This window comes from Miscanthus floridulus, chromosome 4, assembly GCF_019320115.1.
Source record: "Miscanthus floridulus cultivar M001 chromosome 4, ASM1932011v1, whole genome shotgun sequence".
Classification (NCBI taxonomy): domain Eukaryota; kingdom Viridiplantae; phylum Streptophyta; class Magnoliopsida; order Poales; family Poaceae; genus Miscanthus; species Miscanthus floridulus.
The window spans coordinates 2156847-2300452 of NC_089583.1; the positions used below are offsets into that span (position 1 = coordinate 2156847).

General features: G+C 44.3%; 8 protein-coding genes, 2 non-coding genes and 3 pseudogenes across 11 annotated transcripts; 6 read left to right on the top strand and 7 right to left on the bottom strand.

Moving 5' to 3' along the window:
* Positions 1 to 7176: 7176 nt before the first annotated feature.
* LOC136550777 (uncharacterized) lies at positions 7177 to 14495 on the bottom strand. Its single transcript, XM_066542369.1, has 4 exons — positions 14489 to 14495; positions 9278 to 9370; positions 8057 to 8233; positions 7177 to 7539 (listed from the first exon to the last, which is right to left on the bottom strand). The coding sequence occupies exons 2-4, from the start codon at positions 9365 to 9367 to the stop codon at positions 7486 to 7488; spliced, it is 321 nt and encodes a 106-aa protein (XP_066398466.1). The 5' UTR covers positions 9368 to 9370; positions 14489 to 14495; the 3' UTR covers positions 7177 to 7485.
* A 14725-nt stretch (positions 14496 to 29220) lies between these two features.
* LOC136550709 (L-type lectin-domain containing receptor kinase IX.1-like) lies at positions 29221 to 31504 on the bottom strand. The gene is made up of 3 exons (XM_066542311.1): positions 30694 to 31504; positions 29985 to 30534; positions 29221 to 29872 (listed from the first exon to the last, which is right to left on the bottom strand). Exons 1-3 carry the CDS (start codon positions 31502 to 31504, stop codon positions 29221 to 29223), a joined length of 2013 nt encoding a protein of 670 aa, XP_066398408.1.
* A 7672-nt stretch (positions 31505 to 39176) lies between these two features.
* LOC136549310 (flavin-containing monooxygenase FMO GS-OX-like 8) lies at positions 39177 to 41046 on the top strand. The gene is made up of 4 exons (XM_066540551.1): positions 39177 to 39778; positions 39924 to 40162; positions 40245 to 40327; positions 40418 to 41046. Exons 1-4 carry the CDS (start codon positions 39217 to 39219, stop codon positions 40908 to 40910), a joined length of 1377 nt encoding a protein of 458 aa, XP_066396648.1. The 5' UTR covers positions 39177 to 39216; the 3' UTR covers positions 40911 to 41046.
* A 2390-nt stretch (positions 41047 to 43436) lies between these two features.
* On the bottom strand, positions 43437 to 43545 carry LOC136553013 (small nucleolar RNA R71). The gene has a single exon (XR_010782921.1). It is a non-coding gene; the product is annotated as a small nucleolar RNA R71 (small nucleolar RNA).
* Positions 43546 to 54010: 10465 nt separating this feature from the next.
* On the bottom strand, positions 54011 to 60882 carry LOC136549312 (flavin-containing monooxygenase FMO GS-OX-like 8; annotated as a pseudogene).
* LOC136553092 (small nucleolar RNA Z247) lies at positions 55636 to 55774 on the top strand. Its single transcript, XR_010783000.1, has one exon. It is a non-coding gene; the product is annotated as a small nucleolar RNA Z247 (small nucleolar RNA).
* A 3058-nt stretch (positions 60883 to 63940) lies between the features above and the next one.
* On the bottom strand, positions 63941 to 65796 carry LOC136549309 (flavin-containing monooxygenase FMO GS-OX-like 8). Its single transcript, XM_066540550.1, has 2 exons — positions 65099 to 65796; positions 63941 to 65009 (listed from the first exon to the last, which is right to left on the bottom strand). Exons 1-2 carry the CDS (start codon positions 65658 to 65660, stop codon positions 64060 to 64062), a joined length of 1512 nt encoding a protein of 503 aa, XP_066396647.1. The 5' UTR covers positions 65661 to 65796; the 3' UTR covers positions 63941 to 64059.
* A 54-nt stretch (positions 65797 to 65850) lies between these two features.
* LOC136549308 (probable inactive purple acid phosphatase 2) lies at positions 65851 to 69342 on the bottom strand. The gene is made up of 2 exons (XM_066540549.1): positions 68640 to 69342; positions 65851 to 67297 (listed from the first exon to the last, which is right to left on the bottom strand). Exons 1-2 carry the CDS (start codon positions 69336 to 69338, stop codon positions 66035 to 66037), a joined length of 1962 nt encoding a protein of 653 aa, XP_066396646.1. The 5' UTR covers positions 69339 to 69342; the 3' UTR covers positions 65851 to 66034.
* Positions 69343 to 72669: 3327 nt separating this feature from the next.
* On the top strand, positions 72670 to 73203 carry LOC136550710 (uncharacterized). The gene has a single exon (XM_066542313.1). The coding sequence runs from the start codon at positions 72670 to 72672 to the stop codon at positions 73201 to 73203; it is 534 nt and encodes a 177-aa protein (XP_066398410.1).
* A 12-nt stretch (positions 73204 to 73215) lies between these two features.
* LOC136550711 (4-coumarate--CoA ligase-like 9) lies at positions 73216 to 99509 on the top strand (annotated as a pseudogene).
* A 5628-nt stretch (positions 99510 to 105137) lies between these two features.
* On the bottom strand, positions 105138 to 107899 carry LOC136549311 (mitogen-activated protein kinase kinase kinase 1-like; annotated as a pseudogene).
* Positions 107900 to 108567: 668 nt separating this feature from the next.
* LOC136550778 (4-coumarate--CoA ligase-like 5) lies at positions 108568 to 110524 on the top strand. Its single transcript, XM_066542371.1, has 6 exons — positions 108568 to 109008; positions 109147 to 109355; positions 109523 to 109673; positions 109798 to 109865; positions 110016 to 110118; positions 110253 to 110524. The coding sequence occupies exons 1-6, from the start codon at positions 108658 to 108660 to the stop codon at positions 110376 to 110378; spliced, it is 1008 nt and encodes a 335-aa protein (XP_066398468.1). The 5' UTR covers positions 108568 to 108657; the 3' UTR covers positions 110379 to 110524.
* An 18393-nt stretch (positions 110525 to 128917) lies between these two features.
* On the top strand, positions 128918 to 132718 carry LOC136550779 (protein FAR1-RELATED SEQUENCE 5-like). 2 transcript variants are annotated; one of them, XM_066542372.1, is made up of 5 exons: positions 128918 to 129421; positions 129546 to 129743; positions 129822 to 131628; positions 131713 to 132147; positions 132296 to 132718. In XM_066542372.1, exons 1-5 carry the CDS (start codon positions 128995 to 128997, stop codon positions 132486 to 132488), a joined length of 3060 nt encoding a protein of 1019 aa, XP_066398469.1. In that variant the 5' UTR covers positions 128918 to 128994; the 3' UTR covers positions 132489 to 132718. The 2 variants fall into 2 exon arrangements, with proteins under 2 accessions (XP_066398469.1, XP_066398470.1); XM_066542373.1 differs by lacking the exon at positions 132296 to 132718 and having other exon boundaries at positions 131713 to 132269.
* Positions 132719 to 143606: the final 10888 nt, after the last annotated feature.

A 143606-nucleotide genomic window follows, 5' to 3' on the forward strand; every position in this document is an offset into this window, starting at 1 on the left:
GTACTAAGTGAAGGTGAAGGGCAAGTGATGGCTTAGCGATCGAGGTACCATGGCTAAGGTGAAGAAGAGAGTACTTGCATTGAGTCGAGGTACTAATCAAGCTATGAGGAGTCATATTGTGTTGAGGATCAAATCATTAGTGGAAATGACTTGAAGCCATGAAGGTGAACTCATATGTATGGAAATGGTTCAAGTCACATATTCAAGGTATAATGAGAATGAGGAAAACATATTCGATAATAGAAGTCCTCAATTGCCAAATGAAGTGGCAACCAGCTCAAAGGCATTTACATTCTTTTATGCTTTGAATTTGAGTTTAGGAAAAGCCATACTATAAAGAGGGATTCTAGTATAGTTGGTCAACTATGCAACCAAATGCTTAAAACTACAGATCTATATCCTCTTACCCAGCCAAAGCAGCCAGCCAAAAACCTCCAGATTCTACCTGTTTTGGCTAGGGCGGCAGTGCCGCCCATAAACGACCGTTGGGACCCAAGAGGTATAAATATCATTTGGGTCGGCCCACAACGCAGAGGCTTCTTCTCCAACGGTTCAGTTCGAAACTGAACAGACCAAAGCTCACCTCTCTCTCCTCCATTGTTGCTCCTTCAAGCTCCCAAGCAATCCTTGATTTCTACCATCAAAACTTGAGAGAAAAGGCAGCAAAACTCGATTGGAGAGTAGATCCACTGATTCCCAAAGTCTAAGAGCATTTGGTTTACGTTTGGCCGGCGGTTCTAGGGTTTGTTACTCTTGGAGCTTGCTCCTAGCCGGCTAGGCGTCGCCCTTGTGCTTGCCAACTCGTCGCCCTTGTGCTTGCCAACTCGTGTGGCAGCCTTGCGAGGTTTGTAACCTCATCTTGCAGCTAAGAAATTACCCCTCACTTTAAGAGTTCATTCTCTTGATTTGAGAACGAGGGCAAGGCAAGCCCTGGTGGCGAGCCAATCCTTTTGTGGATGCCTCAGCAACGTGGACTTAGGCAAGCCTTGGTAGCGAGCTGAACCATGGAATAAATTTTGTGTCTCACATGCTTCACTTTGTATTCTTGCTGGTTCAGCTCTTTGCTAGCTGATTGTTAGGGTTTGGTAGCTCGATCCTCTCTAGTGTGATTTTTCTGTGGTATCCAGTCTTCGAACTAGATTTTGTCTTTCTGTTGCAGGATTGAACAGCTGAGAGGGTCAGGTTATTATCTGTGAAATCCCAATGCCATCTGCTTTATTTTTGAAGAGCAACAGTGCCGCCCTATAAGGCCAGTAGTGCCGCCCTCTGTTCTAACAGAGTTTCAAGTTGAATTTGCAGGATTGAGCAGCTAAGAGGGTCAGGTTACTTTCTGTGAAATCTCAATGCTGTCTGCTTTATTTTTGAAGAGCGGCAGTGCCGCCCTCTGTTCTAACAGAGTTTCGAGTTGAATTTTTACAGGCCTATTCACCCCCCTCTAGGCCTCCTAAGCGACATCAAGGTCCTTTCACTTGGTATGTCAGAATTGATCAAGAGAGACCTGCTGGATGGCTGCACTGTGGGTAAGATGAAGTTCTGTGAGCACTGTATTTTTGGTAAGCACAAGAGGGTAAAATTCAATGCATCTGTTCATACCACCAAAGTTACATTTGATTATGTACATGTTGATTTGTGGGGGCCATCTCGTAAGCCCTCGTATGGTGGTGCTCGTTACATGCTTACCATTATTGATGATTACTCTATAAAAGTGTGGCCTTATTTTCTAAAAAATAAAGATGATATTTTTTGCTGCTTTTAAGGAGTGGAAAGTTATGATAGAAAGGCAAACTGAAAAGAAGGTAAAATTGCTTCGTACTGACAATGGCGGTGAATTCTGTTCGGATGCTTTTAATGATTACTGCAGGGAAGAAGGCATTGTTAGGCACCACACCATCCTGTACACTCCTCAGCAGAATGGTGTGGCTGAGCGCATGAACCAAACCATCATCTCGAGGGCTCGCTGCATGCTGTCCAATGCTCATATGAACAGGCATTTTTGGGCTGAGGCTGCTAACACCGCCTGTTACTTGATCAACCGGTCACCTTCTATTCCACTTAATAAGAAAACTCCTATTGAGGTATGGTCTGGTATGCCTGCTGATTATTCACAGTTGAGAGTTTTCGGTTGCACTGCTTATGCTCATATTGATAATGGAAAGCTAGAACCTAGAGCCATTAAGTGTCTGTTTCTTAGTTATGGTTCTGGAGTTAAAGGATATAAGTTATGGAATCCTGAAACTGAAAAGACTTTCATGAGCAGGAGCGTTGTTTTCAATGAATCTGTTATATTTAATGACAGCTTATCCACAGATGTTTCTCTAGTTGGTTCTGATGAGGAGCATCAACATGTTAGCGTGCAGGTAGAGCACGTAGATGATCAGGAAACTAAAATTGTTGATAATAATGTTCATGATATTGTTCAGCACTCACCTCCTATTTTGCAGCCTCAAAATCAGTCTATTGCAGATCGCGGAACAAAGAGGAATTGTAGACCTCGTCCACGTTTAATTGAGGAATGTGATATTGTTCATTATGCCTTTAGTTGTGCTGAACAAGTGGAGAACATTCATGAGCCGGCTACGTACACTGAAGCTGTTGTTTCTGGTGACCACGAGAAGTGGATTTCCGCTATGCAAAAGGAGATGTAGTCACTCAAAAAATAGCACATGGGATATTGTGCATTTGCCTAAACAAAAGAAGGTCGTTCATTGCAAATGGATCTTCAAGAGAAAGGAGGGTTTATCTCATAGTGAGCCTCCAAGATTTAAGGCAAGGTTAGTAGCAAAAGGCTTCAGTCAGATTCCTAGTATTGATTATAATGATGTGTTCTCTCCTATTGTAAAGCATAGTTCAATTAGTACATTTTTTGGTATTGTTGCTATGCGAGATCTTGAGTTTGAGCAGTTAGATGTAAATACTATGTCTCTACATGGAGAGCTCGAGGAGGAGATATGCATGGACCAGCCAGAAGGGTTCATAGTACCTGGTAAGGAGGATCATGTTTGCAAATTAAAGAGGTCCTTATATGGTTTGAAATAGTCTCCTCGTTAATGGTATAAAAGGTTTGATTCTTTTATGATGTCACATGGTTTTAAGAGGTCTGAATTTGATAGCTGTGTGTACATTAAATTTATTAATGGATCACCTATATACTTGCTGTCATATGTTGATGATACGTTGATTGCTGCCAAGAGCAAGAAAGAAATCACTACGTTGAAGAAACTGTTGAGTAATGAGTTTGAGATGAAGGATCTTGGTGCTGCTAAGAAAATTCTAGGTATGGAGATTACAAGAGACAGAAATTCTGGATTGTTATTTCATAGTCAGCAAAGTTATATTAAGAAAGTTCTTCATCGTTTCAACATGCATGATGCAAAGTCTGTTAGTACTCCTATTGCTCCTCATTTTAAATTATCAGCTTTATAATGTGTTAGTACGGATGAGGATTTTGAGTACATGTCAAGAGTTCCATATTCTAGTGCTGTTGATTCTTTGATGTATGCCATGATTTGCTCTCGTCCTGATTTATCATATGCTATGAGTTTGGTTAGTAGATACATGGCTAATCCTGGTAAAGAACATTGAAAGGTTGTTCAGTGGATTTTCAGGTACCTTCGTGGCACAACAAATGCTTGTTTGAAGTTTGACAAGACTGATAAGGGACTCACTGGTTACGTGGATTCAGATTTTGCTGCCGATTTAGATAAGAGGAGATCTCTCATAGGTTATGTGTTCACTATTGGTGGTTGTGCTGTGAGTTGGAGGGCAATATTGCAGCCCGTTGTTGCCCTGTCTACCACTAAAGCAGAATACATGGCTGTTGCTGAAGCATGTAAAGAATCGGTTTGGTTGAAAGGTTTGTTTGCTGAGCTTTGTGGAGATGATTCTTGCATTAATTTATTTTGTGACAGTCAAAGTGCTATATGTCTCACTAAAGATCATGTCGGATACCATAAAAATGGGTACCCTAAGCAAGAACCGATAAAATTGCTTAGACCTTGTAAATATCGAAGCCAAATAACAACAACGGGGCCTCGGCCGATTCTCCGATTCGCTCGAGGCCCCCTCGCCGCAAGGCCGCGGATGAGGTCCCAACTCCCCGCCTCACCCGAGGCCCCCTCGCCCGAGGCCCCGAACCGTAGGGCCTCGGACGAGGTAACGACTCTCCGCTTCGCCCAAGACCCCGCCCGTAAGGCCTCGGACGAAGCACTGATTCTCCGCCTTGCCCGAGGCTGGCTCGACAACGACCTCGTCGCCTCCGTCTCGACCGACATCTCTGAAAAAACGTCACGTCCGATTAATGCGTCCAACCACAACCACAAACATTAGCCGCACGTCGTCGCAGTACCACAGAGTGGCCGACGGGACAGGAGATAAGACTGGGCCGGGGTTACCGGCCACTGTGCTCAGGCACTGTGCCCATAACTGACGCCCGCACCGCACTGTGCTACCAACTCTTGCTCCGAGAACGACGCGGTGTGGGGAGTCAGGTCCGGGTCACTGTAACCTCAGAATCAGTGTGCAGGACCAACTGCTCCCTCCAAGCCTCGACAATCCACTTCAGGGTCTTGGTAGCCTCGGGATTTGCACCCGTCGAGCCCCCTATGATGGCTCGGCCTCGGCACCAACTGAGTCTCGGCTCTCTACATCGTCAACGCACAGCGACCGGCATGACGCCCGCCATGCCCTGCGTCAAGCTGTCACTGGAGCTCCCACGTCGCACAGGATCGGGTGTGACCGGCGCGTTGCTCCAGCACATCAAGGACAGGGCCGCTCCATCGACCATACCGCCACAGTAGCAAGCTACAGGGCTCGGACACGCCATCTCCGCTTACAGGATGCTGCGTAGTAAACACATGTATCACCCCGGTCCCCCCTTCGACTATAAAAGGGAGTGACCGAGACCATTTCTAGACATGGGCACACGCACGGACGGATAGAACGGTAGACGAGATAGGCGGACATACGCTCGACCCTCTGCAACGCGCACGCTTCCCCGCTGCTTGAGATCAACATCTCAAGTAATCAACACTCGCACCCACACGCTATTCCTCGTTGCCTGAGATCAACATCTCAAGCAACTCACGGCCGCTCCACGCAGAGACTTGGGACTAGCTCCCTCTCTCGCCCAGCTTGTAAACCCCATACTACAAGCACCTCGGTGCAAGGAATACAAGATCGACCTCTCTGACTGGACGTAGGGCACCTATTGCCCGAACCAGTATAAACCTTGTGTCTCTTTGCATCACCATCCGGGATTAGGGGCACGCAGTACAAATTCACTCGTTGGTTGAGGACCCCCGGTCCAAAACACCGATAGATCAGATGTTTCATGAGAGAATGAAGCACATTAATGTCAAATACCATTATGTTCACGATATTGTCGCGCAAGGTAAGCTGAAGGTATGCAAGATAATCACACATGATAATCCTGCTGATATGTTGACAAAGTCAGTTCCTGTTGCTAAGTTTGAGCTTTGCTCAAGCTTAGTTGGTATAACTGTTTAGCCCAAGAGGCTAAGGTTCGTTTTATGCTACAAGAAGGAATTTATCTCAAGGTGGAGTTTATTGAGTTGTGATCCAAATTCAGTTATGTACAAGATAAATGCTAACTTCTGCCGGAGCGAAGCGAGGCCCGTCGCCGGGAAGCTCAAGGAGACGGCGGAGGCGCACCTCGGGCACCGGGTGGAGGCCGCCATCCTCATGCTCCCGCTGCAGTTCGACGAGGCGTCCAGGGTCCGCGGCAGTGTTCGCCGGTAGGCTTGCCGGCCTCAAGGCCGTGAGGGCGGGGCGGGCTCAGTGAGCCCGTCGCGGCCGCCATCACCTACGGCCTCAGCGGGAGCCTGTGCGACGAGGGCAACGTCGTGACGTTCGTGGACGGCGTGTATGAATCCTTGAGCTCAGTATGACCCGTTCTTTTGAGGACAGGACTTCCACCGGAGGATCATGGACCACTTCGTCCAACTGGTTAAGGACAAACATGGGAAGGACATTGCCAACTGGATAAGGGCAGATTTAACCTACTCAACAATCCACGCTGCCACGCAATTCAAGCTGCTGAGCTTTGGATTCCCCTCCGTGCTCCTTGTCGTTGTGCATGCAAGCTTCCTTGGAAGTTGGAAGTTGGAAGTTGGAACTGGTCTCCGATTGGTCCTCGACGTTGCCGAATGTAATGGTGGATCGGAGCTCATTCTCATGCAATAATAATCCATCACAACACAAGCCTGAGCCGTGAGCGGGATTCCGATACATCTCTGATCCCACCACGTTCATAGCAAGCCTGAAGAAGCATCACTGGGGCCTGCGCGCCAACGTCGTCACAGTGGAGGACAGCTAGCTAGCCCCACCAGCGGCCATGCATGGCTGTACGTGGTTGGCGCCGTCTCCCCCCGCCGCCCCACCCCCACCACACACACACACACACCCACACGCTCGTGCTCCTCATCACCGTCGCCATCGCCAGCTTGCTTGGTGTGTGCGCTACTGCCGAGGAGCTTTACACTCCGGTCCAGAAGTTCTGCCCGGTGGTAAACTTCAGCGGCGGCAGCATGTACCAGGTGAACAGAGACGTTCTCCTCCACAGCCTCAGCGCCGGCGCCGTCACAAACGCCGGGTTCCTCAACACCACCTTCGGCGATCCGAACGACTCGGTGTTCGATCGGCGTCATCATGTGCTTCGCCGACACCGCCTGGGCCGACTGCAAGAAGTGCCTGGACAGGGCGCCTTCTTGTATGATGAGCACGGCGTGTCCGGGCGGCCGGACCGGGGCGCTCCTGTACAAAGAGTGCATTCTCCGCTACTCCGACGAGTACTCTGCCTCCCTATGTACCTACGATCCGGTAGTACCGTGGTGGTAGTCCTTGAGCGTGTATGTGGATGACATGTGAGCATGAACAATCACTACGTAGAAAACCATTTCCAGGGGTGGCTGATAAACATCTGTAGGGTGGTTTTGCCAGCCGCCCCTATGAAAGGGTGGCTACAAATTGCTGATTTGTAGGGGCGGTTGGTACTGTAGCCGCCCCTACAAATCGATTTATAGGGACGGTCTGGGAATACCAGCCGCCCCTACAAATCGATTTGTAGGGGCGGCTACAGTACCAACCGCCCCTACAAATCATTTTTCAGTAAAAAAAAAATTAAATTTACAATTCAAATCATTGTCAAATTTAAAGCTATCTGAATAGGCTATTGTTGGACAAAACAAAAAGCTATCTGAACACGCATGCTAGTAGCTTCAGATCATACAAGGATTTAAACTAATAAATAAACTATCAGCCATGGAAACTATTGGAGCAGCACATACATACTGTTGTCTTGTTTCTGCAAAAATAGATAGAGACCTAGAGAGAACAGACAACCACACAAGCAGTTGAACAGACATGGAGACACACCACGACAGTGGATGGTGGGACCTCATAGTTGTTCAAGAGATGGCGCCGGAGAGTGACGACATGCTGAAATCTATGCCACACATAAAGGACAACCTAAGTTAACTTGTCAACTTGAATATTGAATTTCTGAATTTCAGATAGTTGCGCCTGCAAAAAAAAAAAACAAATTTTAGTTACACAGGAAGAACTACTTCAATAAAGAGGAACATATTCCAATCCAAAATAATAAAAGAAACAGAAACAATAGTGCTACTCACACATACACTGAAAGAAATGGCATTGCTAAAATTACATGATAAGGGCCAAGTGCTTAGCCAGAGCATGTTATGAATAATCGAGCACTAGCACTCTGTATACAGGTTCTGTAAAGACAACAGAAAAACATGTTGAAGAAAATAAGTTCAAATTATACACTACCACTCTGTAAGTCTGTTTACATAGCAAGAACATGTTACCTCTGGCACTAGCACTCCATATACATGTAAGATATCCTGTCGATTCTCAATGTAAATAGAAACATGTAGGTTTGTATGACTAACTAAGATATTTATATAGCAAAAATTTCTATGTATGTACTGCATGTTTGCACAGGGCAGTGAGATTCCTCACCCAACTATCTAGAATTAATAGATTAACGAATCAAGATGCATAAGTACACACATACCTCCAGAGACGAAGCGCACGGATGAGCAGTCAATGGGTCGGGATCTCCAGAGACGAAGTGCAGATGCGGCACCTCCTCTTGGGCCCGAGCCTGTGTGGCTGCCGCCGCCTCCCGGCACAAGCCAGCACGGCCGCCGCCGCCTACTGCCACGAGCCAGCAAGGCGGTGCTACTGCATCCTGACAGGCTAGATCCGTGCAGTTAGCCACAGCGTGCTTCCCAACATAAGAATGGCCAAGCCAACATATAGCAAGTAGTGATATTCAACCAAGCTTCTTGAGTCCATTCTATTTGTTCAGGTAAGGAATTGTGGGAGGCTGCATTTGGCATCACAGCACAGGACAGAAGATGCACTTGGTTCCATCCTAAATACTGGTCATTTCAGCAAACACAGGCTTAATACATCCCCTGACATTCCTGTAGCAGTCAATGCCAAGTTGGCAATGGCCCAGAAACATCACATACGGAGACTGAGAACTACCCATGTGCTCTCAAGTTCAGACCTTCCAACATCTCTGCCCAAACATCTCAATCCAAACCCACACACTTAAGTCACAGCATTATGGGCCCTACATTTATCTTACTCTACAATCATAGTAAATAATACATGCAGGACAACCTTTTGTAGTGTTTTACAATCCCTTTTTGCAATATTTGGACATATGCACCGCCAATTTAAACAAAGCAAATGACTAGCCATATATTTAAACAAAGCGTTTTTGAGTGGAGGAGAAATTATAAAGAAAAAGAATCACAGCAAAAACTAGAACAACCTATATGGAGGGCTAGAAAATTGAATTAGATCTTTTGTATCACCAAACAGGCATATACAAAGTCAGAAGAGCTCTATAAACTCAGAAGAATCTGCATGAAGTTGCTAAACATATGACACCTGTCGTGTGACTACCAATACCAATACGAATAGAGGACATCTTTTAGCTTGTTTAACCCTTGGTCCGAATTTAAAACAAAACATGAGAGAACATTTAACGCGCACTTAGTTGCAGACCACTCTGTAGTATAGAAGCACGCATGCATATAATATTTCGCATAATATGAACACCATACACAAAAACAACAAATCTTATGCTATTTTTTCCCACTGCGGATGAATCCGAATTTCATTACTGAAAAGCAACGAAATTACAAAAGTTTGATGACATTCAAGAAGAAAATCTTATGCTACTTTAGAAGTGATAAAAAATGAAATGACAAAGTGCCACCTTGTGGAACCTAGGAAGCATCAGATATCCTGGCATCTGTAGTTGTAAACAGGAAGTACAAAGAGCCAGATCCCCAAGAACGAAGTCCATATCCTTAACCAGTTAAACACAACAATAAGCTATAAAATCCATAGGTCAAATTGGGTCGAAATCTTACTGCACATCCAAACACAAGGAAGATGGCCCCTAATCAGTAATCACCCAAATCCTACCCAGCCCCCGTGCCATAAATCACAAGTAACACCAGATCTCTACAAGAACCCAACATCTAAACAAACAAATCACCAAGAAATGAACCAAGCTAGGCCAAAAAATGCAGTAGAAATCAGCCCCTAGTCCCTAAAGCTCAGCAGAAAGTAATGGAAAGGGATTTCTTTTACTAAAGATCCTATCTTTATTGAGCATGTGGTAACCAAAACCCTGCTTGCACAAATTCCCTGCGCTACGCAGCAACAGGAGGGCAAAATTAGCGCAGATTAATAGCTAAAATGGCCAAATCGGGGTAGGAGACCACGTGAAAACCTAAGATTTAACCAAACCGGCCGCTGGGCAGCCCCAAGACACCGGCCTTCCACGTCCCCCACCAAACCCTAAGCCAGAAACCCCCGCGCAGACCCAGAATCCCCGGACGGCCGGACCCCAGGCTGCCCAAGCCACAAGGAGGCCACAGATCAGCGAGCAGAGCAGAAGGAGCTGTTGAGACGACGCACTCACCATAGCCGGCCAGGACGGGAAGCCCTTCATCTTGGCGAGCACGAGGTCGCCCACCTTCCACTTGGCCGCCGGTGCGCCGTTGAGCCCGGGCCAAGGCCGGTTCCGCGCCGAAACCCTAGGTCAGCGTGGCGGCGCGCCGGAGGCCGGCCGCCCAGGCCGAGGTGTCGCTCCGCAGGGAGGAGAGGCGGAGGCGGCGCTCGGCGGTGTCGACGTCGGCGCGCGGCGGTGGCGACAGCAGGGGGTGGCGCGACGGGAGAGAGCGACGCGAGGGAAAAGCCGGAGGCGGCGTCTCGAGCTGAGGTCCAGAGGACGAGGGAGATATTTTTCTCCAAAACAGGTTTATATGCGGCGGGCATTTGTAGGGGCGGCTCAATCACCAGCTGCCCCTACAAATAGAAATTCTAGAGGCGGTTGGTGAGTGAGCCGCCCCTACAAATCAGACTCATTTGTAGGGGCGGTTCGTATCACCAGCCGCCCGTGTTGTTTCATTTGTAGGGGCAGCTGGTGTCTGAGCTCCTGAGTACGCCACTGTAGGGGCGGCTCCATCACCAGCCGCCCCAACAAAAAAATCGTGCCGTTGCTACAAACCGTTTTTCATGTAGTGAATACTCGGTGGAAGATGATGAACAGGCACATCGCCCAAGCCGCCGCAGCGCCACCACTTCGGTACGCCTTGGCCAACAACGAAAGTTACAAGGACCCGACGACTGGTGTTGGTGTGCACGGGCTCCTGCAGTGCAGGAGGAACCTGACGCCGTCCTGGTGCACCAACTGCCTCAATGACCTCATGCTAAATCTGCTGCGCACCTTCCCTAACAACACCAGTGCTTCTCTCAAGGGGATGAACTGCTATGTCAAATACCACCATGAGCAGATCGAGGTGAAGATGGTGCTGCCACCCATAGTTGGCCATGCAGCTCAAGCCCGTCGGCCCGACCCAAGGCCCGTTTTTTTGGCCTGGCCCGGAGGCTAGCGGACCCGGGCTGGCCCAGCCCGGAGGAGCAGGCTGTGCCTGGGCCTTACCCTAGGCACGTGGGCCGACACGGCATGGCCTGGAGCCACGGCCTCCCCGCGCCCCCTCCCCTCCCCAAGGCCCAGCGCGGCCCACGCGCTCCCCGCCGTCCCCGGCCCGCCTCCCCCCTCATATATAAGCGGCCACCGGCGCCGTTCCCTCACGCCTCACCTGTCACCCCGAACCCTAGCACCGGCACCGCTCCCTCTCCGCCTCTCCCTCACGCCTCACCGGCGCCGCTCCCTCTTCGCCTCACCCTGAACCCTAGCGTCGGCGCCGCTCCCTCGCCTCACCCCGAACCCTAGCGCCGGCGCCGCTCCCTCGCCTCACCCCGAACCCTAGCGCCGGCGCCGCTCCCTCTCCACCTCTCCCTCACGCCTCACCCCGAACCCTAGCGTCGGCCCCGAGCTCCGCCCCGACGCAGATCCGGTGCCCCAAGATCCGTCGTCCTCCTCACCATCCCTCCCCTCCGAGGCGGCGTTGGATCTCCGCCGTGGATCTGGCCACGCTGGGTCTTCTCCACCGAGGATCCGGCTCCCCACCGTTGCCTCGACGCTGGCGCGGCGCCTCCTCCCCGTCCCTGCCTCCCTCCCTCACTCACTGTCCCTCGGTGGCGCGCGGCTAGGAGCGCGCGGGCGGGCAGATCCGACGACTCCCTCCCTTGTTTTCTCTCCTCTCCATCTCGCTCACACCCTCGGCCCCTCTTCATCTCCTCCTCTCCATCGCTTGAGGGAGGGCGCCACCTGCGCAGCTCCTGCCCCCGAGATCCGGAGCTCCGCCGCTCCTAGCCCCAGCGGCCACCTCCGCCTCGCCTCCCCACGCGGCCGCTCAGTGGGCCTTGGGCTGGCATGGCCTGTGAAAATGGTCGTGCTTCTCGGACCGGCCTGGCACGGAAATCGGCCCATAGGGCCGTGCCTGGGCCGAAGGCCAGGCCCGCGGCCCTGTGAGGCACGGCCCATGAGGCACGGCGTGCTGTGCCGGCCCGTTGGCTATCGGGCCGTGCTAGCACGGGCCCGTGCCGTGCCGTGCCGTGCCGGCCCGTTGGCCATCTATACCGCCACCTGGTATATATGTTTCTGTATCTACCTCCTGTTGTTTACTTTTTTAGTAGATCCTCGCTTCTAAGTTTCATTCTTTTATCAACTTGTCAAAAAAAAGGTGCGACAGATTTTAGTCTAAATATTATTAGGAAAAAGAATGATCCCATTTTATTTAAAAAGAGATTTGCTTAATTTCAGGTGCCTGAATTTTAGTTTCCTTTCAGGCAACGGTTATTGCATATATTTTTATACTAGAATTGCAGTTTAGTTCGTTGCAATTTTTGTAAACACAATCTATAATTTTTTGTTTTGAAAATAAAAAATTCGTTAGATAAAACCACAAACCTAACAGAATTGACGTGTTTGCACAAAGACAATTTAATAATTTATAATTATTTCTATTGTCAGACAAGGACAAGTTTGATATATTATGATACAAAGACAAATAATAAATCACAAAAATAACTATTTACTGTCGGCTTCTGGCTAGCCGATAGGGACCCTATCGGCAACTGGTGGGTCGACAGGTCCCTGTCGGTGACCCAGCAGCTGACTAGGTACCTAACCAAGCCAGACAGGACAACCCAGTGGACCCATATCGGCCCGACAGACATATAGGCACCCGGTTAGCCGATAGGTACCTGTCGGCCTTCGGATAGCCGACAGGCCCAGGCCCTAAAATATCTAACCGGTCATCTTCTCCCTTGCTCTCTCTCTGGCTCGGTCTTTCCCTCTCACTCAGCACCGGCGCGCCGTCGGCCGGCGCTTCTCCTCTAACGCGCGGGTGGCTTTGGCTCGCCGCTGGCCGCCGGATACGGCGGAGGGCTTGCCGCCACCGCCGGCCCCCTGGCCCGCGCGGGCCGCCGCCCCCCACAGCGCCGCCGCCGGCCCCTGGAGTTCTCATATACGTTTTTTTCTTTTTTAGTTAGTTTAGTTTATTAGTTTAGTTAGGTTTTGGTAGTTTAGTTTTTTTTAGTTTAGTTAGATTTTGTTAGTTTAGTTTATTAGCTAGATTTAGTTTTAGGGTTAGGTTAACTTTTAGGGTTACTTATTAGTTTTTTTTCTGTTTAGGGTTAGTTAGTTGAGTCAATAATTTTTCTTCTAGGGTAGGGTTAGTTATTAGTTTTTTTTTTTCTAGTTTTAGGGTTAGTATTAGATTAGTTATTAGTTTTGGTTCTAGTTGTAGAGATTGGGGTTAGTTTTAGGGTATAAATTTTAAGAGTACCTCAATTAACTTACACGATATTTTGCACGATGTGAACAGGAATGTCGACCGATTTAGTCCCTTTCAGAATTTACTATGGCAACGATGAAATCAGATATGGGAACAACGGGGTAGACCTTACCGAGTTTCAGTTGTTTGACATAGAACTGAATTCACCACTAGATTATAGCCGGAAACAAGTTTTAGCCTGGCTACATGAGCACTTAGTGTTTCGCCCACCCAGCATCATTTCAGGATTAGTATGTTAGTGCCTAAAAAGCGAGAGAATGGATGGAGGTGGAAGTTGTACGGGCCAGTAACACAAAGAAGTGGCATTTTCTTGTGTCCAAGGTGTTGGAGGGTCGCTATGCCAACATCATGCTTATTGAGTTCTTGGACGGTGCCATGCAGGATGATAGTAGCAACAGAGGAGTCGGCAATTGCTGAGCAGACCTATGATTGCCATTTACACTGCTCGCTGAGCAGCTTGGTCTGTCCGATCTTGTCCAGCAGCCGAACGTTCGGAACCCCCTACGACATTGCAAAGGACCAAGAAAAAAAATCCAACAAAATCCATGACAGCGTCAGCATCTCTGAGGAACCCTATACATCGCAAGCCGTACTTGCTGATGATCCAGCTTCTTTTGAGTAATGGAAATCCCTATTTCCTTTCAAAAAAAAAAAGAACACAAATGTGTAAATGGTAATCTGACATCCGAGGGGACCATACCAGCCACTCAGCGCCGTCCAGTAGACGAGCATCCCACCGAACACCTACCGACGCCTCACCACCGCCCCCACCCAGAAATCGAAGCAGAACAAATAGAGAAATCAGGGGAGTTGTTCGTCACCTCGAGTTGCAACACCACGCCTGAGCCCTGACAACGGCATCAGCTCCCATGCGCCCAACACCAGCACCACCGTGCGAGCATTACATTGAACACCTACGGTGCGAGCATCCCACCGAACACCTACCGACGCCTCACCACCGCCCCCACCCAGATGCCGCAGCAACGCACAGAACTCCCACAGCGCCTGTCGCGCCCAGGCCCCCCGCCCCCCCATTTGGAGCCAGCGCCAACCCACCCCCACCCCACAACAATGGCGGCCGGACCAGCCACGGCCAATGATATCCACCCCGAACAACACCCGCGCGATCTGGCCGTACCAGTTGCTAGCCGAACTCCAGAACCCACAGGCAAAAAACGCCGAAAGAGCGAGAGGGGACGGTGTGTACACACCTTGGAAGCCGGCCGGCCGAACGACAGGGGAGGAGAGAGCCTCTGCCAGCGGCTACTCCTATCAAGAAGGAGGCCCTCTGTACCCAGGCAACGACTCTCTGAATTATAGTGGGGCCCACAGACCCCTCGACCAATCGTAGATCGACAACGGCCCTGGTCCCCCGCTGGCGCCCTGTTCCGACTCACAGTAAAACCCGCTGGCCTAGAGCTCGAGACTTCTCTCGGGCCCGCAGGGGCCGAGTCCGCCAACCACCTGGCGGAGCAGTCGCGGCTCACAGCGCTGACCGGACTACGGCAGCCACCTCCGCCGCCAGGTGGAGCACACAGCAGCCAGGCCCGCACGTCAGCTGCTGGTGTGCCCAGCGCGGCCACTCCCCCACAGGCCAGAATAGCCGCGCCGTCCCTCACCCCCGCCGTCCTGGCCCCACGACAGTCGGCCCCGCCCCGTCAGCCTCTGGTCTAGCCGCGAGAGCACACCCCGTCGCATGTACGGCGGCGACACCAGCCATCGGATGGCCGATCCGGCGGCCAACAGTAATCCCGGCGACATGGCCGGGGGGCAAGGGCCTCGCCTTCCGAGGCCGGCGGCTCTCCTGGGGAGTAATATATCTACTCGTGGGTTTTTTTGCACCTGCGCACATGTGCAAGATATATGTTTATATTTATATAATATGATAGATTGATAGGTCATTTTAACTGTCAACGCCTGATTCTTTTTCAGTAATAATTGATACGAAACAACTTTTCTAGACACATCCATTACCTTTGCATATGCAGCTGAAATTCTCATATATAAGAAATTGTATATGTGTTTAAATCCGCACAAAAATATTTGTACATACTATATATTATAAATGAACCGAGGTTGAGCTCATTGATGACGTCAAAGGAATCATAAAAACAGAGGGTTGATTTAGAGTTCTAAGGTAAGAGCCATCCCCATCTCTAGTATTTTTAAATGTTAGGTTGAATCCTTGTTTATGTTTGATCATATGTATTCATGCATATAGTTGTAGCTATTAAAGAGAGAATTAGAGCTAACATGCTCATGAGTCACGACTTAGTGGTAGCGCTTGTAGTCACAGAGGGCTTCCACCCAAGTTCTTCGGACCAACCGAGTGTGGCACTAGGGATTTGTCTCTAGAGGGAACCGAGCGTGCGTGTGCTGATAGTGGTAGCGCTTCCGGTCACAGAGGGCTTCCACCCGAGGTCGATTCCCAGTCTTGGGACCAACCGAGTGTCGCGCTAGGAATTTCTCTCTAGAGGGAACCGAGCATATGAGATTTTCAAGGCAATCTCATCTGTATTTGAGCTCATTGGTACAGAAATTGGCTATAGTCCTGGTTGAGAAAGGGATTTAGTACTAGTTAAATAATCTATGATTCGTGAGACTCGAACTCAAGACCTCATGCATTGCTCGTGCATAGCTTTCCACCGCACCTACATAACAGTGTGACTTTGGATGGGATGCTTTCTTTTTGAACTAACCCATAGAGAAGACCTTAGTCCAGATTGATGTTATCAACCAGGACAAAAGGGTCTACATTAGTCCCGGTTAATGTTACCAACCAGGACTAATGCCTCAAGACTCTTTAGTCTGGGTTGGTAATGTAGACCCAATTCTAACTAGGAGTTCCTGGTGCCTTAAAAGGGCTGCACAAAAAATTTAGAGGCAAAAAAAAACTTTGCCGAGTGCCGAGGCATGGCACTCGGCAAAGGGGGTCTTTGTCGAGTGCCACGAAGAAGGCACTCGGCAAAGAGGGTTTTGAATTTTTTTTAACAGGACACTCGGCAAAGACATTTAAAAAAAATAAATCTTTGCCGAGTGCCCGAGCTGAGACACTCGGCAAAGAAATTTAAAAAAAAATCTTTGCTGAGTGCCTAACAGCAGGCACTCGGCAAAGAAGGACGTGGCCGAACACCGTTACGCGGGGCAGCCTTTGCCAAGTGTCTAGATTTTACCGAGAGTCTGACACTCGGCAAATAAGTCCTTTGCCGAGTGCTCTTCTATGCCGAGTGCAATTCTTTATCGAGTGCTCAATTTTTAACATTCGATAAAGAATTTTGTCCTCGGCAAAGTCTGTGTGGTAGTGGCGGCGGGCTCGGGCTCGGACCCGGACCCAGACTCGGATCAGGACTCGGTGGATCGAGCAGCTCGCGGCCGCCCACGTTCGGCGACGGTGATTTGCTCGCGCCCAGCCCCAGCATGAGGTCCAGCCACATGGTAAGCTGCTGCTCTGGGCTCTATCTCCTTGTTCATTGACGACGCCATCGTCTGGCTCTGCATGGTTGAAGAACTCCTTGAATTCTTGCTTTAGGTTGCAGACCCTGAAAAAAAAGGACATCTAGTACAGGTCGTGGGACTGCTGGGACGATCCCCCGCCTATTCTCGCTCGCCCGCATCCGCGACCCCTATGCACCGGCGATGGAGCGACGGCGAAGCTTTCCCCAGATCTGCACCTGCGTACGCTGTACGCCTTTGGTCCCTCAGAAGTCTAGTCGGAGGCTCTGAACTAGGTGTACAGGTGCCGAGGAAGAGACCAAGCAGCTGCTACTGTCCAAGAAGGTACTCTCTCCTGATTTAGCATCTTCCCAATTGGGTCCTCTCGATGTATTGGTTGTTGAATGGAAACCTACTGGGATTGCAATTTCTAAGGCTAATGCACAACACGTTTTCTGGGAACATTACAGTGAGTTTCACAAACCTTGGATGCCTTCAATATTTGGATATAGCCGAAAATTGTATTTCTGGTTCTTTACCTAGACATATGTTAAATTGACAATTTAGCAGTGCTCACTTATCAGATATGACCATTATTTTGTAGCAATGGGCGGGAAATTAGTGTCTAAAATTTAGACTTTTTCGACTATTTTTGTAGGGATGGATTGGACATGGTGTGAGGCACTGGTTAAAATCTCAGCAGTTTAGGTTTTCAAAATTCATTTGCAAAATAGACAGCATGTGTGCTCTCTGTTCAATTGTGCCATATTTGATAAGTGGTCATGCTTCTCAGGCTACTAACATCAAGCAATTTATCTAGAATGCTTAATTGAAGCATCTTTTGAAGTCTTCCTCTTGCTTTCTTAGAATAGTAGCAGTTCTGTTTGATCGTGTTTATCTTCTTTAGAGTTTTGATTTCCAATCACTAATGCAGTTGCGTTTATTTTCAGTATTACAATAGCTTGTCTGGTGTCAACCCTATCATTTTCGCTGTTCCTGGCGGCAAGTTTTAGGACACGACAACAACAACTATTTAACATCTATCAATAGTAACAACTGTGTGGCAGAGTTTTCAGGTTTGCATTTCAGACTAGATTCTGATGATTTTTTCTCTTTAATGCAGAATACTTTTCTATCTACGGTATTCAGCTTGAGTACCCTGTTCTAGCTAGTCGTTATCTTCTTTGTCTGTTAGTATATATTGTTATTTAGCATCAGTGTTTGGTCCTCAAATGGTATGACCGTTAGGGGGCGACTCTCCGAGCGTCCCTGCGAAGCCCCCAGATCCCGTCGGTTCCCCACCGGCGACCCGTTCAGAGGCCGGGGAACAGAGCCTGGAAGGTGGACGCGGCTCCTGCTCAGTGCCGGATGCAGCGAAGACTCCAACTCCGACAGCAACTGCCACATCGGACGCGCATCAGGAGGAGGATTCCGTTGAGGAGAGGGGCCCACTGAGGCGGCCGGAAGGCGATCTACGCCGGCACCGCCTTACCCTCGCTCCACGCCGTGAGCCGACCGGCAGCGAGTTAAGGCATCAGGTACGTGATTGTGTTACAGGTGCAGGCAGGGCCGATGACGAAGCGGACGCAGGTGGAAACGACGACGTTGCGATCGCGCCCAGGTCCGTCGAGGAGGCAACAAGGATGATCGACGAAGCCACCGTACTAAAGTTTCAGGACGACGGAGTTGCAGGGCTCAAAGAAATCAATAGTGTACCAAGTAACAACAGCATCGATTTCAATTCAAGGAAAGGGCCTAAAAACGATGAGACTATTTTGGTTTCAAATTCCCCTTCAGGTTATGCAGAGTGTGTACAATCAGCGATCCTTGTCGGGCATACCGATCATGAGGCATACAATTTTGCTGATGAAACCTACCACGCTGCAATCCTAGCAGGTTTTTCCACACAAGAGGCTAGTGATTTTGTCCGCGAACAGAGATTTGGCAAAGCCACTCTGTTATCGACGGTGAAAGTTCCTAGTTCCGACAACAATATGCGCGAAAAATTCTGGATTGACATCGGTTTTCCTAAAGAAACAAGATGGTGGGAAATTGAACATCAACCATCGGCACAGAATGAAAATTCTTCGGGCATTGAGGACATGGCCATGCCACCTCAACCTGAACCCAAGAAACAAACTTCAGCAAGACCTCTTGGACGAACGGTTCCAAAACGCGGAATCGCGATCCGTCCATGGAAGGGCCCTTTGCCGAGGCCACGTTCGCCGGCGGCGGTAATGTTGGCAGCATTCATGCCACCGGAGCGGAACAACAGACCACAAGCTAATTTACGGCATGATCAGCGGACGTTTCAAAATTCAAAAGCTATCTCTGAATGCCAGAGTAAATCAGTTTTAATCGAACGTGCAAAACATTACGGCCGTTCCTGGTGGGACCTGTTGCCTCATGGGCCCTGCGATCAGCTAAGGAATCGTGTGGCTTCCAAATACGATGCAACCTTCCCTCCGATCGGCAAGATCGCATCGACACCTCTCTTGCATGCCGCCTCGCGACCTGATCCAATTGCCGTCGCCGCCACACACCCCTCGTACGCCGACATGGCTGGACGACAGCCACCCGCCAATCGCCACAACTCCAGTGGGTTAAACTTCAATCGCGAGCCTCCGAGGGACCGGATCAATGACAACTTTCGTCATGATGGGCGGGGTCTAGGTCCGAGCAGAGGCCGTGGTGACCATGGAGGACCAGGTCGAGGGCGTGGAGACGGCCACAGTCATGGTCGTGGCAATGGAAGGGGTGGGTCGGGGCATGGTCCCACCGCACCTCAACGGGAGACACAACAGCAACAACGCTATCAGCCGATTGCAGGGCCACCACGTCACAACGTCGGAGCTGATGCCGCTGAATCGAGTCTGCAGGGTGCGGTTCGAAACCAGCAACATCAACAACCTCAGCCTACAGATTCTGGTATGGCAAAAAAGAAAAGACCTTACTGCTGGAGATGCAAATGTAGTGGACATTCTAATGAGGAGTGCAGAGCTGACCTTGATTGCATCATATGTAATAAGAAGAACTCGCATCTATCATGGAAATGTCCAATTTTGAAGATGCCAAAACCACATGCTAATTTTTTTTGGCTCTGGTAAGAAGGAATTTGGTTTCTTGCGGATCCCTGATATTGACTACAAATTAGAGACACCTGATCCGGCTCCTACAACGTTGGTCAAGGTGACAGGTAGTAAACTATCAGCAGTCGTGGTTCAGTCTGAATTGGCGAAAATCTCACGGGCGGATTGGATGTGGGAGGCCTTGCCCCATGAGGAGGATTCATTCCTTGTGGCCTTTCCGTCAGATGAGGAGATGCAGCGGATGGCATCCATTGATTATCATCTAAAGAATCATGGTGTCACGATAACTATTTCAGCATGGCAAAGCTCTAGTGACGTGCAACCCACTTATCAGTTGGAAGAAATTTGGGTGCACATCACAGGTGTCCCTCATGCATGGAGGCACTATCTTGTCTTTTGGGCTTTGGGTACAGTGATTGGCACCACGCTGGAGGTAGATATGTCCACTTACAGAAAAAGGCGTCATCCGAGTTTGGGTTGGGGTTCTAGACAAAATTCAGCTTCCTTTCACCACTGACTTAGTTTTTGGGACAGAAGGATATGACATAACTTATAAGTTAGAAGATACAAATTTTGTACCATCTTCACCGACTCCGAGGGATCAGGATCCAATGGATCATGATGGCAATGATGGATACAAAGATAAGCCTATTGAAAATGATCCAGAAAATGTGTTCAAGAAGTTCAAAAATGCCCAAGGTTCAAGTGGATCCAAATCTGCAACAGGATCTGAAAACAATGGGCCAGTGCCTATGCAAGCTCAACTCGCAATCTCACCCTCCGGTATTCAGCGTTTGAGGTCCCTAATGCAACCTTTACAATGGGAAGATTTAGCCAAACTACCTCCTGTTACTGTGACACCTATGGCTGCTTCAACTCTAACAAGTCCAAAAGGTACTCCTGGATCAAAAAGGATCTCTAACAATTGCATGAAGATTTTGCCTTCTTCTGCGAGTGATCTGACTAGATCAACTTCGGGAACTAGGGCTGTAGTTGGCGTTCCATTGTCAGCCACTTCACCTATATCGGATAAAAAAAATGGAATGCTCCTAGGCCAGCACAACAGAAATGGTACATACTGTTACTGCACATTCAAAGAATAGCATACAAAGCAACTCAGAGTGGGGAAGAAAAACCATGGAGATCCCTACATCGTTGCAGGACAAAGCTGGGGCTATCAACAATTCTCAGCTGCCCTTAGACGTGGTTGAGTCACAAACCACCACGCCTCTCATGGGTTCATCGTGCCAGAAAGCTTCGTTATCTGCAACAACAACCTTAGACCGCAAAGCTGCTAGTACACATACACCATTGAGCAAATGCCAAGGTACATATCTTGAGTCATCTTCTGGATCGATTTTTCTAGGAGGTAAACGCCGCAGTGTACGATCTAATATCGTATCTTCTGATGGTGTTGTAGCAGCTGATGAGGACACATTAACAAAGGCGATGAAAAGAGCAGCATCAAGGAACATGGATGGCACAAAAAAGGACAAGCCAATGGGAGAGACTACTACTCTATCACCACTTTTGGCTATGTCTTCAGCCAACATGACCCCAGGTACGCCCAAGTCACGACCATCTTCTATTTCTGTTGTGTCTATACCTAAAAAAAGATGCATTTCAAATCTGAGCAATGTAGGCCTGGTTCTGGGTAGCAATAGTAATACAATTAGTTTGTCCATCAATGCTCTTAAGAGGGTCGAGGTCGATAGGACATCTGTAACTCCAAATCAAAAAGTGGCTAAAAGGTTAGGAGCAGGTGAAAATCCTTTTGCATTAAGCGATGACGAGGATACTAATAATGATGGTACCCTTCTCGATCACTTAGTGAAGGAAATAACTGATGTAGGCTTGGATGATCTGAACCTGGACACAAAAATTTGTGACCTTATGGTTACTGGTCGAAAATCTAAGGCATCATAAAAAAAGCGTAAAAACCACCAGAAAGTTTCTCATCAAAAAGTTTCCCCATGAAAGGCTTCTATTGGAATAGCAGAGGTCTATCGGACTTGGCTAAATACCGCTACATAGCTGAAGCAGTCCGAGATCATAACCTTGATTTCGTGGCTGTCATGGAAACTAGGAAGCAGGACATGTCAAAATCAAATCTCTTCCGACTATCTGGAGGGGCAGATTTCACTTGGCACTGTCTACCACCTTGGGGGAGGTCTGGAGGAATCCTCCTTGGCATTAATGCTTCATTTCTTGATCTATCATTAATTGTAGAAGGGGAATTTTACATCAAATTTCATCTCTGTAATAAATCAGATAAATGGATACTCATGGCAGTCTATGGTCCAGCTCAAGAGGAGTTTAAAACGCCTTTCTTGACTGAACTCGTATGCGCTTGCCAACAAAACCCGCTTCCTACTCTAATCGGTGGGGATTTTAATATTATGAGAAATAGCAGTGAGAAGAATAACGATAGATTTAGTGGCCGCTGGCCTTTCCTGTTCAATGCTGTCATTGACAGCTTTGATCTTAGGGAAATTGATTTGACAGGTAGACAATTTACTTGGGCTAATTCTCTACCTCACCCCACTTATGAAAAGCTTGATAGGGTCTTAATGACGACTGAATGGGAGTTTAAATATCCTATGGTGACTGTACATGCTCTTGATAGAGGTGTTTCAGACCATACACCTTTACTACTTGACACCGGCACACCAGCCTTCACGAGAATAGCAAAACCATTTAAAATGGAACTCAATTGGTTCTATCGTGAGGATTTCTATGATCGAGTTGTAGAAATATGGAATAAGCCGGTGAGGGGCCAAAATTCTGTCCAGAGATGGATTAAAAAAATAGGAGCACTACGCAAATATCTCCGAGGTTGGGCCTCACATACAAATGGTGTATATAAACAACAGAAAATAACCCTTCAGTCTACCATCCATAACCTTGATATTGCCGCTGAAAATCGGGACTTAACTGAGGATGAGAGAAGCCAGCTTGATCAAGCTAGAAGCGATCTGGCCAAACTCTTGAGAGAGGAAGAATTAAAATTCTATCAGCGAGCAAAGGCCACTGATGTTCTACTTGGGGATAATAACACCCGTTACTTCCAAATGGTTGCCAATGGTAAACATAGGAAGAAAAGAATTTTCTCTCTGGACCATGAAGATGAAAAAATAGAAGGTCAGACTAACCTTAAGAACTATATCACACATTTCTACAAGGACTTATTTGGACCATCACAAGATAATACCATGACCTTAGATGAGGCACAAACATTTGATATTCCGCAAGTCACCCAAGCTAAAAACGAATTCCTAACGGCTTCTTTTACGAAAAAGGAGATTCGGGATGCAGTTTTTGCGATGGAACACAATAAAGCACCAGGGCCAGATGGCTTCCCAGCCGAGTTTTATCAAAAGTTTTGGGATGTCATCAAAGGTGACCTGATGCAAATGTTCCATGATCTCCACTCGGGAACTCTGCCGCTCTTTAGCCTCAACTTTGGTGTTATAACTCTGATTCCAAAAGTCCAAGATGCTAATAGAATTCAATAGTATCGACCAATTTGCTTACTAAATGCCAGCTTCAAAATTTTCACTAAAGTGGCAACCATTAGAATTAACTCAATAGCAGATCATATAGTTGGTCCAACTCAAACGGCCTTTATGCAAGGACGTAACATCCTTGAGGGAGTCATCATTCTGCATGAGACAATTCATGAGTTGCATCATAAAAAGCAAAGTGGAGTTATTTTTAAAAATAGACTTCGAAAAGGCTTACGACAAAGTGAGATGGCCTTTCTTGCTGCAAACAATGCGGATGAAAGGATTCTCTCCTAGATGGATCTTTTGGGTGTAAGATTTTATATCAGGCGGGAGTGTGGCAATCAATATTAATGATGAGGTCAGACCTTACTTTCAAACGAAAAAAGGCCTTTGACAGGGGGACCCACTATCCCCCATTTTGTTTAACATTATAGCTGATATGCTAGCTATAATAATTAAATGAGCCAAAGCAGATAATCAGATTAGTGGAATAGTGCCACATCTAGTTGATGAAGGTTTATCTATCCTACAATATGCTGATGACACGATACTCTTTATGGATCATGACCTCGAAAAAGCTCGCAACATGAAGTTATTACTTTGTGCATTCGAGCAACTTTCAGGGCTTAAAATAAACTTTCACAAGAGCGAAATATTCTGCTTTGGAGCAGCACAAGAATATTTGCCCCAATATACAGAGCTTTTTGGTTGTAATCAAGGAGCTTTTCCAATGAGGTATTTAGGCATACCTATACACTATAGGAGGCTCTCAAATGCAGATTGGAAAAGAGTAGAAGAACGTTTTGAAAAAAGACTAAGCAGTTGGAAAGGGAAACATTTATCAACTGGTGGACGCTTGACACTGATTAACTCAGTACTTAGCAGCTTACCAATGTACATGATGTCCTTTTTTGCGATCCCAAAAGGAGTTCTCAAGAAATTAGATTACTTCAGATCAAGATTTTTTTGGCAAAGTGATGAACATAAACGTAAATACCGATTAGCCAAATGGGACATATTATGCCAACCCAAAAACCAAGGTGGACTTGGAATACACAATTTAGACATCAAGAACACAGCCCTTCTGAGTAAGTGGATTTTCAAATTGCTCACAACTGAGGGTACATGGCAACAAATGCTACACAAAAAATATTTAGGATCTAAGCCCCTTTCGCAAGTTCAGTGGAAAAATGGGGACTCACATTTCTGGGCTAGCTTGATGAAGGTTAAACAGGATTTTCTCCATTTTGGGACCTTCATAATTCAGGATGGATCACAAGTAAGATTCTGGGAAGATAGGTGGCTAGGACAGTCAACTCTGCGGGAATAATATCCTTGTCTTTACAACATAGCACGGCATAAACAGGTTTCTGTAGCTGAAGTGCTAAGCACGTCTCCACCTACTCTATCCTGGAGAAGAGATCTAATTGGATACAAATTAGTGGCTTGGAACAAATTACTTCCACGCATCACGCATATTGTGTTAAGCCAGCATGAAGACGAATTTCGTTGGAACTTGCATCCTAATGGACAGTTCTCAGTCAAATCTCATTACCTGGCAATGATCTATAATGATGTCCCCAATATTAATAAAGGCTTATGGAAATTAAAAGCTCCTTTGAAGATCAAGGTTTTTCTGTGGTACCTACGTAGAGGCATAGTGTTAACCAAAGATAACTTAGCTAAACGTAATTGGCATGGCAGTAAACAGTGTTGCTTTTGTCACAAAGATGAAACAATTAAGCACCTGATTTTTGAGTGTCGTTTCACTCATGCTGTTTGGTCTGTTATTCATGCGGCTTCAGGCTTGTCTCAACCACATAGTGTTTCAAACATGTTTGGGTCTTGGCTCTGTGGTCTTAGTAAAGATCTGAAGTCGTTAGCTTTGTTAGGAGCAGCAGCTACGTGTTGGTCGCTTTGGTTATGTAGGAATGACCTAGTTTTTGAGAAGAAATGCACTTCTTTTCCTTTACAGGTTATATACTCGATTATTCACTGGCTTCGTACATGGACTGTCCTACAGAAGCCAACTTCGCAAGGTTTGGTTGTAGCGGCATCTCAACATTTGGCGCAGGTGGCCAAGGAATTTTTTACCCGGGCACATGGGTGGCAGTCTAGTCTTCGGATTGAGCGTTATTAGTGTGCCTTTTTGTTTTAAGATCTTTTGTAAGGCTGTGTGTATCCTTGTTATACAGAGGCCGGAAGTGTTTCAAGGTCTTTGTATCATCTTGATGTAACGATCTTGAAATTAATAAAGCTTTCCTTATAAAAAAAGTATTGTTGTCAAGTTTAGTTCCTGCATTAGTTCAATTTCAGGGTCCGAATTCACATAGTCAAGCTAAGGTCTACTTCAGTGCAACTTGTTTGCCATAGAGCATAGGCTAGTCATCATTTTCTTTGGAGTGTCACTTTGATGCAATAGTAAATTTACTATTCAAGTAATCATAGGCTTTTCATGGAAGGATTAGTTCATTTCATTTATTTTCATACTTCTGTAGACTATGGAGGATTGGAGCTGGATGTCTCTTCACAATCGTACATGTGCTGAGTACTTAGAAGGTCTGAAATCATTCATAAGTACTGCAATGGTGGATATGTTGAATCAGCACAAGACAACTATGTGTTGTCCATGCATTGATTGTGAGAATGAAAAGCAGTACTCAAGTTCATTATCAGTCCATGCCCACCTGATCATCCGAGGATTCATGTGTGACTATAGATGTTGGAACAAGCATGGAGAAGGAGTTAATGATCGAGACTTGCAAGTTTGTTGTATGAACCAAGGATTCTCTAGTAACCTACGTCAGGATGATGGAACTCACATGCTGCTAGCCAGGACAACGAGGAAGTACCCTTTTGCAGCCCGGATCTCAGTGATGATAAGCTAGCAGATATTAGTGCCAATTATGTCCAAATAGCAGAGAATCTCGAGGAGATGGTGCGTGATGCCATGAGGTTTGATGAGTATACTGAGGCAGAGTTGAAGAAGTTGAAAAGGCTGGTGGCAGGTATGAGAATGCCGCTCTATCAGAGTTGCAAGGAGAACTATACAAAGTTGCTTGCTACTCTCAAGCTTCTCCAGTTGAAGGCAACACATCACTAGACTGACCGGAGTTTTGATGAATTGCTACATCTATTGGAGGACATGCTGCCTGAGAGGAATGAGTTACCCAAGAGCACATATGAGGCCAAGCAGATTGTTTGCCCTATGGGATTGGAGGTCAAAAAAATCCATGCTTGTAAGAATGACTAAATCTTGTTTCATGGCGATAACGCTGATCTAACTGAATGCCCCTAGTGTGGAACCTCTCGATACAAATGAAGAAATGACGGGGTGATCACGACAAGAGACATGGAGCTCCTCGGAAGGTGGCATGGTACTTTCCTATAATTCCTCGCCTGAAGCGTTTGTTTGCAACTACTAAGGACGCACAACTGTTGAGTTGGCACAAGGAGGGATGCAAGATTGATGATTACCTACGGCATCCAGCAGATGCTATTCAGTGGTGCGACATCAATTCCAAGTATATTTTTTTCTAATGAGCCAAGGAATATTCGCTTTGCACTAAGCACAGATGGCATGAACCCATTCGGTCACATGAGTAGCTGTGTTTGGCCTGTTTTGTTGTCTATCTACAACATTCCACCGTGGTTGTGTAACAAGAGGAAATACATGATGATGCCAATTTTGATCTCAGGTCCGCATCAGCTAGGGAATGACATCGACGTGTATCTGAGGCCGGTTGTGGACGAGCTCAAGACGCTCTGGTCAGACGGTGTTAAGGTATATGATGGGTTCAAGCGAGAGTCATTCAAGGTGCGTGCCATGTGTTAAGCACCATCAATGATGTTCTGGGACACCGTTGCTTATCTAGGCAGTCTAAAGGGGAGAAAGATTGCTTTCAATGCTTAGATGACACCGAGACTCTTTGGTTGAACAATTCAAAGAAAAGGGTGTACATAAGACATCATCGTTTCCTTCCCTGAACCCAACCTTACCGGCGCATGAAATGCCAGTTTGATGGCATGATTGAGACATGATCTGCTCCGAGGCATTTCACTGGGCATGATGTTTATGACCAGGTGAAGGATGTCAATGTTACAATGGGGAAGAACAAAAAGAGTGCACATGGAAAGTGAAAGCGCAAGGAAGAAGTTGCTGATAAGAGGTGAAAGAAGATGTCAATTCTGTGGGAACTACCTTATTGGAAAGACTTAGCAGTTCGCCACAACATCGATGTCATGCATGTGAAAAAGAATGTTTGTGATAGCTTACTCGGAACACTCTTGAACAGCAAGGGGAAAACCAAGGACCATGCAAATGCACGAGCAGATATGGAAGATTTGGATATAAGGCCCGAGTTGCGTCCTTATTAGGGCCCCAGTGCTCGAATATCATTATGTGCCATAAATCTAACTAGGGAAGAGAAGCAGGAGCTGTGCGACTTCTTCCATAGCGTGAAAGTTCCCTCTGGATACTCAGCAGAAATCAGGAAACTTGTGGCAGCAAAAGAGAACAAAATGCTCCCCATGAAGGCTCATGATTGCAATGTCATGCTCACAACAGTGCTTGCGGTTGGTATCAAGAAGATTTTGCCAGAAAAAGTCCGAATGGCAATCATGAGCCTATGCTTCTTCTTCAATGCAATATCTCAAAAGGTTCTTGATGAGAGGTCATTGGACAATCTTGAAAAGAACATTTTTGAGACAATGTGTCTTCTAGAGGCGTATTTTCCACCGACATTCTTTGATGTATCCATTCATCTCATTGTTCATCTAGTTAAGGAAATAAGGTACCTTGGTCCCGTGTTCCTCCATCATATGTATCCGTACGAGAGATTCATGAGTACTATGAATAGGTATCAAAGAGTATTTATATGTTGAATTCATCAGATTTTGAGGTTTTCATTGTGGGATATAATTATCTATATGACCTCTTCAACTTTGACGCATTGGATTGCTCCCTTTTCGATCCTAAGTAATTGTTGATAATTGCTATATTAATTCCATATGTTCTCGTGGTAAGTAATTGTTGTAGTAATTGTTGATAATTGTTATAGTAATTGTTGATAGTTGCTATATTATTGCCATCTGTTCTAGCAAGCTGAGCTGAGACGCTGAGAGAGCGTAGGGCCAGCACACACACTGCTACTGCTAGTAGTGCCAGTAAAGGCTACTGGCACTAGTGACGTCTTGAACCATGGCATAATCATAAATTGCTGCATTATGATGGTTTCATTACTGCCTGCCCTGTCCATTAAGACGTGTCTTATTAACGCGCGTCACTTGTTATACGCTATCACTGACATGTTAGGTCGACATGAGTCGCTAATATCTCTTTATTAGTGACGCGTATTTTCAGTGCAAGTCGCTGATATCCCCTTATTAGTGATGCGTATCAACGGTATGAGTCGCTGATATCCCCTTATTAGTGACGCGTATCCTCAGTACGAGTCGTTGATATCTCCTTATCAGTGACGCGGTTTCTCAGTACGTGTCGCTGCTATACTAATATCAGTGGCGCGTTTGGTAAATACGCGTCACTAGTATCTTCGCATCAGTGACGCGTATTTATGCGTCATTAATGTGTTCACATCACAAACGCAACGTAAGTGATGCGTGTTTTCCGCATCACTAATTACTGTTTAGACACGTCACTAACCTAGTTTTCTGGCACAGTGGTAACTCTAGTTGGTGCATGTGTGGACCTAAAGATCAATAGATGCATGTGCATGCTGCGTGTTGCCATATCATCTTCCTCTGACAGGATAGACGACGACACACTACCAAAATGGTAAAGTTCTTCTAGTGTTTTAAGTAGTAATAATACACTACCACTAGTTATAGCATATGAAAATTCTCATTATGGGCCATTTGGTAGAAAGAAATTTATACTAAATGCTGAATGCTAAAACACTATGAGAACCTCACGTCACTTGGAAAAGTTGTAGATTCTGATTGTGACGACGCAGAGGCCAGCCGGCCAATAACCGGTAGTGGTTCGTGTCGTCCATTGGTGACTGTTGGCTCCGAGGACTCGAACCGCAGCGCCCGAACGGCCTGCCAGATGGACGGCCTCAGGCTCTGGTCATGCGCCGTACACCAAAGCCCTACCACCAGCACGCGCTCCATCTGGCGCGCGTCGAAGTTGCCATCTAGCCGAGGATCCGCCGCGTCCAGGGCCTCACCACGGCCATGCATCTCCAGGACCCGCCGCGCCAGATGGACGACGGTGTTCTCATTCTCATCCTGCATGACCACGATGGGCCGCTGGCCGCAAGCGACCTCGAGGAGGACAACGCCGAAGGCGTACATGTCTGATTCGGTGCTGAACCTGCCCGTGACCATGCAGTCCGGGTCCATGTACCCCATGGTGCCGGCCAGCTCCGTGGTGTGCACGCCGCGGCCATGGTCGACGAGCCTCGCCAGCCCAAAGTCGCCGAGCTTGGCGTTGAAAGAGGCGTCCAGCATGACGTTGCTGGGTTTGATGTCCCTGTGCAATACACCTTGTTCGCAGTCTTGATGTAGGTACAGAAGTGCGGAGCCAATCCCAAGGATAATATCATACCTGCAGAAACAGCATATACAGCTAATAAGACAGCAGAATTGCTTCTTTTCTGTTGTGAAAGCTGGACTACATGCATGAGATCACGATTTGAGCTGTAAATAATGGGTGTGACCTGCGCTGCCAAGAGAGTATGTTGTCTGCACTGTAGAGGTGCCTGTCAAGGCTTCCATTTGGCATAAGGTCATAGACGAGGAGGAGCTCGTCATGGCTATGGCACCATCCGATGAGCTTCACCAGGTTGCGGTGCCTCAGCTGGCTGATGATGGTCACCTCGGAGGCGTACTCTTTCCTGCCCTGGCTGGAGCTCCTGGACACTCTTTTTATGGCAACGTGTAGGTTCAGCTGGTCCAGGAAACCTTTGTATACGGAACCGAAGCCACCTTCGCCGAGCTTCTGGTCGTCTGAGAAGTTGCTAGTGGCAGCCGCTAGCACGCCGTAGCTGAATCCTTTTGGTCCAGCTCCGTTCCTGAATTTTCCTTCCATGTCTTCGTCTGCCGCGTTTGCAGTGGCAGTCCTTCCCTTCAACATGCAGCCAAAGAAGAGGCGCAACAAGATGGCAAGGGTTAACAAGAGGATGGCACTAGCAGCCGCCGCGACCATCAGAGACATCTTGGCCTTGGGGTTCTTTGTGCTGGGCGGATCCGGAGGCGGTGGAGCCTCTTCTGATATGGAGTATACACACATTAAAAAAAATCAGTTTCCGTTTTCTTTCATTGCAAATAATTTAATTCAGGTGATATATAAAAGAATAAACTTATATCAGTCTTGGAGATAATAATAATAATATAACGGGAGATTATTTACTGATATATTAAGCATACCGTCAGGTGGTGGCTCTGGCACCGTCATCAGCGTGATCGGCTCCTGGTCGTATTTGACATAGCAGCTGAACGACCTCAGAGAAGCAGCGGTATTGTTCGGCCATTCTTCCAGCAGATCTAGCACGAGGGCATGGAGGCATATAGTGCACCAGGACGGCGTCAGGTCCCTCCTGCACTGCACGAGCCCGTGCACACCAATACCAGTCGTCGGGTCCTTGTAACTTTCGTTGTTGTCCAAGGCGTATCTAAGTGGTGCTGCGGCGGCTTGGGCGATGAGCCTGTTCATCATCTTCCACCGAGTATTGTTCATGCTCACCATGTCATCCACATACACGCTCACGGACTCATACCACGGTTGTTCAGTTTGGTCGGTATATATGGAGGCAAAGTACTCGTCGGAGTAGCGGAGAAGGCACTCTCTGTACAGGAGCGCCCCGGTCCGGCCACTCGGACACGCCGTGCTCGTGTAGGAAGGTGCCCTGTCCAGGCATTTCTTGCAGTCGGCCCAGGCGGTATCGGCGAAGCACATGATGACTCCGAAGACCTGGTCGTTCCGCTTGCCGAAGGTGGTGTTGAGGAACCCGGTGTTTGTGGCGGAGCCGGCGGTGCTGAGGCTGTGGAGGAGACCGTCTCTGTTCACCTGGAACATGCTGCCAGCGCTGAAGTTGCCTCCATTCGCCGGGCAGAGCGTCTTCACCGGAGTGTAAAGCTCCTCAGCAGTAGCGCACCCAGCAAGCAAGCTGGCGGCGGTGAGGAGAACGAGCGTGGTGGGAAGATATGATGACGGCACCAACCACGGACAGCCATGCATGGCCGCTGGTGGGGCTAGCTGTCGTCCACTGAGACGACGTTCGCGCGCAGGCACCAGTGATGCTTCTTCAAGCTTGCTATGAACGTGGTGGGATCGGAGATAAATCGGAACCCCGCTCAGGGCTCAGGCTTGTGTTGTGAGATGATGGATTATTATTGCATGTGAATGAGCTCCGATCCACCAATACATACGGACGGCAACATCGAGGATCAGAGACCAGTTCCAACTTCCAAGGAAGCTGGCACGTACAAACGACATGGAGAACGGAGGGGAATCCAATGCTCTGCAGCGTGAATAGGCGGCGCCGTGCTCGTGGATTGTTGTTTCTCGTCAACAGCAATATATATAGGGCCCACACAAATCCGTATGAAAACTAATTTTCTGCTCACCACCTCTCACTACGACAAATATGATTTTGCTGAGACACTGTCTGAATATTAACGGAGGCCGTCACAAAATCCAACCGTCTCGCAAAATGCCTCGGGATTTTGGAGGCCGTCACAAAATTCAACCGTCTTGCAAAATGCCTCGGGATTTTCAGAGGCGGACGTTTTCATTTATGGAGGCCGCCACAATTAAACGTCTCGCGGTCTGAAATCGATTTACGGAGGCGGCACTACTACACTAAACTTAACCGAGGCAGGCAAAATGGATTAACTGATGCGAGTATCACAACCGCCTCGGTTCAAAGGTCACGGTAAACCAATCTTTACCGAGGCGGTTTAAATGCCCGCCTCGGTAAGTCATCAAATAAGAAAAAACAAAAAAAGCCCGCAGCCCGAACCTTCAAATTTTAAATTTACATAGTTCAAATGTAGTTATCCTTAGCTATATGATTTTAAATGAAAAAGTTGTCGACTACAAAGTTGTATAACTTTTTGAGATCTATAACTTTTGTTTTGGTTGTTTTCCATCTGAGGTCATTTAAAAAAAAATCAAATTTAAAATTTTAGAAATTGAAATGAGTTTTCATTGATGAAATGATTTTGATTGAAAAAGTTCTCAATTACAAAGTTGTATAACTTTTTGAGATCTATCACTTTTGTTTTGGTTGTTTCTCCATCCGAGGATGTTTGAAAATTTCGAATTTCATTACGTAATTTTTACTATTTGGTGCCCATTTGTAGAGGCGCTTCTAGATCCAACCACTCCTAGAAATGGATTTGTTTTTTCTCGGACACGCAAAAGGCTTATGTTTCATTGTATTAAGAAAGGAGAAGTTTTGTTACAAAGCGCTTTGCCCACGCTGCGGGAGGGATCGAAAGGATTACAATGAAGCTCATGCCCAACCTAAGGCCATGCTAACTAGGCTATTATGCTACAAATTAGACAACCCAAGTTTCTTGCACCCGCCAGCACCCATTGTTCGGCCTCATGCTTGATCACGGCTAGTAGCCGCGGAATCTGGGTGGTGGCGTCACAGAAGCATCTCGCATTCCTCTCCTTCCATAGCTCCTAGGCAACTAAAGCCAACAGAGTGTCTGCTCCAAATCTGTTGTTGCCAGACCACATCGATCTCCATCCGTTCCACCAGTCGAAGTTGGGCATACCTTGTGGCTGACCAACCGTGGAGAGGACACTCCACCTACCTGCTTGCTGAAGGAGCAAGACACGACGATGTGGTCTATGGACTCCGGTTCCTAGTCGCAGAGGAAGCAGGTTTCATTGGCGTCGAGCCCGTGCCTGAGCCAACGGTCGATCCGCCGTCCATTGCTTCTATCGAAGAGCGAGCTACAGGAACTACTTGACCGGGTAGGGGTGCCCAGGTGTCCCACACCAAGCTGCAACCGGGGACCGGGTGCGACGCGGAATGTGCAACATATGCTGACTTGACTGAGAACTGCCTGTTTGTCGTCCATCTCCGTATGGTTCGATCGTCTGCGTCATTGAGCTGCACGTCTCGGATGGCGACCCAAATGCGCAGACAAATGGATTTGTAGGAGCAGCTATGGTGAAGTATTTGTAGAGACGATTTTAGACTGAGCCACCCATAAAGAAAAAGGAGGTGTTGCCAGGTGTATGGTTCTGTTTCCTGCAGGTGTGCAAGTGTTTTATATATTAGGAACATCCCTCGTAGTTGGCCGTGGCCCGGGTGTCCCTTCAACTTGGCCCAGCCCAAAACTCGTGGTCCTAGAGCTGACTTCACCAAAATACGCATAACTCTTTGCACAAAGCTCCAATGGACATGCCATCTATTGCATATGAATGTATACTTCAAAAGCTTTCCATCTATACATAACACTTGTGCTGGAACCATCGATAATGGTACAAAATTCATCATGAACTTAGAAGTCAGAATCTGCACATCAACACGTCGTCTCCAACTTTCCTTCCGAGTAGCCTACCTGTCCATGACTTGTGCTTCAAGCATAAGGACAAGTAATGCACCCCCATTAGGTGGTACTTAGTTCTTAATAAAGGCATGCTCACAATCATCAAGGAGTAGATTTATCTCATGTTGTAGTCGATGTATTTTTGTCCAAGTCATTAGCCCCTTGTAATGAGGGCCATGATGTTGTTCAACGTTGCCGAGTATCGAGGGATGCCCTCGTCAGGAGGTGATGCGTAATTTTCTTGATGGTCCGGCCCACACAATGACATTGTTACGGGACTAAGAAGGGGAAAGACCCACGAGGGAGCTGGGCTAGTCCGTTTGAAGAGAAGCTTGGGCTGAAAGGACTTTGCTGCAGAACATACCCTTTTCTTCTTCTTTTTGGCAGGATTTTCATGTAACACAAAAACAATTCTACTTTTTTTCCCGATCAGGTACATAGCCCATTTTTTATTAAGAGGAAGTAGAGGTATTTAAACAGTTACAACAACAGGCATCCCGGTAATCCCAAGATTACCAAGACCCTAAGCACCCTATACAAGAAAAAGCAAGAAAACAGCAAGAAAGGTGGAAGGGAGAGGACCTTTCACCATAGACTAACCGACTGAACCTGCAAGAAAAAAATTCAATGTAAAGGATGCCCACTCAGAAAACGAAGCCGCGGTGGCAAAGCATCCACCGAAAGAACCAAGATAACGGCGACAACAGCGACCAGGTAACCGCTATGATCAACCGCCGAAAGAACCCAGATAACGGCAACAACAGCGACCAGGTAGCTGAGTGGTCAACCGAACGACTGCATCGGCAACTCCAACAGTGACCAGGTAGCCGCTGTGAACCGAGTGACTGCAGCGGCAACATCAACAGCGGCCAGGTAGCCGCTGTGAACCACGTGACTACGGCTATAACGTCAACCGCGACCAGGTAGCCACTGTGACCAACCAAACGACCGCAGCGGCAACATCAACTGAGGCAGGGAAGATCGATGCGAAGAGTAGAATGAGGCACACGCAGGCACAATACAGTATGGAGCGATATCTGGCGAACGGCGTGGGAGGAGCAGGCGGAATGGAACAACGAAGCCTTCAACAAGGGAATGACATCTGCGGATGCCAACTTCGTTGGGAGAGGCACCCAAGATGGACTTTCGTCCCCAGACTTGCCCCAGCAACCCCAGCGATGAGTAGAAAAATGACGACACCTCCAGGAAGGTGATGACACTAGCGCGCCACCGTCGTCGGCCCAAGGCAAGAAGCCTAGCGAGATTTTCATCCAAAGACTGTTCGCCGGTCACGGCAGGCCAGATTCGATGGACGCCCGTCACAGGCGCCAGACCCTCATAGCGTGGCCTAGCCACCACAGTCGTGGACACCAGCATGACCAAGGTAGGCGCGGCCTGGCCGCCGCGGCGTCATTGCCTGCCCGCCGTTGCCGGCAGGCGCGGGGAGGCAGCCGCAGCCTTGGCCGACCGCCACAGGGGAGCCGCCAAGCTACCGAGGCCACCGAAGGTCGGGCCAGCCGCAGCGTCCCGACCGGCCACCACGGATCCATGGCAGGATAGGCCAGATCCGGCCTCGGGGCCCCCGGATCTGCCCCGCCGGCCACTGAAACCGCCGGATCCACTGGGGAAGGTAATGGTGGAGGAGGGGAAGGGAGCGCAGTCGGGGTAGCCCTGCCATGCCCTAGCCATCCGCCGGCGGCCCCCAGCACAGGCCTGAAGAGGACTACCGGCTGGGGCGACCAAGAGCAGGCGCCATGCGTGCGTACCTAGTCCCGCCCCGGCCGCCCGGACAAACTCCGCCGGCCGCTGACGAGGAGGGACGCGCGGATGGCCTAAGCGCCACCAAACAACGGATCCGGCCGGCCACCGCCGCCGTACGCCGAAGGGCGTCGACGGCGGCCGAAGGGAAGGCTAGGAGGGGGGCGAGCTCAGTGGCCGGCGTGGTCGCCCCCGAGTCGCCGGTTGGGGGCGCTCGGGGGAAGGGAAGAGAGTTCTCTGCTGTTTCAGTTACACTGTGGTTCAAACAATTCTGCGGTATGTTGAGCACTTGCTATACGGAGATGATGGAGAATGGAGAGTTAGCATTTTTAAAAATATTTTACCTTTATTTCACTATAGCACTAGGCCTAATGCATTTGCAATGCTAATCCTTACTGGCGGTACTAGATAACCGCATTTGCTTTAGATTATGGCTATCTACCCTAAACCTAACCGTGCACACAGCACACTATTGCACCTTGGTCGGTAAAAGCAAAAACACCTATGCATACCATTGCCTTCAAACCTTTTCTTCATTCTCCATCATCTCCTTCATCCATGTTGAGCACTTGCTTCATGGTTAGCATAATCTCCACCATGTTTCTAGCCTTGCTCAACTCCGTATTCTTGTGGGCCCTAGCCTAATCATCAGTCATGAAAGCATTAGTTCACTAGTTGTCACTCAATTACCGAAACAAAACTAGGGCTTTCAGATGCGTGGCACCTCATCCAACGAAACCAATATGAAACCGCTTAGGGGGGAAACAGTCGGTTTTGAGAGTTAAAGTGGTGTAAACATCCAAATTTTTAGATGGAGGAGATAAATCGAAATTCGATGATATATAGTTAAGGAGGGTTGGAAGGACTTGTTTCTTTTTACTTCTTTTCCCTACCCTTCTCCCTTTTGCTTCCCAATAATCCTCGACAAGACAAAACCGAGCACAAGCCTGCATGCTTTGTTGGTCTGCAGCTCACTAGCAAGCCTCTTTCCTTCTTCTAGTTGGGCCAAGGTCAGGCTAACCGCAACTCCCATCTTCATTGACCATGGCCCCATCTTGGCACAAGCCACACATCTGTCCTTGTCCCGTAAGCAGCAGCCGCTATGCTTCCTCAACTTCACTAATTCGCGGACATTTGCTTGATTCAGAATCACCAACCATCAGATAAATCTCCATGACTTTTCTTTTCTTAGAAAAAAAAGTATTCCTGTAGCTTTCTATTTCTAAAAAGTTATAAAGTTATATTTATAACTTTTGTGGATAACATTTTGGGCCACAAAACTTATCGCCACAACATTTTTCACATAACTTTTTCAATATAGTTTCTACATGATCTTTGTGGCCTATTTATAACTATCAGCGGACAAACATATCATGACAATTTCTTAACATAAATTTTCTAGCTATACTTTTATATAATAGGTTTTACAAATAACACAACTTATCCACATAACTTTCTTTGTTGCTCAACATCTTTCAAAATTTACACACAACTTATCAAGCACATTTTTTACATAATTTGTTCGAATAAATAACTTCCCAACCTAAAAAATTTGTTCATATTATATAGTAGAAAATGGCTAATATAAAATCTAAAAAAAGAAGGAAAGAAAAATGAAAGGACAGAAAGAGTGAGAAACATAATAGACTTGTCGAATCAGATACAAGGTCATGCTAATAGTTGTTAAGATAAGTTGTGTATACAATTTGGTCAAAACTGTAAAAAATTATGATTAGAGGCTATTGTTGTAAGTTATGTCCCGCAAAATATTATGCATAAATGTTGTGAAAACTCTATAACTTTCCAAAACTAGAAAATTATGTAAATAACTTTTTTCACAAAAGGAAAGTTGTCGCTAGTTTCAAGTTTGGCGAACCGTTTGTTGCTTTTTGGATTCTGGGTCCTATCATCCTCTATGGTGATAGAACATACCTGTTCCATAAAAAACAGCCATTTTGTATGGATTTTGCTGCTTCCATTGTATGCATGATCTTTCAAGTGAACCGAGCTAGTATAGTCTTTGGTTTGGACTTCTACTGGTTCAACCGCTGGTTCAGTTAAGTCCTACTAACTATAGTTGTGTGTGGTGGTGTATGAACTTCCCAATTTGTTATTGATCTTCGGTTTTCTTGTGTGCCTCTAGGATGAAAATGATCATAAACGAGCAAACTAGGCCTACATAATTTGCATTTTCATATCTTTCTCATAGAAACGAAATCGATAACGATATTGCCCAAAATGAATATGACACCCGTATTGCGACATGTCAATATAGGTCAATAATCGATAATGTAAACTAAAAATAATGTTATACAACACCATATGTAGGAATGATAAGCCAGGTCTTCAAACATGCTTTACTTATTTTTAACTAACAAACATGATTTACTACCCATACAAACACAAGACTATTGAAGTGTGGGATATATATAGGTAAAAACTGTATAATATCGTCAGGATTTCCTGGCTCAGAAATGACAAATCACTAAAACAGTCCGGTAGAAACAGATATCATTTCCAAATTTACAGTTTCTATTTCCGTTTGCTCCCAAAACACGATAAAATCTCATAAACGAGCGACAACAACCGATTTATTCCATTTGGGCTTTCATCCCTACGAGAGAGGGTTTGTGGCATTCAATTGAGAGCTAGCGGAGTTTAGGCCTTGTTTGGATACATCTAGATTGTGGAAGCTGGATTTTGAAAGCTTGATTATAGTATCGGAGTTGTGAGGTTGATTGGACCCATAGATTATAAAAGCTGCGGTGGACCACTTTTTTGAGTAAAATTATATTAATACCCTCAGTATTTTATTTTATGTTGTAGCTATGGAAGAAAGAGAGAGGGGCAGAACAATCTTTTGATGACTAGAAGCTAGAAAAAGCTAGGTTCCTCAACTTACCAGATTATGGAATCTAGGATCACTGAATTCTAAAAGCTAGATATAAGTTATGGCTGTTTGGATCCCTCCCTAGATTCTAGAAGCCAGCTTCTACAATCTTTGTGAATCTAAACATGCCCTTAATATCCCGGCATTTGTGCAACAGTGATTCAGACAAGATTTTCAATTTCGGTAGTAAAAAAATTTGGCCACCCTCGAAATTACCGAAATTCGCGAGATTTGGTAGAAATTTCACTGGGATTTTTTTAGGGACTTGCACACGAAGTACGTTTTTTTCTAAAAAAAATAGATCTAAACAAATATTGCATGATTTATGACTACACATCTATTGAGTAGAAGAATATGCAAAATAAACAAAATAAAATATTAATCTAAAATTATATAGCACATATATTAATGTATTACAAAATTTCGGATTTTTCTTTCGGCCACCCCAAAATTACTGAAATTCGAGAAATTTTGGTGAAACTTCGTTGACATTTTGAACTCTTCCTGAGCTCTATGGTCCATCTGTCTGCTTTTGTTTGCACATGCCCGGCAGAAGATAAGTACTACATGTCGACACTATTGTATATTGGCGAGCCTGTAGACTGGGAGCAGAGATGAATCATACAATAATAGTAGGAGCAGTTGAAGTGAGTAGGAATATGAAAACAGAGATGACCACCCGTGACTAGGACTTGCAACCTGCCTGCACGTCCACCGGCGGCGAGGTGAGGATGTCGTCGTCGTCCAAGAAGGTGTGCGTGGTCGGCTCCGGCGTCGCGGGACTAGTGTCCGCCCGCGAGCTGCGCCGGGAGGGCCACGACGTGACGGTTATGGAGCAGAGCGGCGGCGTCGGCGGGCAGTGGCTGTACGACCCGAGGACCGACGCCACCGACCCTCTCGGCGTGGCCGGCGCGCAGAGCAGCATCTACGCCTCTCTCCGGCTCAACATGCCCAGGGAGACTACGGCCTTCTCCGACTTCCCTTTCTTCCCCAGCAACGACGGCACCGGCGACGCCCGGAGGTACCCGGTGCACGCCGAGTTCCTGAGGTACATCAGGGACTTGTGCGACGCGTTCGGGCTCATGGACGCCGTCAGGCTCAACACCACGGTCCTACACGTCGGCCCGTTGGCGCCGCGCGCCGCTGACGACGGTGGCGTGAAGCGGTGGACTGTGAGATGGTCCTCGAGACATGGTGACAGTGAGGGCGAGGTGGTCACCGCAGAGGAGGTGTTCGACGCCGTCGTCGTCGCGGTCGGCCAAAACTCCCAGCCAAGGCTCCCTACCATCAACGGTAGGTTCCGATCGATTAAGTCGTTGCCAATAATTGCGTGCACTGATCGCAAAAGATGATGTATCGATTTCAGAATTTTTTTTCTCTCCTCCCTGTCGAACTGAATTTGTGTTCTTGTTCTTGGTCACCTGAACACATCGATCAGGCATGGACAAGTGGAGCAGGAGGCAGCTGCATTCGCACTCGTACCGGGCCCCGGACTCGTTCCAGGACCAAGTGGTGGTGGTGGTCGGATGCCACATGAGCGGCACGGACATCGCGCTGGAGCTCTGCACGGTGGCAAGAGAGGTGCACATCAGCGTCAAGTCCATGGACGACGGCGCCGTGTTCCCGGGCATGAGGCAAGCTGTGTCCAGGCACCACAACCTGCATCTCCACCTCCAGGCATGTCGTCTCTGCTCGTTCATGGACATCAACAACATACATATATGCATATAATCCGACAAGAACGCTTGTGCGTATGTAGATTGATAGCTTGTGCGAGGACGGGCAGGTGGTGTTCGCCGACGAATCCTCCATTATCGCAGACGCCGTCATCTACTGCACCGGGTGAGCGTATAGTATAGGTGCCAACGCTTCAGATTGATTGCCAACTGATTGCTGAATGGTGATGAACTCGTGCAATGGTCTCAACTAGAGGTACGACTACTCGTTCCCATTCCTGGACACGGGAGGTCTGGTCACCGTCGACGAGAACCGCATCAGCCCGCTGTTCGAGCACACGTTCCCGCCGGCGCTGGCGCCGTCGCTCTCCTTCGTGGGCGTGCCCAAGAGCGTGGTCGTGCCGCGGTTCTACGAGGCGCAGGCGAGGTGGGTGGCGCAGGTGCTATCCGGCCGGAGGTCGCTGCCGCCGGTGGCTGACATGCTCCGCTCCGCGGAGGAGTACAACCGCGCAAGGGAGACGGCCGGCGTGGCCAAACGCCTGACGCACGACATCTTCTACCTGGAGTACTGCGACGCGTTCGGGGAGACGCATTGCGGGTTCCCGCGGCTGGAGGACTGGAAGAACGAGCTCCTGTGGTCCTCCGTCAAAAGACTGCGCAATGCCACGGAGAGCTTCCGTGACGACTACCGCGACAGCGACCTTGTCCTGGAGGGCCTGCGCTCACAGGGCCGCAGGACACGAGGGTAGAAAACGAGTCATGAGTGGCGGCTCGTTGGCCAGACAAGTCGCTGGGGAGCTCCCGCAACAGTTTTTTTTTTAATTATTTTTGAAAGATCCGGATTCCCGGCTTGTTTGACAAAGTACATGCGCGCCAGAAGCACGATTAAACAAATTGTAGAGTTACATCGTCTGCTGTTTTTTGAGTATCTAGAAACTCATGAATGAGTTTTGCTTTCAGAATGCTGGATGGAGAATTATGAAAATACTGCTCTTCAGGATAGCTAGACTCTTGCAAAATTGGGAGATCCTTTGTCCACCCGAGAAGGACCAGTTGCGGCTATATGTGATTTTTTAAAGAAGATCAAGGATGCAACCAAACTGATCTGGTGTCTGCCACGGGTAGAAGCCTAAGATACCTAAAGGTGATGCAAAGGGTGTCAACCTCTTTCTGATAACATCAAATTCTTTGATCAGAAGCCCGTGCTTTTTTCTGTGAAGTCTCGTCTGCATGTGTTTATGGAGAGATACTGTTGACGGTAGTTATCATTCATCATAAACCGTCAACATAACTTAAATAAATACATAAAAAGGGTCATCAACATAGACTTAGGGGTTTAAACTGATAATTTTCACGAGTTTTGATGAATCTGTGTTTTTAGCAGGGTTATTCCAGAAAAACCGGCAAGGAAGATCAAAACGTCAAATAAAATTACGGTTATCCGCAGCAAAACTACTCCAGAAAGTTTCTGAGGCCTCCAGAAGGCATCCCCCCGAGGTAGGCCCCGAGGGGCCCCCAGGGCCCACATATCAGCTCACATCACTACGTCGGTTCTCCACCGCCTCCTAGATTTCATCTACGCCATTTATTCAAGTCGATTTGATCCGAGGGCTCAGGATTGACACTCCGGCCTATATAACCAACCCTTGCCCCCCCCCCCCATCCAGAGCACGCTGCCATAAGTCAAGAGTAGATCAGAAACTAGGGTTTCCAGAGAGAAGAGAATAGAGCTCCAATTCTTCAAAGTTCTAGTATAGGCTAGCTAGCAAGCTTTAAGTAGAGTGTGGACTTTTGCTCAGGATTCTAGATCTGCCGTCTAGAGACTAGTATAGCCATTGTATCTCTTTATTTATGACTTTGTGCTAATTCAATATTATGTTGCTATTTATTATGTTCAAAGTTTGCTCTAGTTATATACTTGATATAGTTCTGATTGATGATGAGTTTATGCATATGTTCTCAAAGCGCTTAGCCCAAGATGCGCATGGGTTAAGTGGTTGATATTATGTAAGCATGGTGCTTAGATATTGTTTACCTGTGGATGCATTCTGCACTCTGGGTCATGTGGTAGATCGCGGATGTGACACACTCGTTGAGTCTTTTGTAGTCCACTCCCCGTTTGTAGAGCAAGTAGAACACGGTTGCGAGGGAGACAAGCTCTGTTCTTGATCTTCCTTAGTAATGTTCCTTATGCATAGATCCAGAGTTAATTATGCTATAGATGAGAGTATATATACTTGGGTGTACAAAAGACTTAGTAAATAAGAAATGACTTAGGAATCTTTTGCTCTTACCGAATCTCCTGCCTAGCTATACTACATTTTATGAGTCTCTATTTCTATCTCTGAAATTATTATCAATGCTTCACACTTATCATTTATTTATCATTTGACTTACCCCTGCCATAGCATGAGAGTGGTTTTATCATAAGTATACATATTTGTCAATATGTCTATGCCAACAATCCCATAGCTCCTCTCTGTAGATAAAATATAAATAATGATACTTAGTATACTTCCGGGTGAAATACTACAATGGTATATTATCTATGCGCTTGTGGATACTTTACTTTAACATATATAATTTTCTCTGAGTTTACAAGTGCCATTAATAATTATCAACCATGCATTTCTGGCATCATGCTAGGGATGACAACTTAGTAAAGAGTAATGCTAAGAAATGTCAACAATCATTTATGGTGCCGTTGTCGTGGAGGGGCACATGGCTATAGAGAATTAATCAAATAAATACTTATTGATAAAACCATAACACCTCTGCTTTAGTAGGCTTACCCTTGTTTGTCATTGTTTGTATTTTATATAGGGTATTGCAGAATTGTTTGTGATTCACCAACAACTTCCAATCAGAATCAACCCAATCAAGAGGAAGCTCAACACCAGTTTCTGAACTATGGCTGACAAAACTCTACGTGAGTTCTCTGCTCTGAGCACCGAGAACATTCACACTGGACCAACACTCAAAACCGACAACCTTGAGTTCAAACTTAAGCCAAGCCTCATCAACATGGTGCAAGCTACCCCATTCAGTGGAAAGGCACATGAAGATGCTAGTGCTCATTTTTAAAATTTTCTAGAGATTTGTAGCATAGTCATCATCAAGAACGTTGCTCAAGACATCATACTACTTCGATTGTTTCCATTCTCACTAGTGGGAAAGGTGAAGCAATGGTTCTACACCAATAAAGACAATATCAATACATGGGCAAAGTGTTCAAAGGTAGTCTTAGAAAAGTTCTTCCCAATAGGCAAGACCACTGCCTTAAGAGGAACACATTTCCATCTTCCAACAGCAGAAGGGAGAGTCTATTCTAGAAGCATGGGAACATTTCCAAGAATATATTTCAGATTGTCCTCACCATGGAATGGAAGATTGGTTGCTCATGCAAAGTTTCTACCATGGATTAACTCAGAAAGCTCATGAACAACCCGATGCCACTACTAGAGGATCATTTATGTCACTCACCCTTGAAAAAGCTAAAACTCTTATAAAAAAGATAGCCTCTAATCAAGGCTGGTCATCATGCAACATCCAACCATGCAATAAGAGTGAAGAAGTACTAGAAGAGGTGTGTGCATTGTCAACCAAGATGGATGTACTATTGAATTGGCTTGAACAGCGAGCCAATTACAAGAGAGATCGTCAGGCCATTTAAGATGCTTTCAATGCTCAAAACACATGTGGAGAATATTTGGAGGTTCAATTCTCTGAATATCAAGAGGATGTAAACATAGTTGGCAACAATCTAGATTCACAACAACAGAGACAAGGATGGAATTAACAACAATGGCAACTTACCAAGGTAAGTACCCAGGTAACAATTATAATTCTTTTAATCCCAAGCAACCATCCTTAAGAGACTTAATCTTAGAACAAGCTAGGATTAATGAGAATATTTCTAAAAAGCTTGCTTTTAATGATAAGGTCGTAGAAAACATAAGTACTAAAATGGATACTTTTTCTTCTGCCATAAAAGACTAACTTAACTATAATAAAAAGATAGAATCTCAATTAGCCTAATTGATCGTTGCTCTGCCTTTTGCTATTAACCTTGAAAAGGTCAACGCTATAACCACAAGAGGTGTCAAGTCTACTCATGATCCGCCATATTCGACAAGGACAGGTAAGACACAAGGGGTAATGCAGGAAGAGGAGAAGAGAAATGATGAAGTTGAAGAAGTTGAGCCACAAGAGTGAGAATTAAAATAAGATTTTCATGACACTACCTTCCTACCGTTTCCACACAGAAATCAAAAAGCCAAAATGGATGAGCAGTTTGGTAAGTTTGTGGAGGTAATTCAAAAATTATATATCAATATTTCTCTACTAGATGCCATACAGGTATCCACCTATGTGAAGTACCTCAGAGACATTCTCAACAACAAAAGACCACTGCCCACCACTGAAGTAATCAAGTTAACGGAGGAGTGTAGTGCGGCCATCCTAAACACATCACCTGTCAAGAAGAAGGATCCGGGGTGTCCCACTATTGATTGTTCGATCGGAAGCCAGAACTTTGAGAACGTGTTATGCGATCTTGGAGCAAGCGTTAGTGTCATGCCCAAGAAGGTCTTCGACAAGCTTAACTACTCAACACTTACACCAATGTCAATGTGTTTGCAACTAGCCGACCAATCGGTCCTCTACCCTGCAGGAATCGTCGAGAATATTCCGGTAAAAATACGAAACTTGTTTGTTCCCGTGGATTTTGTAGTACTTCACATGCATGAGGACATGAAGACATCCCTCATACTTGGGAGACCCTTCCTAAGTACTACAAATGCGCACATTGATGTCGGAGCCGGAGAATTCAAATTCCATATCAACGACAAGGAAGAGCGATTTGCCTTCAAGCCAAGACCAGAACAATGCTCTAATTTAGAATAGTGTAAGAAACAAGTTCATTCGTCAAGGTCTCCATCTACGGGGCCAAAGGATGTACCCAAAGAATAAATGCGAACGGAGAAGTCTGGTTTGGTGGACTTAAAATGCCGAACCCTCACCGGGAGGTAACTCGGTAGTTATCTATAATTATTTTTTGCATTATATTTTGCTTTGGCATATTTACTTTTCAACACCTGCATTAAAAAATCAAAAAATTCTCATCATGGCATTATAAAAATTCAAGCCCCATGTAAATAATTTTTACAGAACGTAAAAACCCCATAAGAAATATTTACTATGGAGGAGTAAAAATTTAAAATACCATCATTCATCTTCTTATATTTTATAGTTTCATAAAATATTTTTTATTGTATATATATATATATATATATATATATATATATATCTGAATATACGGTTGAAATACGGGCACCGGGACCAAAAACACTTGGGGACCCACCACCATCACCTCCATAACCACTACCCATCACTTCTATCTCCACTCAATGACCACTTTCACCTCCATCATCTCTCCACCAGCTATCGTGGTCGTATCACCACTGAAAGAGCACCAAAGGAGTGGATGTTTTGCTTAAGCATGAAGTAAAAGGAGCACGAGAAAAATGGAGAGGTCATTTGGCCATGATGTGCGTCTGGTCAGCCCCACCACTTGGTTGGCCGCCCTGCTGCTCTCCCCCCTATAAATACCCCCTCCTAGCTGCTCAACTCACTCACTCACACTGCAATCCAGCTTCCAAAGTTTGAATTTCCAATTCCAAATCTCATAGTTTAAAACTCTCTTGGTAGAAGTAGTTTTGGAGTGAGAGAAAAAGGTGAGAAAGTTGAGAGTGAAAGTGTTGCTAAAATCTTGAGTAAGAGAGAGAGAGAGAGGTGCTGCTAAAATTTGAGCAAGAAAGAGAGGGTTTAAGAGTGGTAGTGTTGTCCAAATCAAGAGAGAAAATTAAAAAGAATTAGGGTGGAAGTCATGTCAAAATATTAAGTAGAAAAATTCTTTAGATAATCTCGGACGACTAACCCTCTGGACGACTGACTTTTGGATGGCTAACCGCTAATATTTTTGTTTTCCTAATCCCATTCCACGAGTTATGTTGTCTTTTGTCTATTTTGCAGGAAAATGAGCAAGATCATCGGAAAGCTCAAGCGTGCGGTGTCGTTCCGCTCTACGACAATTTCGTCGTCCCGGGCAAGCACCGACATGGAGGTTGATCCTCCATCTCCCGCTACCGGAGCATCGTCCTGTTCAGCCCCCACAGAGAGAAATGTTCTCTTGCAAGAGAAGCAGCTCAAGTTCTAGGACGATACGGAGAAGGACATCTACAAGAAGCTGAAGACCCGGAGGTTCATCCTCACTCCCGCTTACGATCTAGCCCTACTGCAAGCCACAGTTATGAACACTAAATTTGAACTCATTTTTAAGGCTGTAGGATGGGAGGATGTTTGGAAAATTAATGAGCCAGGGTCTAAGCTTTTGACTGCTGAATTTTTATGCACCATGAAACCCATTGATTCGGAAGTATCATTTAGACTTTTCAAAAAAGATTTTTCTATCCCATGGAAACAGTTTAGTGAACTTCTAGGATTTCATGCACAATGTGTGATTGATGTGGACACTGCTATACAATATTTTGATAGAATGAAATTTTAGAGGAAAATAACTAAAAAACTTACTTGCTACCATCCCCGTATCAATGAAATTCATCATCCTACTTTGCGATTCATGCATAAATGGCTAGGTTTTCTCTTTTTCCTAGGAATGATTTTCGCATTGTTAGAAATGATGAACTTAAACTGCTCTATGTCATGGTCAAAAGAAGAAAGGTTTCACTAGTCCAGTTTATGATGAAATAATGGAAAGAAATTCCTTATCTTAAGGGAGATGTTGGGTGTACTTTTTGATCACCCGCATAGCTAAAAATTTGGGTCTTTTAGAAAATGCTTCTGTTTCTTACATCGATTATGAATATTTTAACCAAGCACACATGTTAAAATAGGGTAAAAACGGGAAGCTTGTCATGATGTATATAGATTATACAAATGAAATCCTGTTTCCAGACCAAAACCTTGGTCTGTATGCGGTGTAGTCTTTTGTCTTTGATTTACAGGTGAAGGAAGCAGCGCCTCATCGGAGCGCCTCTACAAGACTCATGTGTAACCCGCAGCTCTGGTACCGTGGTGACAATCCAATTCCCGAAGGACCTGCCTTCACTTGCTATGCAGGCTGGGACCAGATGAGTTCTTCCCGCATGCACCAGCCCGAGTATGCTTGGCGGGAATCTTCCCACATGCACTAGCCTGAGCATGCTGGTTGGGAGTAGCCCGCTCCTCAGCACGCTGAGGGCTCCTGGCATCAAGGCTCAAGTGTGCAATGGCAGGATCACAACTTCGACTACTATCAGCAGCAGCCATATGAAGAAGTCTCGAGTGGCCATTAGGGAAGACGTATGTCCTTCTCTGCCTATGGCTACCATGACCAACCCATGGGCTATCATGAGCAGCAGATGGAGCGCCCCTGCCTCAACAACAGGCTCACCACCATCGAAGAGAACCAGCATAATATCCAGAACCAACTTCACCAACACACTCAGTGGCAAGCGGAGGCAGGAGAACGTCTCGCCGCCATTCAGCAGCACCAGGAGCAGAAAAACGAAAATTGACGATGCTTGTTCCAGGGTCTCCACATCAACCTGCCTTTCTGAGAGATCGTAGCAACACCCAGCTTGGGGGAGGAGCCCCCGTTTACCGAAGGTAAGTTTTCTCTTCCTAGCATTTTATTATTTTCTTTAGTTTATTTTTGGAGTTTGCTATTTAGTAAAAAAAAATACAAAACCAAAAACAAAATAAAAATTTAGTTTATATATATATTATTATAGCATGATCTAAAAAAATGAAACCAAATAAAAAGAGTGTGAATATAGTTTAAGTTTAATTAAGTTTGCTTAAGATGTGTTTTAGTTTCCTTTCTTGTTTTTAAGAGCTAAAAAGAGAGAAAACTTGAAGATGATCTCACATGATGGAAATGATGAATAGTTGCTCTGTTATAATTCCTTTCAAGTACTTAGTTTTCAGTCTTGAATTCTCCCGAGTTTTAGATGAAATTGATTTGACATAAAAATTTGCTCTAAACTTGAAACTCGTGGATAGCATATGCTTGATCTAAGTCTAGGTAATTGATGGATATGATATAAGAATTTATGAGCTGCTATTTATCTTTTTCCAAGTGACACTTGAATTCCGAAGATTTATCTTTTAAAAAATATAAAAATGCAATATGATGAGATCCTGTATGACAAAGCTTGAATTCCTACCAGAGCCAAATATGATATTTAGACTAGGAAAACTTCCACTCATATATGTTGCTTGCATTGTATTGAGTTTGGTCAAGCTTTGTTGATGCCTTATGAGAGTTTTTTCATGCTCTTAAAATCAAGATCACGTACACACCATCCAAAAATATTTTACTCCTACACTAGGTGAAAACGCCAAAAACATGCTTGATAGGTTTTCCACCAAATAAATGGTCCAAATTTTTGTCGCTATCTCTCAAAAGTTTTGTTGCAGAAAAGAGGCATGGGGCTATGCAAAAGTTATTCATAAAAGAAAAAAAATTGAGAATAATGAACACAAAAGTGTTCGAGATATTTAAAACAATGGGTACTCAGATGCCCGTCTGAAAAAAAAAGAAATAAATAAGATAGCCCATGCTCTCTAGCAAATGTTTCCAAGTTTCAAAGTAGAGATATGTTTTTTAAGGAGCAAAGTAGAATTAGGCTAGCCACCATATTTATATCCACCATATGTCACACAAATGCACATCTTAATTTGATTGTATGACTCAACTCTCTTTGAATCTATTGTTTGACTTTACAATATATGTATCGTAAGTATGCTCTCTCACACATTTACCACTCCTATGAGCTCCATATAAGCCTTAGTTGTAGAAGAAGAAAATGCATAACATCGCTATTATCTTGGTAAGGATCCACAAATAACACATATATGAGAGACTTCAGAGTGTCATACAATGGAATCTCTGAGTTTTATTTTGAAAACTTGCAAAAACTCTAGAATAATGGTTGAACAAAGAACTTGAGACATAGTGCTTGACTTGATCGTTTTGTCTTTTAATGGCTCAAGACCCAAGTGAAAGCACAAAAGCCCCATAGTTAACGGAAATATGGGTAAGTTTGAAAGTCAGATCAGTGGATTTTAACCCAGAGGAGAATTGTTTGTTGAGTGCATGTGTACTTTTGAGGAGTAAAAACAACACAACAGCTCCTGATCCATTGTTAAGTTTAAATTTACCCAGGGACAAGAAAAGGTTAAGCTTGGGAGAGTTTGTTGACGGTAGTTATCATTCATCATAAATCGTCAACATAACCTGAATAAATGCATAAAAAGGATCACCAACATAGACTTAGGGGTTTAAACTGACAATTTCAACGAGTTTTGGTGAATCTGTGTTTTTAGCAAAGTTATTCTAGAAAACCGGCAAGGGGGGTCAAAATGTCAAATAAAAGTGCACTTATCCACGGTGAAAACTACTCCAGAAGGTTCTAGAGGCCACCAAAAAGGCATCCCCCCGAGGCAGGCCCTTAGGGGATGACAGGTGGGCTGGCCGACCCCATAGGGCCCACATGTCAGCCCTCGTCACTATGTTAGTTCTCCACTGCCTCCAACATATCATGTACACCATTTATTCAAGTCGGTTTGATCCAAGGGCTCAGAATTGACAATGTAGCCTATATAACCAGCCCCTGCCCCCTCCCTCCAGTGCATGCTGCCATAAGTCAAGAGTAGATTAGAAATTAGGGTTTCTAGAGGGAAGAGAATAGAGATCCAATTCTTCAAAGTTCTAGTATAGGCTAGCTAGCAAGGTTAAATTAGAGTGTGGGCTGTTGCTCAGGATTATGGATCTGCCATCTGGAGACTGGTATAGCCATTGTATCTCTTTATTTATGACTTTGTGTTACTTCAATATTATGTTGCTATTTATTATGTTCCAAATTTGCTCTAGTTATACTTGATATAGTTGTGATTGATGATGAGTTTATGCATATGTTCGCAAAGCGGTTAGCCCAAGATGCGTATGGGTTAAGTGGTCGACATTATGTAAGCATTGTGCTTAGATATTGTTTACCTGCAGATGCATTCTTCACTCTAGGTCATGTGGTAGATCACGGATGTGACACTCCCGTTGAGTCCTTTGTAGTCCACTCCCCGTTTGTAGAGCAAGTAGAACACGGTTGCGAGGGAGACAAGCTCTGTTCTTGATCTTCCTTAGTAATGTTCCTTATGCATAGATCCAGAGTTAATCATGCTATAGATAAGAGTGTATATACTTGGGTGTACAAAAGACTTAGTAAATAAGAAATAACTTAGGAATCTTTTGCTCTTACCGAATCTCCTGCCTAGCCATACTACATTTTATGAGTCTCTATTTCTATCTCTGAAATTATTATCAATGCTTCACACTTATCATTTGACTTATCCTTGCCATAGCATGAGAGTGGTTTTATCATAAGTATACATATTTGTCAATATCTCTATGCCAACAATCCCATAGCTCCTCCCTGTAGATAAAATATAAATAACAATACTCGATATACTTTCTGGTGAAATGCTACAATGGTATATTATCTGTGTGCTTGCGAATACTTTACTTTAACATATATAATTTTTTCTGAGTTTACAAGTGTCATTAATAATTACCAACCACGCATTTCTGGCATCATGCTAGGGATGACCACTTAGTAAAGAGTGAAGCTAAGAAATGTCAACTGATACCGGTCAGAGTTCTGATGCTTGTTGGCCACAGGGGGTCAGATGTTTTGTTTCTCCTTTTAATTCATGTGAACCTTGTATGGTGTTAGATTGTTTTCTGTGGCTTGTCCTCCTCTGGTGGAGTGAGGCTTCGTTTGGCTTAAAACTGGTGTTGTAAATGACTTTTGGTCTTTTGGCTATACATTTGGAAGGCCGAGACGTTTTTTCCCTCGAACTCTAAAAAACATGTTTGGAAACTTTACACCATGAAAAAACATAAGACACAACTAGCATGAATGCATTTAACATTAATGTATGTTGCATTCATGCTAGTTATATCTCATATTTTTGTCATGCAAAGTTTAAAAACACGTTTATACATCAATTTATAATGTTTTGGGAATTTTCTAGATTTTTGTTGGATATTTTCTTATTTTTCTAGAGCTAAATCTATTTTTTTAGCTTCTACATATATTTTCATGAGTTCTAAATATTTTATTTGAACTCTTCATATCTCAATCTATCTCTATGATTTTTCTTCGAATTTTTACAAGCTTAGAGATAATTTATATGGTTTAAATGTCTTATCAAGTACTCCCTCCATTTTAAATTAAAAGAAATTTTGGCTTCTCTAGATACATAGACTTTTTCTATGCACTTGGATATATAATATATCTACTAGATACGTAATAAAAATAACGTATAAAACATCTTATAGTTTAGAAGGGGGTATTTACCAACTTTTTTAATTAGATAGAAAAAAGACAAAACCGTCTTCAAAACCACTTCAAACTATTTGGCAGGCCTCCTTTCACTACCGGACTCCTTGAGTTTGCCGAGTGTCCCAAACACTCGGCAAAAGGCATAAAACACTCGGCGAATTGTTCGCCGAGTGTAACACTCGGCGAATTACACTCGGAAAAAAATGACTTGGCAAAGACATCTTTGCCGAGTGTTTTTTGTCGGGCACTCGGCAAAGGCTTTGCCGAGTGCCGGACACTCGGCAAAGGGCGGACACTCGGCAAAGTTGGAACCGAAAAAAAACCCGAAAAAATGAGAATTTTTACCCAAAAAAAATGTAAATTTTTTTTAATTGATGGAGGCCCCCACCGGTCAGCGCCCATCCATCTTCGGCTTTTTTCGCATAAATTTCACGACTATGCGGCCGACGGGATTCGAACCCGAGACCTCCTGCTACGCACAAACCTCCTTTACCACTACACCACACTGTCACTTGTGTCTAGATTTCGTTTTAGTTCCCAATATATTATACTAAACCGAGTGTAAATTATTTGTTTGAGGCCCTAAACGAATTCAAATAAAAAAGTTGTGAACTACAAAGTTTCATAACTTTTCGAGATCTACACTTTTAGTTTAGGAAGTTTTTCCATTCGAGGTCGTTTATAAAATTTGAATTTTAAAATTTGGAAATTCAAACGTAGTTTTGCATGACAAGATGTTTTCAAATAAAAAAGTTGCCAACTACAATGTTTCATAACTTTTCGAGATCTACAGAGTTTATTTTGGTTGTTTTTCCATTCGAGGTCATTTATAAAATTTGAATTTTAAAATTTTGAAATTCAAACGTAGTTTTGCATGACAAGATATTTTCAAATCAAAAACTTGCCAACTACAATGTTTCATAACTTTTGGAGATCTACAATTTTTATTTAGGAAGTTTTTCCATCCGAGGTCTTTTGAAAAATTTAAATTTTTAAATTTTTAAATTCAAACGTTGTTTTTCATGACAAAATGATTTCAAATCAAAATGTTGCCAACTACAAAATTTCATAACTTATCAAGATCTACAAAGTTTATTTTGGTCATTTGTTCATCTGACATAGTGGTAGTAACATTGTTCACAAATCTTATATATTTGTCTTCTACTTTCATGAAACTAATATGAGAGATATGAGTGATGTAGATTTTATGAACAACGTTATTGTCGCTTTGTCAAATGAAGAAATGACCAAAATAAACTTTGTAGATCTTGAGAAGTTATACAACTTTGTAGTTGAAAAGTTTTTCATTTGAATTCATTTAGGGCCTCAAAAATTGCTTCGAAAAACTAATTTGCCGAGGGCCAAAAAAATGCACACGGCAAAATGCCTCTTTGCCGAGTGCCAAAACATAGGCACTCGGCAAAATACGGCTTTGCCGAGTGCCAGAAAAAAGGCACTCGGCAAACTGAGAGTAAATTGCTTGTTTGAGGCCCTAAATGAATTCAAATAAAAAAGTGGTCAACTACAAAGTTTCATAATTTTTTGAGATCTACAATTTTCATTTAGTAAGTTTTTCCATCCGAGGTCGTTTGAAAAATTTGAATTTTAAATTTGAGAGATTCAAACGTAGTTTTGCATGACAAGATGATTTCAAATCAAAATATTGCCAACTACAAAATTTCATAACTTATCAAGATCTACAAAGTTTATTTTGGTCATTTGTTCATCCGACATAGTGGTAGTAACATTGTTCACAAATCTTATATATTTGCCTTCTACTTTCATGAAACTAATATGAGAGATATGAGTGATGTAGATTTTATGAACAACGTTATTGTCGCTTTGTCAAATGAAGAAATGACCAAAATAAACTTTGTAGATCTTGAGAAGTTATATAACTTTGTAGTTGAAAAGTTTTTCATTTGAATTCATTTAGGGCCTCAAAAATTGCTTCGAAAAACTGATTTGCCGAGGGCAAAAAAATGCACACGGCAAAATGTCTCTTTGCCGAGTGCCAGAAAAAAACACTCGGCAAAGACATATTTTGCCGTGTGTTTTTGTTTGCCGAGTGTATTTTTCTGGCACTCGGCAAACACGGTCTTTGCCGAGTGTCCGATAAAATACACTCGGCAAAGCCTCCGGCACTCGGCAAATCGCCGGTTTCCGGTAGTGTTTTCGAGTGCTCCTCCAGAGGAGCCGGAGCATTTGAGGAGGAGTCACTGCAGCTCTGACTCCATACTTTAAAACGGTTTCGGATCCTCTACTATTCATGAGAAAACCACTTCGGATCCTTTTATGTGAAAAAGCTATGTTCTTTTTTTTTATGAAACTGAAGGGGGTCTAAACCCCTACAGGGATTTTATTAAAAAAAATAAATGAGCAAAATCCATACAAGCAAAGACAGAAATCAAGAAACAAAGAAAGAGATAAAGAAAAGAAGAACAAGTAGAGAAATTAGACTTTGGATCCATACATCAAAAGTTTAAGAGAACCTAGTCTTAACCCTCAGGGAAAGAATCCTCAATTCCTTTTTGAAAATATCTTTGGCAGGTTGCACGTTTGGTGTGAAAAGCTATTTTCTCACCACGTAGATTAAAGATTTACTTCTAAAACAAACCCTATCGTATTCGCATTACATTTTCTGCTACTTGTGTTGCTGTGAGCCAGCCGGCCAGCCCTGTGCCTGCAAGCCCTCCCGAACCAAGTCGCTGTCGTGGTAGACGTCCCGGAAGGTCTCCGAGCCATCACCCCTTTGTCTTGCCATGGACGCCCACCGGAGCTCCTTCTTCCAGCTCTCCAGCCGCGGAAACCCGCAGTGCTTCTCCCCGAACTCGTCGCAGAAGTCATAGTCGCCGAAGAATTCATGCGTGAAGCGCTTGGGCATGCCGGCCATCTCCCTGGCGCGGTGGTACTCCTCGGCCCAGCGCATCATCTCCTCCGACGACGGCAGCGTCCTCCGGCCTGACAGCACCTGCGCGGCTGCGCCACCCACCTCGCCTGCGTCTCGTAGAACCGCGGCACCACCACCCTCTTGGGTATGCCGACGAAGGACAGCGCCGGCGCCAGCGCCGGCGGAAACGTGTGCTCGAACAGCGGGCCGACGCGGTTGTCGTCGACGGTGACCAAACCTCCCGTGTCCAGGAACGGGAACGAGTAGTCGTACCCAGTGCAGTAGATGATGGAGTCGGCGACGACACACGAGCCGTCGGCGAACGTTACCTGCCCATCCTCACACAAGCACTCGATCTGGAGGTGCAGGTGCAGGTTGTGGCGCCTGGACACCGTTAAACATGTAATTATCTAAAGTATGGCATGGCTGTAACATGTAGCAACACGTGAGTAGTACTCACGGTTGAACCGTCAGGTATGCATGTCACGGTTGAGTTAGGACTCCTAATTATGGTAGAACCAAATATGGTAGAGATAGACCGTGACTTGCTCCTGAAGTTGTAAACGCCTGGATGTAATCTGTTGTCCTTTGGACTATATATAAACACGAAGCCCAAGCCTCGCCAAGATAGGTTGGCTTGGTTCCCTCCTTTCTTTCATGGTTATCAGAGCCAAACCCCTCAAGAAACACATCTAATCTGCCATGGCTTCATCCTCATCATCGTCGACAAACCATCTTGGTCCGGCGGTCTCTGAAAAGTTGACAAGGGACAACTACATCTTATGGAAGGCTCAGGTGTTGCCGCCAATCAGGGGAGCACAATTTCTCGGCATCCTCGATGGTACCACGCCTCCACCAGCAAAGACCATTAAGGCAGAAAAGGGAGACAAAACAGAAGAAGTCCCCAATCCAGCATATGCGACATGGCTGGCACAAGATCAGCAGGTGCTTGCCTTCCTCGTCAACTCCCTGTCACCTACAATTCTGGCGCAGGTAGCAACCTTGACAACATCATCTGAAGTTTGGGCGGCTCTGGAGAACATGTACTCGGCACAATCTCGTGCACGAGTGACAAACCTACGTATGCAACTTGCAAGCCTCAAGAAGGGAAGCATGAACGTTGCTGCGTATTTCGACAAGATGAAGACATTGGGAGATGAAATCGCTGCTGCTGGAAAACCCATCGATAATGATGAGATGGTATCCTTTATTCTGAATGGTTTAGATTTTGAGTATAACCCCATTGTATCTTCTATTCTTGGTCGGACAGATCCAATCAGTATTAATGATCTGTATGCCCAAATCATGGCATTTGAGATGCGTCTTGAGATGTTTGATCAAGGTTCAGGCAGCAAGTATCAATCATCAGCAAACTCGGCTTCTCGTGGAAGAGGTCGTGGCTCATTCAATCCACGGGGTCGTGGCAACAACAGCAACCGTGGGCGCCCTGGAGGCCACGGGTTTCAAGGAAGAGGCAATGGAAATTTCTCAGGAAACAGGAATTCACAAGGTGGAAATCAATCCAACCGTGCCCCTTGCCAGATTTGTGGAAGAACAAACCACTCGGCCATAGATTGTTACTACAGATTTGAGGAGGACTATCAGCCACCCAACAGCAATAATAGCAGCAAATTCAGCACAGCTGCTTATGGCATTGACACCAATTGGTATATGGATAGTGGAGCATCTGACCATGTTACAAGCGAATTGGAAAAGATGACTATTCGAGAAAAATATGGTGGTCATGATCAAGTTCACACCGCCAGCGGCTCAGGTATGAAAATTAGTGGCATTGGTAATTCAACTTTACATACCCCATCTCGCAATTTTTTGCTTAAGAATATCTTGCATGTGCCTAGTGCTCATAAAAGCCTTGCCTCCGTTCATCATTTTACTTCCGATAATAATGTTTTTCTGGAGTTTCATCCCAATTTTTTTCTCATTAAGGACAAGGCAACGAAGAAAACTCTTCATCGAGGAAAGTGTGAAGGCGGCCTTTATCCCCTTGTTCCTGGCGCAACCAAAGAAAAAAAATCCAGAGTGGTGTTTGGAGTCAATAAGCCGTCTATGTATAGATGGCATAGTCGTTTAGGTCATCCTTCCTTTCCCATTGTTAGGCATGTTTTAAAGAATAATGAGTTATCATTCTTAGATGATGCTAGTGAGAAGTCAGTTTGTGATCCGTGTCAAAGAGCTAAGAGTCATCAATTGCCTTATGCGAATACAAATAATATGTCTACCTACCCTCTCCAGTTAATTCACTCTGATGTGTGGGGGCCTGCTCCTGAGTCCGTTGGTAGACACACCTATTATGTAAGTTTTATAGATGACTATAGCAAGTATACTTGGATCTACCTCCTGCGCAAGAAGTCTGATGTTTTCCATGTTTTCCGAAATTTCCAAAGTCTCGTTGAACGCAAATTCAATAGGAAAATCTTGTCCATGCAAACCGACTGGGGAGGAGAATATGAGAGCCTAAATTCCTTCTTCCAGCAAATTGGAATAGCCCATAGGGTGTCATGTCCTCATGCCCATCAGCAAAATGGCTCGTCTGAGAGAAAGCATCGGCATATTGTAGAAATTGGCCTTGCTCTTTTAGCAAACGCTTCCATGCCTCTCAAGTTCTGGGACGAGGCTTTTCTCACTGCCACATATTTGATTAATCTTTTGCCTAGCAGAGTTATCAATTACAAGACACCGGTCGAGCTTCTGTTCAAAGAGAAACCGAATTATTCTTCCTTGCGTGTCTTTGGATGCGCGTGTTGGCCAAACCTTCGACCTTTCAATCCAAGAAAACTTGCTTTTCGATCCCAGCGATGTGCTTTTCTTGGATATAGTTCTATGCATAAAGGATATAAATGCCTTGATATCTCGACTGGCCGTGTCTACATCTCAAGGGATGTGGTCTTTGATGAATCAGTTTTTCCGTTTGAGAGCCTCCATAAAAATGCCGGTGCTCGCCTTCGCAATGAGATCCTTCTTTTGCCTTCTCATCTTTTGAATAATATGGGGGATGTAAGTTGTAATGCTGATGCTTCTAATGATCATAATCACAATGATGCTTCCAGTGATTCGCCATGTGTGCAGGAGCTTGTTGAAGAAAACCGTGCTCAATTTGGTGCTCATTTGACTCCAGAACAACACGCTGCAGAAGGGGTTCCTACTAGTGCAGATATCGAGCCTGATTTGCCTGCCAGCAATGGCTTCGATTCCGCGGAGGATTTTGTGAGCGACAGCAGCGCACCAGCCCTGGACTCCCATTCTTCAACCGCAAATTTGCCGAGCACCAGTCCTGCGTCCGCCTCGCCTCCAAGTGCAGGAGGGCTGCCTCGTGTCAGTACGGCGCACGAGCCCCCGGGAGGATCATCTCGCAGCACTGGGCACGGTATTCTCCAGGCCGGATCCGCCACAGAGGACACAACTGTAGGCGAATCAAGTGCACCTCGACCCAGGACACGTTCTCAAAGCGGTATTAGCAAGCCTAAGATTTTTACTGATGGTACTATCAGATATACATTTTTCTCTTCTACAGGAGAGCCACAGACATTACAAGAAGCTCTTGGGAATCAAAGATGGGCAAATGCAATGCAGGATGAGATCACAGCACTTCACAAAAATAACACTTGGCATCTTGTGCCTCCCTCCAAAGGTAACAATCTTATTGATTGCAAATGGGTATATAAATTGAAAAGGAAGGCTGATGGTAGTATAGATCGCTACAAAGCAAGGTTGGTCGCAAAAGGGTTCAAGCAGCGATACGGTATTGATTATGAAGACACGTTCAGCCCAGTGGTAAAAATTGCCACGATTCGTCTTGTTCTATCAATTGCAGTATCACGTGGATGGTGCCTTCGGCAGTTAGATGTGCAGAACGCGTTTCTTCATGGCGTTCTTGAGGAAGAAGTCTATATGCGACAACCTCCAGGATTTGAAGATGCAAGGTTTCCCAATTATGTTTGCAAGCTTGATAAAGCGATCTATGGATTAAAACAAGCACCAAGAGCGTGGTACTCGAGGCTAAGTTCAAAATTGCTTAGCCTCGGTTTTGTGGCGTCTAAATCAGATACGTCACTCTTTATTTATTCAAAGTCAAATACAGTTATATTTATGCTCATATATGTTGATGACATAATTGTTACCGGGTCTTCTATGGAAGCAATCTCCGCATTATTAAGGGATCTTCGAGCTGATTTTGCGCTGAAAGATTTGGGAAATCTGAATTACTTTCTTGGAATTGAAGTCAAGCCGACACAACATGGTATTGTGCTATCGCAGTCAAAGTATGCGTCGGATATCCTAAAACGGGTTCACATGACGAAGTGCAAACCAGTGTCGACTCCTTTAGCTGCAACCGAGAAGCTATCTGTCAGAGATGGGGCATTGCTATCACTTGAAGACAGTACAAAATATCGTAGTATTGTTGGAGCATTACAATATTTAACACTCACACGTCCTGATTTAGCATTTGTTGTTAATAAGGTGTGCCAGTTTCTGCATGCTCCAACCGTAGCTCATTGGTCGGCAGTAAAAAGGATCTTAAGATTTGTAAAAGGAACTATTGATACGGGATTTAAGATTTGGAGTTCTCATTCAACTTTGCTAAGTGCTTTTTCCGATGCGGATTGGGCTGGTGATATTGATGATAGGCGATCTACAGGAGGATTTGCAGTCTATTTCGGTCCAAATTTGATCTCATGGAGTGCAAAGAAACAACCAACAGTGTCTCGGTCCAGTACCGAAGCAGAATACAAGGCCTTGGCCAATGTCACTGCTGAAACCGTGTGGGTTCAGAAACTATTGACTGAATTGGGCGTAAGACTGAAGGAGCTGCCGTGTCTGTGGTGTGACAATCTCGGTGCGACATATTTATCAGCAAATCCCGTGTTTCATGCTAGAGCAAAACATATTGAGATTGATTTTCACTTCGTAAGAGAAAGAGTTGCAAGGCGTCAGTTGGAGGTCAGATTTATTCCTTCGAAAGATCAACTCGCTGATGGATTTACAAAAGCATTGCCTAGTCGGGAGTTTGAGAGATTTAGAAACAATCTAAATCTGGTTAAGAAACCAAGTTAAGATTGCAGGAGGGTGTTAAACATGTAATTATCTAAAGTATGGCATGGCTGTAACATGTAGCAACACGTGAGTAGTACTCACGGTTGAACCGTCAGGTATGCATGTCACGGTTGAGTTAGGACTCCTAATTATGGTAGAACCAAATATGGTAGAGATAGACCGTGACTTGCTCCTGAAGTTGTAAACGCCTGGATGTAATCTGTTGTCCTTTGGACTATATATAAACACGAAGCCCAAGCCTCGCCAAGATAGGTTGGCTTGGTTCCCTCCTTTCTTTCAGACACAGCTTTCCTCATGCCGGGGAAGATGGCGCCGTCGTCATCCACGGACTTGACGCTGATGTGCACGTCTCTCGCCACCGTGCAGAGCTCAAGCGCGATGTCCACGCCGCTCGATTGGCATCCGACAACCACCACCACTTGGTCCTGGAACGAGTCCGGGGCCCGGTACGAGTGGGAGTGCAGCTGCCTCCTGCTCCACTTGTCCATGCCTATACTAGCAGCAGCAGCAGCTCAGTTGACCAAGAACACAAACTCAGCCTCAATTAGTGTACTTCATGACATGTAACGATTGTTCAGAACCTACCGTTGATTGTAGGGAGCCTTGGCTGGGTGAATTGGCCGATGGCGACGACGACGGCGTCGAACGTCTCCTCCGTGGTGACAACCTCGCCCTCACAGTCACCACGTCTCGACGAGCACCTCACCGTCCACCGCGTGCCGCCGCCGTCGTCGTGGCCGCGCGGCGCCAGCAGGCCGACGTCCAGGACCTTGGTGTTGAGCCTGACGACGTCCATGAGCCCGAACGCGTCGCAGAAGCCCCTGATGTACCTCAGGAACTCGGCGTGCCCCGGGTACCGCCGCGCGTCGCCGCCGGTGCTGGGGTAGACGAAGGGGAAGTCGGAGAAGCCCATACTCTCCCTGGGCGTGTTGAGCCGGAGAGAGGCGTAGATGCTGCTCGCCACGCCGGCCACGCCCAGGGGGTCGCCGGCGTCGGTCCTCGGGTCGTACAGCCACTGCCCGCCGACGCCGCTGCTCTGCTCCATGACCGTCACGTCGTGACCCTCGCGGAGGAGCTCGCGGGCTGATACCAGCCCTGAGACGCCGGCGCCCACCACGCACACCTTCTTGGACGACGACGCCATGTCGCCTCGCCGCCGAGTTGATGGACCTGCAGACACGCAGGCTGCTCGTCTGATATTGGCTGGCTGCAATTGCAAGTCCTAGTCACGGATTGCCGTCTCTGCTTTCATTCTCCTACTCACTTCAACTGCTCCCACTCTGCAAGCTCGTCAATCAATATATAATGTCGTCAATAGCTCGTCAATATATAATATCGCCAAGATGTACTATAACACAGTCCATATAGCAGGTAGCATATGCTGGGCATGCATATGTAAACAAAAGCAGGCAGATGAGGATACAAAGAGCTCTGGATCACTGTTGCACAGATTGCAGGGAGCATAGTATCTCTAGCTCAGTTGAAAGCCGAAATGGAACAAATCGATTGATGTGGCTCGTTTCCGAGGGTTTATCGTTTTTTATAGGGCAAATGGAGATGCAAACTGCAAATATAGTAATGATAGTAGTAGTTTCTACCTGACCATTTTAGTGATTTGTCGTTTTGAGCCAAAAAAAAATCCCCGACGATATTAAACCGCTTTTTTCCCTATATCCCACACTTCAGCAATTTTGTGTACAATTTGATGTTTTAGACATTAGTGTATACTAGCAAACATGCCCATGCATTACAACGGGATCCAATACATAGTGAGTTGTAGCACAGGTCATGAATTCAAGTCAAAAATTAAATTAACTTTGTAGTAAAAAAATCTTTGTTTGCTAAGGAGTCAAAGATTAAAATTGTTGTGATTTCTTATTTATTGTTTGTTTTTACTCTTATTATATTTATTAGAACATGAAAAAACCAGGTGGAGAAAACAATGAAAACAAAATCAGAAAAATCGAGCTAGTGTCAAAACATCCACGAGAAAAAATTATGAGCATACTCGAAGCCAAGTAGAAAGCAGTCATGACAAAAAATGGAATGTACTCTAGAAAATAGCCACGAAAAAAAATTAGAACATATTCGAAGCTAGGTGAAAAGCGTCCAAATAAACGTAAAGCAATACGTACTCAGAGCAAGAAAAAACGGACAAACCAGAAAAAAAATGGAAAAAGAACAGAAAAGAAACGAAACAAAAAAATTCTACCATTCTTTCCTCTTTATTAGATTTCTAATTTCTATTATTATATTTTTGCGTTTGGATTAAGATTCCTATTTCAGTTACTTGAAGTTGGGGAGATCTAATTGGATTAAGATTCTTAGTTGTCCATATTATTATATTTTTCCTATTTAGATTAAGATTTCTATTGACTCGAAATCGGATAGATCTAATTGGATTAAGAATCCTAGTTATATAAAGAGAAGGGTTATAGGCGGTTTTTCACATTCACAAAGTTAGTTAAGGAATAACTGAACCAAAAAATAGGTGAAGAAAAGTTTTGCCTCTTTATTATTAAACGTAAAGCAACACGTACTCGAAGCAAGTAAAAACGGACAAACTAGAAAAAAGTGAAAAAAGAACATACAAGAAACGAAACAAATAAATTCTACCCTTCTTTTCTCTTTATTAGATTTCTAATTTCTATTATTATATTTTTGCATTTGGATTAAGATTCCTATTTGGGTTACTTGAAGTTGGAGAGATCTAATTGGATTAAGATTCTTAGTTACCCATATTATTATATTTTTCCTATTTGGATTAAGGTTCCTATTCATCTGAAATCGGAGAGATCTAATTAGATTATGATTCCTAGTTATATAAAGAGAATGCTATAGGCGGTTTTTCATATTCACAAAGTTAGTTAAGGGATGGCTGGACCAAAAAATAGGTGGAGAGAAATTTTATATTTTTATTATTAAGTATATATATGTATATATATAGGATCCGTAGAATGATTAGGATTCTTATTCAGCTTAGGGTCTATAGAATCTATTTGAATAGGATTAGGATTCTTAGCCCGGCATATGTATAAAATAGGAGGGTGTGTAGAAGTAGCTAGGAAGGGTCAGACCAAAATAAATGGACCAAAAAAGAGAAGAAAATTTTGCCTCTTTATTATTAGGTATATATATAGATATTATTTTTTATAAATTTAACTAAAACTAAAACTAGAGAAGTTTTATTTAGGACAAACCTAGAATGACTAAAACGGAGAGAGTACAAATTATTAAGTTGGGCTCGTTTTCACCTTATTGTTCTACCCGTCTACAAATCGAGCCTAATTTTCAGTGTAAACGGATTGTTGAAGGTAAATAACTAGATTCAGCATGTTTTTTTTGTTTCTTATGAAAAACACGGTAGATGCTCATACGCATGACATGCACATTTATTTAACGCGCACGTTTGCGCTTCACTCCTATCATGTTTTTTTTTCTTATGAAAACACGGTAGATGCTTATCAGATTTTTAAATTCAAAATCTTAAATTTTTCATATGACAGGATGCTGATATGGTATATAACAGAATTGTAGTTCTAAATGTGATATATAACTTTGTTCTTAATAACTTTTCAATCTGAGATCATTTGGAGACCCAAATATTATTTTTAAAAATTCTCAATTTTGAAATTCATTTTTTAAAAAAAAAATCAAACGACCTTGGAGGCTCAAATATCTATTTTAGTTTTTAGCATTTTAAAATTCAATTTGTTTACATTTTCCAATGACTTCGGACATTGACATGATCTATACCAAAGTTACATATCTCAATATGGTCTATAACTTTATGGTTGAAAATCCTTTTATTTGAAATCATTTAGAGGTTAAAATATTTGTTTTAAGTTCTCTAGTTATTTCTTTTTTTTTTAACAATCTCGGATGGAGACACGCTCTATACCAAATTTGTGGTGCTTCAATAGATTAAAATTTTATTGTTGATTTTCTTCATTTGAGGTCATTATAGGAGCTTAAAATTCAATAAAAGATGGTGTGACAAAAAAACTAAAGACATTAACTAAACCCACCATCAAAACCACTATGAACTATTTTATGAGAGTAATTTATTCGTTTTTTATGCCTCAATACTTCAAGTACAAGTTATGAACTTTGCACAAACTCATATCACACACAATACACCGTGCATAAGTTGGGCCTATTACACCTATATATATCTAAAGAAACACATGACGGGCACACATTGACCATTGTGGAACTTTAGCGCTTGAGGCTACAAAGAAAATAAAAAGTGTGGAGCTCGAACCCAGGCCGTGGGTGCTCCACTGAGCAAGCCCTATCACTGAGCCATCGGCTCGTTCGCTAATTTATTAGGAAAGTTAAGGGGTAGGTTCTTTTGTATTTGAGATTGAGGGTGTTTTTAAAAAAAAATCGGCGATAGGTTAAGAAAGTTCACAAGCAAACCACTCGTTTATATTTAATAAGGTGTTGATAAAACACATATAACTCCGCTAACCATAAGTTTGGTTGATCAATTCGCGGTTTTATGCCACCACTTCAATCATTCGATGACTATGATCTGTACTTGTTTCCCAAAACGTCACGACTAGATCGAATATGCATGCAACAAGTCTGTGTCGCCGTGTCGGTGGTTGTGGCTAGCTCTGGTACGCCGTCGTCTTCATCTTGGCCGACCTCCTCTTGTGGTGTCCAAGGCAGCCAGCCCTCTGAGCACAGGCCCTCCAGGACTAGGTCGCTGTCGTCGTGGTAGCTGTCACGGTAGGTCTCCATGTCGTCGTCCCTCATGCGTGCGACAGCCGACCACAGGAGGTCCCTCTTCCACTCCGGCATCCGCGGGAAGCCGCAGTGCTTCTCCCCGAACTCGTCGCAGTACTCGAAGTCGAAGAATATGGCATGCGAGAGGCGCCTGGGCACGCTGGCCTTCTCCCTGGCGTGGTGGTACTCCTCGGCGGAGCGCATCATCTCCTCCGACGACGGCAGCTGCCTCCGGCCGGACAGCACCTGCGCCACCCACCTCGCCTGCACCTCGTAGAACAGCGGCACCAGCACCAGCCTGGGCAACCCCACGAAGGAGAGCGACGGCGCCAGCGCCGGCGGGAAGGTGTGCTCGAATAGGGGGCCGACGCGGTCGTCGTCGACGGTGACCAGCCCGCCCGTGTCCAGGAACGGGAACGACAATTCGTACCCAGTGCAGTAGATGATGGAGTCGGCGACGACACACGAGCCGTCGGCGAACATTACCTGCCCATCGTCGCACAAGCACTCCACCTGGAGGTGCAGGTGCAGGTTGTGGTGCCTTGACACAGCCTTGGACACGCCGGGAGCGACGCCCTCCATGGACTTGACGCTGACGTGCACCTCCATCGCCACCCTGGAGAGCTCCAGCGCGGTGTCCTTGCCGCTCTCATGGAAGCCCACGACCACCACCACCTCGCCGTGGAAGGAGTCCGGGACTCGGTACCAGTGGGAGTGCAGCTGCCTCCTGCTCCACTTGTCCATGCCTAGCAGCTCGATCCGTTGACCAACATGACAAATTCATCCTTTGCAATCAGTCACGACGGCAATCGATGAGAGGTCAGAACGTACCGACCGGTGATGGTTGGAAGCCTTGGCTGGGTGTATTGGCCGACGGCGACCACGATGGCGTTGAACACCTCCTCCGTGGTGACCACCTCGCCCTCACGGTCACCATGTCTCGAGGACCACCTCACAGTCCGCTTCACGCCGCCGTCGTCAGCGGCGCTCGGCGCCGCCAGGCCGACGTGCAGGACCTTGGTGTTGAGCCTGACGACGTCCATGAGCCCGAACGCGTCGCAGAAGTCCCTGATGTACCTCAGGAACGCCGCGTGCCCCGGGTACCGCCGGGCGTCGCCGGTGCCGTCGTTGCTGGGGAAGAAGGGGAAGTCGGAGAAGCACGTGAGCTCCCTTGGGCTGATGAGCCGGACGGTGGCGTGCATGCTGCTGTGCGCGCCGGCCGCGTCGAGGGGGTCGCCGCCGTCGGTGCTCGGGTCGTACAGCCACTGCCCGCCGACGCTGCTGCTCTGCTCCATGACCGTCACGTCATGGCCCTCGCGGAGCAGCTCGCGGGCAGAAGCCAGCCCCGAGACGCCGGCGCCGATCACGCACACCTTCTTGGATGACATCGACACCATCTCGCCGCCGATGGACCTGCAGGCACACTGCTCCTGCTCCTCAGATATTGGCTGGTTGCAAGTTTTGGTCACGGATGGCGTCTCTGCTCCCACTTTGCAAGGTCGTCAATACACAGCAGGTGTGGTGATGCGGCGATGCTTGACCTCTAAATATGCCCATTTAGATATCTCGTTAACCACTGCCAACATGTAATATGATATTGTCGATACAGATATCTATCTTGTTAAGTATGAAATCGAAGCTCAGAAGATTCTGCGCATCTGCTAACAAAAGTAGGCAGATGATACAGAAAGCCAGGATCATAAAACAAAAATGGTTCAACTACAAAGAACGTCCACAATCACTTTAACGACTGAACAAAAATTGGCAACTATTATGATTCCTCGTTCTTTACTGGAGTCCACTGTGCAGCTTCTTTCTTTCTCCTGATAAGAAATCCAAAGGAAAACCCCAGGAGCAGTGCAAGCATTACACTGCCTCCGATTTCCAAGTACAACGGAGATATTTTTCGCACGGTGCTGACTCCTGTGCCATGTTTAGTATCATCCACCGCCTCAGCAACACTACTGTTACTAGATACCAGGCCGGAAAATATCTCCACCATATCATGGACTTGCCCATCATGGTTCCCCACATAGGTTAATGTTAGCTTCTCCCTTGTTGCTACAAGCCTTGTGTATCCAAACTCACCGCCACGGTACATGGACCTCTCAGGCTGTGGAAAGATGGGGACGTCTGGGTGATCAGGCCTCGGTTGCCATATGGGTTGCCAGTCTTGCCCACCCATCCCAATCACAAGATGCACAGGAGCACCAGAGTATTGGAAGCTTGATGAAGTGTTGACACATTGGAAGTTCTTCATCGGGCAGAACCTCTCATACCTGTGGACATGTCCCCATAGTGCAAGGGTCACGTTGTATGTTACCAGCAGTGGTTCCAAATGCTGGAGCATCTGCTGTTTCAAGGCTGCGTCCCTGGTTTCATCACTTGAGGTGTACATGGGGCGGTGGCCCTGAAAAACAATAAATGGTGTTCTGCTTCGGTTCACCTTCTCAAGGTCCGCTTTCAAGAAGTTGTACTGATCACTGCCCTCAACAAAATTTGTTTCGGTTGACATGTAGACGAAATGCACCACACCTGAATCAAAGGAGTAATAAAGATTCCTGGTGTCTGGGCCACCATTACCAGTAGGCAGGATAGAATTGCCAGGCATTCTGAACTTGACGCTATACGGTATCCCACATTCGCCCCCACCGTCCTTTCCATATGTAGCCCACCATGGTTTCCAAGGTTGTGATGGCCAATCGTACTCATGATTTCCTATACAGACATGGTATGGGGTATTGGCAGCAATAGGCTCAATCTGGCTGAAGAAATGATCCCATACCCAAGAATAACCTCTAGCATAGCTGATGTCCCCAATGTGTGAAATGAAGGCAGGTTTATCCCCAAGGGCTTCAATATCACGGAGGATCCACTTTACAGTGGCCAAGCTCTCATCTGGTGTGCGAATGTAGGTGTTATAAGGCACATAAGTTCCCATGTCACCAAACAGAAATGCGTTGGTCTCACTGGCTTCACTATCACGTGAAATAAAGCTGTATATCTCACTCCATCCTCCAGTGTCACTACCAACCTGCCAAAATGATTGAGTTGATTAAATTTAATAATTGAGAAGAATATATATAAAAAGCATGCTCACACAGAAAAAGGCCAGTGGTGTTTAACTCCCCACAAAACTGGATCCTTGTTCCAGTATTCAGAACAAAAATCTAAATTTTAAAGAATTACTATTTCCAAATAAAAGATCTGATGTACAAACTCTTCACTCAAACAGAAGTACTAGTGCTTAAATGCTTACTGAGCCTTCCGACAATCTAGTAAATTCTCAGTAACCTACACTTCAGGCAACAGTATACTAACTACAGCTCTTCAATGGAATGCTCATAGGTCATATTTAAGTGCTTACGGAGCCTTCTAACGATCTAGTAAATTCTCAGAAACCTACGGTTCAGGGATGAATATACTAAGTTCAGTTCTTCAATGGAATGCTCATAGATCATACTTCAAGTGCTAGTGCTAGCTACACCAATACAGTTGGTTGCATTGAATCCTATTTGCTATTTTGTAGTACATCAAGTCAATGCTGAACACTTCAAGATTCAGTATACAAGGCTTGAAATGTTCATATTCACTACACCAACTTCACCTCCTTAGCATTCAGTGTTAACTACACTACTTTTATTGGGTACATTGGCATTTCTGACCATATTTGCAACTAAGTAATACAAGTACATTCTGAACATTTCAAAATCAGTCCAATGAGAATTTACATATGCAACTACCAGTACATGCATACAACTAATGTGAAGCAGCAACCTAAGAACAAGTTATAAGACAACAGACAAACTGTTAGCAAGTGAGAATACTCCTTTCTTTAAAGAACTCTCACTGTGCATATTTTCAAGATCACAGAACTTGAGAATCAAAGCCTTATTATGGCACATATGCTGAATACAAAATTCAATCTTTTTTCCTGCAACCTCCCAACACATAGCTACAGTACTTCAGATATCTCCACTAGGAACTGTTTAACTAATGAATAACAAATCTTACTATGTCACCAATGCTGAACCAATAAAATCTTACTATGCCGCTGATGCTGAATCAACAAATCTTACTATGCCGCTAATTCTGGATCAACACAATTTAATCTTAGGAACACAATGATCCATCCAGCACACTATAAAGCACAATTAATTCCAACCCTTGTGCGCCTCAGGTAACCCAACTGTAACATTTAGGCTACAGCATGTATGGCTTGAGAGGAGCTAGTACCTTTTTTTCTTTGGGACAAAATTTACTTACATAAGTAAAATACTGTTTTTTTTATTAAAAAACTGATACAGAGCCAAATTGTAACTAAAATCAGAAAATTTGAACCATTCCAAGTTACAGCAGAGGATAATTCACAGTACCTTGTAAAAATACCTCCTTCCGGGCTCCAATCCCTTCATGAGGCCGTCGAAGACGAATCCCGGATCCCTCCAGGCGACGCTGCTGTTCGCCGGCCAATCGCACATGTGCTTCTGCTCGTACGTGCTCACATCCGTGCCCACCTCCCTCCACTCCTTCTCGTCCTCCTTCTGCAGCCCGTACCTGACGACCCTCTTCCCGCGGTCGCCGCACACGAACAGGACCCGCATCTCGTCGATCCCATCTGCGAACGCGAGGTGCACCTGCTCGGGGCGCGCGGGGTCGCCGACGGAGACGTCGGCGGAGATGGCGACGCGGTGCTTGCCGTGGGGGAGCGGGTTCCGGTCGTGGTCGATGTGGTGGTAGGAGTACTCGTTGGCGGGCCAGCGGAAGAGGCGGAAGTGGTAGGGCGCGCGGAGGGTGGGAAGGCGCGGGAGGGAAAGCTCCCCCGAGCCGCCGCGCCAGGAGGCGGAGCCGTTGAGGAAGAGGTAGCCGAGGAAGTCGCGGTCGCCGGAGGACGGCGGCGAGTAGATGCCAACGTAGTCAAGGCCGTCCGGGGCCGGGAGGCCCGTCCAGCGGATCTTGATCTGGTGGCCGGAGCGGGACGCGGTAAGGGTGGTGCCCGCCGCAGGCCCGCCGGCAGCGACGGCCGCGACGGCGAGGAAGAGGAGGAAACGGAGGTGGGGGTTTTCGGGGGACATTTTACTGGGGACGCCGTGGAGAAGATGCTGGTGACGTGTCCTGAGCAATTTAGGTGAGCACGCAGGGTCACCGACGGTGTGGGACCCACCCGTCAGTTCAACGAATCCGGAATAGACTGCTAGTGTGAGTCAAACGGAATATTCCACAATCTCTTCATAATTTTGTGAAGAATTTCCTTCATCCAAAAACTTTCATTCTCCTGCGCTCCAAATTATAAAATATTTTTGACTTTTTTAAATATATTTTGTTATAAAACATGTTGCCAGCGGTTAGAATATTTTTCTCTCCATCTCTCGTGATCAACATTGTAGATAAAAGTAGAACACAGACACAAGAGATAGGGAGACTATTTTTTATTTCTCTCAATATTTGTGATTACAACATAGAGCTCCTACGTATATAGTCATGACAAGGTCTAAGAGTTTGGTAAGAGCTCACATATAAATAGACTAGGATTAGAATCTTCCCCTTTCTTCTAGGATAGAGTCCGTATGACAACAATCCCCCTTGAGCGATTACCACGATGTGCACATGCCTCATTAAAAAACATCCAAAAATCCGATAGGAAAACGGTTCTTGAAGAAAAGAGTACATCGTATTTGTTAATTGTATTGCACATATTGTCTCATTAAAAACCTTGTGTGAGAAACCTTTAAGCAAAAACTCACATAGGGAAAAAGAGTATAACAATTAACCTTCTTGGCCATGTATTCTTCGGGATATTCTATTCTTCATGATAGATATTGATCTTCATAATCTACTCATAAACTTCAGTGTTTTAGCAAATATGATCTACTCGATCTGTGATTCTAGTGGTTTTAATTACTTTCAAGGTAGATTCAATCAAATTGCTCCTCCTCATAAAACCAAATTTTGAACTTCATTGCTCAAACTACACTTTTCATAAATGTGTGCTTAATTAATAGTATGCAGTACCACAATACTATATCTTTCAAAAAGTTGACTTATAATTCTTCTATGAATTATATGGGAAAAACAAGAGCAATATGCTTCATGCGTACTAACCACTTTTTAGTTGTGCAAAACAAATAAATTTTATACTTCAAGGTAATAAATTCTTTCAGAGGATTATGGAGGTAAATAAGTTATAATATTCAATATCTTCTAGACAGTGCATCAAACTTATACTAGAGTTTGAATGCTTATAATTCTTTCTTAGTGGATTTTCAAATTATATATTCTACAAATCTTTAGGATTTTGATTGTACCACTAAATAATAAATCCAGTCTTGCATTTGGCATTTAGGGGATAATTCAATTGCCAACATCACCATTATTCTTATACCTTCTTTGGTATTTAGAGGATATCATCACTTTAATGCTAGCTTTTCAATATACACTTTCTAAGTGTTTATATGACACCTTCATGGTATTTATGATTCCTCATTTACTTTCTCTTGGGTCTATATTCACTTTAGGGATTAATGGCGTTTATTTAAGAATCGACTGGTAAATCCTTTGTGGATTAATTTCTTCAAGGATATTCTCATTCTTAGCGAATAACATTTCTCTTCTATGAGATATAGTCTCTACTACATGAGAGATTATTATATGATATACATAATGAAATAGTGTTATCCACTACAAAGCCGTTCAATGACTCTTTTTCTTTTAGGACATGCTCTTCTTGAGACTTTAATACTCATTCAGAAATATATTCTACCTTAGACTTTTTAATACATAGTATGAGATTTTTATATGTTGTGATTTATATTCTTCAGGAACTATCTGGATCTTCATAATCCATTTATTATATGCATATTTTATATTCATTAATTTCATTTGCCAGACATATAGCATGACATTTATTTCTTCTTAGTAAGAGATTCAACCTCAATTATTTTCTTCATTGACCCGATATAATCAATACAGGCGACTTTGTCATGGACTTTATTTTCTAAAGCCTTGCAACTAAAGAGGTAGCGTTGTCGACAACTATTATTTTTTCTCAATACTCTCATAATGTGAAATTATTCTATCTCTTTGGCATTTTCCAAATAAGGGATAATTTATTGTTTTGCGTACCCAACACTATGATGCGCACGCTTAGTGCGTGGGATTTCATCTTCATGATGATCCTCTTCATGAGGTGCTTAACCTTCTTTATGAGGTATTCTCTTCATGAGAATAGAGGATTTTTATTTTAATTCTATTTAACAAGTATACACTAAACTGGAATCTATAGGCGTCCTCATAGAATTTTGATTAATAGTATACAACATTTAGTTTACTACTAGTAAACACAACTTCTGGTTTATAACTTCAAGTTACTCCTCTTATTTTCAAAAATATCTGGCATGTGCTCCGCTTCATGCTTCACAAGAGCATTAGTCAAACTATTGTTTGATTTAGTGTGTGATACTATTCCTGCCTCAAGCTTCAAGGAATATTTTTCTCTTAAAATCATTTTTCTTCTATGAAAATAATATTTGGCATTCAAAATAGGCTTTCTCTACCCCTAATGCCAATATTAGATCTTTAATAGCATACTTCAAAAAATATCCCTTATTATGGGCTTAAAATAATTAAAATTCATGTATCTCCAACTACAAGTGGAGGCCCATTCATGTATGCTATGATGGAGTTTAATAGAAAATATTCACGCACATATTTAAACACGGGGTTATTATTCATTAAATACAGCAAACTAAAATACATAAAGTGCACTTAAGAATGTTCAGCATTCCTACAAACTTAGGGATGTTCTCTTCCTGATTTGCATATATCATAGTTTATAAAACTATTTCATTATCTAGCTTCTTTATTCTTTAGTACAAAAAATGATCCAAGTACTCATACATTAAAAAAATAATAGACCATATACTTCAAATATATAAAATACGCAACATACAAAATCACATGGAATTTAAACGTACAGTACAAAAGATGATTGCATCTGAAGAGCATATTCGCGAACGATTCCTACGCGGCCCACAAGACAAAAGTTATGACCCCAGAAACAACCAGGGTGGACAATCCGCTAGAAAGAGAGGACCCAATAACACCCTTGCTTTCGTGGATAGATCTAAAAAGTCTAATAATAATAACAAGAAGTTCGAAGACCTCAAGAATCTATCCTACCCTTTCCACAAGAACGCCAAGCACATGGCAGTCAAGTGCAAATAACTCCAAGAATTGGGTTTCTACGCCAAAACCAACAAAGGCAAGGCTAAAACTGATAACAACAAAGATGAAGATGACAACGCTGACCCTAGCTTCCAATAGTCCAAGGGCCAAATAGCGGTAATCTTTATGGGCCTACCGACTTCATCGAACAAGGGCTCCGAGAAATTAGCTCTTCGGGATATCATGGCGGCAGAACCTTCAACACCAAAGTACCTTAATTGGTCCGAGTACTCGGTCCAGTTTTCCAGGAAAGATCAATGGACTAGCATGACTAACGTCGGCCACTACCCGCTCGTCCTAGGTCCAACAATAGCTAGCATGACAGTTCCCAAGGTCCTGATCGACGGCAGTGTAGGATTGAACATAATATTTGCAGACATGCTCAAGAAGATAGGCCTAGATTTTACAAGCCTACTCACTCCCACTGACATCCCTTTCTACGAGATAGTACCTGGCAAGGCTGCCTTGCCACTCGGATGGATCACACTCCCGATAATGTTTGGTACCCCAAACAATTTCCGAATGGAGTTCATCCAGTTCGAGGTAGCTGACTTCAAATCATCATACCATGCTATCTTTGGTCGACCCGCTTTGGCCAAGTTCATGGTTGTACCACATTACCCGTACCTCTTGCTCAAGATGCCAAGTCCTAATGGTGTACTCTCCTTTCGAGGTGACCTCAAGCGCTCATATGACTACGACACAAAAGTCGTCTAGATCATAGCCAGGATGCAGCAAGCCTATGAAGCACAAGAGATTGCCAACATTGCACAGCAAACTAAGCAGGAAGACATGGAGATTCCGACTAAGAAGGTGGGAATTATTGCCCCACCCTCTAAGACGGATACCATTGAGATTGATCTGGGTACTGGTGATCCCTCTAAGATGGCTATCATCAGCGCCCACCTCTCCAAAGAATAGGAACTCGCGCTCACCAACTTTCTTAGGGAAAACAAGAATATCTTCGCATGGAAGCCGATCGATATGCCAAGTGTTTTGAGAGAGTTGGCTAAGCACAAATTGGATTTAAATCTCGGCTCAAAGCTGGTTAAGCAACGACTATGATGATTCTCACATGATAAGAAAGCGGTAATCAAGAAGGAAATTACCAAGCTATTGGCAGCCAGGTTCATTAGGGAAATTCTTCATCCTGACTAGCTAGCCAACCCTATACTCATCCAGAAGAACTCAAAAGAGTGGTGCACATGCATTGACTACACAGACCTCAATAAGCACTGTCCAAAGGATCCCTTCAGCTTACAGCGCATCAATCAGATCATAGACTCCATGGTCAGGTCAGCTCTTTTATCCTTTCTTGATTGCTACTCGGGCTACCATCAGATTGCCCTCCAAAAAGAAGATCAAAGTAAGACTTCCTTCATCACCCCATTTGGTGCCTATTGTTACACAACCATGTCCTTTGGGTTAAAATATGCCAGTGCAACCAACCAGCGGGCTATCTAGGCATGCCTAAGCGAACAGATCGGTCATAACGTAGAAGCCTACGTGGATGATGTCATTGTCAACACCAAGGACCCTTCTACCCTAATTGCTGACCTAAAGCAAACCTTTGACAACCTTCATGAGTACAAGTGGAAGCTCAACCCAACTAAGTGTGTGTTTGGAGTTCCCTCTAGACAGCTATTGGGTTTCCTCATGAGCCATCGGGGTATCAAAGCTAGTATGAAACAGATTCAAGCAATCACTCAGATGACTCAACCTCAATGCATCAAAGATGTTCAAAAGTTGATAGGGTTCATGGCAGCCCTCAACTACTTATCTCATGACTCAGGGAGAAAGGCCTACCTTTCTTTAAATTGTTGAAAAAGATGGGCAAGTTCGAGTGGACAATAGAAGCTGACGAAGCCTTCCAAAAGCTCAAAGAGTACCTATCCACCTCTTCAATTCTTACTCCACCTAAGAAGCACAAACCACTCCTACTTTACATTCCAGCTACTACTACAGTGGTTAGCATGACAATAGTCATGGAGCAGACTGAAGAAGGGCATGTATATAAGGTACAACGACCTGTCTATTATATTAGCAAAGTGCTATTAGAATCCAAGGCCAAGAACCCACATGTGCAAAAGCTCCTCTATGCCCTCTTAATTACTTCACGCAAGCTACGCCACTACTTTGATGAGCACAAAGTAATAGTGGTATCCAACTTCCCACTTAGTGATGTCTTACGCAATCAGGATGCAATAGGACACAAATCCAAGTGGTCAGTTGAACTCGGAGCTTAGAACCTTGACAAGTTGCATACGCTAGATACTTGGCTATATTGCCCTCGTCAACAATGGCTCTGGCTGTTGATTCAATTATAAGGCACACAACACAGCATTGTTCATGACATAGATAGGTAGCCATGATGCTATGTCCACTAACAGAGATAAGCCTTTTACCATGCTGCCACACATCTCTATGTTCCTTCCTCCTACAAGGTACACAACCTAGGGTTTGTTTACACCTTTCTCGGGTACTCAAACTGCTACCCTTTACTTATACGAGAAACGACGGCTGTCCACGCTGCTACGCATCTCTCCGACTATGATGTCGCCACCCAACATGCAACCTTGACAAGTTGCATACGTTGGATACTTAGCTATATTGCCCTCGTCAACAACTTCTCTGGCTGTTGATTCAATTATAAGGCACACAACCCAGTGTTGTTCACACCTTAGACAGGTAGCCATGCTGCTATGTTCGCTAACAAAGATAGGCCTACTACCATGATGCCACACATCTCTATGTTCCTTCCTCCTACAAGGTACACAACCCAACAGTTGTTTACACCTTTCCTGGATACTCATACTGCTACCCTTTACTTATATGAGATATGGCGGTTGTCCATGCTGCTACGCATCTCTCCGACTATGATGTCGTCACCCGGCACACAATCTTAACAAGTTGCATACACTGGACATTGGACTATATTGCCTTTTTGCGAGATACGCCTCCTACCCGAATGGTTTACATCTCCTAAACCGGGAGCCAATTACCGACATTTAGTTTAACTATTACATGTCATCCTAGGTAGGGTGATTCCTAGAAGCAAGTAACCTGATTCATTCGCTATGGGACGGGATCCTAACGGCAAATAATCGTCACATAGGTTCCTTGAACAAGTGACTTCGAACACTTCACATCGATAGAAGGGTCCAATATAATTTTAATCATAGCGACTACATTGATTAATTTTACCTGGCTATTCAGTCTTACGTGCCTTTCTAAAGGACTTGACAAGACAAATTTACAGCCTAAGTAGACTACAGTCTTATTTGAAACACTACCAAATCTAAAAGATTGGGAAAACCCATCTTAGATACTTAAGTACCCTACTAAGATGGATCATATTCACAGCTTACAGGCTAAAAGTATTGCCATTAAACTAACTAGCCTACATAAGCAAAAGGATATTGGTTCTTACAACGTGTCTACCCAGCACATATACTCAATAATTTTCTAGACTTACACAGCCTATTCATTAGGCTTCTCCATCCTAAGATCTAGTTCGTCAATTATGGTGGTGGCAGGGCCGTCGAGTTGCTCCTTAGCCCTCTCCATGGCAGCAAGATGGCTCCCGTCATCATAATACATGGTTATCTGCTGAAGATCGATAGCTAGGTATAGTACTTGGAGTGTACCAAGTACATTCCAAACATAGACCTTGGCGGCCCCATGCACATAACCCTCAAAGCGATTGGGGATGTCTTTCACTATGTCCACCCACCTCTTTTCACCATCTTCTGGCCTACAGAAGAGGAGGGCGAGTGGTTTCATAGCTTCCCAGAGAGTGTTCTACTCCAACTGCACCCTCTCTAGCTGGGCCTTCATGTCGGCTACTAACTTTAGAGCCTGCATCAAATCACGATCAGCTCCCCATTTTATCAGCTTAGCTCTAGTGAGTTCTTCACTTGCTCATTCAGTTACCTCTTTGGCTTGATTGTGTTGGGTGCTTAGAGCTTCATTCGGCTCCTTCACCTCACCCTCCAACCATCGAGTCCTGACCTACTCTTTTGAAAAAGGACCATACACGATCATTATCATGATCACCGTCTATTACATGTTTGAAACTGTAGGGAAGTCGTACAGTTCTCTTATCTTTCAGTTTGGTATCAAAGAGCTTGGCCTTCTCTATCATCTTCAACAAAGAATCAAAGGCATCATTCTTTCTAGATTCAACAGTTGCCTTGTGGTGCTCAGCCTCACTAATTTGAGCCCAAAGGATGTAGAGAGTGTCTTTGTGTTGTTTCTACACTGAAATCCACTCGGCTTCCTTCTGAGCTTGCTTCTCTTTCAACCTAGTGAGCTCTATTTGAGCTTCTTACACTCTGACATAGGCCTTTAGCTCTATACCCTAAGCATACGACTATTCCAGAGATGAGAACCTAGCAAATATTAACACATAAGAAGCAACAAGGTACAAGACTTACCCTCAGCTGACCGTCAAAGATAGAAGCCTAGTTTAGCCGCCTAGACCAAGACATCATCAACTCAGGGAACTCTGAACTATATGCCTGGAGCTGGGTACCCGGTCTGGTAACTAGGATGACATCATCCCCCTCCGCATACTGGGTGCTTGACGTTGGCACATCTAGGGAAGGAGCACTCAACGTAGCAGTGCTTGGGTTAGCTCTTACGTCCTACACATCTTCCTCAATAGAAGCCTTCGTAGGCTCTAGCCCCGGCGGCTGGTTAGCGTCCCCCTTTTTAGTCATTGCCACCTCTAGCTGCGGCACCTCCACACTTTTTGTAGTACCCGGGTACGTAGGTTGCTCTACTTCATTAATAGTGGACGTCGGACCCTACGCCCATGGTATCTTAGTGGATCTGGGTGGAGGCACAGGCCTGCTTGCTTGGCCTTTTTCCACCCAGTCACCATCAGTGAGCAGGTTTTCTTCAACCCAGGCCTCTTCACTCTATGCCTGGGTACTTGGCACCTTTGGTTTCCTAGTGTGAGCCATAGACAAGTCAATCTGGGAGAACAAAAATAACAATATAGCAGAAAATTGGGACACTTACTTGGCACTGGATTTCTTCCTTAGGGTAGGCTTGCCTAGTGACATCCCACTAAGTGTTTGGCCTAGCCCTAGGCTTGACACTGATGTCGATAGTACCAAGTCATCCGAATGACTCATAGTACCCACATCATGCCCAAAGGCGATCCCTTCATGCTAAGTTGGTGTTCGGGTGCTCCACATTTCGGGCGGTGGCATCCTACCAAGAGCAGCTCAAAACTACTAAGCATATCAATGTTAGAATTTAGTAAAGAGATTTTACTCAAAAACCACACTTACTGTTTAATAGAGAATGAAGTGTATTCCTCCTCTTTGGCCTGTTCTTCCACCACCTCATCTACAGTAACTATTTACAACTTGGATTCAGCACAGGGTAAAATCCAAATTACATGGAGATAGTTCAAATGTCTCTTACTTGGTCTCACCGTACAAAATCAACGGCCTCTTGGGTACTGGCCCACTCGCACGGGCGGCGATGTCGGCCTCTAGGGACCGCTTCCCACTAGCGGCTACCTCTCCAGCGCTTGGGTTAACCTAGGCTATGAAATCATCTGGGTTCCCCATTTCGCTGTCACCCTCTTGCTCCATAGGGTTGGCAGAGGCAGCACTCCCTCCATCTGCACCGCCAGATGTCGCACCGCTTTCGCTAGCTCCTCCAAATCTAGGATGCGGAGGCGGGGTGGGTAGGTCATTGAGGTTGCGCCCTAGGTGCTATACCAATAGTGATTAATCAAAAAGAGTTAGTACCCACAAAATCAAAACATTGCAAACTTGAAAAGTTTAGACTACTTACATCAGGAGGTGGATTCTTGTGACCTAGTTCGGGGTATTGGTACGGTATCACCGATACCGCCTAGAGTATGTCCTGAATTCTCTCTAGGAGTTCATCCTCGATCAACTTTTTAGATGTCACTCGGGCAGGGTCCCGTAGCTCGATGTACTCGAAGCCATAGTGCATCCTCTCCTACAATGCCTGCACCCGACACCTGGTGAAGCTAGCGACTACCCCAACATTGTTTAGGCCTTGATCTTTCATTGCTGAGAGCTACTTAAGGAATGAGCGGATTCCTTCAAGCTCCATCATGATCATTGGCTCCTTCTCCTAGCGGGCATTGGGCACCGAGGCGGCGTTGTTGTGGGTCTCTAGCAACGAATACATATTCCCCGCATAAAACCACTCAGCCCTCCAATTCTTCATGGAGTCAATGAGGCTATAGTGGAGATAGTCCTTCTTCTTCCTCACTCAAAACTGAATACCAGCACCACCCAAAATGGTTGGATTTGTAGTGTCCGGGTGCGGTTTCAGTTTGAAAAAAATAACGTAATAGGGAATGCCAAGGAAAGCTTTACAAAGATGAACAAAAATAGAGAGATGCAAGATGGAGTTAGGGTTCAGATAATTTAGGGTTATGCCATAGTAATGCAAAAACCTGTGCAAGAATGGACACGTGGGTAACCCTAAGCCATGCTGAATGAATGGAACAAAAAGCACAATTTCACCTGGTTCAAGATTAGGAATACGGTGCTCACCAGGTGCCTTCCATTCCCCTAGCTTTTGATCGGGCAAGTAGCCCTAGTCGTGAAGCTTCTGAAGATACTTTGGCTTTGTGATCGAGGACGGTCAGATCTAGGCGGCAGCCATCTCCGGCACCTCTAGCGCCCTCTTCTCGGCGATCTTCTTAGCGGTGGCACTCGGGTTCTTACCCTTACCCATCAAACGACGCTCCCTTATAGATCTAGGGTTTGCGGCGGAAAGCGCTTCTAGTAGAAACAATGGCTTGGGCAGAATGCGTAATTTGGTAGAGGAAGAAGGAGGATGGGGTGGCTACTTTTTATATAGGGAATCCACTACCACGTGGCCCACTAATCACACCAACGGGTGTGGCATTTTGGTTTCCCTTCCATTTAAATGGCGCTGCATGGATCGATACGACGGTTCCACGCCTTTTCATGATTTCCAATGGGTTAGAACGAGTTCAGACTTATCCGATGGTTTTCCTCTAACTGGGTACTAGCCAAGCTATGACTATTCTCTACATGTTTATAGCATGAAGTACCTGGATGATTTTTTAGTACTCGAACAATTGCTTGATAGTATGCACTAAACAGCACAGCACTCGGATGAAGATTTTTTATTCAACAACAGTACCATGGATACAAAGTTGAACACTTTACAAGCTTCAAGCTCACCCAATACAAGATTTTTTTAGTCAATAACCAAGATAACACCTACTCAGATATAACAGAGTACTCATACTCTAAGTACTTCTTAGTAGGTACTTTTCTACCCGATGCACTTGGATCTAAGAGAAGAGTAATGCATTTGGGTAGATAACAGAAGTGCAATGTATCCTAGCCTAGAACCTTGGGTAGACTATTTGGCTACGAACATTTGTTGGCCGCCTACCCTTGGGAGCATAGCTACTACAAATGGAAGCCTACAGACTAGTATGCAAGATGAGCTACTCGCACATCTTGCCACCCAGCCAGCGCCATCTGTATACATTGGGGTCTGGGTATGACCTTCATGCACAGACATTGACAGGCACCCTAGAAGAACTGCCATGGGACTGCTAGATGTGCCACTTGTAACACCCCAGGTGTTTGCCACCAGTTAAGCAATGGGTTTGAGCTAAAACATGGTATATTAAGTGATGATGAAGATGTCAAGGTCAAACCTATAGAAACGAGCCCCAACCTAAACTTGGAGATTTCACCTTTGCTCGCCTATAGACCCCTTTTCAAGATATATGCTTGGGTGGTGTTATTGGAATATCTTCGTGTGTCTCACATCAATAACCACCTATATTGATCCATGGAAAAGTTTCGTGAAGTTTGGAATCAAGAAGTCACATGAAATGACGAGTTATGTCGTTGCTTGAATTATTTATAAAGTAAAGGGGATTCTCGATCATCAACCAAACCTTGCAACCTTGCCCAAATGACTCTAGATTAACTCTACAACAAAAGTCATGAAAGGTTCATGTTGAGCCAATGCCAAGAAAATGCCACAATGGGTCACAACGGATAATTTAAGCTTTATCGTGGTCCTTCTTTGATCAAAGTAGAACTATAGCTTCTGCACCTGTTATGAAGTTGGGCCTTTAATAAAAGTTGAAGTTTGAGTGGAGTAGAGCAAACTTTGTTTTTGGACCTAGAGCCAGATCAACTTGGAACTAAGTCAAATCGAGGCTCGAACTTTGAATTGACAGCTGTTTTCAGTACTTAGAAAATTTTCTAAGTCTGGAATCCATTGTCATCGCTGTTGGCATTCCGCGTTCTCCAAATTTTGCTAAGCAACTTGAGTTGATCCAAATGTAAAAGTTGGAGCTTACATGATGGGGAAGAACATACAAGAAGATGGCACCAGTTGCATTTCATTTCGACCATCAATTTTGGATGTTTGCTTGTCGCTGTGAAATCACTGACACTACCAAGTTTAGTACTAATTATCTGCTAATCCAACAGCCTAATGGCCGAGCACCCTGAATCAAGTTTGTAGAGCATTAGAAGGAGAATAATTTTGCTTCAAGGCCCATAGCCCAATTCGGAGCAGAGATGGCCCAAAAACGGACCCCAAGTCGGGCACAGAGACGCACGCCACGTGTTCGTTGTTTTGTCTCCGTGGCAGCCATGCAACAGAGCGCGCACTCCATTGCCGCCGCGCGTCCCGCCTCCGCGCCACGCGCTGCCCTGCCCCTGCGCCTCCAAATGCGAACGCCCGAGCTGCCCGAGCACTCACTCGCCTCCCCACTCTCCTTCCCTCGCTCTCTGGTGCTGCGCGCGCTCCGGAACGCGGCCGCCATGGTTGCCGCCGTGAGCTCGAGATTTGGCCGCCGTTGTTCCTTCGTCTCCAGCCTCCCTCCATCCAAATTGACTGCACCACCACCTCCCTCACCTCGCGCCGCAACTCCCGCACCCCTCGCCTGAAGCCACTCGTCGCCGTCGTGCCCCACAGCGCCGCCGCCGTCAGTCTATGCGCAGCCGAGCCGCATGCGCATGTGGCCAGCCGTCCACGCTCCACCTCGGGCTGAGCCGAGGCCACCGGCGTGTGCGCGCGGGACCCCTGGTCCTCCCCCACCACTCCACCGCCGCCATCGACGCCCACAGCCGGCCGGAGCCGCGAGCCGGCCGCTCCTCTGCTCTGTTTTCCGACCAGGGGCGTCATGCTAGAATTCGACGAAGTTCAGGGTCCTAACTGCGAAGTCAGTGACTCATGTGAATAGTACCGTAAGGACTGGTTTGTAATTATTTTGCAAGAACTTTGGAAATTCATAGTAATTCATAGGAAATTCGTAAAATAGTAAATGAGGACTTTTTGGAATCCTTGTGAAATTGTCTATGCAGTGGATCTATAATATGGCATGTTTTAGTTTAAATATTTTGCGGTAAAAATAGATTTGTGCAGTAAGGTTGTAATGCTAGTTGAATTTGTTATTTTTCATAACTATAGATCTAGGGCTCCAAATGAAGTGAAATTTTTGTGGCATGCTACTCATGTGATAGTTGATGTGTGGTAAAAATTTCATGAGTATTGGATGAAGTATGAGTGAGTTATTGGTTTATCTTGCTCTCACATGAATTCTTGCTTTAGCAACTTGTCTTTTTCATAGAGGTTGCTATACATATCCAAATGGAGTGAAATTTGTACAGTAGACTATTGAGAGGATATGTGAGCCACTGTAAATTTTGTAGAAGTTATTGTGCACTTTTGGTATATGTTCATTAAGTCACCTTGTTATCTAAAATAAATTAAGAAATGCATTAAAAGAATTTATTTGGTCATGGACACTAGGTTTTCTGGTGTTCTTTAGTCATGTGTGACATGTTGATAAAGTTGGTTTTGCCCAATTATGTATTTGCAACATAAGTTAATAATTATTTTCTTGCCGATGTGGTTTATGGACAGATCTGGGAACTTAGCAAAGTTCTTTATGATAATGTGCTTTGTTGTGAAACTTGTTTATACAAAAGTTGTAGATAATTCATGTATCTAGCTTCTATTAAAATTTGGTGTCATTTGGTCAAGTAGTTTAAGAGTTACAGCTGTTTAAAGTTGGGTTTCAGAAATGGCTGTTTTCTGTCAATTGTGGACCAGTTTCTGTAAATGGATATATTTGACTTAGTTAACTTGAGAATCATGCTAAGATGATTAAAGATGAATTGTAGAAAATTTCATAAGCTTTCTAGAATGTCTTCTTGCAAGTCATTTGGATTTGTGTAACTCCAGTTATAGCTAAATCTTATAGCTGCTGTTTGCATGTCCAGAAATTGACAGATTCCAATTATAGTTGTTTGCTTGTATATTGCTAAGTGTGGCTTTGTTGATAATCAAGTTATGATACTTGTGACCTTATTAAACTTGTGTCATGCTTGATGTGCTTGCTCTCTATACTTAGTTGTGTGATGATAGTTAAATAGCTATTGGTGTCTATGTCTTACATAATCTTGTGTTGTCTTGAATGCTTATGTGATGCATCTTGTGTTACCATTCATCACATTCATACACATGCATCTTGCATCTCATTTAGGTACGCTAGATGAACCATGTGAAGGACGTGATGTTGGAGCCAAACCCGAAGATGGTGTTGGATGGATCTGTCCCGAAGATGGAAGGACTAAGCGAGTGCTAGGATCTGAGATGTCACCAGGATGGTGCAAGTTAACTGAACTGACTTGTGTCGGATCCCAGGCAAGCCCCGGAGCATTATAAGTCTCCTAATTTATAAAAGCAATTCTTTCTATATATGAGTTATATATTGTTGCATTAAGTTGTAGGAGTTGATTGAAACCGTTGATGCATTTATTACTATCTTTGCCTACCTTATTACCTTTTTACCCTGTTAGGTCAGGATCGAATAACTGCTTAGCCTTGCTTAGACCGGTAGCGATCGGTGATATCCGGTCACCTACATTATAGGTGGTTACTGGAAGAATTTAGCTATGGAAAGAATGATATCCTGGAATTAACCATGTGTGATGGATAATTGGAGACCGGACGGAAAAGTTGGAGGCAACCAGACAGGGTTCTGGGGTGCTGTTAGTTTCCGTCTGTGCCGATTAAGGACCGTTCGTTGTTGGGCCTCGAGTCATGTTGAACGCATGTCTTACATTTAGCTGGCCGGATAAAGTACCTTCCGACCGCGAAGCTGGGAGATTTTTCGGGCCGAGTAGATTGCCCGCAACGCACTGTGCCGGAGCAGGTGTGGTAGGACACGGGGGCGGGATGATAAGACCAAAGTGCAGTCGGTCGGCCCCCGGGTACATGTGGTTCCTGGCAAACTTGAGATTCCTGGAAAGTTGACTCGGTGATCAATATCTCACTTTAGCGGGTGAGTGAGGTTTGTGTAAGGAATAAATCACCAGCTGGTTAGGAATCGATTCGAATCGCCATCGCTCCTGGATAGTGAGCACTTGACTCGAGTTACTTCATCGTAGTAATTATTATGGAACAATGATGGTTATCTGGATGATATGGGATATGCTAAATCTAAATTGGAAACTGGATGTTATTGGTTAATCAAGTGATTGCTATAGTACAGGTGCTTACCTAGATGGATAGGTTATAATAAAGATGATGCAAAGTACTTTAAATGGTTTCTTCATGCTAGCTTATGCTTTTCGCAAACAAGTCAGCTAGCCCATTAAAGAAAGCCTTGCATGATTCTTGGTGTCATTTGTTTTGGTTTTCGACGGGTAAGTCTGGCTGAGTACATTTGAGTACTCAGGGTTTATCCCACCTTGTTGCAGGTGATGTTCTCGACCTGTTGATGATGGTGGCTAACCACCGGTGGGCTCGGTGATTCTATACTTACTTCTCATCTATATGCTTTTGTCGGATGATGTCACTATGCTAGCAATATATTTGGAACTTATATTAATGTAATCATTTGAAAGCTATGTTGTTTTCACTAAGCGGTTTTGAAACCCAAACTTGTACTATTATTTGTTAACCCCTTTGTAATATTATTTCCGCTGCAACCCGATGTATGTGATGTGTATTTGCTTAATCACGCGATCTTGGTTGTGAGGTTGATTTACCGAGGTCTTTCGGGACACTCGGCGGACTACCGGGTTTATATGAGTGAAAGTAAGGGTGTGTCAACGTGTTAGCGGGGACAATCGTACTTGATCTTGTATAAATTGGGCGGTTCTGTCACAGCTGGTATCAGAGCGAGATTAAGCATAATACTGTCAGGTACATAGTTTTAAAAGCTAAGTTTTGGTTTTAAAAGGGTCTATTTTAACCAAAACTTTTGTTACAGGCAAATTTGTCAAAACTTAATTGCAAAAATATGCTAGGGACATCTTCCTTTATGCCCAGTTAAGGACTATTAGGTGGCTATCTAAGTACTAACTTTGGGGGATGTACTTTGTTGAAAATTTTACTTTCGTCGTCCATACGGCGTGCTATTGTATGGATGCCATTCGTTTGAATGGTAATGTATGGATCAATTGCCTCTACGCCCAGGTAAGTGTGAGTTGTGAGAGCATGACCGCCCAACTGTCGGTCTAGGGGAAAGTTAGCTATGGTTACTGGAATATTTACATGTTACACCCATGTATATATGAAAGTACTTAATTGCAGGTATATTTATCGGGTAGCTATGGATACCAAAGTATATATATCTAGGGATGTATATATGGAAAGTATCTTAGTTTACTGCTCTCATTATGTGCTTAATTATCTCGTATGGGAATGGGCTGCAATGAATTTGCCTGCAGGTACGCTAACCACGAATGCGTAGATTGAATGTAGCTGACGACTAGCTATATATCGAGAGAGTACGTGTTATGCCACCGACATAGAACGTGATTGCCACCTTAGGCTGGCAATTTCGTGAGGACGAATAGGACGAGCATGCATCATGATTGTGCTTGTGCATAAATATGCTTCCCTTCCTTTGTTCTAAGTAACTTGTGATCGATGTATTGCACTATCTTCCTTGTGTGGAGTTAAACAAGAATGCCTTGTTCCTTGTTGCTTGAATAGGAAGTGCTTGAGAAAAGTGCGTGCTTAGCCTTGCTAGAAATAATTGTGGTTACATGCTTAACCTATAATGTCCTCTAGTTTAGCCAAGTGGTGGGTATGTATGCTTGTTATTTAATTAGTGCCATAGTTATCACCCTTTTGTCCTCGGTAAGCATACGAGTGTTGAAGAACGCTATACTAGAACCACGTCCAAGTTTTGGTAATCTCATGGTGGTCGTCTCCAACTAAGTCCTCTCTTAGGAACCTAAGCCTGTGCACGTGATTGCTAGCCCTTGAACGTTGTGCTACGAAGATCTTTATCCATGCCTTTGCTTGACCTTCGACCCAAGCTTAGCTCCCTTCTTTGCTCGCATGTTTTGTGGTTGTCCCGCTCCTGTGTGGGAGGACCTTGCAAGAAATCCTTGATAGATCTCATTGCTCCTTCTACTGATGATCTGGTGCAACGCTAATTGCTATCTACCCTGCTTTGGAACCTTTTCCTCGCAGATCCTGTCATTGCTTTAACAACTGAATCCTTAGTCAGTGCATTGGCTCTGTCCCTTGAATCTTGTTTATTTTTGTCTCCAAATCTCTCAAGTCTATGGACATTTATCAGTCTTGATCTCATGTTGCTGCTCGACAAGACCAAATCGCATGTTAATCTTGACCTGGTAATCACTTGGTGGACACAAGACGTATATGGAAATTCGGCAAGAAGTCCCCTGCTCAGTGGTCTTTGGCAATTAAGCTATGCTCTCTTGCGTCGTGTTTTGATCTTCGGATCCCCTGTTTATTGACTCCTAACCTTATGACTACCTTTGTTTGCTGTCCCTCCTTTGCGTAGTGCTTGCTCCTATGCAACCCAATTTGTGCCATGTGAGATTTCTTGTAGGTTATATGTTCAGTAATGGTGCCACGATTAGCGATCTATGGTGCCGCGACGAAACCGAGAGCCTCCTGTGGGTGCACACACAAGGCTGTGCTGCTCGGCACGCGCTGGTATCGAGGTTTCTAGTCATGATCCATTGCAGAACTACACCGATATGTTATTCTCACTTGAGCTCTTCCTTGGTTATCTCTCCTTATCATGTCAAGAGATCTATATGTAGAACTAGATGCAATAGGACTTCCTTCTGGAGTAGTCCAACGGTTAACCTTTGAAGAACAGGTCACTAATAGGAACATAAATAGACTGCAAGAGGTGGTAGACAAGTGACTCTACTCGACGTGACTGTCCCTATAATGACATCGATCATCTAGTGAGCAACTTATGTCATTTTCATTGGATCAGAAAGGTGCACCACACTTAAGGTGAAACAAGTTATCAGTCGGATGATAAATGGACCAGGATATTATGTGCTATAATAGGTCACCTGATATATATGAGTTCATGTCCAAGTTCTCAATCTTTAGGTGCATAAGGATCACGTAGACGAACCAACCTTCTTTGGTGTGACCCCTTTCTGCAGACTTCAATGGCGACCATCTATAGGCTTTGACCACAATTTTTATTATCAAGAGTGAAGATTTGGAACCTTTTTAGTGTTGAGGGACAACTGATTTGTTACCAGTAGGAAAGTTAGTCTTCAGTTAGGTAACGATTATTTGGTAGCTATGAAGGCCAGATCTCACAGAACAATGTGGATCAAGGAAACAACAAACCTGGCCCCGCAATGCAAGTGCTACTTCTTCTCTAAATGTGCTATCAAGTCAATTCCATCTTGGACAATCACGTATATAGTACAAGACGTTGTATCGGCTAGGTAGGAGCTAGTGAAAGCACATCCCTGATTTTAGTTAGCATCTTCATGCCCCAAGGTGCCAATTACACATGTTTCCAGACTCTATTGGATGAAGTGTCGAAGGATATATAGGAATGGTTCCTTGTCTATGTAGAAATGCCCTACATGTGGAATAATGTTTTGTGCCCTGTAAAAACAGCCCACAAGTCCAATGCTTGTGCATAGTCAAGTTGGTATCTAGATCAACGGTGGAAATTGTTACCTAAGAAGCATGTGAGGAAAACTCTAGCCTCCATCCTCAGCTAGAGAAAGACTGCTGCTGCTACGAGAAAAGTTAGAGAGTGCAAAACACACACCTCAACGTGTGGGGCGAAGAAAAGAGAGGACACGAAATCTGTCCAGATTTTGTGGCACTAAACCGGTTATCTTCAAGCCGGCGATTAGTGACTCAAACGAAGTTGGATTGACCCCAAACTTGGTGATCTCATTCCTTGCTTAGGACCCTCCAATGTCTTAAGTTGGTTTGAGTATTGGTTGAGTAAAACATCAGATTTAAGAGATATCTTGTCGGCTCGGTTTGCTGCCATTTCAGAACACAACAGTTTTGGTAGATGAATTGTTTGGATGGTCAAACGGTGTCCGGTTGAGTTGATTTTTGGTGAGTAGTTAGAAGACCCATGGATCTACCCGCCCACCAAATTTTGTGCATATTGGAGCAGTAGTTTGTGAGATATGAATAGAAAACAAAAGGGTATAGAATCTGCAATTTCGCGGTGACTGCGATCATCATTTGCATTAGACGGTGGTGTTTGTAATTCATACCAAGGAATTACAACTTGTAGGTATATTGCTGATTAGACAACCCTCCATACCCTTTAGAAGACTAATTGCACCCCTATGTGCCTTGCCTTTGCCCTCTTAGATCAGCAATGCGTGAGCAGTCAAGGTGTTCTAGAAGTCAAAATTGTGCCCTTGCAATTCGAAAGCAATTGGAAAGGTGTCAAACCGCAGATTTTCAGATTATGGTTTTTGAGATATTGATTGGCCTTAGAATGGAAGCCTTGACGACAAATGTAGTAAGAAAGCTGGTTTTGCTACGATGCAAGTCAACCTAACTTGCTGTGCAACTGCACCACAAAGGCAAATTGTGCTCAACCTGCTTGGTAGTGAACTAGTCCCTAGTTTTGTGATTACTTGCAACTTGTGTTGTCCTCCAAGCCTCACTAACATCCTTCTACGTCAATGGTTCTCTAATGCTGACATGCCTTTGGTACCTTATATGTGTTTTTACCCAAGAGGTTGTATCAGATTCAACCCAGATCACTGTTGCAACTTGGATACGAAGGCTCCCTAAGGAATGATCATCGAGAACGTTGAGCCAACAGAGTCAGCTACTATGTTTACCACTCACTCAGCAGACTCAGACCATACAATATTGTTATCAAAGAAAGAGCACTGCGCACATGGAACATTATGTAGCTTTTCATCAGTTGACATCTGAGTGATTGCACCGCTACAACCAGTTTGGATATTGGTTAACTAGCTTCTCATACTCTCAAAGGATGTTTACCCCATCTATGATCACATCCTTTATGAGAAGTTGTGCTCAAGCCACTTTAGTAGAGAACTGCTTTTCAAACCTTGGGAACAAATATAGCATCGTTACAAGGAATATCCATCAACCGACTACGGTCTAGTGCAAAGTCCATAAGGTCTGTGCTATATCCACTTGGAAAGTAGATGCTGCAAGTATTTAGTCTACGTTTGTATCGCTCTTCATACATCAAGGACGAAGTACGTAGGACATTGCTATCTTGGATTCCTCCCAAAGTAACAATACTTCATGAAGGCCAACGAAGGAAATTCTTCAGACAAAACTTACTACCAAGGACAAGTATCAGAAAGTGTCTTGACCAAATTAGCCTCTCTTATGCTTGAAGCTAGGTAGCCTAAAGCTATGGCTGATATTGGAAACTGGTAGCATGTCTCTCTTCCATAAAAGTCTTTCGTCCTAAATCTCGGGACGCGATTCTTTTAAGGGGGGAGGGCTGTAACACCCCAGGTGTTTGCCACCAATTAAGCAATGGGTTTGAGCTAAAACATGGTATATTAAGTGATGATGAAGATGTCAAGGTCAAACCTATAGAAACGAGCCCCAACCTAAACTTGGAGATTTCACCTTTGCTCGCCTATAGACCCCTTTTCAAGATATATGCTTGGGTGGTGTTATTGGAATATCTTCGTGTGTCTCACATCAATAACCACCTATATTGATCCATGGAAAAGTTTCGTGAAGTTTGGAATCAAGAAGTCACATGAAATGACGAGTTATGTCGTTGCTTGAATTATTTATAAAGTAAAGGGGATTCTCGATCATCAACCAAACCTTGCAACCTTGCCCAAATGACTCTAGATTAACTCTACAACAAAAGTCATGAAAGGTTCATGTTGAGCCAATGCCAAGAAAATGCCACAATGGGTCACAACGGATAATTTAAGCTTTATCGTGGTCCTTCTTTGATCAAAGTAGAACTATAGCTTCTGCACCTGTTATGAAGTTGGGCCTTTAATAAAAGTTGAAGTTTGAGTGGAGTAGAGCAAACTTTGTTTTTGGACCTAGAGCCAGATCAACTTGGAACTAAGTCAAATCGAGGCTCGAACTTTGAATTGACAGCTGTTTTCAGTACTTAGAAAATTTTCTAAGTCTGGAATCCATTGTCATCGCTGTTGGCATTCCGCGTTCTCCAAATTTTGCTAAGCAACTTGAGTTGATCCAAATGTAAAAGTTGGAGCTTACATGATGGGGAAGAACATACAAGAAGATGGCACCAGTTGCATTTCATTTCGACCATCAATTTTGGATGTTTGCTTGTCGCTGTCAAATCACTGACACTACCAAGTTTAGTACTAATTATCTACTAATCCAACAGCCTAATGGCTGAGCACCCTGAATCAAGTTTGTAGAGCATCAGAAGGAGAATAATTTTGCTTCAAGGCCCATAGCACAATTCGGAGCAGAGATGGCCCAAAAACGGACCCCAAGTCGGGCACAGAGACGCACGCCACGTGTTTGTTGTTTTGTCTCCGTGGCAGCCATGCAACAGAGCGCGCACTCCATTGCCGCCGCGCGTCCCGCCTCCGCGCCACGCGCTGCCCTGCCCCTGCGCCTCCAAATGCGAACGCCCGAGCTGCCCGAGCACTCACTCGCCTCCCCACTCTCCTTCCCTCGCTCTCTGGTGCTACGCGCGCTCCGGAACGCGGCCGCCATGGTTGCTGCCGCGAGCTCGAGATTTGGCCGCCGTTGTTCCTTCGTCTCCAGCCTCCCTCCACCCAAATTGACTGCACCACCACCTCCCTCACCTCGCGCCGTAACTCCCGCACCCCTCGCCTGAAGCCACTCGTCGCCGTTGTGCCCCACAGCGCCGCCGCCGTCAGTCTATGCGCAGCCGAGCCGCATGCGCACGTGGCCAGCCGTCCACGCTCCACCTCGGGCTGAGCCGAGGCCACCGGCGTGTGCGCGCGGGACCCCTGGTCCTCCCCCGCCACTCCACCGCCGCCATCGATGCCCACAGCCGGCCGGAGCCGCGAGCCGGCCGCTCCTCTGCTCTGTTTTCCGACCAGGGGCGTCATGCTAGAATTCGACGAAGTTCAGGGTCCTAACTGCGAAGTCAGTGACTCATGTGAATAGTACCGTAAGGACTGGTTTGTAATTATTTTGCAAGAACTTTGGAAATTCATAGTAATTCATAGGAAATTCGTAAAATAGTAAATGAGGACTTTTTGGAATCCTTGTGAAATTGTCTATGCAGTGGATCTATAATATGGCATGTTTTAGTTTAAATATTTTGCGGTAAAAATAGATTTGTGCAGTAAGGTTGTAATGCTAGTTGAATTTGTTATTTTTCATAACTGTAGATCTAGGGCTCCAAATGAAGTGAAATTTTTGTGGCATGCTACTCATGTGATAGTTGATGTGTGGTAAAAATTTCATGAGTATTGGATGAAGTATGAGTGAGTTATTGGTTTATCTTGCTCTCACATGAATTCTTGCTTTAGCAACTTGTCTTTTTCATAGAGGTTGCTATACATATCCAAATGGAGTGAAATTTGTACAGTAGACTATTGAGAGGATATGTGAGCCACTGTAAATTTTGTAGAAGTTATTGTGCACTTTTGGTATATGTTCATTAAGTCACCTTGTTATCTAAAATAAATTAAGAAATGCATTAAAAGAATTTATTTGGTCATGGACACTAGGTTTTCTGGTGTTCTTTAGTCATGTGTGACATGTTGATAAAGTTGGTTTTGCCCAATTATGTATTTGCAACATAAGTTAATAATTATTTTCTTGCCGATGTGGTTTATGGACAGATCTGGGAACTTAGCAAAGTTCTTCATGATAATGTGCTTTGTTGTGAAACTTGTTTATACAAAAGTTGTAGATAATTCATGTATCTAGCTTCTATTAAAATTTGGTGTCATTTGGTCAAGTAGTTTAAGAGTTACAGCTGTTTAAAGTTGGGTTTTAGAAATGGCTGTTTTCTGTCAATTGTGGACCAGTTTCTGTAAATGGATATATTTGACTTAGTTAACTTGAGAATCATGCTAAGATGATTAAAGATGAATTGTAGAAAATTTCATAAGCTTTCTAGAATGTCTTCTTGCAAGTCATTTGGATTTGTGTAACTCCAGTTATAGCTAAATCTTATAGCTGCTGTTTGCATGTCCAGAAATTGACAGATTCCAATTATAGTTGTTTGCTTGTATATTGCTAAGTGTGGCTTTGTTGATAATCAAGTTATGATACTTGTGACCTTATTAAACTTGTGTCATGCTTGATGTGCTTGCTCTCTATACTTAGTTGTGTGATGATAGTTAAATAGCTATTGGTGTCTATGTCTTACATAATCTTGTGTTGTCTTGAATGCTTATGTGATGCATCTTGTGTTACCATTCATCACATTCATACACATGCATCTTGCATCTCATTTAGGTACGCTAGATGAACCATGTGAAGGACGTGATGTTGGAGCCAAACCCGAAGATGGTGTTGGATGGATCTGTCCCGAAGATGGAAGGACTAAGCGAGTGCTAGGATCTGAGATGTCACCAGGATGGTGCAAGTTAACTGAACTAACTTGTGTCGGATCCTAGGCAAGCCCCGGAGCATTATAAGTCTCCTAATTTATAAAAGCAATTCTTTCTATATATGAGTTATATATTGTTGCATTAAGTTGTAGGAGTTAATTGAAACCGTTGATGCATTTATTACTATCTTTGCCTACCTTATTACCTTTTTACCCTGTTAGGTCAGGATCGAATAACTGCTTAGCCTTGCTTAGACCGGTAGCGATCGGTGATATCCGGTCACCTACATTATAGGTGGTTACTGGAAGAATTTAGCTATGGAAAGAATGATATCCTGGAATTAACCATGTGTGATGGATAATTGGAGACCGGACGGAAAAGTTGGAGGCAACCAGACAGGGTTCTGGGGTGCTGTTAGTTTCCGTCTGTGCCGATTAAGGACCGTTCGTTGTTGGGCCTCGAGTCATGTTGAACGCATGCCTTACATTTAGCTGGCCGGATAAAGTACCTTCCGACCGCGAAGCTGGGAGATTTTTCGGGCCGAGTAGATTGCCCGCAACGCACTGTGCCGGAGCAGGTGTGGTAGGACACAGGGGCAGGATGATAAGACTAAAGTGCAGTCGGTCGGCCCCCGGGTACATGTGGTTCCTGGCAAACTCGAGATTCCTGGAAAGTTGACTCGGTGATCAATATCTCACTTTAGCGGGTGAATGAGGTTTGTGTAAGGAATAAATCACCAGCTGGTTAGGAATCGATTCGAATCGCCATCGCTCCTGGATAGTGAGCACTTGACTCGAGTTACTTCATCGTAGTAATTATTATGGAACAATGATGGTTATCTGAATGATATGGGATATGCTAAATCTAAATTAGAAACTGGATGTTATTGGTTAATCAAGTGATTGCTATAGTACAGGTGCTTACCTAGATGGATAGGTTATAATAAAGATGATGCAAAGTACTTTAAATGGTTTCTTCATGCTAGCTTATGCTTTTCGCAAACAAGTCAGCTAGCCCACTAAAGAAAGCCTTGCATGATTCTTGGTGTCATTTGTTTTGGTTTTCGATGGGTAAGTCTGGCTGAGTACATTCGAGTACTCAGGGTTTATCCCACCTTGTTGCAGGTGATGTTCTCGACCTGTTGATGATGGTGGCTAACCACCGGTGGGCTCGGTGATTCTATACTTACTTCTCATCTATATGCTTCTGTCGGATGATGTCACTATGCTAGCAATATATTTGGAACTTATATTAATGTAATCATTTGAAAGCTATGTTGTTTTCACTAAGCGGTTTTGAAACCCAAACTTGTACTATTATTTGTTAACCCCTTTGTAATAGTATTTCCGCTGCAACCCGATGTATGTGATGTGTATTTGCTTAATCACGCGATCTTGGTTGTGAGGTTGATTTACCGAGGTCTTTCGGGACACTCGGCGGACTACCGGGTTTATATGAGTGAAAGTAAGGGTGTGTCAACGTGTTAGCGGAGACAATCGTACTTGATCTTGTATAAATTGGGCGGTTCTGTCACACCACTTCACCAGCCATCACAAGATTTCTTCTAGTTGCAGATCCAAACTACTCTACCATGCATAATTGTGGGTTTAGCCTACTTCTAAACCCTCTCACAAGACTTCTTCTAGTCACTACAGTCCTTGGCCATGCCATCTGAGTACTCTTGAGGGCTGGTCTACTTTGCTCACCACCATTTTCTCAAGCTTCACCTCTAAGCCACTTTGCTTCTTTTACAACTGAGGTTCAAGTGCTCGCCAGGAGGGTTTTTATAGGCGTTTTGGTGTTGCCTATGGACTAGGTTCATGCGGCATACAAGGACAAAGCTACTGACTCCTATACAGGTTCATGTGCTACACTACAAGGGTACAATGTGCCCCACTACACCTTTTTAGTGTACAATCGGCCTTTTTCCCAGCACATGTGAAGTCATAGTACACTTGGGAGCACCTTTGATGGCATATTCCTACGAATATCCTGAGCATCTTTGGAACGACTGTACTAAAGCTTTGCATGTGACTTTGACATGTCTTACCTACTTTTGTACAAGCAGACAACAAGAGGCTCAGGGGCTACACTCATTGAGTGTACTTTCCTAAAAAGTGAACATCACCCGGAGGCTTTGTAGAGCACCTTATGGCTTCACTCACGAAGGCACTTGGAATGCACTTGTTTCTACTCAGCAAAGCCAAGAGGAACAAGGAGGCTTCTAAGTTCAACCATGACACGCTTGGGGGCTTGATGGACTAGGGTCCTAGGGGTTCCCTATGGGAGTTCCACTTAGATGGGCCCTAGGATGGCCCACGATATGTTGAAGGACGCGAGATAAGGTGGCGTGGACTTCAAGCTATTCCAGATTGACTTAGTTGGCTTATTATGAAAGCTAGATTCTGTAATAGGACTATGACTCTTTTCTTGTAACCGACTAGGACTAGATACGTACCCTTATCCTCTCTCTTATATAAACGGAGGAACGGTGCACCCCCCATGTAACCTAACAATCATACAATTAATCCAACACAAAAGGCATCACGCCGACTAGACGTAAGGCTATTACTCGATAAGAGGGCCTGAACCAGTATAAATCGTTTGTCTCTTTGCGTTTACTATCAAGTTCTGCGTACACCAAAGCCCTTTGAACACTATCCCGGGTATCCCCGTGATGGGTTGCCGGTTATCAAACACCGACAAGACTTAAACTTCTAGTTTCTAAGCTAAAGTATTAAATACTTAGTTTATGGATATACTATTTTTTGACTAAATTGATCCTTCTAAGATTAGTTAATATGCTAGTATAGTCCAATTGTTCATGTGCTTTAAAAAATTCAGTTTTCTTTCTATCTACATGGTAGTAGTGCACAAAGAAATATATAACCTTCATGGTTAATTAATTGAGGCTTCTTTGTGGATAAAGTTAATGCAAAATTTGTTTAGATAGGCAATAGACAATTGTTTATATATAAAACATATAAATCTGATGCATTCCATGCAAGATTAACATATATTACTGCAAGTAAAATTTACAACTAAGAACTTTATATTAGTCTTCAAGCTAATAAAGTAACCATTAACTCTTCTACGAGTTTACATAATCCACTTAATTCAACGAGAATTAAAACATAATGCACCACCGCTACTACTAGTACTTCAGGATAGTAATTTAAAAGACAAAACAAATATGTAGGCACATGATTCAAGTTCTTCTTCAAGAAAACCCTTAAATATTCTAAATAATATCCATTCTGACATGTCTTTACTTCAATACATGACAGACGGTAGCTTCATGCTTTATTCAATAGTTATGGTATAGAGTCACAAGCCTTCAAGGGGTGTAACATATGAAAGCTAACAATATCCTGGTTTATAAAGCTGTCTAAAAATTCCAAGTCAATTTTTATTTTAGTAATTTCTGATGATAGATTCAAATACTTCATGTACTGCATTGCTCTTTAATATTCTATACACAAGAGATATTTCTTCGAGAACATTCATTGATAAAATCTTATTTACCATCTTGTCTTCTAAACATTTAATACAAAGCTTCAAGCTATTGTTTATTGCACAGCATTATACCTCAATCCATAGGTATACAAGCTTAAAAATTCAACTTTCAATGCAATATGATATTCTATAGTCATAATTTGGGATTTTTCTCATGCAGTGAGTCCCACAATGCATTTGTTATTTCTCTTGGCCATATACTCATTCTAGAGAGTAATCAAGAGATATATATCCTAAATTCACTACACTTCAATAATAGCAAAATATCCTACATGGATTTAATAATGACCATAACAAATAATTTAACTTTTCAAAGTAATTCAAGGATATTTCTTCTTTCTTTAAGGCATGCATATTAATATAAATTGGACCATGTACATACAAGTTTACTACATGTAAATAAGTAGCAAGGTGCAAAAAGATAGTGGATGATTATGCAAAATATTCTTAGACACATCCTAGCATTTTTCAGGATATAATCATGGTACATGCTAATTTTCAAAATTAATACCAACAATTCATTTATCCCAAAAATTCATTATGCTAGAAAAAAAAATAAATATGAGCCTCTCAAAGGTGATAAGTCTAAGGTCTGCGGGATCTAGAGAGCACATATATCTTATACCATGTTTCTAGTGTAATCATTCAAAATTTTACTCTTGTAGTTACATGGTATATTCATAATGCATCATAGATAAATGCATTCAAACGAGAATAAACATATCAACACATTGCATATATACATGAACATAAAACTATAAATGTATCCAAACAAAAGAATTTTGTTATACTATTAAATTGCCAACACACGTTTTTCTGCAGGAATCTCTTAATTTTATTGTGCCATACAATTTTCAGAATGCATATGGATCATATAGGAAATATTATTCAGAACATAGCATAGTTTCCCGAACCATAAATTTATAATTACTAGAAAGTACCGGACATATTCTTATAGAATACAAGACCATGCATAGATTCTGCAAGCTTATATATACATGTATATATGTATAGAATTTCATATTACAATATGGCCCTTGTTTTTCTGATCTCTTGGAATTTTCCGCGTGGCCCGTCAATTCGTTTTCGGTCGATTTGGTCCATCGTCTCCCCTTAACCCGAAAGCCTTATCTCGATCCTCTTTTTTTTTCTCGGCCCATAAGAGCCTATGCGACCCATCATATGGTGGACCAGCTGTAGTTAAAAAATATTTAGGTGTGTTTAAATCGAGGAAAGTTTAGGGATATCACATGAAAGTCTTCAAATAGTAATAATAAAACAAATTATATAAGTTCTTAGTAATCTGTGAGACGAATTTATTAAGCCTAACTAATCCATCATTAAGACATGTTTACTGTAGCATCACATTGTCAAATTATAGACTAATTAGATTTAAAAAATATGTCTCCTAAATTTATCGTAATCTGTGCAATTAATTATTTTTTAACCTATATTTAATACTCTATATATTTCAACCATCCAATATGATCGAGAGTAAATTTTAGGACGGACGCGGCTGTCTACTGCTGCTGGAGCAGCCTGCGGGATCGGACGGAGACTGTACACTCATGATGACCCCGATGACTGAATGCGAGTAATAGGGTGGCGCGGCTGCTGGCCAGGATACGAGAGCACGATGGTCGACAGCGCTGGATACGAGCTGCTGCGGTGCCGAGTGGACTAGCAACAACACGTTCGCTGATGGTTTCTGCACTAATAAGTTCGACTCATGCTGATGGTTTCTGCAACGACACGTTCGTTTGGTTGGTTTATCATAAAAGAAAAATACGGTACCATAACTAATAAGTTCTGAACAGTATTTTGGTTTATCATCTGCACAGTGTTTTCAAACGGAACAGTATTTTTTCCTCACGACAATCAGCCAGAATAGTATTTTGGCTTATTTTTCAGTCCTGCCGAACAGGCCCATCGGCACAGTGTTTCCAATTGCAGTTGTGTACTTGTGTTCATCATAGCATAGAGTGCAATCTAATGCTCAATTGATCGGTTAGAATTGTCTGTGAATTATTACACTATTTTTTATACATATTTCCAATTGGTAAAAGGGGTACGGTCTTACGGAGACTACATCCGGTTTCTGCCGTGCTGTTGGAGAGGAAGAAGGCGCGGGAATTGGATCCGTGGGCCGTCTTTCATCGGGCGCCCAAGCGAGGATTGTTCATCCAGAAACAGGGGTTGCCCTGCCTCCTGGACTCCTGGTGTGCCAGGGGAGCTTTGGGTCCGAGGCCCTTTCATAATGAAAGGTACGTCCATATAACCATGCAATTAGTCTAGTAGTAAAACAATATGCTACTAGTATCCACTTTGCTCGTATGAAATGATAACGTTGCTTTTAAGAGGACCTTTTCCTGCTGATAGCTATAGTTTGAGTGAATCCACAGAGGTATTGTATATTCAGATTCAGACATGCACGCACCTGTGTCGTTTTCATGGAATTTTGGTATGGCCGGACCAGCAATGTCCTGCAATAGTTTTATAAGTTGACAAGAGTTTCAGCTTTTAGAGTGTCTATATTTGCTTCTTCAGCCACCAAAGAAAATATGCTACCAACCTTGCATCTGTTTACAGAATATGTAAACTTCACAAAAAGAAAAGAAAAAAAATGGAATTATGTTGGCATTCCTGTGTGGTCCCTATCCCTTCATGTGGAGAATATGTTCTCGGTTAATTTGAGGAGCTATCTGATTCAGTATCAGTGTTCCAACTTTGCTAGTGCATAATGTGATGCCTGTTCTTGCTTGATTATTTCGTCATCACCTTGACATTAAACTGAAACTTCTGTGACACTTTGTCGCATTTTGGCACTAGCGTAGGTTACCTTGGCGAGGAGGATTCTACATCTGAGATCTTGGACAGTGAAGGATGGTTGAGGACAGGAGATGTTTGTAATATTGACCAAGTCGGGTTCATTTACACTGTGGACAGGCTGAAAGAGTTAATTAAGTACAAAGGCTACCAGGTATCTATCTGCTAGTGTTTTAAATTTTCTAATTAGCAATAATAATCCCATGACCTAGCAGAGCATCTGTTACAGACTTTCAGTGTCAGCTTGCCTTCTCTCCTGATGGAATCTGTTTCATTTCATTCAGGTGCCTCCTGCAGAGCTCGAAAGCCTGCTTCAGACACGCCCAGATATTGTTGAAGCCGCAGTTGTCCCGTAAGTACACATACACCCAGAAAACATGAGAATCAATCCTTTTAAAAAAGATACTAATGGAATATTACAATAACTATTCTTCATAATACAGATACCCTGATGACGAGGCTGGAGGGTTCCAAAGCATCAACGACTGCTACAGATCATTGGAGCTGATGTGGTAGATCCAAGATGACGCAACAGTCCATGCTCGCCCAAACCGAGCGATTGGGGTAGGAGTTGTCGGAGATCACGTGATCCTTGAGATTGTACTTGTCGAGGACGACGATGAAGAGGAAGCGCAAATGGCCATAGTTGTCAGGTGACTTCTCCAAGGTCATAGGGACGAGGACCTTGATGTTGAGGATGGCAATCGCCTGCATGCGAAGGGTGGCGTTGGTGGCTTCCTTGTTGGTGAGATCCCGATCGCGTGCCTCAGCAGCATGGTGAGTGGCCTCGTTCGTCAGGCGCTGGGGCCTCAACGGTGGAGGCGTCATTGAGCGTCATTGTTGGCGCCATGGTGTCATTGGGCGCCAGAGGAGCTGCAGTAGGAAAACCACCAGGTGGTGCCACTGCTTGCAGGGGAACTGCCTGTAGTGGAGTAGGGGTTGTAGGTGTCTGCACTTCAGTGTCCTCTATTTTATCCTCCCACTGATAATACTGACAGCCTCCGATCTGAAACCCAAAGCATCAACACATTGTCACCAAACAAAAAAAAAAGAAATAGGCAAAGAAAAAAATGAGCAGAGAAAGAAACACAAACTGCAAAATAGAGGCACTTGTGAAATGCATAGTTGTTGTTCTTCCGGGTCATCGAGATGAAACGATTGGTAAGCACATGACAGTTGGGGCAAATCACCTGCTTGATCCTACCACCATAGCTGCTAAAAGCTTGAGACATAGCTGTGGCAGGAGAGAGGTGAAGGAGATAGAGCTCAAGTTGGATGAGTGGCAATAGATAGGGCTGAGGACCTATATATAGGAGGAGAAGCCCAGGGGCTCAGTTGGTGCCAACAACCCTGGCTTTGGCACCAAAATGCCTGGCCTGGAGCTGGCCTGGGAATGGCACAGAAGCAAATCAACTAGTTCATAGAGCCTCTCAAGTCTAAGGGCATCTAAGTCATTTGGCTGCGTCGTTAACCACCGTTAGGAGCAAAACTGAATGGAATGGCGTGTTGGACAAAAGAGTTTAGTGTCATAGCACCAGGATCCGTGTGAACTTTTTAGTGACATGCAGAAATAAAACATCTTTCATAGTGGCACAAGAGGAAAGGCTCTTTTTCTTTCTACACCCAACTAGCATACTTTGCCAAATCGCCACCCATCACTTTCTCCACAACGGCGCCGCTGCCGCCGCGGCGCCTCCCCCATCCCCTCCACCGCCGTCCCTTCCGTCCTCATGGACTTGGTAAAGCTGGCACTGCAGCTCTCAAAGCGCGCAGGCGACGGCACCTCCCAACGGCTGGCGGCCGCGACTGCACGGGCTTGGAGATGCGGGAAGCTCTCAGCGTCGAGGCCTCCTACCCCGCCGCCGCCGACTTCACCGCCGTCGAGTTCCTCCGCCCCGGCATTCTCCTTCTCCAACCCCTCATGGAGATGCGGGAAGCTCTCAGCGTCGAGGCCTCCTACCCCTCTGCCGCCGACTTCACCATCGTCGAGTTCATCCGCCCCGGCATTCTCCTTCTCCAACCCCTCATGGAAGCTTCCAACTGCCCCACCAACGTCTTCAACCGCAAAGGCCCCTCCGTTTTCTTCCTCTACACCTACAAGGCTTCCTGCCCCGCCTACGTCTTCGTCCTCCAAGGCCCCGCTGCTGATTTCTTCCACCAAGCCTACAAGGTAGATCCCCTGCTGCCGCTATTCATTTTTTTCTCGATCACGCAAAAGGCCGCTCTCTATCTCTCCATGCTGTTCAGTTCATTCATCGGTGCTATCCTGTATGTTCCAGGGAGCAGGGGTACAGAGGAGTGGGGATAGGCATCGCGCTGCGCTCGACTCACCTTGCAACACGTAGATTCACTACTCTTCCGGCCCGGCTTCCACCACTTTCTGAACTAAGGTAATCTAAGAATAGTTAGGCTATTGCCATAAGAAATCTATTTTAGTTCGGCTCAATGAGCCAACAACGTGGAAAGTCGCTGATATAAGTAGATATAGTAATTTGTAACTAAACTTGACATCAACCGTCAAAACTGCTTTTTTGGTAGGCCATAATATCATTGAGTGGTTTAAAGGATTTCTGTGCCTAATCCTTCAGTGTATGTTTGTGCACATAAAAAATTAAAAGGGATATTGCACAGGAAAAAAATGCTGAATGTGCCCATAAATCTAAGCTTAGTTATCCTTTCTTTTTCTATTTCATGCATAAGAATGGTAAGGCCTTATCTAAACCCGGTAAGATCTTACTCATAAGATGTACTTATAAAGTACATAGGCTCGGATCATCATGAGACACAAATAAACAAAAATGCATCAATATGGTCCTTGGAAAATTCTGACAGCAATGATAAGGACATTTAGAATACCTAGGATTCTAAAGGAAATTGTTTTAGGCTTTTAGATATGACAACATGGAACACGTAATGTACTTAAATCCGTCAGCAACATTTTTTCCTTGGCAATAGCAACATATGTAGCATTCTTTTTTCCCCGTAGGTTTACTGTTTTCCGATTTGCTACTGCAGTTATGATCAAGTAGACAGTTGGCCCGAGGTTTGGGTTCCCATTCTTGAGTACTTAAAGCTTCACCATGATCCATTCCCCGATGCTCCTTTAGATGGCTCCTATACCAACCAACTCTCAACTGATCATTTCAGACAGATGCCTCAGTTCATCTAGCTTTGGTCTTTTACTCTTAAGTTGTTCTATTACATCGCAAATTGCATTCAAACACAACTCATAACATTCTATAACACATTTGCCCCTCATAGTATAGCTATCTATGCTGACATTTCTCATCCTCTAATCACCTCCTTCTCATGACCGGCTAAAAACAAAGCCTATTTTATGAAGTCTATTTAGATTCAGTGATCTACTGATCTTCAAATCTACTTTGGGTTGTTTGGAAACTACTTCCTATATAACAAGTGTTGCTACGAGGTGATTATTAGTAATCGTTGCTTGTTGTTGGTGATTTATCCCCAAATAGAGAGAGCGAGGAGAACATTAGAGAAAGTAAGAAAGAGAGCAAATGGCCACAAGTCAACCTCTAAACCCTAGTGCTCTATTTATAGGAAGGGGAGATTGTTGCCCCAATGGATTGTGAATTACAAGCAAGTCCTTATATGTTCCTAATATTCCTGACGCTTAGAAATACACCATGGACCTATCATTTAGAACTCTTTTGTATACAAAGGGCGAGAATATCCATCATCTATTTGGTTTTAGTTGGACAATGAGATCTAACAGCTACTTCTACTAGAAGAGGCCCAACTACAACACTCCAATTTTCATTGCCAGAGTTTCATGTTGAAGTTGTTAATGAGCGACGCCTGATCCTAGGAGCCACCAGACATGGGTGACCATGGTGTCGGTGGCTGCTACAGCCCTGGTGAAGACTCCATGGATAGGGCCAGCATAGGGACCCCTCCCCCGTATGTGAAGCCTAGGGGCGCCGTCGGGTAGTAGGGCCTTGGGTAGGGCACGACGTGGAGCGTCGGCTGGGGTGGTCATACAACGAGGACAGGGGGCAGCGTCTGGCCAGGGAGACCAGTGTAGCTATGAGGCTAGGGCTGCACCATGCTAGACCATGGGTTGGCGTGGGGCGGCACGGGGCTAGTCTACGTGTTGGGGTACGGGGCGCCACCAGGGCGGGGACCACGAAGGCCATCGCTGGTCTTGCCACTCACGTCCATGACGGCGAGTGTTGCGCTGGCCAAAGGTAGCGCCAAAACCGGCAGGGGCCGGTTGCATCGGGCACGGCGACGGCTACGGTGGTGCCGCAACAAACGCTGGTGGTGCTACCGGAGGGTCATCGTCTGTGGTGTCAACAACGTCGATCTCCTCGAGGAGCAACAGCGTGCGCACCGCGTCGAATATGGGGAACGACCGCTACATCTTCAAGTTAGACACCATGTGTCGAAATTTGCCATTGAGGCCACGAAGGAGGGTGAGGACCAGTTGTTGATCGTCGGTCGGATCACCAAGGTCGGCGAGGGAGGCGGCCATCGTCTCTAGGTGGCAACAATATTCTGTGATGGAGAGGACGCCCTGTTTGAGGGTGCGAACTCGGCCTCTAGCAGCAGGGCACGGAACTCGCACTACCTGAGGAATTCATCCTCGAGGTAGAGCCACACGGTCTTGCCGGTAGCGTTATAATTTGTCATGCAGGTTGTGCACTACAAGAGAATCCACCATGTTTTTTCTTGTGGATTCCATACCACAAAATGCAGCAGGTAAGATTCTACGGAAGGACTTGGCCAAGCTAGCATTGCGGCGTATTAGCTCCAAGCTATAGTATGTAGTTGCATTGTATGTGATGCCATTTTTTGTTGGATAAGTAGGTAGATCAGTTGCAACGTGATGTCAGGGTGTCACGCCCTCGCCATGACTGTATAAAAGTTCTAGCAGATATCACGTTTGTAATCAGTTTAAGACATTGAGAGTAATTGAGTAAGTGTGAATTTTAAATTATATGCATTGTTTAAATATCTATAGATTGAGATTATATCAGATACTACGTACTCTGATGAATTTGTACCCTGGAGTATTATTATTCGTAGCCACTCCAAACGTGTCTCCAATAACCAATATGATCATAATTTTATTTTAGTAGTGGAACTGCAAACATCAAAAATTAAATTCAAATATTTGACACATCCACCAATATTCGTTCAGTTTCGAAAGGATAGGGGCAAAACAACACTGATAACAAATTTAGGAAAGAAAGAGAAAGATGATATGGAGATGAATGCATAACAGTCCAATAGGAATTGCAGAGTTTAAGTTCTTCATTCAGTTCAGGATGGGTACTTTTCCCACCAGCGTCTTGAACTCCTCTGAAATGCTAAAAGATAATTTTAATTAGCAAGCGCATAGTAGGCAACTAAACAGTGGAACTCTAAACAGAAAAAAGTTAAATTCAAATATCTGCCATATTAGTCCATTGATCAGATTGGAACCAAATTTGACAGATCTCTTGATTAGAGAAAATCTACCAGTACATCAAGAACTTCAAGAAAATAGAAACAAGTGGCATTCTCTGCAGCAGGCCAGCAGTAAATCAAGAACCCCAAGAACAGAAAATAGAAGCAATCAGCATTCTCTGCAGATAGATGTCGATCCTAAGCTTTTCATTCCACTGCACCCAAAAGCATAGTTTCTAGAAAAGCTGGAAGTGGCTGGGCATTCCAGATATATATTTTCCAACCGTGAGCAGAAGCCTGCGAACTTGGCCATCATAGATTGGCAATCGGACGTAACATTTTTTTTTATTATTCACCTGTTCGCTGATGCTAAAATTTGACTTATGCTGATACTTGTACTAAAATGGTGTGAGAAAAAAATACTATTCTGTAACTAAAAAAATAGTTTTGAATAGGCTCGAACGAACGTGTCATTATTTTTCGCTACGGAAAAAGTCTACTTAACCCCCCACCTTTCATACTGGGTCTACTTCCCCCAGCTATGAAACCGTCTGTTTTACCCCCTTCAACTTTCTAAAACCGTCTATTTTATCCCCTGGGCGGTTTTCAGCGGCGGTTTGCTATAGTAACCGCATGTCTGCTACAGTAGCGGTGGGTTGCTGCAGTAATGGTGGTTTTAATTTCCTTTTTTTATTTTCGGTGAATTTTTGAAAAATCATAGTAAATCATAGAAAAATCATAAAATAAAAAATCTAATTTTATTAGACTCCACATGAGTAGATCTACACAGTGAATATATAATACGGTATGCTTTAGTACAATTTTTTTTGGGGCTCTTGCGTTTGTACCCTTGTTTTGTATCGAAATTGTGATTTTGCCCCTATTTTTTTGACTTTGTGAATTTACTCCTACTGTGCCATTCACGAAGCACCAGTTTGCCCCTGCTCTGTCATCCACCCCTAACGGTGTTAAACTTTGTACAATAGGACATGAATGCCCATGCGATTTTGCCCCTGATTGTTATGCCTAATTGTGATTTTACCCTGAATTGGAATTAGACTTTTTTATTATATGCTGGCAATTAATTAAATTTGGTCAAACATATTTAGCACAACTGGCAATTATTTGAACTCAGATTTAATATTGATAAATATTCAAAATTTTGGGACCAAAAGGTTCATAATGATGACAGATGTAACGCCATAAGAAATATTTCGATATAATCTTTTATGTGGGACAAAAAATCTTCAATGTATAAGAATGCATGTAGAACATCGGTTAACAAACTGTATAAGTAGATGCATGCACTGATAACCTTCATACAGTACATGTTTTTTCAGCAAAAGTAACCGCCATACAAGTTGGTTCATGTAACACTACAAGCACTAAAACTACACCATGTATTTACTAACCAAGCTGGAAAAGAGAATGACATGAATCAGCTGTTGCTGGTGCATCCTTCGTAAAGAAAGGAGCCGGGCTGGAACACTCTCTGGAGCCTCTGGCTGTGCTCGTCCGAGTGGAAAGAGAAATCCAACGCGTCTGGGCTCTCCTTGGATGGCCGAACCACATGCCGCTGAGGAATGTCCGAGTGGAAAGAGAAATCCATCCGCCGATCAGAGCCCCTCAAGGGAAAACTACAACATTGATCTACTCAAAGGAAAATCACAGCATACTACTTCAGTGATCCAATACTCAAAGGAGTTATTTTTCCACTGTCTCCATGCCATGCTATCGTCCACCCACCACATTGATATCCAATATCGTCAGCATGTGTTCCTTCTGATCCTTGCCATTTTTCAGAAGTACCTGCCCAAGCTGAAAGATACACTGCTTCGCATTGCTCCCTTGATCAAATAAGTTTACTTCTTTGACAGCAAAGAAGACACCCTCACTGATAATATGACACAGAAGCAGAAAAGCATGTAAGAGACTGGGCTCAGGCTTGCAACAGGAAAAAACTAGAGCAGGCTATAAATAGTGAAGGCAACCATCCCTATTGCATATTGGGAGAAAAAAAAGGACAAATGCTGAATTGCTTCATCCAGGACAATAAATTCATGTACGTTGTTCGCAGAGCTGAATATCCAAGTTATCATGACCAAAGAACACATAATCAAGTAAAAAATCCTTAACCTCAGTTCTAAATTGAAATAAAATCAAGCTTCTAAGAAGAACAGAAAAAATCGAGTGATTATCAAATTATTCTCTGCTGACCCAGAAGTCAAGAGTGCAACATTTTGGCTCACTAATATGTCATGGTCCCACGTACGATTGAGGAAATGGTTCATCGAATTGCATGTGACAATGATTTTAGTTGAGATCTTTGCCTATTACTTAGGATCATGTTGGTTTAGTTGTAGAAGATTATATCATGTAACTAATTCAATTGTTACTACTAGTAGGCTGTGCTTAGTGTCTAACATTTAGAAACAGACCTAGTAGGCTCTAATCAGCAATAGAATCAGTTCTGTGAAACCCAGATTAATCGAGGCTTCTAGCTGTACCTTATACTGCCCTATGGAGTATGGACAGGCGTAGCATGTTAGATTGATTATTCCAAGCAACTAAACAGCACGGAAGAGCAACTGAATTTTATCTTTAGAGCACTTACTCGCTGATGCCCTCATAGACTGTCCCAAACGAGCCACTACCCAGGAGCACCCCTCGGCTCCAGGACCGGATCCTCCTCCTAAACCTCCCGTTCGGTGAGATATAGAACATGGATTCTGTGGTGGTGCTTGAGGTCTCGTCATCGTTGGTCGTTGATAGCAAAGAAGTACCAGTGAAGCCCTCGGACGACTCCTCCAGCCCAAGATCGTCCAACATTAACAATACCGCCCCATCCTCATCGACATCCTTCTCCACTGCATCCCGGTGTCCAAAACGACGGCCAGATCTGCTCGCGGGGGCGTCCTCTTTCTCATCCGGCGCGAACGACCGCAAGATATCCCACGTGGATCCGACGCCGCAGACAGCTGGCGGCGCCATCGAAGGCGGCGGCTTGAGCACCGGCGGCGGGCGCACGCCCTTGATTCCTCCCTCCCCAGCTGCCCTCCTCGCATCCGGAAAGATGGACTCGGGCGGCGGATCTTGGCGCGCCGGCCGCTCCGGAGCTTCGATTGGGCCGTCCCTTCCCGTTGCGGCTCGTAGCTCCGGGTCGGCGTCCGCAGCCTGGGCGGGCTCCTCGGCACCCACCTAACAGAGCGGTGAGTCCCGCTGAGAGGAGTCGTGGTTGGGGCGTGCGGAGGAGGGGGAGCTCGAAGCGGAGGTGGAGGAGCGAATGGCCTTGTGCGCCTCCCAGTCAGCCAGCGGGATGGCGAAGTCGTCGGGCCCAGAGAGGCCGAGGCTTTCGCACAGGAAGCGGAGGTCCCCGCCCCGTCGCCGCTGCCGCCGATGCGGAAGCTGTTGATGAGGTCGAGGGAGCAGGCGACGGAGGCGGCGAGCGAGGTCGGCCCGGACCTCGGCGCGGAGGCGGGCTGCGGGGACGGCGGGTACTGGCAGTAGTTGAGGGCGTTGTAGCCGATGTTCTTGGACGCGTTGCGGCGGTCGAGCCGGCGGAGGAGGCGCCTGGAGGAGCCGAAGCCGCTGCCGCCAGACGGCGACGGCGCGGGGTCCTGCGCGGCGTGGGGCGGGCCCATCGGCGGCGGCCTCAGCTCATGGGCGCCCTGGAAGACGCGGGGGAGAGGACCGCGCCGAAAGCGAGAGCTCGGTTTGGGATGATGAGATAAGATAAGGGGCACTATGGTCATTTGGCCTTTGTTTTTCAGATTTAGAATTTTTTTAATTCATTTAATCCATGTCTATCTGACGGACGTCAGAAGCAGGGGCAAACGGACCGTTCAGTTTAAAATAACAGGGGTAAAAACACAAAGTTGAAAAAGGAAGGGTAAAATCACAATTAGCTTATTGGACAGGGGTAAGAACACCATTTTCCCTTTTTTTATAGCTTTAGATTAATTGAAAAATTCAATTTTGTCTGTAATTAATTGGAATTTATCTATAACTAAGCTATACATAGTCCAATGAGTACGAAATTTTTACTATAGTTCAAGCATACAATAATTAGCGTACCATAAAAATTTCACCACAATTGGACCATAGAAGCTGCATCTATGAATTATTCCAATTAATCTAATGCTACAGTAAAAATTTTATACTAAAGCATACCGTATTATATATTCACTATGTAGATCTACTTATGTGGAGTCCAACAAAATTAGATTTTTTATTTTATGATTTTTCTATGATTTACTGTGATTTTTTTCAAAGAATCACCGAAAATAAAAAAAGAAATTTAAACACCATTACTGTAGCAGACCTGCTATTACTGTAGCAAAGCCGCCTCTGAAAACCGCCCATGGGTAAAATAGACGGTTTTAGAAAGTTTATGGGTAAAATAGATGATTTTATAGTTGGGGTGAAGTAGATGACGTATGAAAAGTGGAGGCTAAGTAGACTTTTTCGTTTTCGCTACCGCGGCCGGTGGCCAGTTGCCTTCCGAGCCGTGCAGGTCTCTTGACTTGATTCAGCAGCGTCAGTGTCCAGCCGCCACCCCGCGCACCAACCGCCCCGGCGAAGCACAGCACCCATGCCGCCGTCTCCGTCCGACCCCGACATCGACCCGCGCAGCGGCTACTGCGCGGCCACGAGGACGTTCCACAGCCTGCGTTCGCCGGCGCCGCTACCTCCGCCGGACCTCCCGCTCTCCTTCCCGGCCTTCGCGCTGTCCTTCCTCCCCGACCCGCTGCCCCCGTCGTCCCGCTCAGCGCTCGTCGACGCTGGCACCGGGGCGGCCGTCCCGTTCCCGGGGTTCCTGTCCAGGACCCGCGTCCGCCTCGCCGCGGGCGACGTCGCCTTCGTCCTCGCGCCCGCGGGCGTCCACGTCCCCGTGCTCTACTACGCGCTCATGGCCGTCGGCGCCGTCGTAAGCCTTGCCCAGGTTCGTTTCACTGCTGCCAGTTCATGTTTTTCGATTCTTGTTCAGAGATTATCGTTACTGGTTCGTACAAATTAAATCACTTGCAAGCAATCTGATGCCCGCCCAAGTGGTCAGCTAGAATTATACTAATTGTTACAGTATCTGCAATTGGCAAAAGGGGTATGGTCTTACGGAGACTACATCCGGTTTCTGCCGTGCTGTTGGAGACGAAGAAAGCGCGCGAATTGGATCCGTGGGCCGTCTTTTATGGGGCGCCCAAGCGAGGATTGTTCATCCAGAAACAGGGGCTGCCCTGCCGCCTGGTGTGCCAGGGTAGCTTTGGGTCCGAGGCCCTTTTGTAATGAAAGGTAGAAGGTCCATTCATAACCATGCATTGAGCTATATATGATTCAGTATCAGTGTTCTAGTTTTGCTAGTGTATATCATGATGATGCCTGTTCTTGCTTGATTATTTCGTCATCACCTTGACATTAAACTGAAACTTCTGTGACACTTTTTCGCATTTGGGCACTAGCGTAGGTTACCTTGGCGAGAAGGATTCTACATCCGAGATCTTGGACAATGAAGGATGGTTGAGGACAGGAGATGTTTGTTATACTGACCAAGACGGGTTCATTTACATTGTGGACAGGCTGAAAGAGTTAATTAAGTACAAAGGCTACCAGGTATCTGCCCAGTGTTTAAGATTTTCTAATCAGTTATAATCCCATGGCCTAGCAGAGCATCTGTTACAGACTTTCAGTGTGAGCTTGCCTTCTCTCCTGATGGAATCTGTTTCATTTCATTCAGGTGCCTCCTGCAGAGCTCGAAAACCTGCTTCAGACACACCCCGATATCGATGAAGCCGCAGTTGTCCCGTAAGTATATACTGTACATACATGCACCTAAAAAACCATGAGAAATCAGCTCTGGAACAAGTAACTAATGGAACATTTTCCTTCAAAAGAAAAAGACACTAGCTAATGGAACACTCGATCTATGCTAACTAACTAATCTTCATAACACAGATACCCTGACGACGAGGCTGGAGAGTTGCCGGTAGCATTCATCGTGAGACGCCCAGGAAGTCGCTTGCACGAATCACACATCAAAGAGTTCGTCGCCAAACAGGTTTGCCGCTGGCTCAGCACAACAGTTTTGCAGCCACTGATGTCATCTTTTCGAAGAGAGAAGAGGGAGCTTTGTTGAGTTGCTTCAACTCTAAGCTTGGGCCTAAAGCCGTGTTGTCACTCGTCATCATGCAGGTTGTGCACTACAAGCGGATCTACCATGTCTTTCTTGTGGATTCCATACCGAAAAATGCGACAGGTAAGATTCTACGGAAGGACCTGGCCAAGCTAGCATTGTGGCGTATCAGCTCCAAGCTATAGTATGTACGAAGCGTTTGGTTCACAGATTGTAAAGTAAATGCATTACACGGAGAGACAACAGATACCCTTTACTGTTGTTTGTTTAATCTGCCCGGATTCCATTGCGATGTAACTGACCTCTTCAAATTCAATCCCGCCCCTTCCCAGCTGTAATCGGATCCCTTTCCTGTTGAATGGTCGGATTACATTTACGTTTGCGTAATCAACGCTCCAAACAAACAAATCCGTAGTTGCATTGTACGTGATGTCATTTTTTGTTGGATAAGTAGGTAGATCAGTTGCAATGTGATTGTCAGTCTGTCACGCCCTCACCATGACTGTATAAAAGTACTAGCACATATCACATTTGTAATCAGTTTAAGACATTGATAGTGATTGAGCAATCCGTCCAGCGTTTCAGAGTCAGTCCACTTCCTTCTGAACGGCTCGACGGTGGACGGGAAAGGCAAAGGCCCGTGTTGGATCCCGACGAACTGTGTTCCTACACCAGCTGCTGCGAGGATGGACAGATGGGAGCCACCGCCGGAGGGCTGGTTGAAACTGAGTGGCGATTAGGGACAGCAGGGGAGAGGTTGTGCTGACAGCTTGGCGGGTCTTTGTTTCGATGTGCGTCTGCAGATGAAGCAGAAGCCCAAGCATGCACCAAAGGGCTTAGGCTGGCCTCCTAGTGGTGCCCGTGCCCGGGTCCGATTGTGGCGGAGTCAGATAGCGCCAGGATCTTGACTGCTATGGAGACCGACGGCATGGATCATTTTGGAAGCCAAGGAATATCTGCAGATGCTGCTGGAGTGGAAACTCCATAAGGTAAAGAGAGAGCGCAACAAGGTGGCTCACGAGCTAGATGATTTAACTAGGCGAAATATCCATACTCCTATGTGGTTGAGGCAGGCACCTGCGTGTGTAACTGACCTCTTAATAGCTGATCGTAATGTTTCGACCAGTATAATAAAGCTCTCTTTACCTCCGCAGAAAAGTGTGAATTTTAAATTATATGCATTGTTTAAATATCTATAGACTGAGATTATATCAATATCATATACTCTGTGATGATTTTGTACCCTGGGAGTATTATTCATAGCCACTGCAAACGTATCTCCAATCCGATCATAATTTTATTTGAAAAAAAGAAAAAGATCATGATGAGACCCCACATGGAAACAGCCGAATCTATCTTCCGCGGGTCTCTCTCTCACACAGTGTATACTCCGTACCTATGTCTCATCCCTGCCTGCCTGTGCCCTCTCTTCACTATACAATATTCACTTTGCATGTAAATGCAGGACCCACGAGCCGGGATGAGCACGACTGAACGAGTGCGCTCCATCAGCACGACCCAGGTGCGCTGCGCACCTTAACCGCCGGCCCCTAGCACGCCCCACCTGGCGGCCCCCAGCTCGTCGCACCTCATCTCCGGCACTCGGCCGTGTCGTATGACTCTCCACCTCTAAAGTATGAAACACTTGAATGTAACATATGTCTAAAGTAGATAAAACATGTAGAACATATACTTAAAACATGTATGCGCAATATATGCAACATCCAGATAAAACACTTGCAACTTGCAACATGAAAACACTTATTGCAACATAAGACTAAAACGACTGAAATATTCCGAACATACTCTTGCGACATATATGTGTGAAACATATGCAACATCCAGATCGAAACGCTTGCAACATATGTCTGAAACAGACGAAACATTTCTAACAAACGCTTGCAACATGCCTTTGAAACACTTGTAACATACCTCTGAAACACTTGCAATATATGCAACATCCTGACCTACTTTGCAACATTCATATGAAATGCTTGCAACATACCTATGAAATATCTGAAACACTTAAAACATACTACCTCTATCCCTAAATGTCTATCGTTTTCGTTTTCCGAGAAACAACTTTGACTAAATATATATTAAAAATATTAATATTTATGATACATAATTAGTATCATTGGATAGATATTTGAATCTAGTTTTTTAATAAATTTATTTGAAGATAGAAATGTTGCACGGATTTTCTATAAATCGAGTCAAAGTTATCGGCACGCAAATCGTGGCGACAAACATTCAGGGACAGGGGAGTACATTTGTAACATAGGGAAAGGGGACCGGGGCCGGTCGATACTGGCCTCGGGGTGGGAGCCGATGGCGAGTGGTGGCGTGCGAGCATCACCAGCCCAACACACACGGGAGGGAGCGGCCCGACCAGCGTGCGATGGGCAGGAGAGAGGAGCGAGCGGCGTAGGCTGGGCACGCGCGACGGCAGCACCAGCACCAGCTGAGGCGGGCGCGCTGTAGAAGACCGTGACGGAGCGGAGGCGCGGTGGAGTGTGACGAAGACGGGTAGCCGCGCTTTGGCGTGGTGGAGAGGAAGGATGGCGGCTGGCCGGGCGTGGTGGAGCACGCCGCGGCAGTGCAGGCGCAGCGGCTCGACCGCGATGCAGCACGCCGCGACGGTGCAGGGGGTGTGATGGAATGAGTGCGGGTGCTGCGGAAAAGCCTAAGGACCGCATTGGGCCATTCGGCCGGTGTCTCAGCCGGCAGCGTCGGACGGATTCCTATCCACCAGCCAGCCTTTGCAAAATGGAACCAAAGGCTTATATTAACTTGTTGACCCAATTCATAGTTGAAAAGCCCAATGGGCCCGGCCCAATCATCATATATTAGGCACAGCCCACAGTGCCATAGCTGACAGCTGCCTCCATAATAAATGTACGATAAAAATTAGTCCAAATAGGACACCGGAGAATGTGCATTTAATTAATGGAATCATCAGAGAAAAAAGAGTGTATATACATGTAGTTCTAGCATCCTTGATGCAGTTGACCTCTCCGAGTTGGTGGAGGCATTCTCATCCTCTGTTTTTATTAATCAATAAATAAAGTCGTGAATGCTTCATCATCTTTTCTGTAGAATGCATCAGTCCATTGTTATTACAAAACAATGTAGAAAATGCTACCAGACTCACCAACAACAATTACGATCTGTAGGATACAAGAGCTTATTACTTCTAGTTAGCTAAAAATTAGCCATAGTATATCCAAACAGGGGGGTTTAGTGCCTTCAACTAGTTGTTAGCCAACCTTAACTAATGTAAGCTAATTTTTAGTCCAATTATTAACTCGTCCTATCTCATCCAAACAGACCCTTAGTATAGCACCATACAAATGATATATAGTTCAAAACCATATTCGATAGATCAAATCTAGAAAACATTCATCCATGTGGGAAGCAAAAAAATGCATGCCTCTTGACTGTGTGGCCTGCAAATATCATCCACTCGTTTTGCTCTTCACTTGTTTGCAACAGCACCCATAACTGTGTCTAAAAAACATTGAATATGGTAGAAACCATAATGATCTTGACATTAAGAGGAAGGATTTGTACTTATGACATTGGCAGAAAATAAGTTTGAGTCCTGCATGCAGCTGAAACAACTGGTGTGGGCCTCTGACGATCCTGATGATGTATATGTACATATTATCGATGGCAATGCATGCATGTGCAAGTCCAAAGGACGACGAGCGAGAACCCCTATTTGGGGCAAGCGTGCAGTGGCATGCATATGAAGCCTGCCGTAAACGGGGCAGTAGTACCGCCGCAGTACGTACAAATTAATCAAATAATATCTGTCTCGCCAACTGCGTAATTTGGACACAAAGGACGAATAATACAGTCTCATCGGTATATATATGTCACGGCACTGCAAAATTTAATTTTGACAGAGACGAGAACTACAAGGGTATGAGTTTCTTTGGATCACCTGGACTCACTGATCGATTGTCGTTGATCCAACTAAAATTTAGACGATTAAAGTTTATATTTCGTTAGCTGTTTGGATACATGAACTATATACTAGTTGAGTTGACGTGGAGTAAAGTTTAATCCACATTTTGTTAGTGTATCTATTTGAATAGCTTAGAATTAGGCCTTGTTCTCTAAGGGCTCCTCCGGAGAAGTCAGAGCGGATAGAAGTCCTGCCAAATAGAGCCTTAACTTAGGTAATTAAAGTCTAGTCCAGTGATCCAAACAGTATAGACCTAAAACTACCCTAATAAGATTTTGCTTGGTAGGGCTCCTCCTCAGAGGAGCCATAGTTTCTTCAAAACGCATCTGGCTCCTATTTTTTCACCGAAAACGGCTCTAAATAGCTTCTCCTATTAAATCATTTGATAAGGCTCTTCCACATAGGCCAGAGCCAGAGCCAGAGCCAGAGCCAGAGCCAGACCTAAGAAACGGTTTTAAATGTATATGCTAGGTACGCAGGGCGACACAGTAACATTGCATGTACAATGAAAATTGTGAAAATTTTGTCTATGCGCGTGCATGCATGCAGGCTATGCAGCAGGTGCTGTTTGTCCATCAATTTTTTTTACTGCTCTGCCACTGTGCAGTGTTTATGTGTAAGCACGTACAGTACGTGAGCTCCATCGATCTCTCTTTAATGCACGGTGCGGGTACAGTACTACATGTATGCATGTGTATATATACGTATACGTACTTCCCACGTATAGGATGGATACGTATGTGTGTACGTATATGCAGCTTGTTCGTTTGGTCGTAAACGATCGTAGATTATAAGCCAGAACAATATTTTTCTCTCACACCAAACCGGCCAGCAGTAATAATCCACGATCAGATTAGTAGCTAGCACTGCAGTGCAGTGCGTGCATGCGCCATTACTAGTACTAGTACTCAACTCCTCGTCTCCTGTATTATACAGTGATGAGGTGCATGTACCTACATGATGCATATATACCACTGCTACTACCACTGTCTGCACAGGCAGTCTAATGCTGTCGTTCACTGGAAATACATATTTCACGTACGTGTACGTATGCTTGGGTTTGTGCATACTGATATATACTGGATGCTGCCATCCGGCCCATGCATCTATCTGTTTGTCTGTACGTACGTGATCGTCGGTGTACTGAGATCGATCTATGTGTATCTATATATATGACATGACATATCCTGCAATTGGCATGCATACACGACACGATCGAGATGGATCCGCATCGCATCTGCCGTACACGTACGCTCCAACAGGAAATGCAGAGCCGTACGATCAAAATGGGTTAGCTTATATCCTAAATAAAGCATTGTTTACTGTACCTAAAAAAGAGAGAGAACCGATACTAGCACAGAAATAATATTTATAATAGGTGTCGTTTTTTTAAAGGCGATTTACTCATTAGCAAATTGGCTCGAACAAGCTTTTATTTTTTATAGGATTCTATCTTTTGTTTAGATAACCGGCTCTAAAAATCGTTTTTGACCATATGTAAAAAAAAATAGTACCTTTTTATTACAGTAGGGATGAACTTACTGAAATAAACAAAAGGTTAATGCTTTTGTTACATCTAGTTTTTTTTATATAGATTTTTTGTCTAGGTCACGCGTGGGCCCAACCTATCCAACCTCGTACTGAGGTGGTGTTTGGTTTTTTAGTTGCTCCTAAAATTAATGTCACATCGAATGTTTAGATACTAATAAAGAGTATTAAATATAGATTAATTATAAAATCAATTACATAGATGGAGGCTAATTTGCGAGACGATTTTTTAAGCTTAATTAATCTATCATTAGCACATGTTTACTGTAGCATCACGTTGTCAAATCATGGACTAATTAGGCTTAAAAGATTCGTCTCGTAAATTAGTCGCAAGTTGTGTAATTAGTTTCGTAATTAGTCTATATTTAATACTTTATGCATATGTTCAAATATTCGATGTGACAGGAATTTTAGGCGCCCCTTTAAAAACCAAACACCCACTGAGTCCAGCCCAGATGAAAGCCGAGTCTCGCAATCTCGCATCCCTTGGTTCCGTGCCGCAACCCCGTACGTTACATTGAAGGAGACGACGGCGGCCCCTTCCCGAGCAGCGGCAACCGGCGTCCGCGCCAACAGCGGGACCTCCTCCTCCGATCTCGTTTCATCGTGTGCTGTTTCTTTGGTTGGTGATATAAATTGCCCATATCATTTGGTCGTTTCATACGCACTAAAGATGTAAGACACTTACATTTGATAGCTTCAACATACAAAATTTGGTACTGAAGATTAATGCAATTAGAACAAGGCATATGGGCCTCAATTAGTGCTAGTTTAAGTGTTAGCTTAGGTTACACATGTTTACACCCCCCTTGTTTTTTAGTTCTTGCACACATCAAGAGTGGTGCTTCTTGTACATATTGTGATTTGTGAGACCTTTCACTCGCTCTCATGTAGTGAGCATCGGATCTTGTATGAGGAAAGAGAGGACCTTTATGATGGACAAAAAGCTCTATCGAGTAGAGAGATGAGTAGAGATGGCATGGACCGTTCTAGCAAAGGCAAGGTGGAGACCCACTTGTATGTGGTAGTGCCTCCTCGGCTATCCACAGAGTCACCTAGATGGAAGGTTGGCCCTTGAGACAGACTAGAATGAGGATAGTAGAAAATATGAGCTTTTTCATATCTTGATAAAAAGTATGAGCTTCCTGATATCTTGGCAAAAAGTTGAGATAGTGGAATTTGTGTTCTCTATCCCCTTTATATTTTGTATTACATTCTTGCACTTTACTTTTCGCGTTTACCATTTCTAGATTTGTCAGGTGTAGCTGATAGGATTTGATCTTGGGTGCAAAACCTTTTTTTTAAATGAACTCAATAGAAGAGTTGCCGATTATTTTTTTTAAAAAGATCAACGTATAGTAGATCGGGTAACCCAACAAAGCAACAAGGACTTTATGTGTGGTAGTAAAGATAGTGGTACATAGAAAATCATATTGCACATTTGTATAGACATTATTTAGGTTTTCATGAGTGCAAATAAAGTTATCTATAGTTTTAGGGTCTGCTTGGTGCGGCTCCCGCACCGAAGTGGAGCCGCACCAGATGATGTCGCGCGAAAGAGTGTTTTTTCTCTCTTGTGCGTGAAGCCAGAGCTGTTTCGGTGCACGGGTCCGTCTTTAAAGCTCCGACTCTGGCAACAATAAAGTAGCCGGAACATATCCGCACCAAACATGCCCTTAAGGGCAGTCCCAATGAAAGAAACCAGTAGTTTCTATAACATAGGATACCGCACTAAAAAAGTACTACTTTTCAACCCATGGTTTCTATGAGTAATAATTATTTTCTCTTTCTCTCTCCCAACTCTATCTTCTTCCTCCAATGGGAGTGCGACACGAGCTCCCTAAAAACTGGTGGTTTCTTCCCAATGGCGATTTCATGGTTTCTTGGTGCATTGGGTCAAGAGTAGACATGATTTCTTCATGAAGAAACCATTTCTATGATTTTTGCTCTCTTTCTTCATTAATTACGTTGCCATGTCAACGTTTTGCCTACGTGGCAAGTCATTTAATGAGGATAGAAACCATCATCAATGCATTATTGGGACTGCCCTAAGATGCTGGCTCACGTCACCATGTATATTTCGATACAAGTTGCGTGACGCCACATGGATATCAATGTATTTTGAGTAGTGCTGCACCAGTGCCGTCACATCCATCAACGTCGTCGCCCATGGATCTGTCAGTATCAGTATACCCATGTTTAGTTTTAACCCAAAATCCTAAAAAGTGCTACAGTAGCCATCACATCGAATGTTTGCGGCCCATGCATAGAGCATTAAATGTAGACGAAAAAAAAAAACTAATTGTACAGTTTGGTAGGAAATTGCGAGACGAACGTTTTGAGCCTAATTAGCCCATGTTTGAACACTAATTGCCAAATAAAAACAAAAGTGCTACAGTAGCCCCAAATTTCAACTTCCTGAAACTAAACGCGCGAGAACGTGATGGATGCATGGTGGTATCTGCTGACGATAACTAATATCTCCAACTTGCAGGAAGCTGCATAGCAGATTGACATATGTAGTGGAGAGGAGCAGCTTCATATCGGTAGATAACTAATATATACTTTGATGATTTGTGAAACTAAGCTGAAATTTGAATGCTACAAATCATACTTCATTTCCCAAATTTTACGCAAACATTGTTACTAGTACCTTGTTAACAGTATAATAGAAAATAAACGAAATACCATATTACAACCTATCACGCACGCACGTACGTAGCAGTTGCCTCAGCTCCACACATGGAACAAAGTTACTATGGGGCTGGGCCAGCTGAAAGAAACGTGATGCCAAATGGACACGTACATGTCAGATAGAGAAAGATCAACTGTGATAGGTAATTAGTTGGGAAAGCCAGAGGTAAAAAAGAATCTTACTTTTCATTTTCGTGTATGCGCTTGCACTCCCACATCAGATACAAGCTTCCCAAGCCTGCTTTCTCTCTCCTCTCCTCCAATCGCAGAGCTTACTTAATTCCACAGGCAGCTACAACCCACCACACTCACATCTCTCGAAAAGATTAAACAGAAAAAAGAAGATGCAATAAAAGTGTGTCGGTGTCAAAGAGTGCTGTTAGTTAAAAACCAAATATTTTGTATGCTTTATTTGTTTGTTACTCCTGGATTTTTCATGGGGCAATGGGTAATTTTCTTTTGAGAAGATCAGGAGAGGATTTTATTCTCAATTATTTATATATTAAAAAGGGACAAAAGTAGCATACGCACAATCAAGTGACAAAAATAAGAAATGAAAAAAAATCAGAAAAATTACACAGGTCTCTAGCCACGAGACAGTCTCTGGGATGTATGTCTCCTTTACATGATGGCACTACCGGAAACCGGCACTTTGCCGAGTGCCGGAAGCTTTGCCGAGTGTATTTTATCGGGCACTCGGTAAAGACGGCTTTTCCGAGTGTTTTTTTCGGCACTCGGCAAAGATGGCTTTACCGAGTGTTTTTTTGGCACTCGGTAAAGATGTATTTTGCCGAGTGCCATTTGTCGGCACTCGGCAAAATGCGTCTTTGCCGAGTGCCTTTTTTTGGCACTCGGCAAAGATGTATTTTGTCGAGTGTCATTTTTTGGCACTCGGCAAAATACGTCTTTGCCGAGTGCCTTTTTTTTTTTGGCACTCGGCAAAATACGTCTTTGCCGAGTGCCTTTTTTTGGCACTCGGCAAAATGCGTCTTTGTCGAGTGCATTTTTTTTACACTCGGCAAAGAGGCATTTTGCTGTGTGCATTTTTTCTTGTCCTCGGCAAATTATTTTTTCAAAGCAATTTTTGAGGCCCGAAATGAATTCAAATGAAAAACTTTTTAACTACAAAGTTGCGTAACTTCTCAAGATCTACAAAGTTTATTTTGGTCATTTCTTCATTTGACAAAACGACAATAACATTGTTCATAAAATCTACATCTCTCTCATATGTCTCATATTAGTTTCATGAAAGTAGAAGAGGGATATATATAAGATTTGTGAATAATGTTATTACCACTATGTCGGATGAACAAATGACCAAAATAAACTTTGTAGATCTTAAGAAGTTATGAAATTTTGTAGTTGGCAACATTTTGATTTGAAATCATCTTGTCATGCAAAAACGGCGTTTGAATTTGAAAATTTTAAAATTTGAATTTTTCAAAAGACATCGGATGGAAAAACTTCCTAAACGAAAATTGTAGATCTCCAAAAGTTATGAAACTATGTAGTTGACAACTTTTTTATTTGAAATCATCTTATCATGCAAAACTACGTTTGAATCTCTCAAATTTAAAATTCGAATTTTTCAAACGACCTCGGATGGAAAAACTTTCTAAATGAAAATTGTAGATCTCGAAAAGTTATGAAACTTTATAGTTGACCACTTTTTGATTTGAATTCGTTTAGGGCCTCAAACAAGCAATTTACTCTCGGTTTAGTATAATATATGAGGATAGATAACGGAATTTAGACACAAGTGACAGTGTAGTGCAGTGGTAGAGCAGCAGACACGCGAGGGAGAGGTCGTGAGTTCGAATCCCACCGGTCGCGTTAGCCGCGAATTTTGCGCAAGAAATGCAGCGACTTCGATGGCCGGTGGCGCTGGACGGACGGGCGCTGGCCGGTGGCGGCCTTCCCCGAAAAAAAAATTTGCTATTATTTTTGGGTTTTTTTCGCATTTTCATTTTGCCGAGTGTAAATCTTTGCCGAGTGCTTTTTCCGGCACTCGGCAAGTGCCCGACAAAAAGCACTCGGCAAAGGCTTCTTTGCCAAGTGCCCTTTACCGAGTGCGGCACTCGGCAAAGCCTTTGCCGAGTGTATTTCGAGCTTTGCCGAGTGCCGCAGACATTCGGCAAAGTGCCGGTTTCCAGTAGTGTGGATAACCATTACAAAGGATTCTTTGACGGAAGCTTTGAATGCATCCACACACTTGGTTGCTTATCTCTGAAGATGAGATTATTTCGCTCTATCCAAATATTCCAAGACATCAAAGATTTCACTTAGGCAGTGGGTAATTTGGCCCTTAAAGATTTCAAAGGAAATTAAAGTCGCTTTGTTTAGATAGCTAACTTATCTGACCCCCTGCTTTTAGTTTGAACCAAATATATATGCATGCTACAAACTAAATTTGAATTATGTATTCATGGAAAGACATATTTTCCCTTAAGTCCAATTTAATCCATCACATATGTGAGTTTTTGACCTAAGTAATGGCATAACTCCTTTGTCCACTAAGAGGAAGGACAAAAAGGGGGTTTTCTGCCCTCGTGAAACCAAAAAAAGCTTGTTACTTTTTTGGAGTGCTGGTTGACGATTGTTCTTTAGAGGTGGCCCACACAATCATGTACTCCCTCTATTCTAAATTATAGTTTATTTGAATTTGTCTTCAAGTTAAACTGAGTTTAAATTTGACCAAGTTTATTGAAAAATATATTAACATATACAAATTCAAAATAAATGCACTATCAAAAACATATTCCATTGATGATTCAAAACACTATTTTGATGTTATAAATATGTTAGTGTATTTTCTGTAAACACTACTAAAACAATTTTAGGAGACAATTACTTTTTTATTCAGAGGCGGATCTTTTATCCAATTGTCTCTGTAAACGATTTTAGGAGATAAAGATTTTAGAAGACGCTCAAAGAATATGTCCGCCTCTCAAAAAGATTTTCATTGGTGGGCCTCTTCCAATAGCCAGCCTAGCCAACCACTAAGCAAACCCTAGGTCCTTTAAGCATCACCCATAATAGCCCCTCTCACAGGTGCTCCCTCTCTTCATGGTCTCTCTCTCCCACCCTCGGTCTCTAAACCTCAACGACAGTGCTGGCCCATGGGTGGGCAAAGGGGAGGGGAGGGGGGGGGGGGGGGTTGGCAGCAACATTGTCGGTGCTAGGACTAGGTCCAACACTGGGCAGTGCCTCACCATCCTCTGACCTCACGTGTTGTGAAGATGAAGATGAGGCCGAGATCCGTTGCGGGTGGTAGGCAACTGGGATCCATGTTGGCCGGATCCGCTCGTGTGCCCTAGAAATGAAGACGAGTCCGAGATCCATGGGTCTGTCCTAGCTGGATCAGCTCACGATTCCGGGAGATAAATTAATTGATGACGAGGGGGGTCCACTGCGGCTAGGATCCATTCTACGGTGGCCGGATCCATGGCGGTCGGGAGGTGGATAGATCCATGGAGGTGTAGTGTAGCCCTCCACCTTTAATGGAAAACCTAGGCAATTTGCCTGGCTCCGAAAACCTCGTTTGTGCTACATGCAGCAATGGCAAATTTTACATACCTAACCTAAAATTGCAATGTGCGGCATGATGAACAAGCTGCTACGGCACCTATAATGGAAACATACATGAATGCATATAATCGATCGAGGTACAAATGCACGACAGCAAAATTACTGACACGGCCGGCCGGCCTTGTACTTTGGATTCCTAACGGGCGCGGCGCATGCATGCATGTTATTAGTAGGCCATGAATCTGCTCATGCCGTACGCGTGCTGGACGGACGACAACACACGAGATCGTATTCGTATATATGGAGCTGCCAAATCCTACGTACGTGCAGGTGCATGCATATGCCATTTGATTGCAACAGCACAGCACACGTACAAAATATTTAACTCGTGTACGTACTCTCTACGTGTACCAAGTTACAAACCTATGCATGAATGCATATATGCATGCATGCTGGCTAGATCCGTACATATGCACGTACGTCATGGTGCATGATGGCGTATATAGTTTGTATCATGCAATACTACTCTTTATTACAACGCTAGCTAGCTCTTTATTACTAGTACTATTAGCTTAATTTGGCGCATATAATCATCTGTATGTACTTGGTTGTGGATAATTGAGACATTTATAACCAATTCGTATGTTATGTTTGAATGGCCTCCTTCAATCAAATTCAACCGTGCTATGCATATATATACTCTAGATCTCTTCATTTCAAAACATATGTTATTTTAGTTTTGTTCTATTAAGTCAAACTTTTTTCTAACAAATTTTTCAGAATAGTTGCCCATGTTTATATACAGAGAAATGACCTACTTATTAGCTTAATTAATAATTTACGCTCGCCCCTTCAAGACAACTATTGTTTGATAAACTTTGCAAATTTGGTCCCCTGAAATAAAATTAATGTGCACGGCTTTTGCACATATATATGTAATACTAGCGTGGGTGCCCACGCTTCGCGTGGGAAGGAGGAAGGAAAAAAGGGGGGAAAAAGATGGAACGGGTGTGCACTGTTCCATAAAGGACGCATACTGTTTTTGTATCGGTGTGTACTGTTCTGTATTGGGTTGGTACTGTTCTTTGTCGGGTTTGGTACTGTTTCCGTATTGGGTTGAGCAACGTTCATCGCGGATCCGAGCACTGTTCATCGCGGTCCCTGGGTGCCGGCACTGCTGATCTACAGCGATCTGGGTCTCGTGGAGCAGTGGATGAACAGTAATCGCAGTGGCCTGAGTCTTGCGGAGGAGCAGATGAGCAGTAAAAGTTCTTGTATAGATATAGATAGCTAGCCAGCAAACATATAGCTAGGACATGGACTAGCAGCCGTGTGGGCTAGCTTGTTCATACTCGCTCCGTCCTAAAATATTTGTCGCTTTCGCTTCTCGAGAAATAACTTTGATAAAATATATATTACAAAATATTAATATTTATGGTATATAATTAGTATCATTGAAAAGATCTTTAAATCTAGTTTTTTAATAAATTTATTTAGAGATACAAATGTTGTACGTATTTTCTATAAATCGAGTTAAACTTGTGGCACAAAAACCGAAAACGACAAATAATATACGACAGAGCGAGTATGCTGCATATGCCGCTGCAAGCACACGTACTGGTACAATTAATGCTTGCTTGGCAATATATACTATTCTTATTTGTATATAGTACTGTACTTTATATATGCTCTTACATGCATATATATATATTAAGCTCAGGACATGCCTGGCGTTGTGTCGCATATATATCGCCTTCTTGCTACTTAATCTACCGCATGCCTCTGGTCAAAATTACTTGTCACAATTGACTTTATATATTACTCGTGCATGTCTTTGACCAATAATATCTTCTAGCATCCTTTCTTAAAATCCTTAAAATTTTAGGATTCTACAAGTATTTTTTTTAGATAATGAAACGAAGTTCCAGCCTCTACGACACTTCGAAGAGATGTACATAGCTAATTCATTATTACATCCAGGAGCACTCAAGCTCAGCTCTTTCAAAAGAGAGGATAAACAGAAGACAAAACACAAGTTTCGCATTGTGTATTTCCAAATAAACTCGATAATTTAAAAGTTATTAGTGTTTGTAGTTTTTTTTTTTGGGATTGATCAGATCTTATATGAAAAGGACGTGTGCTTGTGGCCGGATGGAGAAGTATTATTTTTACCTCATGGCACGCCATTAGATTAAGGGTAAAATTTTATTACTCAAATACAAAATACAGGGATGGAGCAAAACGAGACCCATTAAAAGTTCTCCAAATTAGACTGGAAAGTACAATTTCTAGAATGTACTAAAGATTAATTCGCAAGAGAAAAAGCAAGAGCTTATCTTGAAATGCAGAAGGAAAACTAAATACTTCCTCAGTCATGTTAACATGACTCACATTATGAAGGATGGATCAGAACGCCATTAGATTAAATGTTTTACTCTGAAATGCAAAAGGAAAACTAAATGCTTTCTTGGGTCATGATATATATATATATATATATATATATATATATATATATATATATATATATATATATATATATATATATATATATATATATATATATATAACAAATCCAGATTAGCGGGTGCTCATTTGGAGCGAACGATTTTTCTGTTGCGACACGTACGGACATGCATGTCTCTTCCACTAATTGCTTTCACTTTCACATTACAGGACCCATGGTAGCTATAGATGGCAACATTATCTTCCTGTGTCTCCATCCATCGTTCCTTGATGGCTTGATATATATTTTTTTAGAATAAGAGGTTTCCCCTGCTTTATTGAAGTAAAGCAAGTCACAGTTTAAGTGCCAGAATCATTGCGCAGCGCGCACAGAAGCCTCACGGCTAAAAGACAGCAGCAAAGCTGAAGATAAATTGCATTGATCCATAATCGCAGCGCTCGATGCCTCCAAAAGCTGAGCAGTTGATAGAGCCAACCCTGATGCATCCGATGTCCATATGATTCGCGGCGCCAAGTTTGCTTCCAACTCCACCGCTTGAACGATTTGCTCCATCTTCTCCTGGACGTCCAACTTGAACATGGCCATCCAACCTCGTAGCATTCTTCCAACCATCATCAGTACCTTCTTCTTTAGTCCACTCCAAACTGTTCCCTGAAAGCACATCGAGTTTCGTAATTTCCATAAAACCTAGAGTATTTCCTTATTTTTTTCTCCATTTCTCTCACTCTGCGCCCGGAGCGATTTGTTCGTGGTCGTGATCATGGATGATATACCTCCATTCAATTTTCTCACTTCTTTTTCCTTCCATTTTTTTCTTTCTTCTCTCTATCGTCCTTTGCATTTTATCTTCTATATACTATGAATAATCTTCTAGGTTGAGAAATTTGTCCGGAGCATTTCATAAAAAAAAATTGTTCGGAGCAAATTACGTAGAAAAAATGTGCTGGATAAGTTGTGTTTAATTTTTTCAAAAAATGTTAAGCAACAAAACATATGTGTATAAGTTATTCATAAAATAGTTATGTGAAGTTCTGCTATAAAAGTTATGTTGAGAAATTGTTATGAATAAATTTGTCCACTGATAGTTACAATAAAAGTTGGGGTTCAAAAGTTACATAAAGAAATTTGTATGATAAGTTATCTATAAACTAATATAAAGCATATTAAAAATGTTATGATTAGAAGTTGTGGAAATAAATTATGTCCCGGAAAAACATTATGCACGAAAGTTGTGAGTATAACTTTGGTTTGTCATTTTTCAAAGAATAAAAAGCTATGAAAACATTTTTTTAGAAAAAATTCACAGAATTATCTTATCTTTTCGCTGGATTCTAGTATAGTAAACGCTCGTTGATTAGCAAGGGATCATACAGCTAGCAAAACTGAAGTAAAACTAGCCAAATTTGTAGTGTCCTAATGGGTTAGGATATCATGGCCAAACTAAAAGGAATTACAATGCACATTGCTGCTACATCAGTGGACTCTTCCTTTCTTATATTATTACTACCACTAGTCAGTAAGAGTAACGGCACTGCTAGCGCCCGAACGGACGCCCGCGTCCGAACGCCCGGGCTTGCTGGCTATACGCCCGCGCCAGCGCCTGCTACACGCACAGGCAGGGGACCACCCGCGCCGCTCCCCCCCCCCCCCACCCGCTTGTTGCTTCCCGCACCCCTCCCCTCCCCTCCTCGATACTCCAAGCGCTTCCCTGCTACGCCGCTCCCCTCCACGTTTGCTGCGCCTGCGCTGCTCCCCTGCTTCCCACGCACACGCGGGGACAGCCTGCGCCCCTACCGCCATCTCCCTCCGCTTCCCCCGCCCACCGTCGAGCAGCGCTCCATCCCTCCACTCTCCACACGCATGCACAACGCCCCATTAACTGCAGTAGGAGGTTGTGGCAGGCGAGGCACACTACAATATGTGGAGCATCCCGATCTACTTAAACATCCAGATGAAACACTTGCAACATATGTCCGAAAACAACTGAAACACTTATAACATACGTTTGAAACACTTGCAACATACGTCTGAAACACTTGAAACACGTGTGTAGCAATTGCGAAACATATGCGACATCCAGATAAAACAATTGCAACATATGTATCAAACACCTGAAACACTTGAAACAAACGCTTGCAACATGCATGTTATGCAGCATCTAGATCTACTTATGCAACATTCAAATGAAACACTTGAAACATACGTCTCAGACACCTAAAACACTCGAAACACACGCTTGCAATATGCGTATATTGCCATTGCAATATATGCAATATCCCAGATCTATTTTAGCAACATACAGATGAAACACTTGAAACATTTATGTAAAACGTCTGAAACACTAAAAACATGGCGTTGCTGGCAGCCACGACCTACCTGATGAGGAACTGCAGTAGTCAGCAAGCTCGGGTCAGGGGGACGTTGAGAACAACAGCCTAGCGTAGGCGCACTGGAGGCGACCTCCTCCTGGTGGCGCCGAAGTCGTTGTGGCACGATGAACGCCATAGCCGCGACAGATGAGGTGATGGGGCGCGCGCGGTGCGAGATGGGGCGCAGCGGAGGATGGCCGTGGCGGCGAGGCAGAGTGTCTTCGGGCGGACGACGCGCTATGGCTGAGATTACATGGTGGAGGCGGCCGCTGTGAACGGACGGCTCGGTGGAAACAGTTGCGACGAACGAGAGTGAGGAAATATGTTCCGCAGGAGTTGAGAAGGCCAGAGGCCGGTTGTCTGGACCGGTATGCAACGTCCTGACCCTATCATTATCGTCATAGTAATAATATGCATGTACATTTAAGGGGAAGTGGAATAAAGTGCGTGTAAAATACTGGGGTTAAAATTTTATTTAGGCCTTGTTCACTTTGCAAATTTTTTGAACCCGATGAATAGTACCACTTTCGTCTTATTTGGCAAATATTGTCCAATCATGGACCAACTAGGCTCAAAAGATTCATCTCGTGATTTCCAACTAAACTGTGTAATTAGTTATTTTTTTTTATCTACATTTAATACTCTATGCAAGCGGCTAAAAATTGATGTGATGAAAAGAGAGTGAAAAAACTTGGAATTTGGATGACATCTAAACAAGGCCTTATTGAAATGTTTAAACTTGCTATTTGGTTAGGGACAGGACAGGGAGTGCAAGGTTTCGTGATGGGCAAGTTAGGTCGCAAAAAGATTCGTGGTGGGCCCAGCTGTCACCGTCCCGCCTCATCTGTCCTGTCAATCACGCGCCGTCCCTTTCGGCTCAATCTTCTTTTAATTGCGTGTACTAATCTTCTCTTCATCTATCTCACCCGTCAAATCACCTCCTCCATTTATAAATCAACCAATTAATTAATCCGAATGATTAAAATGTATAATGAATAAAAAACTAATCATGGCTGTTGGGTCGCCATGTGCCTCACTCTAGCAGTCTAGTTAGCTAGTAGGTAGCCCCCCACATATGGAGTAGTGAATGGACTGATAATAAAAAAGTGGAGTGATATAAATTTATTATTAATTATTTATTCAAGTAATTTACAAATGTGTGTAACTGTGGACTGCAATATCCTAATTGATGGCCCGACCAACATGGCAACATCACAGAGTCTCCAATTTATACCATTAGTCACTATTTTCTACAAGAATATATTTATAAATGTGAATGAAATTTTGTGAGATTATGGCAGTGTTTTCCAATACGTGTCTACTAAACGGCATGCGAATTTCATGTTATTTTAAAGAACGTTGCTACAGCACGAACGCGCAGTATCTAAGGTATCCGGATGCACATTCCATGTTATTAGGAAACTACTTTCCCCCGCTTTCCATTTTCAGTTGGCAGGCACCACACCCTACTGCGCACTGGAAAAATAATGGGGAATCGACGTCTGAGGTGCTAACTTTTTACGTACCTGATGTTCCTGTGACCCCACGTACGTAGCAGTATTATACGAGGCCAATCTGAAAGCAGTTTCATAAAGTTTGATAGGCATTAAATACGTTGACCGTGCACTGTATCGATGAATAGAGATGATAAAAATTTTATAGAAGTAGATATAGTTTTATAGGAATAAAATTCTTCTGCACTATTTTTAAAATAAGGATACGTCAAAAACTGGGACATGAAATCTCCGCCGAGACTAGCCTGATATCCTAACTGTACGGTGAGATCGGAAGGCACTGAGGGCTGCGCATGCCGTAGCACTAACGCGCACGCCTCCGAAATCTAGTATTTGGGTATTTTAAAGGTTACTGACAGGAAAATAAAGTTTTAATTTAACATGGCCTTTTATTTGCCTAGAATGTTAATCAACCATTGTACCAAATTCTAGCTACTCCTCCAAATTCTAATTAAGATTAGAGAATTGTAATTAACTTTTTAAATGCAGTAGCTTATATAACCAGAGTACTACTCCACACAGCCGGTACTCCTATATACAAATGTTGAGGTACAACGCGGCTGGATAGAATATATGTCAATAATTTCTCTTCAATGGTAATTAAATGTAGCACACCTCGCCTAGATATTATATAGGGAACGGATCGTGTGCAAACTAAGCTTCCCGTGTAAACATGTAAACTAGCGACGTGGGCTCTAGGATCGTGATCTGATGGCTCCTGAGAGAGGTGGGAAATATTTGCACTTAAACGCCCGCAGCATCCCACCGGTTCGTAGATTTTTTTCACGTTACCCCCTCCTCCGTTCCGTCCTCCGTTCCGTTTGGCCGTCGTCTGGATCGCGAGTTTGCTTCGTCGGTTCGCTGGATCGCGGTTCGCTGGATCGCGACCGCCGCGCCGGCCTGGATCGCGCCGCCGCCCAACATCGCGCGGCCGCCCAACATCGCACAACATCGCGCCGCCGCCCAACATCGCGCCGCGGCCCAACATCGCGCTGCCGCCGGACTGGTTCGCCTGGTTTGCGCCGCCGGCCTTGTTCGTCGCCGGCCTGGGTCGCATCGAGAAGCCACCACGAGGGCCTGCAACGTCGTCGCTGGAGCAGCAGGGCCATCCACCACGAAGCCGGCGATCTTGCTGGACGTGAGACCCTCCATCTCCGATTTAGTCAGCCCCTCCATCTCTCCTTCCTCTGCCCTATGTCTGCAGAAACTCGCGCCGCAGCCGCAAACTATTTCATCACAGTGCATATGATGAAAACTTGCAGGTCATACTGTGATGATGGAGCCCCATCCGGCAGCGTCCACCGTGGAGACGAAGGACCCCCGTCCGATGGCCACGAACTCCACTCCGATGGTGCTCACGAACTCCGACCTAACGCTGAGCACGGGCTCGCCTCCGTCGTTGGCCACGAACGCCGCCGCAATGCTGCCTATGATCCCAGGAACACACGGCCCCGATGCAGGTTTGTTTTTTCTACAAAACTTTCATCTTTACTATCACATTGACTACGCTCATTGGTAATGTCGTCGTTAACATGCAGTCCTGTCCATCATGGACGTCGATGCTGGAGTTGTAGCCCACGTTGAGGAACCAAGCACACCACGGACTATACCTTCTCCTAATATAGCAGATAAGTGCAAAGCAAATAAAAAGCCTGTGGTGGGAATGACTTTTGATACACTCAAGGCTGCGGAGATTTTTTACAAAGACTATGCACACGATGCTGGTTTCTCGGTTCGTGTTGGTGCACATAGGAAGGAGAATGAGGTAATATTGTACCAGAGGTATTTGTGCTCAAATGAAGGATATAGGAAGAAGAGCGAAGAAGAAGTTAGTGAGCAGCCCGGGAAAAAAAAGAAGACATCAAATGTGATGGACACCCGATGTGGTTGTGAGGCTCATATTGTTGTCAAGCTTGACAATGAGAAGAAGTATCAAATATTGTCATTTGTTGAGGAGCACAATCATGTTTTCGTGTCGCCAGATAAGAGGCACCTGCTACGATCCAACCGTCAAGTTAGTGAGAGGGCAAAGAGTACTTTGTTCAACTGTCATAAGGCTAGCATTGGCACGTCACAGGCATTTCGACTTCTCCAAGTCACTGACGGTGGATTTAAGCATGTTGGTTGCACGCTGAGGGATTTGAAGAACTACTACCGTGACCTGAGGACCAAAATCAAAGATGCTGATGCACATATGTTTGTGCATCAACTTGAGCGAAAGAAGGAAGCAAATCCTGCCTTCTTTTATGAGTTTATGGTGGATAAAGAAGGACGACTTGTGCGTGTCTTCTGGGCAGATGCCACATGTAGAAAAAATTGCAGTGTTTTTGGTGATGTGCTTTCGGTAGATTCTACATATACTACCAACCAATATGATATGAAGTTTGTGCCATTCACTGGGGTCAATCATCACTTGCAAAGTGTTTTCCTTGGCGCAGCGTTTCTGGCTGATGAAAAGATCGACTCATATGTATGGTTGTTTCAGACCTTTCTTAAGGCTACTGGTGGAGTAGCACCTCATCTAATCATAACAGATGAAGATGCGAGCATGAAGGCTGCTATTGCTCAGGTTCTACCAAATACAACTCATAGACTTTGCATGTGGCATATCATGGATAAGGTTCCTGAGAAGGTTGGGCCAGACATAAAAAATGATGAGGACTTCTGGAAATTATTAAACGAGTGTGTTTGGGGCTCCGAGAATTCAGATGAGTTTGAGTCTAAATGGAATTCTATCATGACAACGTATGTGCTCACTGAAAATGAGTGGTTTTCCACAAAGTTCGCCAGCCGAGAATCATGGATCCCAGCATACTTTATGGACATACCTCTAGCAGGACTTCTTAGGACTACATCACGATCGGAAAGTGCAAATTCTTTCTTTAACCGTTTCATTCATCGAAAATTATCCTTTGTTGAGTTTTGGCTGAGGTTTTCAACAGCTTTGGAGTGCCAGCGCGAAGAGGAGTTGATAGCCGACAATAAAAGTCTTCACTCCAACCGTACATTGATGACACCTTGGGTCATGGAGAAGCAGTGTAGTGTTGTATATACTCATGAAATTTTCAACAAGTTTCAGGAACAACTAATGGTTGCAAGAGACCATTGCATTATTCAAGGAATTTCAGAGAATGATGATAAAAAAATTGTCACTATTAGCAGCCAATCTGGTAAAGAGCGAGTAGTTCAAATGAACAAATCAAACTTGTTTGGTATGTGCTCTTGCAAATTTTATGAGTCCTATGGCATCCCATGTCGTCATATCATTCAAGTGCTTAGAGGCGAAAAACAAAATGAGATACCACCAATTTATTTTATAAAAAGGTGGGATATGAGGTGTAAAAGGTGAGTTTACAGAGTTGTTTTGTTTTATATAGACGGACTGTTTTTACATGTGCAATATTTCTGATTGGTTGTTTTATTTCATAGAGAAGTGACATTTGATGAGGAAGGTAACCTACTGGATGAAAAGGCTAAAGATCCTGTGGAGGAAGCAATGGCGAGAAAAATTTCAGATTCACGTAACAAGTTTGAAGAGCTAATCCAGATGGCCAAGAACTCTGAACAAGGAATAGAATTTTTATATTCTAGCTTATCAAACCTTGTACAACCTCTTCAAAATATCGTTCCTGCTGCTACAGCCAGTAAACAAGATGAGTTCGAATCGTTCCTTGGTGGAAAAATTCCACAAGAAGTTGAGATACATCCACCAAATGATATCAACTCCAGAGGGCGAAGCAAAAGAATCAAGAAGGGCAAGGAGCAGAAGGCGCCCAGAAAACGGATGTGTGGAAAATGCAAGCAATTAGTGGCTCATGACGCACGTAATTGCCCGCTCAATGGTGTGGAAAATGCAAGCAATTAGTGAGCTCTGAATATTTCTAGGTTCATTTTGTTAAGACATGGAAGGTTTATGTTACTGGATATTTTTAAACATGTCGTTTATACTTTGTCTTGTGTCCTCTGAATATTTCATTGCATTAAGCAAAGAATTTCGCTTGTTTGAATTAAGCATTGGGGAGAACACACTCGGAAGGGAGAACGTTCAGAATCCAGCAGATGATCTAGTCCCATCGTCAGGCCTGAACCACCACCTCGGCGAGCTCCTGGAAAAGGGGACGGGACACGGACGTGACCGGCGGCGAACCAGGCCTTGTTCGTCGAGCGACCGGACGTGGGCGGGATGTCGTGGCCGGTTGCGATGAGGCGCGACTGGAGGAAGTCGAGCGATCCGTGGTGGCGCACGGCGCGGCGGCGATCCGAGGACCGCGATGTTGGGCGGCGGCGCGATCCAGGTGACGATCGATCGGGGGGAATCGCGTACGTAACGTAACGATCGCGACCGATCGATGTTTCGCGTACGTAACGATCGCGAGATCGCGATCCCGAACGGCGGACTGACGGCCAAACGGAGGAGGGGGTCACGTGAAAAAATTCAACGAACCGGTGAGATGCTGCGGGCGTTTAAGTGCAAATATTTCCCACCTCTCTCAGGAGCCATCAGATCACGATCCTAGAGCCCACGTCGCTAGTTTACATGTTTACACGGGAAGCTTAGTTTGCACACGATCCGTTCCCTATTATATATAGCTCGAATCTGTAACTACTGTTTGTTGGTATGATACTTTTTTTATTCTACGGCGTTTCAACCTTAATATAATGCTGATTATTACATTGTTTCGTCACACTTAGACGGTGGAACTTTTTGAATACATCAATATATGATACAGCTAGTCACATTTATTGTTTTGTTATATTTTTTCGCAAAAATAACTTTTGGATATGTATATCTGTATTAATTGTTATGCCACCTCAATATCACGTAGGCATAGGTCAACTGAACACAACACATAAATCATAGTCATATACTACCTCCATCATCCAAAAATAACGCAATTCTAGTTTTATCTTAAGTCAAACAATCTTAAGTTATAATCAACAATTATGACACCAAATAGATATACCATGACAAAATAATCAATTGAATCTAATGATACATACTTATTTGGTATTATCCCCATCCTAAAAATCATGTAATTCTAGCTTTATCCTTAGTAAGTTTATAGAAAAGAGTAACAACTTTTATAACACAAAATAGTTATACTACAAAAATATATTTCATGATAAATATAATAATAACATATATTTGGCATCATAAATATTGATATTTATTAAATAAACTTGACCAAACTCAAAATAGTTTTGCTCAATGCTATGCTAGAGTTGTATTCTTTCACAGACGGAGAAACTAGCATACATAAACATTTGATATACTTCTTATAATAAATTTTGTCAAGCTTAAATGCTTTGACTAGGCATAAAACTAGAATTGCATTATTCTTTCTAAGACAGAGATAGTGCTTGATTGTACATATTTTCACAGTACAATAGTAATAAACCTTTTTTAAGGTAAATAAGTAGATTACAGTAATAATAAACTAAGAACTACTAGAAACACAAACCATACGGATCGGCTGGCATCACTAGAATGGAATAGTACTGTATGCGCTGACCTAAATCGTGGGGAAAGTTAGCTATATATAGCTAGGTGTGGGTGTAGTATGCACGCATAATCAATGAAGCAGAGTGCCTTTATATTTAATTAGGATGGTATGGTTAATTTATTGTGTAAAAATATTGCAGCCGAGAGATAATGCACGTAGTACTCATATTATATAGAGCGCCGCTCGATCAGGACAAAAAAGGCAATTCGACATCTAATAAAAATATGAGATTCCGGCAGCTGTCAGTTAGTAAAGTAAATGGTCAGTATATATATGTTTATGTGTGCACCCATAGATCTATTGGGGCTCTCCTTATTCTCCATGCATAGGTCATACTTTGCAACACCCTGGTGTTACGATCTCGTTTAGCATCGAGATTTAGACCTAACAGGATTTAGCGAAACAAGTTTCTCGGATTAAAAAAATTAACTTATGTTTAAAAGTGTCAATTTTGGTGAATTATACTGCACGACGAATTAATTAGTTCCTAGATGTTTTGTTTCTACGAGTCAGTATGCCGTATAGACTAGTGTATGAAATACGTAGTTGTTGAAATTGATTCGATTTAGGCATGTTAAAAATTACGGCAACACACACGCACGCCGTGCACGTACACAACACGCACTCGTGGAAGCTTGTGTGCACGCCTAGCCTCGTCGCTGCCTCTGTGCCGTGCCGTAGCGCGTGGAGCATGTGACGTCCTTGCGGCTACTGCGCTGCTCCTGCATTAATGAGAGTTGACCGAATTGCGCTGCTCTCTTCCTTTCATTTCTATTTCTGCTTGCCTCTGTCTCTGATTGTTCTTGTCTGCCTTTGCTCGTCTTGAATGCCTCTGCTGCCCCTGCTTTTCAGCATTCCCCTTTTTGCTTCTACCAGACAAGCAGCTCAGAGCCATTACCACCAGAGCAAAGCACGTACGCAATCCTTGTCGCGTACGCCGTGGCCCGCTGCCACCGTGATGTTCCAAGCCGGCCGAGCGCCCGAGCCTCGCACTGCTCCCCTCCCTCTATTTTTTCTGCTGCCGCGGTCTTGTCCGTGCCAACCGGCACGTCCTGCTGGCCACGCTGCGCCACGCGCGTTTGTTTCCTCACGGCCTTGCTTGGAGACTACCGAGCCCGCACACGTCTCTTGCTTTTCCTCTTGAGCTTGTCTGCCTCTGCTGTCCTTTCGCATTGACGCCATGCCGTAGTTTCCTCCCTTCCCCGCTCTTCGCGCCGCAGCGCCGCCGTGGCCGCGCTCCCATCGCCGGCCACCGCTTACGCAAGCCGCAGCGTTTCCGTCCGGCCGCGCCCGCGGTCCGCTGCTCCACGGTGCTTCCCCTCCCATCGCCCCACGGCTGCGCCTACCGCCGTGCGCGCTGCGCGCCGCGCGCCCGTGTTCCCGCGCCCTTGCTGCCTCTGCACTCGCAGCGCGCCTAAGCCGCCGCGGTTCCTCCTGTTTCCCGGTGCGCGCGAGCCCAGAGGTCCCGCGCTGGACCCTAGCCCTGCCTCTCCCAGGCGCCAACGCCTTCCCGTGCACGGTTCCTGCTCTTCCTTGCCCTCCACTCCACGACCGCACGACGCCGCTCCACCTCCCTCGCCCTTCCTCTGCTTGTCCGCGCCCGCGTCGCCCGGCCACGCACTCCATCCGCGCGTGTCTCCACTCGCTCCCATCGCTGCTTCGTCCGATTCCCCGCCACCGTACGCGCAGTGCACCCGTGCCTGCGCTGCCGTGCACCACGTCCGAGCCGCAGCACCCGCCAAGGCTACCCCCACCGTCGTTCGCCCAGCCCGCCTTGTTGCTGCTGCCGCCGCGAGACTCCGCCTCTACGGCACCGCCCCAGCCGAGTGTGCGCCTGGTCCACCGATACCGAGGGGTCTGTCCAGCCAGCGCCACTGCGCACCGAGGCCGTCGTCGCTGCGCCCCTCGCCCACCCTTCGCCGGTCCTCTCCGCGTGAGCGCGACCGAGCCCACGGCCGCTCCGGACCGTAGCCCCATAGCACGCCCGAGCCCTGCGTGCTCCGCTCCACCACCTCGCCGTGGCCCGCACGCCGCTCAGAAATGTCGTCGCTCCAGGCTATGACCCGCAGCGTCTCCGTCATTGTCCTCTGCCTCTGTGCGCCCGAGCCGGTCGCCAGCGCTCACGGCTGGACCACCTTGGGCTGTCCCTGGCCATGACGCCAACGCCCTCAGGTGCGGTAGGTACCCTCACTGCCCCACGCGCTGACCCGCTTCCTTGGCCGTCGGATGGACTCCACTGCCGGTGCTCTGTTTTGAGGAAGAGGAGAAGGTGAGAACGGTGAATCAAAATTACTGCCAGGTTCTTATTGCAAACTACATGACTCAGGTGAATAGTGCGTATGTCTGGCGGATTAAATTAAGGAAAGCATAAGGGCCTTCTCGCAAATATACCACCGCCGCCCGTGTTGGGCCGCGCTCACCACGCGTGAGCGGGCCTATTAGGCCACTGGCCACGCGCCCGCATGGGCCGCTGCCCGCGCCGCCTGCCCCTGGGCCTGGTGCCGTGCTCCCGTTGGGCCAGTCGGTCCCTGCCCGCCTAGGCCGTCCGCCGCGCGTTGGGTCGGTTGTGCCGCCCGTGCTTGTTACCACCGCGCGCGTGGGCCGAGCTAGGCTAGTGTTAGCCCAAGCGGTCCTTTTTCTTTTCTTAGTCTTTTTCTTTTATAAAAATAGGGAACTTGTAAAATTTGTAATAAATCATAGAAAAGTCATAAAAATGACAAACCAGTTTTGTTGAGTTTCTAAAATCATGATCTACCTAATAGTGTATCTTGTTCACATAGGTTTAGTATGCTTTTAGGGTTGCTCTAATTATTTTAAAATGTTTAATATTGTTAAAAGGAGAACTTGTAGGAATTTCTGTGGTAAATTGGTAATAGTATTGGATCTAAAATTTCTACAGTAGGTTCCTAGCAATATTAGGTACAAGTGGTAATTTTTGTAGCTCCAGAATAATTAGTTTGCGAAATAAATAATGGTGCCCTATTTTGAATAAAGATTAAATCGATAGAATGGAATAAAGAAACACCTGGAAATTGTATATTTAAAACACTTGTGGGGAAATGATATCTTTCTTGATGACGTTGATATGTAGATTAGCACGTTAGTCGTTAGAAATAGCTCGTTAACTTGAAAGGCGTAAATCGTATTTTACGAGTCATGATTGCAGTTGATTAATTATGTCTATGCATTTGCATCAATGCATATCATATAGGTACGATGATGGATCAACGGATCAATTGAAGGATGATTGGGAATCCGAAGATGGCGTAATGGTATTCTCTCCAGGAGATGATGCAATGGGTTTGTTATTCAGCTGATGATGGATGATCTGAAGATACAGATACTAACTTTTTAATATATATCTTACCCAGGCAAGCCCCGGTGCATAACCCATACTTTTTTGCAGTTTAAATTATATTTGTGCATTAAGTTTTAAGGAGTTGAATGAAACCTACTTGCATATATATATCTGTATCCTATGAGTCTTACTAGTATGATAGGATCATGTAGATTGCTATGCTACAGGACTCCGATAGAAGTCGAGTGATTGCCTATCACTCGCGAGAGATAGAAAATATATTACTGAATTATTATCACTTGTAAAATATAAATGGTGGAAAAAAATTGGGGACCGGGCAGGGATATGGTTTGGGTATTGGTGGGTGTAAGAGGTTGTGTCGTCGTGGACACAGGGCATAGCTTAGTTACACTATTTTCCCTGTCTGTGTTGGTTAAGGACCAGTCGTTGCATAAGCCATCGAGGCAAGTCACAGACTTATTATCCCGAACACATACTTGGGTATGGGCGCTTGAAAGACTTGTTGCTCTCTTGTCGTGGGTTCTGGCTCTTTTTAGACCGACTGTCAGGGTTTCTTTTTGGTGGAGGAGGTCTTTGCACCGCACTGAGTCTAGGACTCAGGGGCGGGGGCTTGAAGTCCCAGTTTGGACGAGGACCTAGGACCCAGGACAGGAGGGTGATGGGTTGGTTCTGCTTGTGCTTTGGGTACAAGCGAGGCGTGTGTTTTCAGGGTACCCAGCTGGAGGCATTGATTCATGAATCACCGGGCGATCCGGTACGTCTTGTTTCATGCCTAGCACCGTAATAAGAACTAAAAGATGAAAGATGGAAAAAGGAAATCTAATTGCTTACCACCTGCTTAAAAGTAGCACAGGTGCTTACATAGAATGGTTAGTTAATGAACCAATGCGGCTATTAATAAAAATCGAATATAAGGACGCACGCTTAGTAATGCTTCCTGCAAATGCAATAAACCCACAAGTCAGATAGCCTTGCATATCCTTGGAGTCTTTTCTTTCCTCCTGTCGGGTAAGTTTTGCTGAGTACAATTGAGTACTCAGGGTTTTATTCCTCCTGTTGCAGGTGACAGGTGGATGCTAGAGCTGGCCCTTGTGTGTGGATACCTCCTGGTGGGCTCAGCGAGGATTCCTTTACGCTGCGATCGTAGTTGTTATTTATAACTTTCACTAAATGCTTTTATAAATGAAAGTTTCATAATCTGTTATCGTAGTTTATATATCAATACTTCATCATGTCATGATTAGATATTTATTTCTGCTGTAATTATGATCACATGTTTATATTCCGCTGTTCAATTAAATTGTTTATAACTCTGATAATATGATTACATTCCATTGTTGTAATAATAAATATTATACTCTGATGTTGTATTAAAAGTGATGTAAGAAATGGTTAAGAATGATGTAAGCTTTATTCTCTCATTTGTGATCTCGATGGCAAAAATGTAGATTTTTAGGTTCTCCCCTAGGGTGTGCCCGACGGAACCGAGTAATTTAGTGTTCTTCCCTGAGTGCTTGGTGTCTAATGGAAGACAAGCACTCCTAGGAGGCATTAGATTAGGCGGTTCTGCCACATACTTGCTCCCAATAAAATAGAAGTGATGCATAATTTATTTACTATACTCCTCTATTCATTTGTTATGAGGCATAATTTGATTGGAAAAGGTAAAGATTCCTAAATTTTGACCAATTAATTAGGTTGTATGAGAATTTAGTGTACAAACAACATATTACTAGATTTGTACTTTTAATATGATACTATTTTGTAATAATTGAAAATAGTTTGTAAGATTAAAGTAAAAGATGTTTTATGAAGATTTCCTCAAATAAATAAAATACACTTTGTAAAACTGCAAAACAAGTAATTAAGGTATATTATGCATCTATAAACCACAATACTCCCTCTAGTTATAAATAAATCACATTTTGGATTTTTCTTAAGTCAATCAATTCAAATTTTGACTGCGGAAATGCTTTCTAAGTGCTGAGTTTGAATGTGTTTGAAAGTGATACAAGAACATTTGTCTTGAACTCAGTTTCATAGAAGTATACATTTGCTATAATTTATAAACATATTACAACAAATTGTAGTAGTGAAAGTTTAGAATTTACACCCATAATAGGGTTAGAATTTACATAATGTCCTTTTTCCTTAGAATTTGCATCAAAATCCCTTATATTTGAGGACGGATGAACATGAGGCATTATTAGGTTCTAGAGACACATTACCTTATCTAGGAATTTATGCATGTTGCGGCCATTAAATTGCACATACTATGTACAGATTTGGACAAAATTAGTAATAATGTTTGTTTTGGGACCTCCAACTCCTAAGTTTTTTTTAGATCTATAGCTTTTATAGGCTATATCAAAGTTGTTTGGAAACTCTATTTTTGGTCTAAAATTGAAATTGGACGGCACCCAAACACCTTCAATAACCACCGATTCTCTAATGAATTGTGTAGGCTATATGAAAATTATTGTGTGTTTTGTAAATGTGTAACACAATACCAATAAGCCAAAAACCCACGTGAGAAAAAGAAAAAGGAAAAAAAACATCTTGTGTTTTGTAGGCTACTCCCTCCATCATGTAATATATTGTATTTTTAAGACAACTTAAATGAACACTCAAATGATGCATGTACCCATGGATTGTTCCAATTAAGGAGTATCTCCTCAAATTATGGTTTTCATTTTCACAAATTTTATCAAATCTAAACATAGTCATTACATATATAGAATGCACTATGTTTCAGTACAAATTTTAGAAGTCACAATGCATTATATTTTAGGACGAAGGGAGTATATGTGAGAGCTCCCACAACAAATGTCATACACGCACAAAACGTCTTTTGTCAATCTTTTCCTCAAAATATTAATTGTTCAGCAACTCTAACATTAGCTAATTAACTCTTGTAATTGAATTTTGAAAATTCCCCTCAGAATTAAATATTTCCTCCAAATATTATGTCTTGTAACTAATTAAGGAGGTTAATTATAAAAAAAACAGGGGCCTATATGCACAGGGGAGAAGAGATCATATGGGTATATACCCATGGCATGGATATATAGATCGAGATGATGTTGATGAATTACTGTACATTTGTACTAGATATGTTGTCACAATGATTTGAGTTGATCCGGGTGAATGGGCATCAGGGCATGTACATATCCTGCCCCAACTTTACCCAGACCGAAGCTCATAGCCTCATTATATATATATATATAAAACCAAAGCTAGTGCCTAGCTAATGTAGTACTACTTCAAGAACTAGAACTAGTATAGTAGGGATATCACCCTGGACACGCCAAAGACACGACCAAACGATCGTCCATCCGCCGGATCCGGTCGGCAAGTAGCAAGAGTCGGCACACAAAAGAACCCTTTTGCTGTTCTGCAGTGACAGTGCGATTAAAAAAAGAACAAGATACCACTGGAGAAGAATGGACAGGTACGGTGAGTGAACTCAACGGGATCCGTTGGGCCTAACACTTACCTAACAGTACTGTCCATCTATCATCTGGCTTCCTATGCATGCACTGCACCATTTACACTAATATCCTGTTCTAACATCATTTTTTATATGACTAGCTAGGGACGGAGTATACCATTTATTTGTATAAAAAAAATCTTGATTATTTTTAGATCAAAGACTCAGCCTGGCTTTATTAGAAAAGCTTAGGACGAACCGATTTCTTGATCGATTATTTGTTTGTACATATTATAAGTTTCCCTTGATTCGTTTCCTTTTTGTACTGATACTTATATATCATTGTATCGTCCGTATGTAGTGGTTGTTAGCATGCAATCTATTCGTGGTGGCCAAATGCAAGCTTATGTCCTATCCTTTTCAGTTATGTCATCGATAGATAGATGATGGAGATTGACAAAATAAAAGAGATGTGTGAAAAGTTAGTGAATTGTATATGAGCATTCTTTTTTTGTCTATAACTCTATAAAGAGAGTTAAATTGTCAATTTAGCTTAGAAGTCGATAAATTTGAAGCTGAACACATGAAAAGAATCTACTTATACCACCTTAGCTTATTTTTTACATCAAGTTCTTTCAATTCCGTACATATTCATAAGGGGGGCATTTCACAACCTTATATTATAGCATTTAATGAGTAATACCTTGTGCAACCTAACATCATGGTGATGTCAAAAGCATAGTTTTTTTTTAAAATCACAGTACGGATGCAGAGACTCATCCTTATGAACACGCATACACTGCCCTACACCTCTGAGCACCTACAAAAGACTGAGTCGGTAGATCTTTATATTGATGAAGTCATAATAAGCGCCTCAATGTCGGCAAGCACGTCACTTGCCACTGATGAAAGAACAACACTGTTGTCGGTGCAGAAAGTGACCAACTAATAAATATTTGTAGTTTTGCTGTACGTTGTGATCGGAGGTGGCCTAGCACTCAATGACACAGGATTTATACTGGTTCAGGCAACGTGCCCTACGTCCAGTAGGGGTCGGTCGGCGACTTTATTCCTGAGCCCAGGTGCTCGAAGTCTATAGTGGGGTTACAAACGAGAAGAAGAAAGGAGGGGGTATACAAGAGGTTCGGAAGGCTCCGACCAGAAGGGTCGCGGTCGGAACTAGGTGGTACTGCGGTTGCAAGGGGTTGGTGTGGATCTAGTGAGTCTGAGCCTGAAGAAGTCGATCTCCCCTGGTTGGAGGGAGCGCATCCCCTTTTATAGATGAAGGGGATGGCTCTTTACAGGTGAGAGGGAGAGAGTACAGATATTTCTAAGCCTTGCTGCCTACGGTGATGAAAACTAGATAATGGTTGAAGCCTCCCAATACTGTCGATGTTGTTGTAGGATGTCAAATGAGCACGGGAGATCAAGATATCTTCTTCGGGAAGGATGGACGTTGGTACCTGCAAATACTTCTAGATGCCTGGTGGCATGTGAGGAGTCATGCTATGTTCACTCGGTATGGCAGATCCTGGAGCCCATACCGCAATCGGTGTCCAGAGATACGCGGAGGGGGCTTACCATATGGGAGTTTCTAGTGGCCCTTACAATACTTTGTGTCAGGGTGGCTGCAGAGCACTGCTTCGTGCAGGGTATGGTCCCTAGTATAGTGGTGTTGATTTGTGAGCCATGTTTTGCCTTCCTCCGCACGCCTTCTGGTTCTTTCCGAGCGGGCGTCCTAGGTCGGATGGTCCCCAGTCAGTTCTGGCGCGCCAGTCGGAGAATAGCGATGAACAGGGTTTTCTATGAATCTCGGTCGGAGATACAGGGTCGGAGTCAGAGGCGGTCCTCGGATCAGGCTTTCCGAGTGGAGGCCGTGCGGAGGCGGCTGGGGCCTGACGCTAGCGCTCCGATCGGAGAGGCCGTTCGGAGCTGGCCTAAGCCTGAGCTAGTGCTCCGGTCGGAGAGATGGGCCGAAGGCGGCCTAGGCCTAAAGCGAGTGCTCCGATCTGTTGAGTTCAGACTCTTGGGCCGGTCCAGAAGAAGAAAAGGTCGTTCTTCTGGGCCGAGCCTTGGCGTGGAATCCAGTCCCCGAGGTACCCCGGGTTTATAAACCCGACAGGAGCCCCCAAGCCCCCAAGCGATTCAGACAGAATCATCTGGGGGATTTTTGTCTTACCGGCGGGTGCGCGCGAGCGCACCCGCGGGTGTAGCCCCTGAGCCCCAGGCGGTTCGGGTCGAAACGGTTGGGGGTGTTGTCTCAGCGAGCGTGTATGCATGTTTTTTAGTTTGAGACAGAATTTTGTTTAACCATGGCGTCGTTGTGCAGCCGAGGTGTTTTTAAGCATAGGGATTGGATTGAGACAGAACTTAATGATCCCGGCGTCGGTGCACGCCAGGGATCGAACAAGGAAGTTTTTAGTTTTTGAAACAAGCCCCGGCGTCGGTGCGCGCCGTGAACGGAAATAACTTAGTTTCGGATGCAACAGAGTTCGATCTTTGGCGTCGATGCGCGCCGTGGGATCGGGTAAGGTGGAGTCGCGAGTAGACCCAGGCGTCGGTGCTCGCCGTGGATCGAAAGAGTTAGTTTTAGTTAGTGAAGCCGTCTGAAGCCGTTACGCGAGTTAAGGAGTCGCGGTCCCAGGAGCCATAGCCGGATGTCGCCGATCCCGTCGACGCGAGTTAAGGAGTCATGGTCCCAAGCCGTAGCCGGATGTCACCTATCCCATCGACACGAGTTAAGGAGTCACGGTCCCAAGCCGTAGCCGGATGTCGCCTATCCCATCGATGCGAGTTAAGGAGTCGCGGCCCCAAGCCGTAGCCGGATGTTGCCTATCCCATCGACGTGAATTCGGAGTCGCGGTCCCATGGTGTTTAAACCCTCGAGCCTTGTCGGGCCTTCATGGGGGCTGTGAGTCATTTTTGCGCTACCCCATCCGGTTCCTCACAACCGGAGGGGCTGAGTTTCATCGCCTGTCCCGATCGCTCAGGCTCGAAGACTAGCTCGATGAGCTCGCTAACGGGTGTGGTCGAGTGGAATCCGGGTCCGTCGTTTGTGACGGGGTCGGCA

Coding starts and splice junctions, on each gene's coding strand:
- LOC136549310 (XM_066540551.1), top strand. CDS start 39,217: ATGTCGTCGTCGTCCAAGAAGGTGTGCGTGGTCGGCTCCGGCGTCGCG. Junction 40,163..40,244: donor ACCTGCATCTCCACCTCCAG/GCATGTCGTCTC, acceptor GTGCGTATGTAG/ATTGATAGCTTGTGCGAGGA. Junction 40,328..40,417: donor GCCGTCATCTACTGCACCGG/GTGAGCGTATAG, acceptor TCTCAACTAGAG/GTACGACTACTCGTTCCCAT.
- LOC136550777 (XM_066542369.1), bottom strand. CDS start 9,367: ATGGACTTCGTTCTTGGGGATCTGGCTCTTTGTACTTCCTGTTTACAA. Junction 8,234..9,277: donor TGCTTCCTAGGTTCCACAAG/GTGGCACTTTGT, acceptor CTAGCCTGTCAG/GATGCAGTAGCACCGCCTTG. Junction 7,540..8,056: donor CGTGCGCTTCGTCTCTGGAG/GTATGTGTGTAC, acceptor TTTTTTTTGCAG/GCGCAACTATCTGAAATTCA.
- LOC136550710 (XM_066542313.1), top strand. CDS start 72,670: ATGGCGGCAGAACCTTCAACACCAAAGTACCTTAATTGGTCCGAGTAC.
- LOC136550778 (XM_066542371.1), top strand. CDS start 108,658: ATGCCGCCGTCTCCGTCCGACCCCGACATCGACCCGCGCAGCGGCTAC. Junction 109,674..109,797: donor TTAAGTACAAAGGCTACCAG/GTATCTGCCCAG, acceptor CATTTCATTCAG/GTGCCTCCTGCAGAGCTCGA. Junction 109,866..110,015: donor GATGAAGCCGCAGTTGTCCC/GTAAGTATATAC, acceptor TTCATAACACAG/ATACCCTGACGACGAGGCTG.
- LOC136549308 (XM_066540549.1), bottom strand. CDS start 69,338: ATGTCCCCCGAAAACCCCCACCTCCGTTTCCTCCTCTTCCTCGCCGTC. Junction 67,298..68,639: donor GAAGGAGGTATTTTTACAAG/GTACTGTGAATT, acceptor TCATTTTGGCAG/GTTGGTAGTGACACTGGAGG.
- LOC136549309 (XM_066540550.1), bottom strand. CDS start 65,660: ATGGTGTCGATGTCATCCAAGAAGGTGTGCGTGATCGGCGCCGGCGTC. Junction 65,010..65,098: donor AAGGCTTCCAACCATCACCG/GTCGGTACGTTC, acceptor TCGAGCTGCTAG/GCATGGACAAGTGGAGCAGG.
- LOC136550779 (XM_066542372.1), top strand. CDS start 128,995: ATGGCTCCTGAGAGAGGTGGGAAATATTTGCACTTAAACGCCCGCAGC. Junction 129,422..129,545: donor AGCCGGCGATCTTGCTGGAC/GTGAGACCCTCC, acceptor GAAAACTTGCAG/GTCATACTGTGATGATGGAG. Junction 132,148..132,295: donor GTGGAAAATGCAAGCAATTA/GTGAGCTCTGAA, acceptor GTTTGAATTAAG/CATTGGGGAGAACACACTCG.
- LOC136550709 (XM_066542311.1), bottom strand. CDS start 31,504: ATGCATGGCTGTCCGTGGTTGGTGCCGTCATCATATCTTCCCACCACG. Junction 30,535..30,693: donor GCCAGAGCCACCACCTGACG/GTATGCTTAATA, acceptor ACTCCATATCAG/AAGAGGCTCCACCGCCTCCG. Junction 29,873..29,984: donor ATACTCTCTTGGCAGCGCAG/GTCACACCCATT, acceptor CTGTTTCTGCAG/GTATGATATTATCCTTGGGA.